Source organism: Nicotiana tabacum, chromosome 4, assembly GCF_000715075.1.
Source record: "Nicotiana tabacum cultivar K326 chromosome 4, ASM71507v2, whole genome shotgun sequence".
Lineage (NCBI taxonomy): Eukaryota > Viridiplantae > Streptophyta > Magnoliopsida > Solanales > Solanaceae > Nicotiana > Nicotiana tabacum.
Genome location: NC_134083.1, coordinates 55,347,555 through 55,491,733, shown reverse-complemented (window position 1 = coordinate 55,491,733; position 144,179 = coordinate 55,347,555). Strand labels below are relative to the sequence as shown.

Genomic DNA, 144,179 nt, shown 5'->3' with positions numbered 1-144,179 from the left:
TATGTAATATAATATATATTTCGGTACGGTATTCATATTTTGACATTTCATTTTAAAATATCAAATACCATACCTAATACCATATTTTTTAAAAGTTTAAACTAAATACCATATCGAATACCAAATATCAAAAAATTCAGTTTCGGTATGGTACTTCGGTATTTATCAAATTAAAATTTTATGGGCTTTCATTTTATTTTATTTTTATTTTTCTTTCATATAAGCCTTTAGGGTGTTATTTAATTCACTCCGAATAAGAATATGAGGTGAAAGAATACTAGTTTAATTTAAATGTGCAAACCTATTTTTTGGATAACTTTAATGAGTTGTTTATGTATTTTGCCTCTTTTTTATCATCATCTGTCACATAAAGGAGATGATATTTCATGAAATGACCGTCTTGTCCTTGATTCCTTCCTATCTTCTTGTGCCACGTATCAATATTATCCTAATATTGTAACACACGCGTTTTCTCTACGTGGGCCGTGGGTAGAAGATGAAAATGTCCACAACCTTTGGTCTTCCTACCAATTTATTTTCTTCCATATTAATTTATCTGCTTCCTTAAACAGTCCAACCGAATTGCTGACTGGCTTTGGAGTCACTCCTACTTAAGGATAATTCCAAACCTGATATTTAGATAATTAAAATAATATTTTAGAGATTGAATAGGAAAATGAAAGCCCGGTGAAACTGAGGTTGAGAGTAGATTAGGTGGTTTCGTATTAAAATTATTTTCAAAATAAGTAACACGATATTAGATCCGAGATATCACTGTAATTCGCTTGTGATACTATGATTCGAATTATAACGTATTTTTTTTTATTTATTCTTAACCCCTTTTGATTCCCCATTGATCCCCTGTTGTTCAAGCTATTGCTTCTTTGATGACTCGAACCCATAATTCTGAGATTGCAGGTGGAGAATGCTGACCATCTGAATAATCCTCTTGCCATAAATTATAACGTCTTGATTGTTAGAATTTAGGTTGAGACTCATATTTTGTTTTATCAAAACTTTAATCTATGACTAACATATATGAGGCAAACCCTAAATTTTAATTTATTAGTATCAATCTTTAAAGTTTTAGTATTAAACTCATTGTATTTCGTGATCGTTAGCTCAAATCTAGATTTTGTTGTATCTACGTTGCGGGTCAAGAGCACTAGCCCAACCGTTCCACCAACCACTGCATATATGTTGATTGTTGAGCTAGTTTTTAATAATTGGGAAATGTATGAATATTTAACTTAACAATAATTTTAAGGGCAAATGCTTTTCTGGTTTTTAGATTTAAGATAAACAAAAGAAGCCATAACTTACGTTATAATTGAATGATGTTGAAAACTAAAAATACATCTTTGAGGGTTATCAAATATGTTAATCAAATTTGGAACACGAAAATTAAGAATGAGAGTAAGACGTGGTTGAATTAGGACTTTTAAGTTGGGAATCCTTTGAAAGTGTGGGTGAGGGTGGTGGAAGAGAGGGCGAGGAGGACGGTATCTATATCAATCAATCAGTTCGGGTTCATGTCGGGTCGTTCGACTACGAAAGTGATCCACCTTATTAGGAAGTAGATGAAACAGTAAAGGGATAGGAAGAAGGATACGCACTGGGGTGGGTATAAAATCCGAAAAATTGAATTCCGAATCGAATAGTATTAATTCAGTATTTCAGTTTCGGTTTTTTCGGTATAATTCGGTATTAAATTTTCGGTTACTCGGTATAACGGTACGGTCCTCGGTGTTAAGATTTCGATATTTCGGTATACTGAAATACCGAAATACCAAATTAGTTAAGTATTTCATGTGCTTCCTAATTCCTATCCTAGTCCTACACCGCCCTAGCCTAGCCCAAAATTTTAAGTTTGTATTTCTAGCCCAATAACACTAAGCCCAAGTTCCTTACTCTCTTAGTCTTTTTCCCTTGTTTATAACGATAGGAATTAGAATTAGGTTTGTCTCAAGTCTCAAGAAAGAACTAAGAAGTGAAGAACAGATCGTCTGCGACTGCGAGTGTGATAGAGATGACGTCACGACCTCGGCGCTGACGACTCTCAAGTGTGACTGCTTGTTTCCTCAATTTTGACCCTCATTCTTCAATCTTCAACTCTTCAACATGTTCACAACTTCTTTATTCTTCAATCTTCAGTTTGTATTTTGTAACCAATAGTTTTTTTTTTGGGTACAAAAGGCTGTATAAACTATAAAGTATAAACGTATGTATTGACATATTGTTATTTGTTAGCTACAAATATTTGATGTTGTTGTCACTTTAGAAACAGATGTAAAGCAAAATTCTTAAAGATTAGTATTACTATGGTTCCAAAATATAATTCCTTTTGCCTTTTTTCCCTTTTTCCACACCTTTGGACTCTATGGCAATTTGTTGATTTATTCAACTTGGACGTAACCTTTTAGGAATGCAGTGTAATTTTATTTTTGCTTGCTTAGGCTCTTAGCAGTGTTAGCACAACGTGATACATTATGTATCAAATCGAAACCGTACCGAACCAAAATAAGAAATACCAAATCGTACCGAACTACTTTGGCACGGTATTTGGTATACACAATTGATAAACCGAATATCGAATCGAAGTACCGAATTTCCACCCCTAATCTGCATATGGTGTTTATTGACGTAGAGAAGGCGTATGACAAGGTCCCTAGGGAGGTTCTTTAGAGATGTCTGGAGGCAAAATGTGTGTCAGTTGCCTACATTAGGCCGATTAAGGACATGTATGATGGAGCTAAGACTCGGGTTAGGACTATGGGAGACGACTCAGAGCACTTTCCGGTAGTTATGGGTTTACACCAAGGATCTGTGCTCAGCCCGTTCTTATTTTCTCTGGTGATGGACGCACTGACACGACATATTCAAGGGGAGGTGTCATGGTGTATGTTGTTCGCTGATGATATAGTTCTGATTGATGAGACGCGAGGCATCGTTAACAAAAGGCTGGAGGTTTGGAGACAGGCCCTTGAGTCTAAGGGTTTCAAGTTGAGCAGGACTAAGACAGAATACCTGAAGTACAAGTTCACCGTTGAGCCGAGAGAAGCGGGCTTAGACGTGAGACTTGGATCGCAGGTCATCCCCAAGAGAGGCACTTTCAAGTACCTTGGGTCGGTTATCAAGGGGAATGGAGAGATCGACGAGGATGTCACACACCGTATAGGGGTGGGGTGGATGGAATGAAGGTCAGTATCTAGAGTCCTGTGTGACAAGAAAGTGCCACAGATACTCAAAGGTAAGCATTATAGAGCGGCGGTCAGACCGGCCATGTTGTATATGACAGAGTGTTGGCTAGTTAAGAACTCACATATCCAGAAGATGAAAGCAGCAGAGATGAGGATGTTGAGGTAGATGTGCGGGCACACTAGGATGGATAAGATTATGAATGAAGATATTCGGGAGAAGGTGGGTGTGGCCCCTGTGGATGAAAAGAAGCGGGAAGCGAAGCTTAGATGGTTCGGGCACGTGCGGAGGAGAAGCCCAGATGCCCCGGTCAGGAGGTGTGAGCGGTTGACTTTGGTGGGTTCGAGAAGAATGAGAGGGTGACTTAAGAAGTATTGGGGAGAGATGATCAGGCAGGACATGGCGTGACTTCAGATTTTCGATTACATGGCCCTTGATAGGAAGGTGTGGAGGTCGAGCATTAGAGTGGTAGGTTAGGTGGCAGCTGAGTATTTTTCTACTTTGTTCCGGATGGGAGGCTGGTCTGATAAGGTTTTGTCCTAGGCTCCTAGAGATTATTGTTGTGTTCACATTATTCTTCCATTTTTCATAGTATCGGGCCTTATTTACTGGTTTTTGTTATTATTTTTCATCTATTTTTTGGTTCTTATGATGTTATTATTCCTATAGTTCTATTGATAGTACTAATATATTGTCTCTTTTCGTCTTCTTGAGCCAAGAGTCTTTCATAAACAACCTCTCTACTCTTTGGGGTAGGGGTATGATCTACGTATACTCTACCCTCCCCATACCTCACTTGTGAGAAAACACTGGATTGTTGTTGTTGTTGTTGTAAGTTGGGAATCCAGCGTTGAACATGCGTTAAGGATCTTTGCATATTTTTCTTTCCATTCTGTACTACCCTTTATTATGCTTCCACTCTCTATTTGTTTTGAGCCATTGAATAGTTGCCAAAGTTGGTGAGGTACTGAGTTGAACCATATATTGATTGTTCTTTTGGTTTCGGTAAAAGGGCATTTGGTCAGAATTATTCTAGCGCAATAGTTTCTCCATATTTTACCCATATAATTTATTACTCATTGATATCGCAATTCTCTTTCTTTTTATCCTAAAGTTAATTCTTGAAAAAAACTTAAGCTTGTAAAGTTAGCTGATCGGCTAGTTGACAACATATTTGGAGGCAAAACGTCTGAAAATAGGGGTAAAATTGCAATTTTCTTTTGTGGAATCGTTTTTGTGCATTTATGAAGACATGGTTTAATTGGAATCCTTCATCTTCTTGGTTCTCAATATTTGGCTCCTCATGTTATATTATTCGAATTTCAATTCTTGAGTTGCAAGGATTTCTAATTTCTCGTATTTGTTGAGTGAGTTAGTTATTATTTCTTTGTATATATAGCTCTTGTTTGGCCATAGATTTTGATTTCATTTTATCAAAAAGAAAAATTGAAAATATTGTTTGTTTATGAAGTTTGATCATGTTTTGAGAAAAAAAAATTCAAAAATTTCCAAATTCCCGAAAATTGGTTTATGACAGTTTTTGGTTGAAATCTTTTTCCACTTACAAAACTTCAACTTTTCAACAAATAAAATGCATGTCCAAACACAACTTCAACTTTTAAAAATTATTTTTCAACACAACTTCAATTTTTTTTTTTCAAGTTTCAATCAAATCTATGTCCAAACGCTAACATAGTCTTGGGAATCTGAACTGTATGAGCTAGTTTATGACTTGAGCTTGACCTAACGACTCATTTTCTTTACATAGTACCAGAGCATATATCAATTCTAAATACCAGTTACCGTCACTCATAAAAAAAAATATGTCGTGCAAATTAAATTTTTAGATTAAATGACAATTTAAATTTTTAGCAAAGATGGCTACATACATTTAACAAACAATCATATTATTCCTGATATTTGCAGAGCAATTCCAGTACTTGAGGACTATATGTAAGAGTCCTGTAACGACTTGGCTGGACGTTTTAAGTATTTTAGTCTCGTTGCCCTATTTATTGCCCCCTCTATATTATATTGTGGTTATGTGACTTGCCGGGATAGTTGATTCGGTTTCGGGTGAGGTTCAGAGTGAATAGGGACACTTAGTCCCAAAGTTGGAAGTTTAAGCTAAAAGAGTTGATCGAAGTTTGACTTTTATGTAGACGACTCCGAAAAGGAGTTTTGATGGTTTCGATAATTTTGTACGGTAATTTTGAACTTAGGCGTATGTCCGGATATTGATTTGGAGGTCCGTAAGTCGTTTTGGCTTGAATTGGCGAAAGTTAAAGGTTTGGAAGTTTGAGAAGTTTGACTGAGAGTTGACTTTATTTATATTGGGTCCGAATTTTGGTTTCGAAAGTTGGAATAGGTACGTTGTGTCATTTGTGACTTGTGTACAAAATTTGAGGTCATTTAGAGTTGGTTTGGTATGTTTCGACATTAGTTTTAGAAGTTGGAAGTTCATTAGTTCATTAGGCTTGAATCGATGCGCGGTTCGTGATTTTGATGTTGTTTGATGTGATTTGAGGCTTCGAGTGAGTTCGTATCGTATATTAGGACTTGTTGGTATGTTCGTACGGGGTCTCGGAGACCCTGAGTGTATTTCGAATTGAGTTCGGACCATTTGTTCATATATTGAGATTGCTGATTTTTTGTGTTTCTGATTTCCTTCAGTGCGCTCGTGAAGGTTCACCCGCGATCGCATATGGTCCTTGTTGGCAGATGGGAATTTTCTCTTTACGATCGCATAAATGAGTACGCGTTCTCGGAAGGTTGGAATGTTTTGCATTGCGAACGTGATTAAGGTATCGCGGTCGCGTAGAAGGAAGGAGGTTGTGGGAAGGCACGCGCTGTTCATCACGTTCACGTGGCCATGACCGCGATCGCTTAGACTAGAGACCACTGGTCATCGCGTTCGCGATTGAAGTCTCGCGATCGCGTATGAGGATTTTGTGAGCTGGTGTAATTTGTTCTCCGTGATTGCATTTATTTTTCCGTGATCGCATAAGGTATTAACTCGCAACAAATATGTTATTTCCAAATTGAGGGTTTTGTTCCATTTTTCATCTTTTGAGTTAGAGACCTCGGTTTTAGGTGATTTTGGAATAATGTTTCAAGGAGTTGATCCGAGTAAGTGATTTTGACTCGGATTTGATTATTATACATGAATCCGTCATTAGTTTTACTATTTAATTAGTGTTTAAAGTTCAAAAAATTGGGAAATTTTGTAAAAACTTCCTAAGTTATATTTTGAGTATTTGAAAGTCGATTTGAGGTCCGAATTGAATACTTTTAGTATGGTTGGACTCGTTATTAAATGACTGTTCGGATTTTATAAGTTTGGTCGGGTTCCGAGATGCGGGCCCGGGGTGGACATTTTATTTTTCTTTAAAGATTCTATTTTATTATCCGAAATAGTTTTCGGTGGTTTATATTGATGGTAAAAAGTTATTTTGGCTAGATTCGAGTCGTTCAAAGTTGGATATTCGCAAAAAAGACTTACTAGTGGATTGGGTTAGCTTGTTTGAGATAAATATCTTGCTTAACTTTGTGTGGGGGAATTACCCCATAAGATTTGGGTTGATTGTGCTTTTTGTGATATGTGAAAGTCGTGTACGCAAGGTGACAAGTGGGTACACTGGTGCTCTCATCCCTCATTGTTGGAGGAATACTCGCTTGACGGTTCTGTTGGGTTTGCATAGCCATGAGGTCAACAAAAGTATCCATAACCTTTCTAATATCAGTGAGGGTCTTCTCCAAGTAATTTGGTTCTAGAGGTGGAGAAGGTGCCTCATCAACTTCTTTCTCGAGCTCCTGGACCATCTTTGGAGCCATTGGAACTGGCACAGTTCGTGCTCTTGTAGCTTTCAAAGGTTTCCCCCTAAGTCTAGTGGGTACCCCTCCCAAATCCGCATCAGGTATAGGAGCAACTTCCCGGTTCATATTACAACCATGCGTGTTCACCATCTTCTTCCAATTGATATAGCGTACGAGTTAGGAAATATTCTTAGCTCTATTGTACGATTCTAGAACAAGAAGAAAGAGTGAAGCATTCTTATAATGTTCATATAGCCTTCTCAATATAAGTGTGGTGCACAACGCACCAATAAATACAACTTTACCAGACATGATTCCATAGACTTCCTAGAACTCGAATTAGAACCTAGGGCTTTAATACCAAGTTTGTCACGCCCTAAAACCATGTGGCCGGCACTCGGTACGCTACCCGACCCGAGTGAACCATCCCATAGATTAATACTAACCTATGTGCCTAACAGGAGGATGCGAAAGCCTCTTCAAGTACAATCGTTTTAAGATATAAAATAAAACATGAATAATATCTCTAAGTAAATATTTTCCTTTGAAAGAAAGCTTCAGATAAAAGAAAGTTTTATTCATGCATGTCATATGAGTAACCATAGGATTACAACCCAAAAAGAATGCTACTATTGTCTATGGAATCTCTATGACACGAAATGAAATAGTCAACCAAGGCATAACCCGGTGGATCAAAAGAATAATAATATAATAAGGTCCTCTACGAGTACGAGTATGGAGTCTCACCCAAAAAGCGTCAACATAAAATGTAGAGCTGCCATATCCACGCGGCCCAAGCTGCTCAGGTCCAGTACTTGAAAACATGAATGGAAATGTGGTCGAAAGGCCTAAGCTCCACTTTTCTAGTACGAATCATGAACAATTCCCCAAAAGAAAATAGGACAAGACTTAAGAAGATACAAGATATGTAATAACAATTGATATAAGAAAGAAGCCTCCATATCAATTAACAATTTAAAAAATAAAATAAAATAATATGGTAAAACATATTTCAAAGTCTTCTTTTAGCATTAATCATTGTAAATCATGTGAGATTTTTCATTACCGGGAGCACTATACCATCACCAACACGAAAGAAGGTCAACTAGGTTATATTCCTAGGGACAAGTATCATATACCCTACTTGCTCAAGTCGTCTCATCGTTGTGCCGCACGAATTGACTCAGTCATGCTAAATAAGTAGCACAATAGTACCCCCTAATGGGAAGTACTATGCCGTAGTTCCCAACTGTAAGGTAGGTTCTACGCCTACATCGGCACGTGTAGTTTCATGACCTAATGAGGAAAAGTATCCAAGGTCAATCTCGGTGAACTTAAGTAACTCCCAAAACCTTTATATTTATTTATCAATGACGATATTCGTAGCCAAATCAACTATTTGAGAATAGTTAAACCCAAGATATTTCATAATTCATGCATTTCCATTTCAAAAAAATATTACAAGTGCTATTCCTCATTTATTTAGTTTTAAAAGAATAACATTTCAAAAAAATAATATTCATAGCACTTAGATCTTTTATGATGCAAGAAATGGTACAATCCTAACTCGCTCGTCCCCACAAGCTAGGACTCACATTTGGAAAACTCAATTTAATAGTGTTTCAATATGAGTTTGGAGAAAAGCTCCAAGGGTAATAAGTTTAAACGTACCTTAAATTGCTTCCAACCTTACCCCAAATGATCCAATAATGCCAACGAGTCACAATCTACATATACGAACTCACATAATGCAATAACGCATCACAACAATACCAACTAAGCCAACTAAGTGTCTAACGCTCAAGTCCAATTTAATAAGTTAAGCAAAAATCCTCATTCATCATTTGAAGGCCAACTCTTGAATTTTAACTCCAAATCCTTTATTAAACATATCATGGGATCTAGTCGTTCCACTAGAAGCTCAACATAACATCGTTCAACAAGACCCAACACTATTTATCATCCCTACCAACCAACTCTTCTAGGGTTTCATGAATAGATGCTTAAATACAATTCTACCTTTATAAATATACTCTACTGACTCCATAGAGTATAAAATATAAGTTTGGAGTGAAGAGACTACCTCTTTGTCAAACCCTAAAACTTTGAAGATTTGAGTTATTGAGATATTCTTAAAAAATCTATTAATTCCATGATGTTGGAGAGTTAAGATATGTAATAAATGAACTAAATCTATCAAAAAAAAGGTATTTAATTCTTACTTTGAAGATTGTATTAATGGTAAAGAGTTCCTCCTTCTCTCTAACCCCAAGACCAAGTCCCAAATAATATAATTTCTCTCTCAGCCAAATGCCTATATATAAAAGCTTCAGCTGTTAGCTCGCGGGATTAGATGCGTCGCTTCCTCATCGCGGACTCTGTCCCATTATTTTAAACAGGGGGTTGCCAACTTGGACGCTATAGAAGTAGTTCACTGCTTAGCATTTTGCAATTTAAAGCTTTCGGAGGCCATGAGGATGCGACGTGTTCCACTTAGCGTCGTTTCCCCAATTCCTTAATCCTTTTCATTCCAATAAATCCAAACACGTAAGTTCCTTAAAACGAAGATCTGATTCAATTGTTTCAATATACTTGATATCTCAACTCTCTTTGTAATAATTTTAATGACTTTTTCTCTTTTATTACCATTGTCCAACACTTAACCATTCATAAAAATAATTATCCCAATAACTTTTTCTCCTCTCCAGTAATATCATGTAGCTGGACTTTAATTAAATTATATCCTTCAGTTCGAAATTAACCCAAATTAATTATAAAAATTTATGGAGCTTTACATTCTCCCTCACTTTGAAACATTCGTCCTCAAATGTAAATCCTTGGTCGAGTTAAAGTTCGAAAGCGAAATCTCCGAGTCTTTCCTTACTCCTTAACTCTTTAAGGCTTCGAAATTCGACTAACTCTCCAAAATAAAAATTTAAAATTTCGGCAGAGTTTCCTTTGTTAATAGGTTTATCCCAAAATTTCAACCTGACAGCGAGCCATAAGAGCACAATATAAAAGGCCACACAAAGCTCTACTCATTACCGCTACATCAATGAATGCCTCCCTGGCTTCCTATACCTCTAAACACCATTACATAGCTTCTCTCGGCATCACAATAATAAAATCTATTACCATGAGACAAGTCTAACAACCACGCACAATAGATAAATCAACCACATCAGAAAAACTTATTGAATCCCAACTAATAAGTAAGATAAATAAATTGCTTACTCGCTCCATGGAACTAAATCATGATAAACTCCAAACTCGAAATTTCAAGGAAATCGTCATACCTGAAGTCAAGAACTAGTGGGGGTATCGAATTTTCATATCCTCCTCGACCTCCCAAGTAGCCTCCTCGACGTCATGATAACTCCATAATATTTTAACTAAAGTTATGTCCTTAGTCCTCAACCTATAGACTTGCCTATCAAGAATCTCAACTGGTTCTTCGTCATAAGTTAAACCATCATTTATTTCTACTACATCCGGTGAGATGATGTGAGTAGGATCGGGCACATACCCCCATAGCATCGATACATGAAAAACAGGATGAACCAAAGTCAATGATGCAGGTAATTCTAGCATTTAGGATACTTCACCAATCCTTTTCAAGATTCGATTTGTACCAATGAATCTAGGACTTAGCTTGCCCTTCTTCTCAAATCTCATAACGCCCTTCATTGGAGATACCTTCAAGAACACTTGATCACCCTCTTTAAAATCCAACTTACATCGACGTACATCTGTATAGCATTTTTGTCGGCTCTGAGCAGTCTTAAGTCGTTGAATCAAAGCCACCGTCTCTAAGGCATCATGTACAAGATCAGGACCAATTAGTCCTACCTCAGTCGGCTAAAACCATCCAATAGGTGATCTACAACGTCGTCTGTACAAAGCCTCATAGGGAGCCATTTGGATACTAGCTTGATAGCTATTATTATAGGCAAATTCAACAAGAGATAAGTATTCATCCTAATTCCCACCATAATCATGGACACAAGCTCGCAACATATCCTGAAGCGTCTGCATAATTCTCACATCATGTCAGTCAGTTTGTGAATGAAAAGCGGTGCTCAAATTGATACTTGTACCCAATCCTTCTTGAAAGGGCTGCAAAAAATGAGCAGTAAACTTCGCCCCTCTATCAGATATAATGGAAACTGGAATACCGTGAAGTCTGACAATCTCTTTCAAGTACAACTTAGCATACTTTGGTGCCGTGTCAGTCATCTTTACCGGTAAGAAATGCACCGACTTTGTAAGTCGGTCTACAATCACCCAAATAGAGTCATGCTTCAAGCGAGTGCGAGGCAAACCTACGACAAAGTCCATATTAATCATCTCCCACTTCCAAAGTGGAATCTTAATATTCTGATCCAACCCACCAGGTCTTTGATGCTCAGCTTTTACTTGCTGTTAATTTAAACATCTAGCCACGAAGTCCGAAATATTTTCCTTCATTTGATTCCACTAATAGATCTCCCGCAAGTCCTTGTACATTTTTGTGGACCCTGGATGTATAGAATATCTCGAGTTATGTGCCTCAGCCATAATTTCATTACGAATTCCATTAACATCTAGCACGCACAAACGATCGTTCATCTTCAACACCCCATCCTCGTCAAGAGAAAATGCAAGGATATCTTTAGATTATACACCATTTCGAATATTCACCAAATTTGGATCTTCAAATTGCTTAGCCTTGACATGCTCAATAAGAGAGGAACGTGCTATGGCACAAGTGGCAATGTCTTTAGCTATCGGTAAATGTGCCAAAGTACTTCCTGACTTTGGGCTTAGCGTGTCGACTACCACATTCGCCTTTCCCAGATGGTAATTAATAAGCGTCTGTAAGACTATCCTCAAATGATTGGCATGCTCCTCTTGACTTTGCGAATAGACTAGTATGTCATCAACGAAAACAATCATGAACCTGTCAAGAAATGATTTGAAAACCTGATTCATTAGATCCATAAAGGTTGCGGGTGTATTTGTTAGCCCAAATGACATAACCAAAAATTCATAATGCTTCTAGCGGGTCTAAAAAGCCGTTTTGGGAATATCATTCTCTCAAATTTTCAATTGATGATACCCCGGCATTAAATCAATCTTCTAGAAGTACTTCGCCCCTTGCAACTGGTCAAACAAGTCGTCTATTCGAGGTAGTGGGTACTTATTCTTTACGGTCATTTTGTTAAGTTGCCTGTAGTCAATACACATCCTCAAAGAACCATATTTCTTTTTCATAAATAACATTGGCGCACCCCAAGGCGATACACTAGGTCTAATAAACCGTTTATCCAATAAATCCTTCAATTTCTCCTTCAATTCTCTCAATTCAGCCGGAGCCATTCGGTATGGGGGAATAGATATCAGTTGAGTATCTGGCACCACATCTATCCCAAAGTCAATGACCCGATCTGGTGGGATACCCAGAATCTCATCAGGAAAAATATCAGGAAACTCATTAACAACTGGCACAGACTGAATGCTTGCTACCTCCGCAGTTGTCTGAGTGACTCTGACTAAATGATAAAGACATCCCTTCGTAATCATCTTCTTTGCCTTAAGGTATGAAATAAACTTACCTCGAGGCTCAGCAATATTGCCTTTCCACTCACGAAATGACTCATTAGGAAACTCAAACTTGACCACTTTAGCACGACAATCAAGAATGGCGTAACACTTGTATAACTAATCCATCCACATGATCACATCAAACTCAACCATTTTTAGATCAATGAGGTCTGTCGTAGTCTCTCGATCTTGAATTATAATCACCAACCCCTATAGACGCGGGAGGCAATAACAGAATCTCCCACCGGAGTCGACACAGAAAATGGTTCAAGTAGTTGTTCTGGCTCTATCCCAAAATCCAAAGAAAAGTACGGAGTAACATAGGCAAAAGTAGATCCGGGGTCCATAAGAGCATAATCATCTATAGCAAAAATAATAAGTATACCTATGACGACATCATCTGAAGCCTCTGCAGTAGGGGGAGTAGGCATGGCATAGAAATAAGGATGAGTCCCCTAAGAAGTAGCAGCTGTCAGCGGCACCTTTACTATATTGCGCCCATTGTGGCCTCCATTACCCTTAGGTGGGGGTGGTGCAACCGAAGTAGTAGCCATAGAAGGTGACGGATGAGCTCTCGCACCCCGTTGCATGTTACAACAATACTTTCGGATATGACCATTCAACCCACAACCATAGCACGGACCACGGGGTCCCCTAGTAACACTAGACTGACGTTGATGAGAACCCACACTACTCTGAGCCTATTGTGTAGTACAATGGTCACTCTGAATGGACCAAGACTGGCCTCCCTGTTCGTAACTGTATGCCACTGGAGAGCTACTGAAAGATGTCTGCATCCTAGATTGTGGTGGGCCAGATAGCCCTATGTTGCTCTGCACCTTTCCCAAACTAGGCACTACACTGAAAGTGCCAAAAGTCTGGGCCTTTTTATTTTTCTCCCTGTTGGACCTCTCATCCTGTTAAATCCTCTCGAGATCCATTGCTATATCCACAAAGTCAGTAAAGGTAGTGTTTCTTCTCCCCACTAGCTGTATCTTTTCTGATGCCCGGAATCAAGCCACGAGCAAAGCGATCAATCTTCTCATCCTCAGTGGGGATGAGGTGGGGAGCATATCAGGATAACTTCTCAAATTTGATGTTATACTCTAGGACGGTCATGGTATCCTGCTTTAAAGTCTCAAACAATATCGCATGGGTGGATCTCACTCCCGGTGGTAACCACTTCTTAATGAAGATCTTCTTAAACTCCGCCTAAATCATATGAGGTGCATCCTCTAGTCGACATTTCTCTACCCCTTTGAACCAGAGGTCAGCAATGTCTTTCAACTGGTAGGCTGCCAATCAAACCACCCGATAGTTTTTAACTCCCAGCAAGGTAGTAGCTTTCTCAACTTCCTCCAAGAAGTCCTGAGGGTCTGCAGTAGGATCTGTACCAGTAGTCTCAAAAATTTCATGGCCAATTGCGCCATGTCCTCAACCACTGGTGCTCTCATCCCTCATTGTTGGAGTGCCTGAATACCCACTTGAAGGTTTAGTTGGGTCTGCATATCCATGAGGTCAACAAAAGTATCTATAGCCTTTCTAATATCAGTGAGGGTTTTCTCCAAGTGATTTAGTTCTCGAGGTGGAGAAGGTGCCTCATCAACTTCTTCCTCAAGATCCTGGACCATCCTTGGAGCCATTGGAACTGGCACAGTCCATGCTCTTGTAGCCTTTGAAGGTTTCCCCTAGGTCTAGCGGGTACCCCTCCCGAAGCCGCATCGGGTATAGGAGCAGCTTCCCGATTCATATTATTTTCACACTTGTTCACCATCTTCTGCCAATTGACATAGTGTATGAGTTAGGAAATATTCTTAGCTCTATTTCACGATTCTAGAACAAGAAGAAAGAGTGAAGAATTCTTATAATGTCCATATAGCCTTCTCAATATAAGTGTGTTGCACAACACACCAATAAAGAGAACTCTACCAGACACTATTTCATAGACTTCCTAGGACTCGAATTAGAACCTAGAGCTTTGGTACCAAGTTTGTCACGCCCTAAAACCACGTGACCGGCACTCGGTATGCTACCAGACCCGAGTGGACCATCCCATAGATTAATACTCACCTATGTGCCTAACAGGAGGATGCAAAAGCCTCTTCAAGTACAATCGTTTTAAGATATAAAACAAAACATGAATAATATCTCTAAGTAAATATTTTCCTTTGAAAGAAAGCTTCATGAAGATAAAAGAAAGTTTCATTCATACATGTCATATGAGTAACCATAGGATTACAACCCAAAATGAATACTACTATTGTCTATGGAATCTCTATGACACAAAATGAAATAGTTAACCAAGGAATAACCCGGTGGCTTAAAAGAATAATAATATAATAACGTCCTCTATTGAGGATGCACATAGTTTTATAAGGAAATGCCACCATATTCCCTGCACCATGGGTATTGTGGAAACAAGCGGGGTTGCTTTTACTACATTCTAGTTGTCGGGAGCAGCGTATCAGTGGTAGCGGGCTTACGAGAAGGGTAGCCCAGTCGATGCAGTTTCACTCACATGGGCCCAGTTTTCAGAGAAGTTCTTGAGAGAGTTTGTTCCGTAGAGCCTTCAGGATGCATGGCGCATGGAGTTTGAGTAGCTGCACCAGGGTACCATGATAGTGTCAAAGTATGTTGTCAGATTCAGTGAGTTGTCCAGACATGCATCTGCCTTGGGTTTTACAGTCAGATAGCAAGTCTGTTCATTTATCGAGGGGCTCAATTATGGTATTAGATTCGATATGGCTTGAGAGTTGGAGACGGATACCCATATCAGTAGGTGGTAGAGATCGCACGGAGAATGGAGGGTATGTGGGGTCGTGAGAGAGGACAAGGAGGCCAAAGGCCTCAAGATTCTAGCGGATATAATGGTGTCCATGCACCAGTTGCAGCCCGTTATGGCAAGGGCTATGTGAGCTGTCCAGTTCATTTAGCACTTCCAGCTTCTAGTGGTGCTCCAGCTATTTCCAGGTCTCAGGTTGCCCATTATGAACCACCGTTGTCTAGTGCTCCCCCTGCATGGGGTGCTTTCAGCGGTAAGTCCAGTCGATCAGGCCCGAGCTAGTTTCAGTATCCACCCCTATCGAGAGCTTGCTTTGAGTGTGGTGATACCCAATATATGGTGAGGGACTATCCTAGACTCAGGAGGGGTGCACCTCCACAGACTACTTAGGCTCCACGCATTCCACCGAGCCCACAGACTTTTCAGGTCAAAGTTGTTGCTCCAGTTGCCGCTCCACATGCACAGCCAGCCAGGGGGTGGAGTTCAGGTGGGTAGAGGTCACCCTAGAGGGGGAGGCTAGACCAAATGTTATGCTTTTTTCGGGCAGGACGGAGGCAGTTGCATCAGACATAGTTATTGTATCTATTGTTCCGGTTTGTCATAAAGATGCATCAGTCTTATTTGATCCAGGCTGTCACGACCCAATTTTTCCTCCGTTAGTTATCGTGATGGAACCTAGTCTTAGGGACTAGGTAAGCCTAACATTTACTGAATAACAATTATAATTAAATAGCATCTAACAATTTTTGAAATGGAAATCCCTATAAAATTTACAATTCCCAAAACCGGTAGTACAAGACATTAGCTCTTCAGATTTTGCTACAAATTTCTAAATACAACTGTTTGGAAATAGGTAAAACCATGTTAATACAAAATAGGAAGGTGACTCTGAAGCCTGCGAATGCAATAACATGTTTACCTTGAGTCTCCACAGCAACAATCCGCACAGCAGCTAGTGACCAACTGACTTCGAAATACCTGGATCTGCACAAAAATGTGCAGAAGTGTAGTATGAGTACACCACAGCGATACCCAGCAAGTATCAAGACTAACCTCAGTGGAGTAGTGACGAGAAACAGACAAGACACCTACTGGAATAAATAACCTGAACAAGTATAAGTATAGAAACAACAGAGTATGATATCTACAAAAAGACTACACGAAGTGGCAATTAATATAGTAAATTTCAGTAAGAAAGGGATACAACAACTATCAACGGAACACCATAATAATGACATAGAAGAATGAACGGAAATACAGCCTAAATCTGATTAACACAATTAAAAGAAGGGCATGTAGCAACTAGATAAAAACAACCACTTTTACACCAGGTTTTACTCAATAAACTCCACGAGGTACCGAACCTCATACTATTCACAACTCACGGGTCCCAATACCTGAACCCTAACACTGAGCATCCAGTGCCCTCATTACACTTCTCTTAACCGATAAAAGTGCTCAACTACGTGTATGCTTGTGCAAGTATCCAAACATGGTTCATACCAGCTAGTAAGTAAAGGAAAAGAAATGGACAACACGTAGAATGTTTTCACACAACTTTCCACAACATAAAACTCACACATGTAAGTGTACCACTACACAAACATCAACAACAAAAATGCCCCCAGGCCATCAAAAGTCATCACAAATCAATCCCTGACACATCACACCTTGTCTCGCCACGTGTGCAATAATATAGTAGGTACCCGCCTTGTCTCGCCACATGTGCATACCAATGTTCCCACCTTGTCTCGCCGCATGTGCAAATATCAATGGTAACAATAGCACGACAGAAACCTCGTGCAACCCCATAATAACAACCGCACGGCAGAAACCTCGTGCATCATAATAACAACAACCGCACGGCAGAAACCTTGTGCATCACCACAATAAGTACAACAACAACAATGATAATAATACAAGGGTACGACAAATAAGTCAACTCAGAAATTCCAGAACTCAAAGAAACAGAGGAACTAATTCACAAGGAGTAGCCATAATAGAGAACAACTTCATATTCAGTGAATACAAGGACCTAAGAACTCTAAAAGGCCAATTTTTCACAAATAAGTCTATGCACATACTCGTCACCTCGCGTACACGGACTACAATTAGCATAGAAGACTCAAATCCTAAGGGGTAGTTCCCCCACACAAAGTTAGGCAAGATACTTACCTCAAAGAAGACATACCGATACTCTAAAATGAACTTCTCGGGTGAAATGGTCTCCGGACTTCTCAAATCTAACTTCAAAGCTCAAATAAAACTCATAAGAAACTATTCCGGATCATAAAGCCTCAATCTTTATCAAAATCTAAAAATCGACCCAAAAGTCGAACCCCGGGCCCGCACCTCGGAACCCGACAAATTTCATAAAACCCGAACACCCATTCCGATAAGAGTTCAACCATACTAAAATTAATAAATTCCGATACCATTTCGTCCCTCAAATCATGATTTTTCATTTTGAAATTTTTCTTCAAAAATCTTTATTTTCCTCAACTAAAAATAGAATTTAAATGATAAAAATAAAGACAAAATTATGGAATATAATAAATTCTAGGTGAAGAATACTTACCCAATCGATTTTCTTGAAAACCCCCACAAAGAAGCTCCCAAAACGAGGTCTAAAACTCAAAATATGGAGAAAATGGCAAAACCCTCGAATATAAACTCTCTGCCCAGGACTTACGCATCTGCGGACGACCAGTCGCACCTGCGGAATTTCCCTCGCAGGTGCGGAAATGACTTAAGGGGGCTGGGTCCGCATCTGCAAGCAAGGGGCCGCACCTGCGCGCCCGCTCCTACGGATACCTTCCCCTTCTGCGATCCTCACGCTCCAGGCCCCGTCTGCTTCTGCACTCCATCTTCCGCAGATGCGACTCCGCTTTTGTGGGCCAATCTTGCACCTGCGCCCATAAACCAAGCTTGACCAAATTGCACCTGCGCTCCTCCTTTGTGCGAGTCCGCACCTTCGGTCTCCCCACCTCTGGTGCGAAAATACCAGAAACCAGAAAACTTCAGCAATTTGTATAAGTCCAAATTCAATTCGTTAAGCATCAGAAACACTCTTGATGCCCCCGGGACATCATCCAAATATACCAACAAGTCCTAAAACACCATACGAACTTAGTCGAACCCTCAAAATACGTCAAACAACAACAAAAACATGAATCACCCTCCAATCCAAACTTAATGAACTTGAAACTTCAAATTTCTACAACTGATGCCGAAACCTATCAAACCAACCCGGAATGATGTCAAATTTTGCAGGCAAGTCCCAAATAACATAGCGGAGTTGTTACAACTCTCGGAATTGCATTCCAACCCAAATATCGCCAAAGTCAACTCTTGGTGAAACCTCTCAACCTTCAAAACTTCAACTTTTTCAACTTTCCCCAAAATGCTCCAAATTACCTTGCGGACCTCCAAATCCAAATCCGGACGCACGCCTTAGTCCAAAATTACCATACAAAGCTGTTGCAATCATCCAAAACCCATTCCGGAGCCGTTTACAAAAATGTCAAATTTCGGTCAACTCTTACCGCGCTTAAGCTTCCAAAATTTGTGTCTTTCTTCCGATTTGACTGTGAATCATCTGGTAACTGAGTTCAACCATGCACACAAGTCAATACATATTATATGACGCTTCTCTAGACCTTATGCCGCCAAACGGAACTTAAATTCTCAAAACGACCATTTGGGTCGTTATATCCTTCCATTCTTAAACAAATATTCGTCCTCGAACGTGTCAAGAATCTCCTCGAAGTCTTCAAATCACTGAATGCACATATCCAATATACACCCGCGGGTGACCCCACGTCACCTCAATCCACATAAGCATGATGACACCATCTCAACTGTAATTTATCCTTTCTACCAACACCGATAAACCTTAGAGTCAAAATTCTCACCTTCTATTCATCTCCAAAAGACCTGATTCTAAATTCATACCTGGTATTAGTCTCAACCAGCTTCGACAACTCATGCCTACACCCGCAAGGTACAACCACACAACGTGACACACCACACATAGGCCCATAATAACATTTCTAATCACAATAGCTGCCCGTAATCAAAACCAACACCGATAATTAGCCTCATATCCGTTAGAGACCCGTTTCAAACCTCCACAACGCTGACAATTATGCAAGCAACATGAAGACATCATAAATATACACCCAGATCAACAAGTCACATCTAACGCCACCGGGCACACACCCCGTAAACTAAAACTCAATTAAGCAGAAGATGAAAATGACTGAATATGTAAAGAGAAACACATAAGAGAAATATCAAACAAGCCTGACAAGCACAACTCTCTATCAGTGCCATACTACAATCCAATTTAAAAAGAAAAAATCAAAGTACATGAACAAATCATAAGGATCTCATCCTGGTATAACTTTCCACCGCGGCACGCAGCCCGGCTCAAACATATCACATCACATGAAATCGTGAGGGTCTCACCCTCAACTCCGAATCATAGGTCGAATACGCATCATAACAATAAAAACCTTTCACTAACTCAATTATGCCAATAAAAGCACAACACTTACTGAACTCTCACCCCGACAGAGTATTAAATCATAAATCTAAACAAATTACTCAGGAATCACATCAAACCGACCATAATAGACAACATGAATTCACTTCTAGTCTCGCAACTCTCAATAATGGATAAAAACAAATGATATACACGAGCTACCACTCATAGAATCTCCCAATAGGGGCAAACACATACACAGAATACTAAGTCATGAACTCACTCATAGGTGGAGTAACAAATAAGGGAACTCACCCCGATAAGCAAAACCGAATCAAAATCTAAATGGTGCCCCTCTATAACAAATCAAAAGCATACCTGTATGACATCATCTGACGTAGAGGCCTTAAGGCTACTATATGAAACACATCAATGGGTCGGGCCTCCCCCTCTTGGGCGCCCTCTACTTGCCTGAATACTCCGCTGTGACACATCTTTCCGGAGTCTAGGACAATCTCTCACCCTGTGGCTGGTATCTCCACACTCGAAGCAACCTCTTTGCTGATGTGGCTATGGGAACTGTGCGGTACGAGTACTCTGAGACCCATGAGTACCTGAAATACCGTACGAAGCCGAAAGTGCAAACTGAACTGGCTGACCCACAAAACCTCTACCATGCCATACCCTTCCTCCAAATAAGGACCAGTGGATCTCTCCGGTCTACGAGGTCTCCTCGCCTCCATGTCCTCTCTCTCCTGACCTCACATATCCTCTCTCTCATGTCCCCGCCTGTCCTCTCTCTCCTGATCCCACATGTCCTCCACTCGGCGAGCGATCTCTACCACCTACTGAAATGAAACATTCGACTCTAACTCTCGAGCCATGCTGAACCAAATATTATGCCTGAGCCCCTCAATGAATCTATGGACACGCTCTCTAACTGTAGCGACCAAAGCAGGTGCATGTATGGCCAAATCACTGAATCTAATGGCATACTATGACACTGACATAGTGCCCTAGCACAGCTGCTCAAACTCCGCGCGCCATGCATCTCGAAGGGACTGAGGTACAAACTCTCTCAGGAACATCTCTGAAAACTGAACCCATGTAAGTGAAGCTGACTCGGCCGGGCTACCCAACTCATATGCCCGCCACCACTGATAAGCCACTCCCCTGAGCTGGAACGTAACAAAAGCAACCCCGCTCGTCTCCACAATACCCATATTATGAAGAATACGGTGACACTCCTCAATAAAACCCTGGTCATCGTCTATCGCCAATCCACTGAAGGTAGGAGGGTGGTACTTCTTGTACCTCTCAAGTCTAAGTTGTTCTTCCTTAGAAGCAGCTGCCCTAACCACAGGCTGAACTAGGACCATAGGTTGTGTCTCCATGACACCTGGAACCTGATCAACATGAAATCACTACTCTGGAGTGTGGGCGGCGGGAGTCTGAGCTCCTTCCCTAGTCTGTGAAGTATTTGGTGCAACCGGAATCAACCCAACCTGAGCCAATGAACCAAATATGCTTAGGAACTGTGCTAAGGTCTCCTGAAGTCCGGGAGTAACAGCAGGCGCCTTCGGTACCTGCCCCCCAACTGGGTCTACTGGCGGCACCTCTACTACTGCTCTGGTGGGTGCCCTAGTTGTGGCACGTTGTCCTCACCGGCCTCCGCCGCTGCCCCTAGCGACATCTACTCCGGGGGTAACGTTATCAGTAACTACAGCTCATGTACTCATCATCTGTGAGAGAATGGAATGATAAAAGTTCAAACTTCGAGATCAATGAACTCGCACGATAGGAATGAAGGAAGTGAAATTGTCCTAATAGTTCTGTAGCCTCTCGAAGATAAGTACAGACGTCTCCGTACCGATCCTCAAGACTTTACTAAAACTCATTTATGACTCATAGCACCTATGAACCTAGAGCTCAGATACCAACTTGTCACGACACAATTTTTCCTCCGTTGGGTATCGTGATGGCACCTAGTCTTAGGGACTAGATAAGCCTAACATTTACTGAATAACAACAATAATTAAATAATATCTAACAATTTTTGAAATGGAAATCCCTATAAAATTTACAATTCCAAAATCGGTAGTACAAGTCATAAGCTCTTCAGAGTTTCCTACAAATTTCTAAATATAACTGTTTGGAAATAGGAAAAATATTGTGAATACAAAATAGGAAGGTGACTCCGAAGCCTGCGAACGCAGCAACATGTTTACCTTGAGTCTCCACAACAATAATCTGCACAGCTAGCTAATGATCAACCGACTTCAAAATACCTGGATCTGCACAAAAATGTGCAGAAGTGTAGTATGAGTATACCACGGAGGTACCTAATAAGTATCAAGACTAACCTTAGTGGAGTAGTGATGAGGAACAGTCAAGACACCTACAGGACTAAATAACCTGAACAAGTATAAGTATAGAAACAACAGAGTATGATATCTACATAAAGACTACGCGAAGAGGCAATTAATACGGTAACTTTCAGTAAGAAAGGGATACAACAACTATCAGTGGAACACCATAATAATGACATAAAAGAACGAACGAAAACACGGCCTAAATCCGATGAACACAATTAAAAGAAGGGCATGTAGCAACTAAATGAAAACAACCACTTTCACACCAGGTTTTACTCAATAAACTCCACGAGGTACCGAACCTCATACTATTCGTAACTCACGGGTCCCAATACCTGAACCCTAACACTGGGCAGCCAGTGCCCTCATTACACTTCATAACTGCACTGACGACTCACGTGCCAAATAGAGCCATTCTCACATAGAAGGCAAGTAAACAAGGGTGTGCATCTATACTCAGCAATATCAAGAAAACCTCTTAACCAATAAGAGTGCTCAACTACGTGTATGCTTGTGCAAGTATCCAAACATGGTTCATACCAGCTAGTAAGTAAAGGAAAAGAAATGGACAACACGTAGAATGTTTTCACACAACTTTCCACAACATAAAACTCACACATGTAAGTGTACCACTACACAAACATCAACAACAAAAATGCCCCCAGGCCATCAAAAGTCATCACAAATCAATCCCTGACACATCACACCTTGTCTCGCCACGTGTGCAATAATATAGTAGGTACCCGCCTTGTCTCTCCACACGTACATAACAATGTTCCCACCTTATCTCTCCACATGCGCAACACATATATATATATATATGTCACGCCGCATGTGCAAATATCAATAGTAACAATAATACGGCAGAAACCTCGTGCAACTCCATAACAACAACCACACGACAGAAACCTTGTGCAACCCCATAAAAACAACCACACGGCAGAAACCTCGTGCATCACAATAACAACAATCGCACGGCAGAAACCTCGTGCATTACCTTAATAAGAACAACAACAACAACAACAACAATGACAATAATACAAGGGTGCGATAAATAAGTCAACTCAGAAATTCCAGAACTCAAAGAAATGGAGGAACTAATTCGCAAGGGTAGCCATAATAGAGAATGCTAGTCATAATAAGAACAACTCACCAAGAAAGGAAATATTATTTAATAACGGTCTATAATATACAGTTCGATAAAGAGGGAGCTAACACAAGTTGAATAATTCCAAATAAGGACAAGTCAACTAAATTATAGGATATCTAACTTCTTTTAAGGTTGGGTAATTAGGAAAGAGATACAACTAATTTAATAGGGATAAGCAGCAAAAAGATAATCATAGCCTCAATTAAGTGTGAACAATTACAAAAGAGATTATTATAACTTCAAACAAAGATAAGCAGTTAGGAAAGGATAACATGGCAATAGAAGAGATAACAATTTCAGTTAAGGCACAAATGAATCAAATAAGCAACAAGAGTGGATCATGAAGCAATTAATTCTAATTAAAGCAGGTAGAAGTGAAACTAGTAATTAAGAAACGTAATCATAATGAGAACAACTTCATATTCAGTGAATACAAGGACCTAAGAACTCTAAAAGACCAATTTTCCACAAATAAGTCTAAGCACGTACTCGTCACCTCGCGTACACGGATTACAATTAGCATAGAAGACTCAAATCCTAAGGGGTAATTTCCCCACACGAAGTTAGGCAAGATACTTACCTCAAAGAAGACAGACTAATACTCTAAAATGAACTTCTTGGGTGAAATGATCTCCGGACAGCTCAAATCTAACCAAAAATAACTTCAAAGCACAAATAAAACTCATAAGAAACAATTCCGAATCATAAAGCTTCAATCTTTATCAAAATCTAAGAATCGACCCAAAGGTCAACCCCCAGGCCCACACCTCGAAACCCGACAAATTTTACAAAACCCAAACACCCATTCCGATACGAGTTCAACCATACTAAAATTATCAAATTCCGATACCATTTCGTCCCTCAAATCATGATTTTTCATTTTGAAATTTGTTTTCAAAACCCTCTTTTTTCCTCAACTAAAAATACAAATTAAATGATAAAAATAAAGATAAAACCATGGAATATAGTAAATTCTAGGTGAAGAATACTTATCCAATCGATTTTATTGAAAACCCCACAAAGAAGCTCCCAAAATCGAGGTCTAAAACTCAAAATATGGAGAAAATGGCAAAACCCTCGAATAGACACTCTATGCCCAGGACATCCGCATCTGCGGACCACCAGCCGCACCTGTGACGCCGCACCTGAGGAATTTCCCTCGCAGGTGAGTAAATGACTTAAGGGGCCTGGGTCCGCATCTGCAAGCAAGGGGCCGCACCTGCACGCCCGCTCCTGCGGATACCTTCCGCTTCTGCGATCCTCACGCTCCAGGCCCCGTCCGGTCTGCGCTCCATCTTCCGTAGATGTGGCTCCGCTTCTGCTGGCTAATCTCGCACCTGTGCCCACAGACCAAGCTTGACCAAACCGCACTTGCGCTCCTTCTTCCGCACGTGTACGTCCGCACCTTCGGTCTCCCCACCGCAGGTGCGAAAACACTAGAAACCAGAAAACTTCAGCAATTTGCATAAGTCCAAATTCAATCCGTTAAGCATCCGAAATACACCCGAGGCCCCCGTTACCTCAACAAAATATACTAAAAAAGTCGTAAAATATCATACGAACTTAGTCGAGCCCTCCAAACACGTCAAACAACAACAAAAAACACGAATCACCCTCCAATCCAAACTTAATGAACTTGAAACTTCAAATTTCTACAACCGATGCCGAAACCTATCAAACCAACCCGGAATGACGTCAAATTTTGCAGGCAAGTCCCAAATAATATAGCGGAATTGTTCCAACTCTTGGAATCGCATTTCGACCCCGATATTTTCAAAGTCAACTCTTGGTCAAACCTCTCAACCTTTAAAACTTCAACTTTTCCAACTTTCGCCAAAATGCTCCAAATTACCATGCGGACTTCCAAATCCAAATCCGTATGCACGCCTAAGTCCAAAATCACCATATAAAGTTGTTTCAATCATCCGAAACCCATTCCGGAGCTTTTTACAAAAAAGTCAAATTTCGGTCAACTCTTACCGATTAAGCTTCCAAAACTTGCATCCTTCTTTCGATTTAACTCTAAATCATCCGGTAACTGAATTCAACCACGCATGCAAGTCAATACATATAATACGAAGCTACTCAGGACCTTATGCCACCGAACGGGAATTATATTCTCAAAATGACCGGTCGGGTCGTTACACAGGCTCCACTTACTCATATGCATCATCTTACTTTGCTCCGTATTTGGATATATCTCATGATTCTTTGAGTTTACTTATTATTGGTGGTTTTGAGAATAGAGTTGATCTATTGTATCTCAGTATGGTAGACTTTGATGTTAAGTTGGGAATGGAATGGTTGTCGCCCTATCATGCTATTCTAGATTGCCATGCCAAGTCTGTGACATTGGATATGCCAGGCTTGCCACAGTTAGAGTGGAGGGGTACATTGGGTTATGTTCCTAGCAGGGTTATGTCCTTCCTTGAGGCACAACGGATGGTTGAGAAGGAGTGTGATGCATATCTAGTCTTTGTGAGAGATGTCAGAGTTGACACTCCTACCGTGGAGTCAGTTCTGGTGGTGAGAGACTTCCTAAATATATTTCCAGCGGATCTTTCGAGCATGCCGCCCGATAGAGATATCGATTTTGGTATTGATCTGTTGCCGGACACTCAGCCCATTTCTATTCCACCATATCGTATGGTTCCATCGGAGTTAGCAGTTGCAAGAGTTTCTTGATAAGGGTTTCATTTAGCCTAGTGTGTTATCTTGGGGTGTTCTGGTTCTATTTGTGAAGAAGAAGGATGGTTCTATGCGCATGTGTATTGACTATCAGTAGTTGAACAAGGTTATAGTGAAGAATAGGTACCCATTACCGTGCATTGATGACTTATTTGATCAGGTACAGGGTACTAGGGTATTCTCAAAGATTGATTTGCGGTCAGGGTATCATCAGCTAAAGATTCGGGATCCGGATATTTTGAAGACTACCTTTAGGACTCGGTATGGTCAATACGAGTTCTTTTTGGTGACATTTGGGCTGACCAACGCCCAACAATATTTATGCACCTGATGAATAGTGTATTCCAGCCATATCTTGATTATTCATCAATGTGTTTATTGACTACTGAGTTCCGGAGTTTCCTTGGTTTGGCCGGATATTATCGCCATTTTAAAGTGGGTTTCTCGTCCATTGTTGCACTTATGACTAGATTGACCCAGAAGGGTTCTCCTTTCAGATGGTCCGAGGAGTGTGAGCAGAGTTTTTTAAAGCTCAAGACTGCTTTGACTACAACCTCAGTGTTGGTGTTGCATACGGGTTTGAGGTCTTACACTGTGTACTGTGATGCGTCACGTGTTGGCCTTGGCGCGGTGTTGATGCAAGATGGTAAGGTGATTGCCTAAGTGCCTAGGCAGTTGAAGGTTCAAGAGAAGAATTATCCAGTCCATGACTTGGAATTGACAGCTATTGTTCATGCCTTGAAGATTTGGAGGTACTATTTGTGCGGTGTCCCTTATGAGGTTTATACCGACCACCGGAGTCTCCAACATCTGTTCAAATAGAAGGATCTTAATTTGTGGCAGCATGGGTGGTTAGAGTTGCTTAAGAACTATGATATCACTATTTTATTTCATCCCGAAAAAGCCAATATGGTGGCCGATGCCTTGAATCGAAAGGCGGAGAGTATGGATGGTTTGACATATATACCGGAAGCGGAGAGGCCATTAACATTGGATGTTCAGGCTATGGCTAACCAGTTTGTTAGATTGGATGTTTCAGAGCCTAGTCGGGTTCTTGCTTGCGTGGTTCCTCGATCTTCTTTAGGGCTGTGTATAATTTTATGAATACCGAATTACCGTACCGAAACCGAAAATTTTGGTATTCGGTATTCGATATTTTGGTATTCGGTATGGTATTTAGTTTAAGTTTTAAAAGAAAATTGGTATTAGGTATGGTATTTGGTATTTTAAAATAAAATATTGATAGTGTACCGAAATATATATTATATTACACAATACTCATTTTATTAATTATAACATAAATATAAGAAATCTAAAATTTAACTTTCCTTTATTCTCTAGGTTCATCAATTAACTCTAAGCAAGTAACAAGATATTTCAGAAATAACCTCTTGCAGAAATGCAGGGTAAGGCTGCATACAATAGACCTTTATGGTCCGACTCTATCTCGGACCCCACGCATAACGGGAGCGTAGTGCACCGGATTACCAAGTAACAAGATATTTCTCTAAGTTTTCTCTCTCTAGGTTGGTATTTGCTCGTTTTGGACAAAACTTTTGTCAACAAATATTTTTAGTTTTGTACTTTTGAGTACTTTAATTAAGAATATTACCGTCTATGACTCTATGCACTAGTTAGTATTCAAACCAAATAAATTGAAGTTACCGAACCGAATAAATCAAAACCGAAAGGAGAAAAACCGAACCATACCGAATTTAATTAGGTACGGTATTGGTATAACATTTTACGAAACCGAATACCGAAAATACCAAACCAAAATATCTAAATACCATACTGTACCGACCGACGAACACCCCTAGTCTTCTTTATATGATCGCATAAGAGGGTGTCAGTATGACGACCCCCATTTGCTTTTCCTTAAGGGCACGGTATAACACGACGAAGCCAAGGAGGTTTCTATCGGAGATGACGGTGTGTTGCGGATGCAGGGCCGATTATGTGTGCCCAATGTGGATGGGTTATGTGAGTTGATTCTTCAGAGGTCCACAGTTCGCGATACTCCATTCATCCAGGTGCCACTAAGATATATCAGGATTTGAGACAAAACTACTGGTGGAGGAGAATGAAGAAAGACATAGTGGAGTATGTAGCTTGGTGCCTAAATTGTCATCAAGTGAAGTATGAGCATCAGAGGCCATGCGGCTTGCTTTAAAGACTTGAGAATCCTGAATGGAAATGGGAGAGTGTTACCATGGACTTCATTGTTAGACTCCCACAAACTTAGAAGAAATTTGATGTTGTATGGGTAATTGTGGATAGGTTGACCAAGTAAGCTCATTTCATTCCGATGGTGACTACCTATTCTTCAGAGTAGCTGACTCAGATCTATATCCACGAGATTATCCGACTTCATGGTATGCCAGTATCCATCATCTCTGATCGGGGAACACCATTTACATTTCACTTCTGGAGAGCCGTACAACGTGAGTTAGGCACACAGGTTGAGTTGAGTATAACATTCCACCCCTAGACGGACGGACAGTCCGAGCGCACCATTTAGATATCGGAGTTTGCCTACAATAACAACTACCAATCGAGTATTCAGATGACTCCTTATGAGGCCCTATATGGGATATGGTGTCGTTTTCCTATTGGTTCATTTGAGCTGGGAGAGGCTAAGTTATTGGGCATGGATTTGGTTCAAGATGCTTTAGAGAAGGTCAAGTTGATCCAATATCGGCTTCGTATAGCCCAATCTAGATAGAAGAGTTATGCGGATACGAAGATTTGTGATGTTTCATTTATGGTTGGAGAGTAGTTTTGCTCCGCGTTTCACCTATGAAGGGTGTGATGAGGTTCGGGAAGAAGGGCAAGTTGAGCCCTAGGTATATCAGGCCTTTTGAGATCTTTGAGGGAGTGGGAGAGGTGGCCTACAAGCTTGCATTGACACCTAGTCTATATGCAGTTCATCATGTGTTCCATGTTTCCATGCTCCAGAAGTATCACAGTGATCCGTCCTATGTTTTAGATTTTATCCCAGTCCAACTGGACAAGGATTTGTCTTATGTTGAGGATTCGTTGGCCATTTTGTACAGGCAAGTCCGAAAGTTGAGGTCAAAGAATATTGCTTCAGTGAAGGATTAGTGGAGGGGTCAATCAATCGAGGAGGATACTTGAGTGACCAAGCATGATATGCGTAGCAGTTATTCTCCTATTTTCACCACTTCAGGTATGACTTTATACTCCTTTGAGGACGAACGCTTGTTTTAAGAGGGACAGGATGTAACGACCTGGCTGGTCGTTTTGAGTATTTTAGCCTCGTTCCCCTATTTATTGCCTCATTTATGTTATATTATGATTATGTGACTTATTGAGCTGGTTGGTTTGGTTTCGGGTAAGATTCGGAGTGAATTGGGACATTTAGTCCCAAAGTTGGAAGCATAAGTTGAAAGAGTTGACCAGAGTTTGACTTTTGTATAAACAACTCAGGAATGGAGTTTTGATGGGTTCGATAGCTTCGTACGATGAATTTGGACTAAGACGTATGTCCGGATATTGATTTGGAAGTCTGTAGGTCGTTTTGGATTGAATTGGCAAAAGTTGGAAAGTTGAAGCTTTGGAAGATTGAAAAGTTTGACCGAGAGTTGAATTTATTGATATCGGGTATGGATTTCGGTTTTGGAAGTTGGAATAGGTCCGTTATGTTTCATTTGTGACTTGTGTACAAAATTTGAGGTCTTTTGGAGTTGGTTTGGTATGTTCCGACATTAGTGTTAGAAGTTGGAAGTTTATTAGGCTTGAATCGATATGCGATTCGTGCTTTTGGTATTGTTTGATGTGATTTGAGGCTTTGAGGTAGTTCGTATCGTGTTTTATGACTTGTTGGTATGTACAAACAGGGCCCCGGGTGTGTTTCAGATTGAGTTCGGACCATTTGTTCATGTATTGAGATAGCTGGTTTTTTGTGTTGCTAGTTTCCTTCATTGCGCTCGCGAAGGTTCACCCGCGATCGCGTAGGGTCATTGTTGGAAGATGGGAATTTTCTCTTTGTGATCGCATAAATGAGGACGTTTTCGCGGAAGGCTGGAATGTTGTGCACTGCGAATGCGATTAATTTATCGCGATCGCATAGAAGGAAGGAGAGGTTGTGGGAAGGCACGCATTGTTCAACGCGATCGCGTGACTCCAATCGCGATCGCGTAGCATGGAGACCATTGGTCATCGCGTTCGCGATTGGAGTCACGCGATCGCGTATGAGGATTTTGTGAGCTGGTGTAATTTGTTCTCCGCGAGCGCGTAAGGTAATACCTGACAACAAATATTTAATTTCCAAATCGAGGGTTTTGTTCCATTTTTTATCTTTTGAGTTAGAGACCTCGGTTTTGGGTGATTTCGGAAGAGATTTTCAAGGATTTGATCAGAGTAATGATTTTGACTCGAATTTGATTATTATACATAAATCCATCATTGTGTTTACCACTTAATTAGTGTTTTGAGTTGGAAAAATTGGGAAAATTTGTGAAAACTACCTAAGCTATATTTTGAGGATTTGAAGGTTGATTTGAGGTCGAAGTTGATTGATTTTAGTATGGTTGGACTCGTTGTTGAATGGGTGTTCAAATTATGTAAGTTTGGTCGGGTTTCGAGACGCAAGCTCGTGGTTGACTTTTTGAGTTGACTTTTTATTTTTCTTTAAAGATTGTAACTTTATTATACGGAATAATTTCCTATGGTTTATATTTATGGTATAAAGTTATTTCGGCTAGATTCGAGTCGTTTGAAGTTGGATATTCGCAAAAAAGACTTACTTGTGGAATGAGTTAGGTTGTTTGAGGTAAGTATCTTGCCTAACTTTGTGTGGGAGAATTACCCCATAGGATTTTGGTTGATTGTGCTATTTCTGATATGTGAAAGTCGCGTGCGCAAGGTGACGAGTGGGTACACAAACTATATGTGGTAATTGACCGGTTTAGGCTATTTAGATTCTTTTCATGCCTTTAATCGAATTGTCATAACATGTTATATCATTAACCGTTAGTCTATCCTTATATGCTTTATTTGACATTGTTAATACTTGTCACATATCATATTTGTTATTTGTCCTTACATGCTTAGTTGAAGTTATTGTTTCCTTATTTCCTTGTTAATTATTTAATTGTTGAGTTACCTCACTCGAAATTGTTATTTCTTGAAATATCTCCTTGTTGAGTTTTGATGTTGAAGTTGTAAAAATTGTTATCGCATTGAGGCAAAGTTGTTAATTGTTGAAATACCATTCTTGTTGATCTATTCAATTTTTAGTTTGCTAATATTGAGATTCTTGTACACATTGTGGTTGAGCCATGGGCTGTTTGTTTTGAAAATATTGATATTGTTGATTCTTTTGGCAAGTTGTGGCATTTGGGTACTTGAGGTACGATTTACGATATGTTGTGATATTGATACGCATGCGGTAGTATAAGGCTAGGGTTTGATACGCATGTGGTGAAATAAGGTAGGCTTGATATGCGTGTTGCTAGTAGGGGAACTACTTGAAGCCACGTTGTGTGATAAGGCGGGATAAAACACAGGTAGCTATTTGGAAAAAATAATTCTCAAAACTAAATGTAAGGCTCCTACGGTGATATAAGAAAAGATATTGATTGTGAAATGAGATTTACGAGGTGGTACCTCGATTGTGATTCTTGTTGTTATCTCTCATTTACTTCACTTGTATTTGTCCGCATTGTTTCCTTGATGTTCTTATCATGTGTTCCTTCCTTATTGCATTTATTGTTTTAAATTCAGTTGTGGTATATCTTGTTGTAGTTCTTTAGTGCCTCATTTTCCTCGTGTCCATTCTTAGACTGTATTATACTTGTTAAATTTTTTTTCTTATCCTAGTAGGTGTCTTGACCTGGCCTCGTCACTACTCTACCGAGGTTAGGCTTGATACGTACTAGATACTATTGTGGTGTACTCATACTATATTTTTGTACATCGTTTTGTGCAGATCCAGGTACCCCATACCAGGCTAGGCACCAGTGAGTAGAGCTTCCAGAACGCAGACTTCAAGGTATACCTGCTGGCGTTCACATGCCTCGGAGTCACCCTCTGTCCTTGTTTTTATATTGCATACTCCTTATTTAGACAATGATATATTTGGGATGTTTCAGTATACTCGTGTAGAGTGTATGACTCAGTCTCACCAGATTTTGGGAGTTATTGTCAGCTGGATTGTGGAGTACTTTTATGATAGCTGCTTGGTTTATAATTTGAAGTTCTATTATTATTTCCATTATTTCTTCATGTATGTTAGGCTTACCTAGTATTAGAGACTAGGTGCCATCAAGACATCCTACGGTGGAATAATGAAGTAATGACAAGTTAGTATCAGAGCACTAGGTTCATAGGTTTTACGAGTCATAAGCAAGTTTAGTAAAGTTTTGCGGATCGGTACAGAGACGTATGTACTTACTTTGAGAGGCTATGAAACTGTTAGGAAACTTCACTTCTTTGATTCCTTATCGTGAGAATTTGTTGGCTTCGAAATTATGAATCTTTGTTTTTTTATTATCTCACAGATGGTGAGGATACGCACTGCTGGATCCAACGATCTGACACTCGCGCCCCCTGCTAGAGCCACGAGAGGCCGGGGTGGGGCAGAGGCCGAGGAAGGGCACGTGGTGCAGATAGAGCACCTGCCCGAACTGCGATAGAGGAACCACCAGTATCTCTAGTTAGGGGGAAGGTACCTGTTTCTACCCCTGCACTTCAGGAGACCCTCACATAGTTCCTGAGCATGTTTGGTACTCTAGCTCGGGCGGGGTTGATTCCACTTGCACCAGCCACATCTCAGGCAGGGGGAGGAGCTCAGACTCCCGCTGTCAGTACCCAAGAGCAGCGGGTCCATATTGATCAGGTCTTAACGGTTATACCAATGCAGACTATGGTTCCGGTTCAGCCTGAGGTTAGGGCAGCGGCATCTGAGGAGGAGCAACTTAGACTTAAGAGGTACAAGAAGTACCATCCTCCTACTTTTAGCAGCCTAGCTAGAGAGAATGCACATGGTTTTCTAGAGAAATGCCATAGTATTCTACGCACCATAGGTATTGTGGAGACGAGAGGGGTTGATTTTACTACATTCCAGCTGTCGGGAGCAGCGTATCAGTGGTGGCAGGCTTACGAGGAGGGTAGCCCAGTCGATGTAGCTTCACTCACATGGGCCTAGTTTTCAGAGATGTTCTTGAGAGAGTTTGTTCCATAGAGCCTTTGGGATGCATGGCGTTGTTAGATTAAGTGAGTCTTCCAGACATGCACCTTCCTTGGTTTCTACAGTTAGAGAGTGAGTCTGTCGATTTATCAGGGTGCTCAACTATGGCATTAGATTCAGCATGGCTCGAGAGTTAGATATAGATACCCCATATCAGCAAGTGGTAGAGATCGCATAGAGACTGGAGGGTATGCGGGCCGTGAGAGAGAGGACATGGATGGCAAAAGGCCTCAAGATTCTGGCGGATATAGTGGTGCTCGTTCCCCAGTTGCAACCCATCATGGTAGGGGCTATGTGAGCCGTCCAGTTCATTCAGCACTTCCAGCTTCTAGCGGTGCTACGGCAATTTCCAGGTCTCAGGTTGCCTATTATGCACCACCACTATTTAGTGCACCTCCTGCACGGGGTGTTTTCAGCGGTCAGATCAGCCGACCAGGCTCGACCCAGTGTCAGCAGCCACGTCCACTAAGAGTTTGCTTTGAGTACGGTGATAACCGACATATGGTGATGGACTGCCCCAGACTCAGGAGGGGTGCACCTCCACAGACTACTCAGGCTCCACGTATTCCACCGGGCCCACAGACTTCTTAGGTCGGGGTTGCCGCTTCACCTGCATAGCCAACCAGGGGTGAAGGTCAGGCGGGTAGAGATCGCCCTAGAAGGGGAGGCCAGGCCAAATGTTATGCTTTTCCTCGAAAGGACTAAGGCCGTTACATCAGACGCAGTTACCACATGTATTGTTCTGGTTTGTCATAGAGATGCATTAGTCTTATTTGATCTAGGCTCCACTTACTCAAATGTATCATCTTACTTTTGTAACGATCCGACCAATTGTTTTGAGTATCACACCTTGTTCCCCCATTTACTACTCAATTTAGGTCTTAAAGTTGATTTATAACTTATCGGGTTAGTTGGTTCGGGTCCGGAAGGATTTCGGAATGAAATGAGACACTTAGTCTCATAATTGAAAACTTAAGTTAGAAAAGTTGATCGGATATTCACATATATGTAAACGACTTAGGAATTGAATTCTGATGATTCCAATAGCTCCGTATGGTTATTTTGGACTTAGGAGTGTGTCCGAAAAATTATTTGGAGGTCCGTAGTAGAATTAGGCTTGGAATGGCAAAAGTTGAATTTTTGGAAAGTTTGGCCGGTGGGTTGACTTTTTGATATCGGGGTCGGAAGTTGATTTCGAAAATTGAAATAGGTCCATTATGTTATTTATGATTTGTGTGAAAAATTTGAGGTCAATCGGACTTGATTCGATTAGTTTCGGCATCGAATGTAGAAATTGAAAATTTCATAATGGACTAAAGTTTCAAGTGAGTTTGCACAAGACCTAACTTCAAATAACCATAACTCTCATGATACTAAGTTTTATATGGTATATTACCTATAAAATGAAATATCTTTGAGTCTAGTTTCTAACGCTTTAAACCGTTCTTCATTGGGACATTCCTACACGAAGTTATGACCAAATTACCAAAGGCTGAAAACAATGAGATTCTGCGACAATTTTATGATCGCGAATGTGCTTCTGCGACCGCAAACTGGTCGCAGAATGGACCAGAACAGCCCAGTTCTGGACACCAATTTTTGAGACCATTTTGCGACCCGCATACCCATTCTGCGGTCCATTATGCGACCGCAGACTTGCTTTCGGAGAGTTAATTTTTGTATTTTCATAACCCGGCCCATTTTGATAAATAGGCTTTGGGACTCATGTTGGAGCAAAAATCTGACATTTTTAGAGAGAAGGAAGAGTGTTCTATAGAGAGGAAGAATCTAAAGTGCTTTGTTCATCAAGATCTTGTTCAAGCTTTGAAATCCAACAAGGAAATTTCACAAGATCTTTACCCAAGAGATAAGGTTCTAACCCCTACTCTTCAATTTCGAGTTTGGGTAAAGATGGGTGATTGAGAGTATGATTCTTGGGTATAATAGTATTATTTATACATATCAATAAGGTTTATGGAAAGATTGTTGAGTTCAAATGGGTAAAGATTGGGTTGAAAATGGTAAAAATCTTCAATGACTTTAATTGAAGATTTGAGGATCGAGTTGATGTCGGAATTTGGTGAAATTTATATGGTTGGACTCGTGATTAGATGGGCATTCATATTTCGTAACTTTTGTCGGGTTCCGAGACGTGGGCCCCACGGGCAATTTTTGAGTGTAATTTTGGATATTGTGGAAAAATTAGTATTTTGATATGGAATAAATTTCTATAATTTGGGTTGACTGAATCAAATTAATTGTGACTAGATTCGAGCCGTTTGAAAGTTGTTACGCGCATAATGGAATTTCTGGAGCATTGTTTAGCTTGCTCGATATTGGATTCGGCTTGTTCGAGGTAAGTAACTCTTCTAATCTTGGAGTTGAGGGTATGAACCCTAAATATACGTATTATGTGAATTGTTTGGAGGTAACACACATGCTAGGTGACGGGCATGTGGGCGTGCACCATAGAAATTGTGACGTAATTATTTCGTGGAATTTTGAAGTCAAATAATCTTGGCATTTTCCATGCAGTTTTATGTGTTAGAGAAATTGAGCTGAGAATCGTAATAAAAATCATGTTGAGGTTATGTACAGTATTATTGGGACCCACAGAGGTCATATTGCTGTGAATTATTTATTTTAAATTGAAAATTCATACTCAGTCATATTCATTTTATTGCATATCATATCTTAGTCTCTGTTGTTATTTATTGATACAACATATCATCATCTTCGGGAAATTTTCATGACATTATGAGCCCGAGAGACTAGAGAGAGATTGATGACTGAGTGAGGCCGAGGGCCTGATTGTGAGGATAATTATGGGATCGGTTTGCACATTGCATCAAGACATATTGGCTTTATTAAGCACGTGAGTTGTCCGTGCGGATACAGATATTGATACTGTAGCACGTGAGTTGTCCGTGCGGATACAGATATTGATACTGTAGCACGTGAGTTATTCGTGCGGATACAGATATTGATACTGTAGCACGTGAGTTGTCCGTGCAGATTATAGCGCTAAGGCTGAAGGAGCCCCTACGGAGTCTGTACACACCCCCAGTGAGCCCAGGTACCTACTGAGTGCGAGTGGCGAGCGATTGTGAAGTCTGAGTGACTGTGAGGACTGAATGACTGGGAGGACTGAGTGAAATGATACTCTGAGAGTATGCATATGGTTTTATCACTAAGTTGCATCGCATTGACATGCACATTTAACATACAGGCATAGAGATGCATTTTTCTCATGTTGTACGGTATCAAGTCATTCATGACTTATCACACATATTGGCATATGGGCATAGTGATGTATTTTCCACTGGCTATCTGGAAAGGAAATGAAACATCTTACTTATTGTTGAAAGGATTTTTGTGAGTTTTCAGACTTACTCATATTTTGGTGATTTTAGAGAAAAGAATTGAGTTTTACTATTATACTTGAAAAGAAAATGTTTATTTTCCGGAACTGAGCATTTTATTATTGAGTTATTCTTTGTGTTGCCTCAATTTTATTGTTATGAGATTTTTTTTGGATATTGGTGTGGATCCGACCTTTGTGTTAGCTCGTCACTACTTTCAACCTAAGGTTAGGTTTGTTACTTATTGAGTACATGGGGTCGGTTGTACTCATACTACACTTCTGCACCTTACGTGTAGATTGTTTTTGATGTTGATGTTGTTGTACATAGCGGGGGCTGAATCTGAAGATGTACCTGTGTTCCAGTCATTGTTGCCTCTTATTTATGGTAGCTTTAGAATTTTAATCTGTTTATGTATATTTCAAACAGATGATATATTTTTATTTCATACCAGCTTTGTAAATTTTACTCTTAGAAGCTCATGATTTGTACTACCAGTCCTTGGAGGGTGTATTAGATTCAGTTATATATTAATGAAATTGGATTGTTGTTAATTGGCTTACCTGACAGGTTGGGTTAGGTGCCATCACGACTAGGTGGATTTTGGGTCATGACAATTTTTCTCCGCATTTGGTATATCTCGTGATTCATTGAGTTCTCATGTATATATGTCCACACCTGTGGGAGATTCTATTGTTGTGGACCGTGTATATCGATCATGTTTAATTGTTATTGGTAGTTTTAAGACTAGAGCTGATCTATTGTTGCTCAGTATGGTAGACTTTAATGTTATCTTGGGTATGGACTGGTTGTCGCCCTATCATGCTATTCTAGATTGTCACGCCAAGACTGTAACATTGCCTATGCCAAATTTACCATGGTTAGAGTGGAAGGGTATGTTGGATTATGTTCCTAGGAGGGTTGTGTCCTTCCTTAAGGCACAACTCGATAATGTGCATCGTGGGCAATCTACAGATATGAATTGTAAGTTAAAAGATAAAGTTAATATATTATGTTGGAATGACTTTGAGAAACTCATGGGTTTTGTTTGAACTGTCAACTATTTTTTATTTTTATTCGTCGTTATAAGAAAATTAAATATTTAATTCGTTTAAATTATATTGATATTTTTAAAATTTAAAATTTATGGCCATAAATAACATCAACTAACATAATTTAAAATTTATTATTAGTTCTACTACACTAAAGGACACTACATAACACTAAAGGACACTATATAATACTAAAGGGCGCTAAATAAAACTAAAGTCACATATTATTGTTGTACAACTATAAAAACAATAAACATATAACACTAATTATTCAACAAATGAATAATATACAATTTTCATACATATTTGCTAAACAATAAACTAATCCGGATTTTTAAAAAAATCACAAAACAATCACAAAATCATACAATACAATAATAACAACTAATTACTCTATTATATATATGACTTATACTAAAAAGTGATTCGAAATACCTTTTTTTCAATTTTTTTGAATGGAGAAACAATGAAGATTTGACCACCGAGTCGGGCAATAAACGAGTTCCACTCCACGACAAGGCTTAGATCGAGTGTTAAATCGATAAAATAATCACGGGACAAGATTTCAGGGAAGGGATGTGCTCCAATGGAGTGGCGTCTTTTGCGTTTCTATCGGGAAGGAGACGCTATACTCAAACTTTGACCGCCTTTTCAAACTTGGGCATAGCACATGAATTTCACGCGCTATATATAAAAATATTTTCAGTCCTTTTTCACCTATTTTGGTGTTTTGAGTTTAAAAGAAACCATCATTTTGGTTCTGGAATCCTATATGTAACTAATTACTAGTTTGTGTTTCTTGGTGGCTGTCTAGAATGTGCTGTATTGGACATATCCTATCGTATAAAGGATCACCAGTAACCTTCAGTAGTTAGGACTCCTTTGTAGTTATCATGCAGTAGTTGGTTCTATCTAGAATACTACTATTGTTTTGTATTATAAATATTGTTGTATCATTGTATTTGGAAGTGAATGAAGAGCTCCAGTTATTATCCCCTCTAACATCAATTTAATATGGTATCAGACGCCGGGACCGACTCTTCTTCGACCTCCTCCCTTTCTCCTAACGTTTCATCTTCTTTCACAATCCCAATAATGTCTTCTTCTCCCTCTTCCAACCCTCTTAACCATGCTCACCACTTTATCTCTATCAAACTAAATTTCAAAAATTATTTATTCTGGAAAACGCAAGTGTTGCCCTTCCTACGTGGTCAAAATCTTCATGGATTCATTGATGGTTCAAATCCATGTCCACCATCTTTGCTTGTTGTTGAAGGTTCGAACACTATTAAGTACAACCTAGAATATATAAATTGGATCCAACAGGATCAGATGATCATGAGTCTCCTCATATCTTCTCTTTCAGAAGAAACCATACCCATCATCATTGGATTGAATACTTCCAAAGCTATTTGGGATGCTTTGGAAGAAGCCTTATATTCTCCTTCCAATACTAGAATTCTTATTCTTCATATGCAATTGCAAAACCTCAAATAAGATGACCTTACTGTGACACAATTTCTCCAAAAAGAAAAACTTCTATCTGATGAGTTAGCAGCCGCAGGAAGACCATTGAATGTATCAGATTTCAATATTTACGTGTTCAAAGGGTTGAGATCCCATTTCAAGGACATTGTTACCACGTTATCTGCACGGCCTGAACCCATTTCATACTCTGAGCTCCATACCTTGTTGCTGAATCATTATTCATGGCTCATCCATGTCTACCCTTTCCCTCGTTTCAGGTGATATATCCCATACCCCAGTAGCTAATATTGTTCAACGTTCATTTAATAGTGAAAGACAACATCCTGGCAATAACAATAACACTTCTAACAAAGGACGCGGAAGATCCTATAGGGGACGAGGTGGGTGAAATCAGTATCAATGTAAAAACTATGGAAATAAATTTTCTACTATGGCTCAACCTTGGAATTCAAATAATGATGGATGCACAAGATGTCAGATTTGCAATGGGACAAATCATCAAGCCGCAACTTGTTTTCAACGATACAATCATACTATAAATCCTACTTCTTATCTCACCCATCAGGCACCGATCCCATTGACTCAAAACTGGTTTTCCCATAGGGGCGCTACTCATCATAATGCACCTGACCTATCAAGCTTTGCTCATGTTGAAGAATACAAAGGCCAAGATAAACTACATATTGGAAACGGATAAGGTTTGCAAATCCAAAATACCGGTAGTGCCTCTTTCTCTAATCTCTATAATCATAAATTTTTCTTAAATCAAATTCTTCATGTTCCCTCTATAACTAAGCCTCTCCTCTCTGTTCAAAAGTTTACTCGTGATAATAATGTTTTTTTTGAATTTTATCCTGCTCATTTTATTGTCAACGATCTAGCCTCCAGGATTTTGCTTCTTTCCGGTCAGAGTAACGATGATCTATACACCTTTTATATCAAACCACAATCCTCAAGTCATCCTTCAGCTCTCACTACCACAAAGGTTTCCTCTTCATGTTGGCATCTTCGGTTGGGTCATCCACATCAAAAAGTCCTCAGTCAAGTGCTATCCAAACATAAACTTTCTAGTTCTAGGTTTAGAGAAAATAAATTATGTACTGCTTGCCAACTTGGCAAGTCTCATATAATGTCTCTTCCTCTTCAAATCAATAAAAGTACTTTCTTTTTGCAATTAATTTTTGCGGATGTTTGGGGACCTTCCCCTTTTCTATCATTTCAACTACACTAGTTGCGCCTAAACGTAAATCAAGAGTTGCTAATCCACCTGAACAATCCCACACCATGCAACTATGTCCAGTGTCCAAATGCAAGCCCACAACTCATCTTGCTTGTACATCTCTTACTATTGCTTCTTCCTCTCCTTCCACAGAGCCTATCAACTTCACAGAGGCCTCAAAGTTTAAAGAATAGCGTGATGCTATGTCTTCTGAGATGACAACCTTGTTCAAAAACCAAACATGGCCGTTGGTTCCCTTTAATTCCTCTATAAACATTCTAGGGTGCAAATCGGTCTTTCGCATTAAGAGGAACTCAATTGGAGCTATTGAACGATATAAAGCTCGCTTATTTGACAAAGTATTTCATCATGTTGAGGGCCAAGATTATCATGAAACATTCAGTCCCATTATTAAACCAGCCACCATCCACATCATCCTATCGCTGGCAGCTACTTATGGATGGCCATTGCATCAATTGGATGTTCAAAATGCATTTCTACATGGTGAGCTTCAAGAGGATGTCTACATTGCTCAACCCCCAGGTTTTGTTCATCCCCAATTCCCTACTCATGTTTTCAAGCTTCGCAAATCTCTTTATGGTCTTATGCAAGCCCCAAGGGCTTGGTACAACAAGCTTCTTTAGTTTCTCATCACAGTGGGTTTTACAACATCTAAAACTGATGTTTATTTATTCATATACTCTCATGGAGATGTGGTTGCTTACCTCTTGGTTTATGTAGATGACATTGTACTCACAGGAAATAACATTTCCTTCATGGATTCATTTGTTCGAGCCCTTGGCAGTGCCTTCTCCATAAGAGACCTCAGCCCACTTCACTATTTTCTTGGTGTTCAAGTGCATCGCGACAACACTGGCATTTGGGTCTCCCAGTCCCACTATATTCATGGCATCCTCACCAGGGCTGGTATGCTTCATTGCAAACCTCTCTGCACTCTTATGGCAACCAATGTGATGTTGTATAAGGGTGACAACTCCAACTTAGACGACCAGAGTCTTTACAGACAGATTGTTGGTGCTCTTCAATATCTCACCCTTACAAGACCCGATATATCTTTTGTGGTGAACAAAGTGTGCCAGTGCATGCATCATCCATCGATAAATCAATGGGCTGCTGTAAAGCGCATTCTTCGTTATCTTCAGCACACTAAATTGATGGCATTTTTTATTTCAAAAGCCTCTAATCTTCTGTTGCAGGCATCCACTGACTCTGACTGGGCTAGCAGTATTGATGATCGCAAGTCTACAGGTGGTTATGCTATATACTTTGGTCCAAACTTAATCTCCTGGTCCTCAAAGAAACAACAGACAATGGCTAGATCATATATGGAGTCTGAGTACAAAGCATTGGCAGATGCTACAGCTGAACTGACATGGACTTAATCACTGATGTTTGAGCTAGGTATTCAGCTCTCTTGTGCTCCTAATCTCTGGTGCAACAATATAGGTGTTGCGTATCAGTTGCAGGTATCCACTGACTCTGACTGGGTTGGCAGTATTAATGATCGCAAGTTTACAGGTGGTTATACTATATACTTTGGTCCAAACTTAATATCCTGGTCCTCAAAGAAACAACGGACAGTGGCTAGATCATCTACGGAGTCTGAGTACAAAGAATTGGCAGATGCTACTGCTGAACTGACATGGACTTAATCACTGATGTTTGAGCTAGGTATTCAGCTCTCTCGTGCTCCTAATCTCTGGTGCGACAATATAGGTGTTGCGTACCTGTCAATTAATCCCATTTTTCACTCTCGTACCAAGCATGTAGAGATCGACTTTCATTTTATAAGAGACAAAATTGCTAGACGTGACTTACTAATTCAGTTTCTCTCTTCGAAAGATCAAGTAGCTGATGTACTCACGAAGCCATTGTCTACTGCCAGATTCCAATTTCGGAGGGACAAACTCAAGGTGAAAGACCCACCTTCGGTTTTCCAGGGGTCTATTGGACATATCCTATCGTATAAAGGATCACCAGCAACCTCCAGTAGTTAGGACTCCTTTGTAGCTATCATGCAGTAGTTGGTTCCATCTAGAATACTACTACTGTATTGTATTATAAATATTGTTGTATCATTGTATTTAGAAGTGAATGATGAGCTCCAGTTATTATCCCCCCTAACATCAGTTTAATATGCTGCGACTTTCAAATTAAGATGCAGGTGACCTTTTCTTTTTTCTTTTTGCTTGGTTACCTCATAAATAAGGAAAATAAGAAAAGAAAATGTTTCCTAGAAAATGGACATAAGAAATTTTTACATTTTTTCAAAAAAAATTACTTTTTCCGAAATGAGCGTTTGTTCATAAAATTTCCAATTTTCACTTGAAGATGCATTTTGGAATTTGTCGAAATTTTGAAAAACTACAAAAAGCTGTTTTTCAAAATTTTCACTCAGATTAGTCACAAAACTTCAAAAGCAACCCAAAATTATATTCGTGTCCAAATACAACTCTAATTTTTAAATACCATTTTCACTTGAAATTATTTTTCACTTTTTTTTTTTATTTTACAATTCTTATGTCCAAACGCCCACTAAAGATGCTTTGTCCATTCTTGAAACTTTTGGGAATGTACCCAAAAAAAAAAAAGTTAAAGGCCAATATTTTTAATCGACTTTTAGTGGGCGTTTGGACATAAGAATCGTAAAATTTTAAAATAAATTGAATATTTTTCAAGTGAAAATAGTATTTGAAAATTTAGAGTTGTGTTTGGACATGAATATAATTTTGGGTTTTTTTGAATTTTTGTGAGTAATCTCATTGAAAATTTTGAAAAACAGCTTTTTGGAGTTTTTCAAATTTTCGCAAAAAATTCCAAAATTCATATTTAAATAAAAATTAAAAATTTTATGGCCAAATAATTGATTTCGAAAAAAGTAAAAAAAATTTATGGCCAAACGGGTTCTTATTAGTCACTTAATGCGACTTGATGAAGCATTGAAGATTGTTGCATATGTGTCCCCAATCACCACTACATCTAGGCGCTTTAAAATATAAATTGACAATTGTCAGGTCTTTTATTCATGATTGTTTATACGGAAAAGGACCAAACATACCCTTGTACTATACGAAATTGAAAACATTTGCCCTTCGTCAATACTTTAGCTCAAAAATGCCCTTACCGTCACATAGTTGGTCCATATATACCCTTAGAATCACACAGTTGGCCCATATATGCCATTTTCAAAACGGAATCCACCCAAACTAATTCTCTTTCGTTAATTATATTAAAGTGTATTACAAACACTATTTCCTATTTATTATGACATTTTTTTTCTTTACCTTTCTCCTTTCTTTCTTCTTTTTTCTTTTCTTCTCTTTTTCTTTCTCCCTTATCCGATTTTCTCCATTGCTGATGTATTCTCTATTTTCGTCACCAATTTCACTTAACAAAACTCATGAATTCTTGCGAATTTTACTATCACAAACCCCACCACATTCTTTATCTATTCTCATATTTTCCATCACATTCAGCAAGACCTGAACCTCCATTTTCGTCACCAATTTCACGTAATTTTATTCCTAAAATCAAACATACACCACCAAAAGCTTCCCAACAAGAAGGTTGTGGTTCTTCTAAAAAGATGGAGATGAAAATTATCGGAAATTTTTTTTTGGGGGTGTTAATTCGGTGAAGGCGGAAATTCATGAGTTTTGTCAAGTGAAATTGGTGACGAAAATGGAGAAGACATCAGCAATGGAGGAAATCGGATAAGGGAGAAAGAAAAAGGAAAAACAAAAAGAGAAGAAAAGAAAAAAGAAGAAAGAAAAGAGAAAGGTAAAGAAAAAAAGTCCTAATAAAAAGGAAATAGTGTTTGTAATACACTTTAATACAATTAACGAAAGAACTAATTAGTTTGAGTGGATTCCGTTTCGAAAATGGCATATGTGGACCAATTGTGTGACTCTAAGGGAATATATGGACCAACTATGTAACGGTAAGGACATTTTTGAGCTAAAGTATTAACGAAAGGCAAATGTGCTCAATTTCATATAGTACAAAGGCATATTTGGACCTTTTCAGTTATTTATATTTTAACACCGAAAAATATTAGTACTTCTTCAATTTTCTCATATATTGTTTCCTGGTGAAGCGGGAAAAGTTCTAATAAACTAATTGAAATTTCAAGGAACTTTCCTACCGCTTTGGTGGACAATCCAAGCTTACCAATCAATCTAATTTTGTATTTAAATCTTTTTTTAAAGTAGTTAATTTTATATCGACTTCAACTTTATATGGACAACATGTATGTAACTATCACAGAGTTGTATTAAATAGGAAATATTTCACAATCTTGCCATTTCTTCCATTGGTGGATTTATGGTTGTCCAACGGGACGGGACGGGACAAAATTAACGGGACGGAACGGGACTGGACGGGACGACATTTAGTCTGGACGGTGGCGGGACGGGATGGGACGAAACGGGACGGGACAAACGGGATGGGACAAACGGGACGAAACGGTAGGCCCATCCTGTCCCGCTAACAAACGGGATGGGACGGGACGGGTTTGTGGGCCTTAAGTGTCATTTTAAAAAAATATATATTTAAGCATTGAGTTTGGCAACGGTTATTCTTTTGACAATGACTAAGTTTTTAAAGTTTGCAACAACTAGTTTTTTAACTTATTTAATTAACATAAAAATTAAACGAAAATTAGGAAACTAAATAAAGAATTATAAAATATTAAAATAAAAGACTTGTAATAAAATATTTTAGTAATTATAAATTTATAATAGAGTTATAATTTATTTAATATAATTTCAAGTCATTAAGTAACTAAGTAAGAGTGTAAGACAATTCATAAAAAATATTCAACGCTTAGAGCCTTTTACTTTATTAATAGAACTTTCAAATCTCACATACAAATATAATTCTTTTGAAGAGCACCTAATCTACGTAGCCACCTCCTAGGTAGGGTCCTCCGCTAATGAATGTCTATGATCTCCGATTTAAAATCTTGCCGCGCTAAAATCACTATCCGATGCTACTGATGATGCTTGAATAGAAAGGATATCTCAGGCCATTATTGAAAGTGTTGGAAAAGTATTGCCACGCTCCATTTATCATGCCAAAAGTTGTTTGTTGCCTTTTTCGTCTTTAATACTTTCCAATCCTTGATTAAGATAAGAATCAAGTTCATCATCAATAGAGGAATCAAAACATGTTATATCATCCATATCTTTTCATAGAACTTCTACTCTAGACTTAAAAGTAGAAGGAGCAGTTTCACCACCTGTTGTTTCCATAGATTTATATTTATCAAACATTGATCTAACATAAGAGTATATGTTAGCTTGGCAGTCTTCGAGAGATGGTTGTTCATTTTCTTGAATTGCTAAATTCTCATAAATTTTACGAACAAGTATGGGTTAAGTATAGTAGAAATTAAATAAACTTGGGGAATATGGAAAAAATATTTTTTAAATTTTACAATCATTTCATTAATGGCCGGTGCATTAGTTGGATTAGTTTTATACTTACCAAATACAACAGAAATTCCACAAATATACCATAATATTTGTGTAACAGTAAGATAATATATACCAGAAAATTATTTTGTAGCATAATAAAAATTTTCTAAAATTTAGTAAGCAATTGGAGCCGTTGTCTAACGGCTAGAATTCAAAAAAAAAAAAGGACGCAGGACAGGCGGGACGGGATGAGACGAAGCGGGACGAAACGGGACGGGACAAACGGGACGAAATGGACATCCCGTCCCATCCTGTGTCCCGTTTAACATGGGCCCATCCCGTTTAAAATTAAGTAAGACGGGACGGAACGCGGAATAGGACCGGGACAGAATGGGACGAAACGCGGGACGGGACCGGGACGAACGGGACGTCCCATCCCGTCGGACAGCCTTAGGTGGATTACTTATATGCACCTCTCTATTGAAAAAAAGGGAAATATTCAAAGCTACTCGCAGTACAGTCTAATTTGTAAGCCACTGAATTAAGAAAGTCGGCACATTTGAAGTGCCGTTGTGGACCAAAATGGCAAAATATTTAAGCTACTTGCATTACAGGCTAATTCGTAAGTTAACAAAGTTTATTTTTTGGACTTATGTTATTGTAAAAACATTATTCTAGCTAGTGATCAGTTGGAATGGCGCCAGTTTAGCAACCCACAATTTATTAATTTTTTGGGATGGAAAGGGAGGTTAAAATAAAAGGCCAAATAGATGTACGTGCCCTTAAACTTAGCTCTAATTTTCATTTTGATATTTTAACTTAGCGTTTTTCCTATTGAACACTTCAACCAAAATCTATGTATGCCTATTAAACACAAAAGCTGACATGGCAAGAGAGTTGTATTTCACCCCCTCTTACGCGCGTGAATTTAATGAGTTTGAGATCAGTTTTTTTTTGTTTAAATCAAAATTGACTTCTTTAAAAGAAGAAGAAGAACATCAATAAATTTTATTGCCGGAATTAATGGAGATCACCGGAATTAATAAATTTTATTGACGGAATAAATTTTATCAAGGTTTTAACATTTACACACCGACCACCAAATCAGTAATAGACAGAACACGAACGAATCTCCGATACCACAATGACGGAAGACTAGAAATGGTGATAAATGTCGGCGATTTTAATGGTAGCCGCCGAAATATTAAATGTCCGGTTACTTCTTTCAGTTCTGCTCTTTTATCAGTTAAAACAACAACGAAACAGAATAATAGAGAAGAAGGAGGAAAGGAAATGAGCAATGACCGGTGATTGCTAGAATCGCCGGTGTTCCCCGACAACATCACCATTTGAATAACTATAAGACATGCTTAAGTTTGCAATACCATCAAGCAAATTATTTTGATCCTCAGGTTTCATTTGGAGTCCTCCACTACCAAAACAATCATCGTCCAAATCCTCCACCTACGTCGGCAATCAGCTAAGATCAAAATCATCCATTAAGCCTGCTAGTAGCTCATCTTCATCACCTGGAAGCAAGCACCCGACTGGGCTTGGCTCAGCCTCTTCTAACGGATCTTTAATTTTATCTTCCACTTGGTGGTGGGATTTCATGGAATGAAAAAAGAAAGGGGATAGTTGGGAAGAAGGTGACGGTGGGAGGGGGGGTTTACAATAAATATTTTTTGTTTTCAAAACTTCTTTTTGACTATTTGGACCCAAATGCCACGTGGCTCCTTCTTATTTGTCATTTTGCTAAGTCATTCATGTGTGAATTACACGCACTTTATTATTTTTACTAGTTATGAGTAAAATGTTTAATATATCACTTTATATTATATTAAAATGTTCAATAAGAAAAACGCTAAATTAAAGTATCAAAATGGAAACGGGAGCCAAGTTTAAAAGTATTTAATTGTACCGCACACCTATTTGGCCAAACTAAAAAGTATTTAATTGTGCTAAAAAGTATTTAATTGTGCCGTACACCTATTTGGCCAAACTAAAAAGTATTTAATTGTGCCAAATGTCTGGTGATTATATGTATCGATTGCCAACCGCTCGTTTTGAACTTTAATCTCCTGTTGTAGTATTTATTCTGAAACTTTTAAATGCACCTTAGGGGATAGAGCATAAATATTTAGGACGTGTTGAAACAAGAACCTCGTTAGCACAATGCCACGAGTCACGACTAGCGAGTTACAAAGCAAAGTCTTTATTTATTCTTGTCACGTATTTCAAACCTCAAGTTGCTTATCATGCGGTCAAGGCCAAAAATATATATACAACACCCAAAGAAAAATCTGTTTTATATTGTATTAATTAAGTTAGAATTTTACCTAAAAGTTGACACGTTATTATAAAGAGAATATTATTATTTGTCATTTTTATAATTTGAAGGTTGACTAATGGTTTTAGCGGGCATGAATCAGGTTGCTGATAAGAATAAGAGGGTGTTTGGCTAAGCTTATAAGCTGGTCAAACTAGCTTATAAGCACTTTTCGGCTTATCTACGCGTTTGGTATGCTTATAAGCCAAGTGCTTATAAGTCAAAAATAAGTCAAAAGCCATAAGCTGGTCACCCCCAGCTTATAAATTTTTAGCTTATAAGCACTTTAAGTTTGACCAAAATTTTTACTATTTTATCCTTAAAATATTCTTTTTTAGAACAAAACTATTACATCGATACTCACTACTTCAAGTACTATTTCAACCTAACCCCCCCTCTCTTCAAGTCTGCAATGTCCATTGACTATTTAAGATAAGCAAGTTCTTTATTCCTTTGCATATTTATATGTGATTGTGTATTAATCTTTGAACTGTATGTAATAAATGAGGACATATCAAATTTTTGGTGTGTTGCTTTCTAAATATTGTGGTGATAAAGACAGTATTTGTTTCTCTTCAAATATTTTGTCCTATTTAAGTTTATTTTTTACTGAGAAACTTTTATTAATTTATTAATTGTTATAACTTATGATTATATGCTTATCATAAAATAAATAATATTTATCATAAAATTTATCTTATCTAAGCACAGTTGTATTTAAAATAAAATGACAAATAGAATATTTTGTATTTAGATCGATTTGGAATCTAAAATTTTGAATAAATTACGCCCTTATAAGTATAAACACTTCTAAGGTTATTTAAGTCATTTTAACAGAAAAAGAGCTTATCAGCACTTTTTTTATCAAATACAGCAACAACTTATTATCAATTTCAGCACTTGTATCCAAATACGTAACTGCTTATTTATTAAATCAGTTCCAGCACTTAAAAGTACTTTTCAGCACCTAATGCTTATCAGCTACTTCATATCAGCTAATCCAAACGGCCTCTAAATTGGCATATAAAACAAAAGGACATCAACATAACTGAGTATAAATCGTACTCCTACATCATATTGTAGTTTTGTTGACGAGCGATGAGCTAGTGCAAGTTGTGGCCGTAGAACACGCGTAATATTAAGCTGTATTATTTCAATAATCAGTTAGTTAGTTAGGTAGTTAATACTGTAGAAAGGTAGTTAACACTACAGAAGGTATTAGTGTATAAATAGTCCCTGTACACATACATTTCATTTTTCCTTAGAAGAAGATAATGGAAGTCTTTCACTTCTCTCAGAATTTCTCTTTCTAAACTTCTCTCGTCTTATTCCCCATTCATCCTCACAACTGACGCTTCCAGCTATGGATGTTATCATGGTATCAGAGCCTGTGTCGCGAGTCTCCGGCCACTGAATACTTTCAATTCCCTACAATTTTGGAATTGAATCCCCTTTACTTGCGTTGGGTTCAAAACTAGGGTTCTGTAATTTGAGCTAATTCTCTGCAAATCTGAGCGATTGTGTAATATCTCTGAGTTTACCTACGATTTTCATGGCAATTGGCGAGGAAACCAGGGCCACACCAGTCGGACCTACGACAGGAACTTCTGACAATACAGTTGTTCCCATTCGTGGCAATATCTTCCCTATAATTGATCATAACCATCATCTATACCTATAACCAACAGACACTCCAGGTAGCTCCATTATCTCACTTCAGTTAACTGGATCTGAGAACTATGCCATTTGGACCAGATCTATGAGAATTGAATTGTTAGGTAAAAGCAAACTAGGTTTTGTTGATGGTAGATTCCCTAAATCTAGGTTTGAGCCGAAATTACATGATCAATGAGAGAAGGTAAATGTTGTAGTGTTGTCCTGGATCATGAATATTGTAAGACCAGGACTGTTAAGCAGTGTAGTGTATGCTTCAAATGCACATAAAGTATGGGAGGACTTGAAAGAAAGGTTTGACAGAGTGAATGGTGTTAGGGTGCAATATCTGCATAAAGAGATTCACTCTCTTACTCAAGGCACAATGACTGTTACAGACTACTTCTCTAAACTCAGAGACCTTTGAGATGAGTTTGATGTTATAATGCCTTGTCCCAGTTGCCCTTGTCCTGAGTCAAAGAGGTACCTTGAGCACTTTGAGTATCAAAGATTAATGTAGTTCCTAACAGGTTTAAATGAGTCTTATAGCCAAGCAAGGAGTCAGATCACAATGATGTATCACACTCCATCTGTAAACAAGGCATACTCCATGATCATAGATCAAGAGAGCCAAAGAAACCTTGCTAATTTCACACAAGTCTCACAGGTCACTGAGTCAATAGAAAGTACTGCCTTGTTTAGCAATAAGGGTGGAAACTATGCTGGCACCAATTTCAAACCTAGACCAAAAAAGAAACATACATGTATGTGAGTACTGTTATCTGAGGGGCCACACTAAGGAAAACTGATATAAGCTATCTGGATATCCACCATATTTCAAGTCCAAAAGGAGAGGAGGAGCAGCTAGAACTGGTAACTCTTATGCAAATCAAGTTGGCCGGATGACTCCTCTTATAGGAGATGCAACATGTGAAGCCAATGGTGCAGCCAACAGTGTTGGAAAACTTGGGCAACAACCACATGTCAAGGGAGGTTTCACCTCTATGGCATCACTAGTAGCTCAGCAACAAGCTCATGAAGTTTTCTTCACACCAGAGCAGTATCAGCAGATCATTCAAATGCTTAACAAGGGATAAGATGAAGGATCCTCAACCAAGTCAGCAGTTACAGGTACAGAAACAGACCTTATGTCTAACTATAGTGATAAAGAATGGATTGTGGACACATGTGCATCTAACCATATGGCCTCTAACTTACAAATGCTAAAGGCATACAGATTAGTACCAAAATCAGACAGGAGCAATGTGCATCTACCTACAGGAAATGTAGTATTAGTTACACACACAGGATTGGCCTCTGTGTTTAAGAACCAAGGCATATCTAATGTGTTGTACATACCTGAGTTTAAGTTCAATATTCTCTCAGTATCCAAACTCACTAAAGAACTGAAATGATTAGTAATGTTCTTTCCTAACTTCTGCATCTTCTAGGACCTCTACAATGGACAGGTGAAGGGGATTGGTAGGGAGAAACATGGACTATATGTGTTGCAGGAGAAGCAAGTGAAGGCATCATGTCAGGATTCTAGACAACAAGTGAATAATAATACCAACATGAAGCAACATTCTATGAATAAGACTAGTCATGCTCACATGTCTGTTATATCATATTCTAGTGGCTTGTGGCATAAGAGACTAGGTCATGCAGCATTAGAAGTAATAAAGAAGCATGAGTTGCTTAGACATTTAAAATCTTATACTCATCAACATTGTACTGTCTGTCCTCTTGCAAAACAAACAAAGTTGCCTTTTTAGCTGAGTAATATTATGTCTGCCTCTACTTTTGATTTACTGCATTGTGATATTTGTGGGACCCTATAGAGTTCATACTTATGATTGTAAAAGATTTTTTTTTATCATAATAGTAGATGACTACACTAGATTCACTTGGACCTTTCTTCTGCACTCAAAGTATGATACTATAATAGTTCTCAAGGAATGTTTTGCTAAGATTAAAAACATTTTCAGTGCTTCTGCTAAGATACTCAGAACAAATAATGGCAGTGAGTTCTTTAGCAATGACTTCAAGGAATTTCTATCTATTCTTGGGATTGAACACCAAAGTACATGTGTGTACACTCCCCAGCAGAATGGAGTAACATAAAGGAAACATTGAACCATCCTTGAAATAGGCAGAGCATTGAGGTTCCAGGCAGGCATTCCCCTTAGATTTTGGGGTGAATGTGTCAACATTGTTGTCTATCTACTGAACAGGATACCATCAAGAGTCATCAACTTCAAATCCCCATTTGAGATGCTTTATTTTCATGCTCCCTCTCTGAGTCATCTAAAAGTATTTGGATGTCTCTGCTATGCAGTTATTCCTAAGTTTATGGATAAGTTTGCTTTTAAAGCCATCCCAGCAGTACTTCGGGGCTATTCTTCCACACAAAAGGGATACAAACTATATGATCTCCAGAACAAGACTCTCTTAGTAAGCAGAAATATGGTGTTCAAGGAGGAAGTCTTTCCCTTTAAACATCTGAAGTCTGCAGGCACACCTATATTTTCAGTTCTGGACCTGCTACCATCAGAGGAATCTACTGTAGAGATGTCTCAATCTCTCATTACTCAGTCCAATCCTATAAATAATTCAACTGAGGGGGAGGTTTCATCATCTCCTCAGGTTCTTGAAGCCCAAGCTCATACAAAAATCACCTCACATTCACCTGCAGGTGTCAATTCTTTACTTGAACCCTCTAACTCTATGGAGCTTAGAAGATCTAGCATACCAAGCAAACCACCAGTGTGGTTGTAGGATTATGTCACTAAACCAGTTGGTAACTCTTGTGCATATCCTATTTCTTCCTATGTTACTTACTCACACCTGAACCCACCTTATCAGTTCATGTTGGCTCTTCACTCAGATGTATCCAAAACTAAGACCTTCAAAGAGGTTGTTTCTGATCCTAAATGGGTACAGGCAATGAAGGAGGAAGTTGCAGCACTTGAAGACAATAACACTTGGAGCATTGAAGACTTGCCACTTGGAAAGACTCTCATTGGCTGCAAATTTATATTCAAAGTTAAATATAGAGCTTCAAGAGAGGTTGAAAGATATAAAGCCAGGTTAGTTGCCAAAGGATACCGCCAGAAAGAGAGCCTAGATTACACTGAGACTTTCTCCCCTGTGGCTAAGATGGTGACTGTTAGGTCTATCATTGCTTTGGCCGTCTCTAAATACTGGTTGATCTGCCAAATAGATGTCCACAATGCATTCCTCAATGGTGATCTCCTTGAGGAGGTTTACATGCGTATTCCTGAAGGTTTTTGCAAACAAGGGGAGACAAAGAAGGTCTGCAAATTGCACATATCACTATATGGCCTCAAGCAGGCCCCAAAACAGTGGAACATGAAACTAACTGAAGCCCTGGTGAAGATGGGATTTAAGCAGAGGCACTTTGACTACTCTCTGTTCACTAAAAGAACAAATGATGACATTGTAGTTGTCTTAGTGTATGTAGATGATTTACTAATCACTGGTACCAATCCTAATCAACTATATGAGACAAGAAATGATCTGCAGACCAGGTTCAAGATGAAAGATCTTGGTGAGTTGAAGTTTCTGGGGATTGAATTTGCTATGTCTGAGGAAGGCATAGTGATGACTCAGAGGAAGTATGCAATGGAACTAATCTCTGAATCTGGCCTAGGTGGAGAAAAACATGTTGGTACCCTTCTTGAAATGAATCAAAAACAAACTTCAGCAGAGTATGACAGCTGGATGAAAACCAATGTTGAAGATGAGGTGTTAAAGGACCCTAGTAGCTTTCAGAGGTTAGTTGGAAGACTACTATATCTCACCATGACCAGGCCTGACCTATCTTTTGCAGTTTAAGTTCTCAGTCAATTTATGCATTGTCCAAAGGTATCACACATGGAAGCTGCTCTCAGAGTGGTGATGTACATCAAAGTTGAACCTGGACTTGGACTTCTTATGTCTGCTGCACAAATAAATTGACAGCCTATTGTGTCTCAGACTGGGGATCTTGCCTACAAGCAAGAAGATCAGTCACTGGTTACTTAGTCAGGTTTGGGAATGCCTTGGTGTCATGGAAGTCTAAGAAACAGGAGATTGTCTCCAGGAGTTCAGTACAAGCTGGATTCAGAAGCATGACTACCTATGCAGCTAAAGTGACCTGGTTGATAGAGCTGTTTGAAGAACTTGGTGTGAAGTTAGAACAACCTATTGATCTCTTATGTGACAACAAGGCAGTTATTCAGATTACTGCCAACCCAGTCTTTCATGAGAGGACTAAACACATAGACATAGATTGTCATTTTATGAGGGAAAGAATCCTACAAGGAGTGATGAGAACTAGGCATGTACCTACCAAAGGACAGCTAGTTGATCTGTTAATTAAAAGCTTTGTTAAGGTGCAACATGATTACCTACGGGAGAACCTTGGGCCGAAGAACTTGTTCAAGCCATCAGCTTGAGGGGGAGTGTAGACGAGTGATGAGCTAGTGCAAGTTGTGGCTGTAGAACACGTGTAATATTAAGATGTGTTATTTGTATAGTCGGTTAGTTTGTTAGGTAGTTAATACTGTAGAAAGGTAGAAAACACTATAGAAGGTGTTAGTGTATAAATAGTCCCTGTACAGATACATTTCATTTTTCCTTAGAAGAAGATAATGGAAGTCTTTCACTTCTCTTAGAATTTCTCTCTCTAAACTTCTCTCGTCTTCTTCCCCATTCATCCTCACAACTGACGCTTCCAACTATGGATGTTATCAAGTTTCCTAGAAGCTTCTTAGCGATAGGGAGTACAAGTTGATGGACAATCTTTTTCTTTTTGGGTCAAGGAAGTTGATGGACAATGTAATAGAGGCCAATAGTAATTTAGCTTGAAATTTACTTAAAAATTACACTGGAGCTGGAGCAAGTTAGATTCCGAATTTAAGATTTAATTTAGTACAGTTGTTTTTAAAAATCTGAATTTTAGTTTTAGATTTTTCTGTTTCCCGAACTTTAAATTTCGTTAAAATATTTTTCGTGAGAGTTATTTTCTGGGGAAATTGCAAACCTTGAATTTTTACATTTTTAGTATTGGGTACAAACATGATAAAATGTAGTAGTAATTGTACTAGGGGTAGCATAAGGTAGAAAAAATAAAATTTGATTGCATTGACAATAATGTACGAGTGTTATAATAATTATAGAAAAGTGACTATTGAACAATATGGTAAGATGACTTTAATTTGTTACTATTTGGGTTAGTGAATTTAAAATATTAAATAATTTAAAAACTATAGATAAGTGATATAATTGAAAACTTTGGATATTTGTTGAGAAAAATAAATTGGGTACACATAAGAGATGGTAACATTTTTGCCAACTTAAGCCAAACACAATATAATAATTTACCAAGTATTATATATATTGGTTGCTGGGCAAAGTGACAAATACAATCCCTTTTGTTCTTCCGCAATCTCTCCCGGTCGAAATTGCTGTATCAGGTCTTCTCTCTTCTCCGGCGAACTATACGAACTCGCTGCAAAAAATCTAAGAAGTAAGTCCTTTGTTTCAGACGATATAAAAAGGCCCTAAACCCTTTCCCAATTGCTTTTAATTAATAGAATATGAGAGATGTTTGAATGTCTGCATTTGTTACATAAACAAACATTGTCTTTGAATTAATGTCCAGTTTACATCTCGTAGAATAAAAGTCCTTTTTAGTTGTGGATTCTGAAATTGGATAATAGTACAGTGCTACATTGTTTTAATAGCTAGCTAAGTTATAATATAGGAGGTATTATTGTGGTGAACTGCATTCTTAATCACGGGCGGATCTACCATATTACATACGGGCTCACGTGGACCCAGTTACTGTTCAAAAATTTTACTAAATATCTATAAATATTTGACTGTAAACCCAATTATTATTGTAAATGTACTAAAAGTTATCGTAAGAACCAATAAACTTCAAATCATGAATCCATCTCTCTTAATTGTTAGATTTTTAAAGCTTAAATGTAGCTTAAAAGAGGGTGAATGGGAAATGGAAGGAAATTGAAAATATTTGAGCTTCCCTCCTTGACAAAGGGACATTGTCCCATATTGGAAGAGGAAAATGTTTTGATGGGTATACATACAATTTCTCTTCTTCTAGCTCTTAAAGAATTAAGAAGAAGGCAAGCCTCGCGACGTCGTCGTCGTCGCTCGGCTCGGCTCGGCTCGGCTCGGCTTCGGTTTGGACCAGATTTTGAGACTTCCTTATTGAAAAATGAGCCTCGAACATTTAAAGAAACTATGTCTTCTTCGGAATCATTGTTTTGGAAAGAGGCAGTCAATAGTGAAATAGAATCCATATTGAACAACCATACATGGGAATTGGTTGATCTTCCTCCTAGAAATAAACCTTTGGATTCTAAATGGATTCTTAAGAGGAAAATGAAAGATGATGGCACTATTGATAAATATAAGGCAAGACTTGTAGTCAAAGGGTATAGACAACGAGGAGGTCTTGATTATTTTGATACACACTCTCCAGTTACAAAAATTATGTCCATACGAATGTTAGTAGCATTAGCTATAGTTTATGGTCTTGAAATTCATCAAATGGACGTTAAGACGACCTTCTTAAATGGGGATTTGGAGGAAGAAATCTACACGGAAAAACCTGAAGGGTTTGTGATTCCAAGTAAAGAAAAGAAGGTATGTAGACTAGTTAAGTCCCTTTACGGACTAAAACAAGCACCCAAATAATGGCATGCGAAATTTGACCAAACAATATTGTCAAATGGTTTTAAGATAAATGAATGTGATAAATGTGTATACATTAAAAAATGTTCCAAATCACATAGTCATTGTTTGCTTATATGTGGATGATATGCTGATAATGAGTAATGACATTGCCAACATAAATGCGACTAAGTGTATGCTAACTAGCAAGTTTGATATGAAGGACTTGGGAGTTGCTGATTTAATTCTGGGGATTAAGATCCATAAGACTCCTCAAGGTCTGGCATTGTCACAATCTCATTATATTAAGACAGTACTTGAAAAATTCAAGCACTTAGGGTTTAAAGTTGCAAAGACTCCAATTGACGTGAATCTTGCATTAGCAAAGAACAAAGGCCAAAACATATCACAATTGGATTATGCTCATGTGTTGGGATGCTTAATGTATATCATGAATCGTACACGACCAGATATAGCTTGTGCTATAAGTAAATTGAGTCGATACACGAGCAATCCAGGTCAATCTCATTGGATGGCAATGAAACGAGTTTTGGAATATTTAGAACATACCTAGGACTTTGTTTTGCACTACAGTAAATATTCTACGGTGATTGAGGGACACTGTGATGCAAATTGGATCACCGGTTCAACTGATTCTAAGTTCACAAGTGGATATGTATTCACTACTGGTGAAGGAGCGGTATCTTGAAAGTTGTCCAAGCAAACTTGTATTGTCCGCTCTACAATGGAGGCTGAGTTCATAGCCTTAGATAAAGTCGATGAAGAAGCTGAATGGCTCCGGAATTTCTTGGAAGACATTCCATTTTGGCCCAAACCGTTGGCACCAATATGCATACATTGCGATAGTCAAGCGGCAATTGGAAGGGCTGGGAGCGTGATGTATAACGGTAAATCTCGTCATATATGACAAAGACATAAAACTGTTAGGCAATTAATCTCTAGAGGAATCATCACAATTGACTATGTAAAGTCAAGCGATAATGTGTCGGATCCACTTACAAAAGGACTAATTAGAGAGGTAGTTGAGAAATCATCGAGGGGAATGGGACTATGGCCGATAACAAGCCATTGTGGCGGTAACTCTACCTAGAAGACTGGAGATCCCAAGATTTAGGTTCAAGGAGATCAAACAAAGTCATTAATGATGGTTCAACATTATCAACTAAAATTTTAGTCCATTCTCGTGATGAGACAGTGTTCAGTACCAAGGATAAAGCATTAAGGTTTTTTAATGATTTCTAAATTTGATACGGGGTATATCAAATAGTGTATCTACGGGATGCCACGTTTAGGAATCACCTATGTAAGTGTGAAGTGTTAGCCACTTCATGGTGAATTTTGTAAGGCCAGTTCTCAACGCACTTATGAAACCAGGCAGTGTTCATGGCTGAAACGAACACAACAATGAAATCCAAATACGGTTAAAGGTTGGTTGTGTGACTTATGGTTGTCTAGGTATACACCAAAGTTTGACGGTTCAAAGATATCAAATCTACCAATTGACCGAGTATATCCGACATAAGTTCTCTACGGAAAGTTCAAAGGGAAACTAACTTATCCAGATGCAATTAATCCTTGCTTGCGAATCGCACAGCTGTTCATGCATATTTTCGTGATATAGCCATTCCCCATTCATGTGGGGGATTGTTGGGTTTTTAAAGCTTAAATGTAGCTTAAAAGAGAGTAAATGGGAAATGGAGGAAAATTAAAAATATTTGAGTTTTCCTCCTTGACAAAGGGACATTGTCCCATATTGGAAGAGGAAAAGGTTTTGATGGATATACATACAATTGCTCTTCTTCTAGCTCTTAAAGAATTAAGAAGAAGGCAAGTCTCGCGCCGTCATCGTCGTCGCTCGCTTGGCTCGGCTTCGGCTTCGGATTTGGATTTGGATTTGGATTTGGTCAAATGATTGATTGATTGATTTTTTGGACTAAATTTATTTGTTAATAGTAAATATTAACATAAATGTTATTAAATATCCGATTTTTTATAAACGAAATATTAATATTAAATCCAACGGAACAATATATGCCCTTTTGTAAAAGTCATTTACAATATGGACGTTTATTGACAAACAGTTTGCACCTCTTCAGATTTGAAGAAATAATTTGCACCTCTTCAGATTTGAAGAAACAACCTCTTCAGATTTATAGAGGTGCACCTCTTCAGTTGGAGCTCAACATTGGCTATAAATACCAGTCCATTCTCTTAGATTTTCAATACTAATTTTCTGAGTTCTCCTCATTTCTTTTGCATTGTTTTAACTTCAAAGATAGCAACAGTAAGTGTGATTTGTTAACGATCTTTGTGTTCGCTGAAACACTGGGTATAAGGTACCGCTACACCAGTGTGTAATTTGTTCTATCCTGAGAGGAAATAATCTACAACCTTGGGTACTAGGAGGGAATTAAAGTCCTTAAGGAAACACTATGAATTTAGTGTGCTCGGATTAAATTCTGTTTCTTTTACATTTCTGTTTATATGCTATTTTATCTTCTACAGAATTATTTTACAAATACAGTTTGATAACAAGCTTAAGAAATTTAATATTTTTTGTATTTGTGTTATACTCACTGTTCTGGAGATTAAAACCTTTGTGATTTTCTACTCCATTGGAGATTAAAATCTACGTGATTTTAACGTTTGTTTATGTCATTCTTTTACAGAAATGACGAGTGACAACGGGAACCAGACTATTCTTATGGTGACTGCCAATGCATCGACAAGCCAAACAACACCGGCATTGGCACTGGCAGAAAAACCCAGAAAATTTTTCGGGATTGATTTCAAGCGGTGGCAGCAGAAGATGTTCTTCTACTTGACGACTTTAAGTCTGCATAAGTTCATTAAGGAAGAAGTTCATGTTCTTCCCGACGAAACTCTAGAAAATGAACGCTTTCTCGTGACTGAGGCGTGGAAGCATTCTGATTTTTTTATGCAAGAATTACATACTTAATGTACTGGAAGACTATCTGTATAACGTCTATAGTAATGTGGAGACGTCAAAACAACTGTGGATAGCGCTTGAAAGGAAATACAAAACGGAAGATGTCGGGTTAAAGAAATTCGTTGCCTCTAAATTTTTGAATTACAAAATGGTAGATAGCAAGTATGTTATTACCTAAGTCTAGGAATTGCAAGTGATTATTCAACGATCTCCTTGTTGAAGGTATAAGTCAAATTAATACTAAAAGTATTAATTATATTGTTTTTACTAACATAATTTTCATTGAAGGTCTTGTCATCAATGAAGCATTTCAAGTTGCAGCGATGATTGAGAAGTTGCCTCCTTTGTGGAAGGACTTCAAAAACTACTTGAAACACAAACGAAAGAAGATGTCCCTTGAAGATCTCTTGTTCGTTTGAGAATCGAAGAGGACAACAAAGCTGCTGAAAATAAAGGTCGTGAAAACTCAGCAATAATGGGAGCAAACATTGTTGAGGATACTCCTAGAAAGAGGAATAAGGCTTCTGGACCGAAAAGCAACCCAACAAGAAGCGGTTCAACGGAAATTGCTACAATTATAAAAAAGCTGGACACAGATCTGCAGATTGTCGTGCTCCAAAGAAAGACAAGAAGAAGGGTCAAGCAAACATGGTTGAAAAGCACGAATATGTTGATGACTTGTGCGCTATGCTTTCTGAATGCAACCTGGTGGGAATCCTAAGGAGTGGTGGATTGATTCTGGAGCCACTCACCATGTTTGTGTTGTTAAAGAAGCGTTTGCTACATATGATCCTCTTGGACCCGAAGAGACGCTTTTTATGGGAAATTCTGCAATGGCCAAAATTGAAGGATGTGGAAAGATATTTCTGAAAATGACTTATGGTAAGGTGGTGACTTTAAACAACGTCCTTCATGTTGCAGAGATTAGAAAAAACTTAGTCTCAGTTGGACTTCTTGTTAAGAAGGAGTTTAAGTATGTTTTTATATCTGATAAAGTTGTAATACGTCAGAATGAGATATTTGTAGGAAAAGGTTACCTCACTGAGGCCCTTTTCAAGCTGAATGTAATGGTTGTTGAGAATAATAATAAAATTTTAGCTTCTTCTTACTTACTTGAGTCAAATGAATTATGGCATATACGTTTGGGTCATGTCAATTATAAAACCTTGCGAAAAATGATTAATTTGGAAGTATTGCCTATGTTTGAATGCAACAAATCAAAATGTCAAATATGTGTGGAATCTAAGTATGTTAAACATCCTTATAAGTCAGTTGAAAGGAATTCAAATCCTTTAGACTTAATTCACACATATATTTGCGACATGAAGTCAATACCATCTCGCGGTGGAAAGAAGTATTTCATAACTTTTATGGACGACAATACTCGATATTGCTCTGTTTACTTACTTAATAGTAAAGATGAAGCAATAGACGCATTCAGGCAATACAAAAATAAAGTTGAAATGCAACTTAATAAGAAAATCAAAATGATAAGAAGTGATAGGGGTGGTGAATATGAATCTCCTTTTGAAGAAATATGTTTAGACTATGGAATTATTCATCAAACAACAACCCCTTACACGCCCCAATCCAATGGGATTGCGGAAAGAAAGAATCGTTCATTAAAGGATATGATGAACGCATTATTGATAAGTTCTGGTTTGCCACGAAACTTGTGGAGAGAAACCGTTCTTACGGCTAACCGGATGCTAAATTGAGTACCCCATAGCAAAACACAATCCATTCCATATGAAAAATGGAAAGGAAGGAAGCCCAACTTGAATTATTTTAAAGTGTTAGGGTGTTTGGTAAAAGTGCAAGTTCCTAAACCCAAAAGAGTAAAAATAGGACCGAAAACCGTTGATTGTGTTTTCATAGGATATTTCATAAATCAGAAAATCACGACATTCATAATAATACGGTTATAGAATCAGATAATGCTGAATTCTTTGAAAATATATATCCATATAAAAAGGAATGTGAGTCGATTGGTGAAAGATATAAACGACCTCGGGAAGAAACAAAAGAAAGTACATTTAATTAGGAGGATCCAAGACGTAATAAACGTCAAAGAACATCTACTTCATTTGGACCAGATTTTGTAACTTTCTTATTGGAAAATGAGCCTCGAACATTGAAAGAAGCTATGTCTTCTTCGGAATCATTATTTTGGAAAGAGGCAGTCAATAGTGAAATAGAATCCATATTGAACAGCCATACATGGGAATTGGTTGATCTTCCTCCTGGAAATAAACCTATGGGTTCTAAATGGATTCTTAAGAGCAAAATGAAAGATGATGGCACTATTGATAAATATAAGGCAAGACTTGCAGTCAAAGGGTATAGACAACGAGGAGGTCTTGATTATTTTGATACATACTCTCCAGTTACAAGAATTACATCCATACGAATGTTAGTAGCATTATCTACAGTTTATGGTCTTGAAATTCATCAAATGGACGTTAAGACGGCCTTCTTAAATGGAGATTTGGAGGAAGAAATCTGCACGGAACAACCTGAAGGGTAAGTGGTTTCAGGTAAAGAAAAGAAGGTATGTAGACTTGTTAAGTCCCTTTACGGACTAAAACAAGCACCCAAACAATGGTGTCAAATGGTTTTAAGATAAATGAATGTGATAAATGTGTATACCTTAAAAAATGATCCAAATCACATAGTCATTGTTTGATTATATGTGGATGATATGCTGATAATGAGTAATGACATTGCCAACATAAATGCGACTAAGCGTATGCTAACTAGCAAGTTTGATATGAAGGACTTGGGAGTTGCTGATTGAATTCTGGGGATTAAGATCCATAAGACTCCTCAAGGTCTGGCATTGTTAGAATCTCATTATATTGAGACAGTACTTGGAAAATTCAAACACTTAGGGTTTAAAGTTGCATAGACTCCAATTGACGTGAATCTTGCATTAGCAAAGAACAAAGGCCAAAGCATATCACAATTAGATTATGCTCGTGTGTTGGGATGCTTAATGTATATCATGAATTATACACGACCAGATATAGCTTGTGCTATAAGTAAATTGAGTCGATACACGACCAATCCAGGTCAATCTCATTGGATGGCAGTGAAACGAATTTTAGGATATTTAGAACATACCCAGGACTTTGCTTTGCACTACAGTAAATATCTTATGGTGATTGGGGGATACTGTGATGCAAATTAGATCACCGGTTCAACTGATTCTAAATTCACAAGTGGATATGTATTCACTATTGGTGAAGGAGCGGTATCTTGGAAGTCGTCCAAGCAAACTTGTATTGCCCGCTCTACAATGGAGGCTGAGTTCATAGCCTTAGATAAAGCCGGTGAAGAAGCTGAATGGCTCCGGAATTTCTTGGAAGACATTCCATTTTGGCCCAAACCATTAACACCAATATGTATACATTGCGGTAGTCAAGCGGTAATTGGAAGGGCTGAGAGCGTGATGTATAATGGTAAATCTCGTCATATACGACGAAGACATAAAACCGTTAGGCAATTACTCTCTAGAGGAATCATCACGATTGACTATGTAAAGTCAAGCGATAATGTGTCGGATCCACTTACAAAAGGACTAACTAGAGAGGTAGTTGAGAAATCTTCGAGGGGAATGGGATTATGGCCGAGAACAAGACATTATGGCGGTAACTCTACCTAGAAGACTGGAGATCCCAAGATCTAGGTTCATGGAGATCAAACAAAGTCATTAATGACGGTTCAACATTGTCAACTAAAATTTTGGTCCATTCTCGTGATGAGACACTATTCAGTACCAAGGATAAAGTATTAAGGTTTTTTTAATGATTTCTAAATTTGATACGGGGTATATCAAATAGTGTATCTACGGTATGACACGTTTAGGAATCACCTATGTAAGTTTGAAGTGTTATCCGCTTCAAGAAGAATTTTGTAAGGCCAGTTCTCTACTCACTTATGAAACCAGGTAGTGTTAATGGCTGAAACGAACATAACAATAAAATCCAAAAGACGGTTAAAGGTTGGTTGTGTGACTTATGGTTGTCTATATATACACCAAAGTTCGACGGTTCAAAGATGTCAATCTACCAATTGACCGAGTATATCTGATATAAGTTCACTACGTAAAGTTCAAAGGGAAACCAACTTATCCAGATGCAATTAATCCTTGCTTGCGAATCGCACAGCTTTTCATGTATATTTCCGTGATATAGCCTTTCCCCTTTCATGTGGGTGATTGTTGGGTGGTTTTTAAAGCTTAAATGTAGCTTAAAAGATGGTGAATGGGAAATGGAGGAAAATTAAAAATATTTGAGTTTTCCTCCTTGACAAAGGGACATTGTCCCATATTGGAAGAGAAAAAGGTTTTGATGGGTATACATACAATTGCTCTTCTTCTAGCTCTTAAAGAGTTAAGAAGAAGGCAAGCCTCGCGTCGTCGTTGCCGCCGTCGTCGTCGCTCGCTCGGCTCGGCTTCGACTTCGGATTTGGATTTGGATTTGGTCAAATGATCGATTGATTGATTGATTGATTTTTTGGACCAAATTTATTTGTTAATAGTAAATATTAACAAAAATATTATTAAATATCCGATTGTTTTGTAAACGGAATATTAATATTAAATCCAAGGGAATAATATATGCCCTTTTGTAAAAGTCATTTACAATATGGTCGTTTTTAGACAAACAGTTAGCACCTCTTCAGATTTAAAGAGTTGCACCTCTTCAGTTTGAGCTCAACATTGGCTATAAATACCAGTCCATTCTATCAGTTGTGCATCAACGGCTTGTGATTCTATGAACGAGGTTCAAGATGTGTATTATGTGTTTTGGTGATGGGCCACTCTGGAGGACTTGAGGCCAGGTTTAGACTATAGTTTAGGCTTGGTAGCTTCAATTATAACATGTACATTTGGACTAATATGTACGGTAATGTCCCTACGAGTAGAATTTTTAGCTCGATGAGCGGTGGAATGTCTTTATGATGAGAAGATGTGACTTCGTAATATGTTAAAATGATTTGAGTGTGACGAGAAGTATTTACTTAAAATGTAAAAAGGGCCATTTGGTGATTGATTTTCGTTTTGATGTGACGTATAGTACCGAGTATGAATGTTCTGAAGGATTTTTCAGTTAAATTGTGGGACAAATTAAATTCTCATGTCTTGTTAATGAGTTTGGACTCAGAAGATTAAGTGATTGCGTAGTAATTGTGGTTGCGAAAGGGTATAACAAGATGTCAATTTGAGACTAAGCAAGTGGATTATCTCCTGCATAGTAATCTATGTAGGTGTGTTCCTTACGATGTGAATAGAGAGTTTCTTTTCTGCCAGTGGGGAGTATGTGTTGAGACTTGAATTTGAATCCGGTTGAGAAAGTTGACTTGATTGTCGCGATAATAAATGTGAACTTAGCGGATGATTGAGGTAGTTTATGGTGGGTGTTGCATAAGCTTGAGAAGAATTTTCGTTGAACTGACTGCAGTATTATGGCTGTAATAAAGTATGGGTATTACTAATTATCGAGTGTTTTGTTCTATGGATTTGAGCCAAGTGGGGGAGTCTTCTATTGACAATTCAATTCATGGTTATATGTTTAAAATTTAGTTTTGATCTGAGGCATACTTGTAGGTTAGTTATGACTTGCAGAGGTTGAGATCGAGGGTGACTCGAATAAGAAAATTTCGGGATACGAGTTATATTGCACTTATGAATATATGAAAATCATGGAATGAGTGAGTTGTTATTTGTGAAGGATGTAGTGCGCATGGAGTATGAATTTGATTGGTAGTGTTAAGACTGGGGTACTTCTTTGGGTGTTGTTGTGCTAATGGGGCATGTGTCTTTCGACCCTTTTGGGTGGTGCAATTGATATTGAGCAGAGTGGATGACTCTTGAAAAAGTTCCAATGGATTAAAGATTAATATGTAATAATTGAGAATTTTTGGCGGATTTGTTTATGGATAAAATATGAGATTTAAGCTGGATGGTGTTGAAACTTGTGCCATTTTTGTATATCATTAGGGATTTTATATTTCGGTATCAGGAGGGTGAACGAAACGTCCTTAGACTCAAATAAGGTATTTTCAGAGTGGGTATTTCGGTTGTGGTATTTATAAGGGTAATTATGATGTGGAGAGACTCTACAGATGTTTTGGTGGCAATATTCTTGGGTTTTGGTGACCTACGTGATTTGGTCGAGTTAGAGGAATTTAGTTCTAATAACTTACTTATGTGCAGATAGATTTCAAAGTGTTCTTGACGGTTTGAACCGGATATTTTCTACTGGTGTGGGAAACATGTTGTATATTGTGATTTCCTCCTGGAAGGAAGCAAGATAAAAGTTTATAACTAACCGGGTATGTAATTTTGCCGGTGACTCAGAGTTGATAATGAGATTCTTGTGCCTTTCAAATGGTAGATGTGATGTGTTGTGCGGGATTTAGATTCACACGCATAAGGTGGCAGTTCATTCTTGAAAGAAATATCACGAATTTTGGACAGAGTGATCAGTTTTAGATATTTAGAGGAATGTTATAACTGTCCGAGGATCCCTGAGAAGGGTGCGCATTTCAGAAGGCGCATTGTGTTTTGACTTACGGATGTTCATCGATATTGCAGTACCCACCTGGGTTATAGACTGTTAATATTCAAATTATTTTTATGTGGCACGAAAGAATTATGAAAGTATTCCTCATGGGAAGATCGTGAAAGGAAGACGTGTTAGTCATTCTAGTGCTGGAGTTGGGATCAGTTACGGTGATTCATGTGTTTGATGAATTTGGAGACTGGAGTTCTCAGAAGTATATTATTTCAGGTTGCGGCCTGTTTGAGGTGAGTATTTTATTTTTACTCAGTGGAGGCACTAGTTGCGTTAATTATTTGTGATAGCTACGCGTTATAAGTATGTATATATGTGAGGTTTGAGCCAATGTGCGGGCATCAGGGCAAGTACTCATACTCGAAAGAATGCTTAGGCTATGATATGCCTAGAGTTGACTGTTGAGCGTAAAGTTATAACATTTCTCATGTTCGTACCTTTGTTGAGAACTATCTGGCTACATTTGAGGTTTCAAAGAGGTTAATTCCCCTGAATAAATGGGGTAGTTACTATTTTTGCGTTAACTTGCCAATTTGAAGTGTGACACCAGACTTTGCACATGCTTACGCTATGGCGTGTTATTTATACTAGTCCAGGAGCATGTGAATCTTATTTCATTTATCACATACATGTGTACTTATTTGATTGCTCCTCTATGATATGCTTGGACTGGAGGCCTGTGACCATGCCTGGCGGATAACGCTATTGGCACGTGAGTTGTCCGTGTGGATCCATATACTGATATTTTTGGCACGTGAGTTGTCTGTGCGGGTTCATATATTGATACAATAGCACGTGGGTTGTCTGTGCGAGTGATGTTAATGTGAGCTCTAAAAGAGCTGGTTACTGTTATTAAACTTGTGTGTATCGGTTGTACAATATATAATGAGATTATAGCATTACAGTCATGGTGGTGCTTGCTGAACTTACAATACGGTTCTCTACTTTGAGATATTTTCCATTTTTGGGTACAAAGTTGCGCAGTTGTGGATTGAGTTGTATTGGTGTGGCATATCAATAGGATAGTTGTTTAATAATATAAGGTCATTCGACCTAGAATGGATACTATCAGGTTGGATTCTGGTATATTGGGAGGATAATATTGAAGGTCGGCATAGAAAGTGATTTTATCTGGGACTATGGTTATGGCTGGATACAACTTGTTCATACTTATACAGTATGTAGATGTGAGATTCGGGTAGTGAAAAGAATTCTGGATGTTAGAAATTTGGCTCCATGGTTTTTGGGCTAAGGTTAAATTAATGATTTTCAGTTATGTTGTGTGGTCAGGCCTATATAGAATAGGGTGACGTGAGATCACCCCTGGGTACGTGCGTGGTAAGATAGAATAGTGATGTAATGACCCGAGCAGTCGTTTTGAGCATTTACGCTCCTTTCAACTATTTGAAGTATTGAATAACTTCCTACGATGTATTATGACTTGTGTAAATTATCGGTTTTAGTTATTTCGGAGTTTGCTTGGAAGAATGAACTTTCATGTTGGAAGCTTAAGTTGAAATAGTTGACCGGACAATGACTTATGTGTAAACGACCTCGGATTTGGATTTTTATGATTTAAATAGCTCTGTATGGTGATTTTGGACTTAGGAGCGTGTCCGAAAAAATTATTTGGAGGTCCGTAGTAGAATTAGGCTTGAAATGCCGAAACTTGAAGTTTTGGGAAGTTTGATCGGGGGGTTGACTTTTTGATATCGAGGTCGGAATCCGATTCTAAAAAGTGGAATACCTCTGTTATGTCATTTATGACTTGTGTGCAAAATTTGAGGTCAATTGGACGTAATTTGATAGGTTCCGGGGTCGTTTGTAGAAATTTCAAATTTCATTAGGCTTGAATTGGGGTGTAACTCATGGTTTTAGCATTGTTTTAGGTGATTTGAGAGTTCGACTAAGATTGTATGATGTTTTAGGACTTGTTGGTATATTTGGTTGAGGTCCCGAGGGGTTCGGGTGAGTTTCGGATGATTAACGGGTTGGATTATGGACTTGGAACTCTGGTGGAATTTTTCTGATGCACCATCTGGTTTCCTTCATAGCGTTCGCGAGTGGAGCCTCGCGTTCACGAAGAGGAACTGAGAGGCTGGCAATATTTGCTCTTCGCGTTCGCGAAGAGAAGAACGCGTTCGTGAAGGGTGGACTGTGTGTGCATCGCGAACGCGAGAGATGTTACGCGTTCGCGAAGAACAGAGGAAGCAGCTGAGGACCCCTGGCAATTGGTCTACGCGTTCGCGTAGGGGGTATCGCGTTCGCTAAGTGAGGGGGAACGAAGCATCGCGTTCACGATGGGTGGAACGCATGCGCGTAGAAGGCATTGAGGCAGAGGCATTTTTTGCTTCGCGAACGCGAGGCACTGACCGCGTTCGCGAAGAAGAAAAGCCTTGGCAGTGAGTTTAAGTTCCCATTTTCAGTTTTTGATGATTTGGAGCTCGGATTGAGGCAAATTTTGGGTGATTTTCAGAGGAAACAACGGGGTAAGTGTTCTTAACTCAATATTGGTTAAATTACCCGAATCCATGGTTGTTTTTATCATTTAATTGGCGAATTAAGTTGGAAAGGTTTAAAAACCCTCTTAGTTTAAATTCAAGATTTGAGGGTCGAGTTGGGGTCGGATTTTGATAAAATTGGTATGGTTAGACTCGTGGTTGAATGGACTTTCGGATTTTATAACTTTTGTCGAGTTCCGAAAGTGATTTTTGAGTTAATTTCGGATTTTATTGAAAAAAATAGTATTTCCTTATGGGATTAATTACAATAATTGGTATTGATTGAATCGAATTAGTTGTGCCTAGATACGAGGCTTTCGGAAACCAATTCTTGTGGCAAGGGCATAGCGGAATAAATAATTATACGGGTTGAGGTAAGTAACACTTCTAACCTTGGTTTTGAGGGTATGAATCCCCGAATTTGGTATGATATGAATTGTTTGGAGGTGACACACACGATAGGTGACGAACATGTAGATGTGCACCACATAAAGTGTGTCTTGAATAAATCATGTGAAGTAGTAAAATTAAAGAATCATGTGATTATTTGAACATGTGGCACGTGTTAGAGGAATTAAGCTGAGGCTAGTAATAAAGGTCATATTTAGGCTATGTGCCGATATTTTAGGATCCATGGGGTCGTGATGTTGTTGAATTAATTGTTCAAAAATATACATTTCACACTCAGTAATAATTGTCCATTGTAAGGATATTTATAGGATTGAGATGCAACGCAGCAGGCCATTTGTCTTTATATATGTTATTATTAAATGGATCGGGGCTGCCCGCCTTCAGCATGCCAAAATGGCTTTATACATTATTATTGTTCTGGATCAGGGCTGCCCGCCTACAGCAAGCCTTATTGGCTTTACTATTTTATGGATCGGGGTTGCCCGCCTGCAGCAGGCCTTATTGGCTTTACTATTTTATGGATCGGGGATGCCCGCCTGCAACAGGCCTTAAAGGCTTTGTTATTATACGGATCGGGACTGCCCGCCTGCAGTAGGCCATATTGACTTTGTATTACGCTTGGGCTGAAGGAGCCCCTCCGGAGTCTGTACACACCCTCAGTGAGCATAGATGATCATCGATATTCGAGATGGACTTTCCAGGGCATGGACTTGCCTTACTTACTACTTATATATATATATATATATATATATATATATATATATATATATATATATATATATATATATATATATTTTCCCAGGGCATGGACTTGCCTTACTTATTTGTATTGTAATGAGTTATCTGGACATGGATCTTGTCAGTACCATTTATAGTTAGGGATAAATTATCTCAGGGATAGATTGGCCTTATACGGTACTGGGTGACTGATTGTCAGTCGATGTGTATTTATATACGGGTTGGAACACCCTTGGGATGGATTGGCCATAAATAGTACTGAGTGACCAGATAATTTATGACCAGTATTTACATGAGGTCTTTCTACTAAGATGTCATATGCCTCATATCATGCAACATTGATCTATTTAACTTGTACTGAGTTTAACTGTTGAACTTGAAAGCATATCTACATTTCGGTACCATTATTTTTACTGGACTGTACCTGCGGAGCTCATCATTTCTTTCAGCCTAGAGGTTAGTCTTGTTACTTATTGAGTTAGTTGTACTCATACTACACTTTACACCTCGTGTGCAGATCCAGGTGCTCCCGGATACGACGACTGCTAGAATTCGGAGTTATTTATGTTGGAGAGTATCAAGGTAGTTGCTTGACGACCGCAGACTTGGTTCCCTTCCTGTTTAGTTATTGTACTGTTCTATACTTCAGACAGTGATATTTATCAGTCAGACTTTGTATTCATTTAGATGCTTATGTACTCAGTGACACCGGGTTTTGGGAGTGATATATTTGAAATTTTGAGATTTCTTCCGCTGAATTAATTATTTCGTTTTCAAATTTAAAAGAAATGATGGTTTATTGGGATTTTTGGCTTGCCTAGTATTGAGATAGGCGCCATCACGACAGGAGAGATTTTGGGTCGTGACAAAGACGATCTGTATAACGTCTATAGTAATGTGGATAGCGCTTGAAAGGAAGAAGTTCATGTTATGCCCGATGAAACTCTAGAAAATGAACGCTTTCTCATGACTGAGGCGTGGAAGCATTCTGATTTTTCTATGCAAGAATTACATTCTTAATGGACTGGAAGACGATTTGTATAACGTCTATCGTAATGTGGAGACCTCAAAACAACTGTGGATAGCGCTTGAAAGGAAATACAAAACGGAAGATGTCGGATTAAAGAAATCTGTTGCCTCTAAATATTTGGATTACAAAATGGTAGATAGCAAGTCTATTATTACCCATATCCAGGAATTGCAAGTGATTATTCATGATCTCCTTGCTGAAAGTATAAGTCAAATTAATACTAAAAGTATTAATTATATTATTTTTACTAACAGAATTTTCATTGAAGGTCTTGTCATCAATAAAGCATTTCAAGTTGCACCGATGATTGAGAAGTTGCCTCCTTTGTGGAAGGACTTTAAATACTACTTGAAACACAAACGCAAGGAGATGTCCCTTGAAGATCTCTTGTTCGTTTGAGAATTGAAGAGGACAACAAAGCTACTGAAAAGAAAGGTCGTGGAAACTCAACAATAATGGGAGCAAACATTGTTGAGGATACTCCTAGAAAGAGGAATAAGGCTTCTGGATCGAAAATCAACCCAAGCAAGAAGCGGTTCAACGGAAATTGATATAATTGTGGAAAAGATGGACACAGATCTCCAGATTGCCTTGATCCAAAGAAAGACAAGAAGAAAGGTCAAGCAAACATGGTTGAAAAGCACGAAGATGTTGATGACTTGTGTGCTATGCTTTCTGAATGCAATCTGGTGGGAAATTCCAAGGAGTGGTGGATTGATTCTGGAGCCACTCGCCATGCTTGTGTTGTTAGAGAAGCGTTTGCTACATATGCTCCTGTTGGACCCGAAGAGACGCTTTCTATGGGAAATTCTGCAACGGCCAAAATTGAAGGATGTGGAAAGATATTTCTGAAAATGACTTCTAGTAAGGTGGTGACTTTGAACAACGTCCTTCATGTTCTAGAGATTAGAAAGAACTTAGTCTTTGTTGGACTTCTTGTTAAGAACGAGTTTAAGTGTGTTTTTGTATCCGATAAGGTTGTAATAATTAAGAATGAGATATTTGTAGGAAAATGTTACCTCACTGAGGGCCATTTCAAGCTGAATGTAATGTTTTTTGAGAATAATAATAAAATTTCAACTTCTTCTTACTTACTTGAGTCAAATGAATTATGGCATATATGTTTGGGTCAGTTCAATTATAAAACCTTGCGAAAAATGATTAATTAGGAAGTATTGCCTATGTTTGAATGCAACAAATCAAAATGTCAAATATGTGTGGAATATAAGTATGTTAAACATCCTTATAAGTCAGTTGAAAGGAATTCAAATCCTTTAGACTTAATTCACACATATATTTGCGACATGAAGTCAATACCATATCGAGGTGAAAAGAAGTATTTCATAACTTTTATGGACGACAATACTCGATATTGCTCTGTTTACTTACTTAATAGTAAATATGAAGCAATAGACGCATTCAGACAATACAAAAATGAAGTTGAAACGCAACTTAACAAGAAAATCAAAATAATAAGAAGTGATAGGGGTGATGAATATGAATCTCCTTTTGAAGAAATATGTTTAGAATATTAAATTATTCATCAAACAACAACCCCTTACACGCCCCAATCCAATGGGATTGCGGAAAAAAAGAATCATTCATTAAAGGATATGATGAACGCATTATTGATAAGTTCTGGTTTTGCACAGAACTTGTGGGGGGAAGTCATTCTTACGGCTAACTGGATACTAAATTAAGTACCCCATAGCAAAACACAATCCATTCCATATGAAAAATAGAAAGGAAGGAAGCCTAACTTGAATTATTTTAAAGTGTTAGGGTATTTGGTAAAAGTGCAAGTTCCTAAACCCAAAAGAGAAATAGGAACGAAAACCGTTGATTGTGTTTTCATAGGATATTTCATAAATTAGAAAGAGTCGATTGGTGAAAGATATAAACGAACTTGGGAAGAAACAAAAGAAAGTATATTTAATTAGGAGGATCCAAGACGTAGTAAACGTCAAAGAACGTTTACTTCATTTGGACCAGATTTTGTGACTTTCTTATTGGAAAATGAGCCTCGAACATTTAAAGAAGCTATGTCTTCTTCGGAATCATTGTTTTGGAAAGAGGCAGTCAATAGTGAAATGGAATCCATATTGAACAACCATACATGGGAATTGGTTGATCTTCCTCCTGGAAATAAACCTTTGAGTTCTAAATGGATTCTTAAGGGAAAAATGAAAGATGATGGCACTATTGATAAATATAAGACAAGACTTGTAGTCAACAACGAGGAGGTCTTGATTATTTTGATACATACTCTCTAGTTATAAGAATTACATCCATACAAATGTTAGTAGCATTAGCTGCAGTTTATGGTCTTGAAATTTATCAAAAGAACGTTAAGACGACCTTCTTAAATGGAGATTTGGAGGAAGAAATCTACACGGAACAACCTGAAAGGTTTGTGGTTTCAGGTAATAAAAAGAAGGTATGTAGACTTATTAATTCCCTTTACAGACTAAAACAAGAACCCTAACAATGACATGCGAAATTTGACCAAACAATGTTGTCAAATGGTTTTAAGATAAATGAATGTGATAAATGTGTGTACATTTAAAAAAATGTCCCAAATCACATAGTCATTGTTTGCTTATATGTGGATGATATGTTGATAATGAGTAATGACATTGCCAACATAAATGCGACTAAGCGTATGCTAACTAGCAAGTTTGATATGAAGGACTTGGGAGTTGCTGATTGAATTCTGGGGATTAAGATCCATAAGACTCCTCAAGGTCTGGCATTGTTAGAATCTTATTATATTAAGACAGTACTTGGAAAATTCAAGCACTTAGGGTTTAAAGTTGCAAAGACTCCAATTGACGTGAATCTTGCATTAGCAAAGAACAAAGGCCGAAGCATATCACAATTGGATTATGCTCGTGTGTTAGGATGCTTAATGTATATCATGAATTGTACACGACCAGATATAGCTTGTGCTATAAGTAAATTGAGTCGATACACGAGCAATCCAGGTCAATCTCATTGGATGGAAATGAAACGAGTTTTAGGATATTTAGAACATACCCAGGACTTTGCTTTGCACTACAGTAAATATCCTATTGAGGGATACTGTGATGCAAATTAGATTACCGGTTCAACTGATTCTAAATCCACAAGTGGATATGTATTCACTATTGGTGAAGAAGCGGTATCTTGGAAGTCGTCCAAGCAAACTTGTATTGCCCGCTCTACAATAGAGGGTGAGTTCATAGCCTTAGATAAAGCCGGTGAAGAAGCTGAATGGCTCCGAAATTTCTTAGAAGACATTCCATTTTGGCCCAAACCATTCGCACCAATATGCATACATAGCGATAGTCAAGCGGCAATTGGAAGGGCTGAGAGCGTGATGTATAATGGTAAATCTCGTCATATACGACGAAGACATAAAACCGTTAGGCAATTACTCTCTAGAGGAATCATCACGATTGACTATGTAAAGTCAAGCGATAATGTGTCGGATCCACTTACAAAAGGCCTAACTAGAGAGGTAGTTGAGAAATCATCGAGGGGAATGGGACTATGGCTGAGAACAAGCCATTGTGGCGGTAACTCTACCTAGAAGACTGGAGATCCCAAGATCTAGGTTCAAGGAGGTCAAACAAAGTCATTAATGACGATTCAACATAGTCAACTAAAATTTTGGTCCATTCTCGTGATGAGACAATGTTCAGTACCAAGGATAAAATATTAAGGTTTTTTAATGATTTCTAAATTTGATACGGGGTATATCAAATAGTGTATTTACGGGATAATACATTTAGGAATCACCTATGTAAGTGTGAAGTGTTATCCGCTTCAAGGAGAATTTTGTAAGGCCAGTTCTCTACGCACTTATGAAACCAGGCAGTGTTCATGGCTGAAACGAACACAACAATGAGAGCCAAAGACGGTTAAGGGTTGGTTGTGTGACTTATGATTGTCTAGGTATACACCAAAGTTCGACGGTTCAAAGATATCAAATCTACCAATTGACCGAGTATATCCGATATAAGTTTACTACGGAAAGTTCAAAGGGAAACTTACTTATCCAGATACAATTAATCCTTGCTTGCGAATCGCACAGCTTTTCATGCATATTTCCGTGATATAGCCATTCCCCGTTCATGTGGGGGATTGTTGGGTTTTTAAAGCTTAAATGTAGCTTAAAAGAGGGTGAATGGGAAATTGAGGGAAACTGAAAATATTTGAGATTCCCTCCTAAGGGACATTGTCCCATATTGGAAGAGGAAAAGGTTTTGATGGGTATACATACAATTGCTCTTCTTCTAGCTCTTAGAGAGTTAAGAAGAAGGCAAGCCTCGTGTCGTCGCCGTCGTCGTCGTCGTTGCTCGCTCGGCTCGGCTATTCGGATTCGGATTCTGTCAAATGATCGATTGATTTTTTGGACCAAATTTATTTGTTAATAGTAAATATTAACAGAAATGTTATCAAAATGATAGTGATATGCTCACAACCCTTCCCAAAGAAAAAGGGTGGATCACTAAACATCTTTACCAATACAGCAGCTATTAAAGGAATTAAGAGGGTGCAAGAATGCTTTAAAGCTCAACCTACAGATACTATTCTAGTTACTTTCCCAAAATCAGGAACAACCTGGTTCAAGGCCCTTATCTTTTCCCTCATGAATCGTGACCGATTTGATTACTCCTCCCACCCTTTACTTACTAAGGGCCCCCATGATTGCATTCCCTTCTTGGAAGTCATCATACAAAATGAAACTTCCTACCAAGATTATCGAATTTCGTGTTCGCCAAGTTGCCTTTTGGCTACCCATATTCCGTACTCTTTGTTACCGGCATCTGTGATGTCTTCTGATTGCAAAATTGTATATGTTTTTTCGCGAGCCCAAAGATGTTCTTGTTTCAAATTGGCTTTTTATGACAAAAGTAAGACTCAAAGAACTACCATCTTTTTCAATCAAAGATGCATTTGATCTGTTTTGCAAAGGCATGTCACATTATGGACCGTATTGGGATCAAGTGTTGGGTTATTGGAAGGCAAGCATGGAAAATCCGGACAAGGTACTTCTCTTGACGTACGAGGACATGAAGAAAGATCCCATTCTCTGTCTTTCCAAATTGGCTAAGTTCTTGGATAAGCCTTTTTGCTTGGAAGAAGAGAGAGAAGGATTTGTACAGGAGATTGTAAGGCTTTGTAGCTTCGAGAATTTGAGCAGTTTGGCAGTGAATCAGAACGGAGTGCAACATTTGAGTCCACAATTTACTGTTGCGAACCGGGATTTCTTGAGAAAAGGTCAAGTTGGAGACTGGAAAAACCACCTGACACCAGAGATGGCCGAACAGTTGGATGAAATCACTAGGCAGAAACTTGCTGGAACAAGCTTGATAGAAACTTTGTTTGCTCCAGGTTGTAATAAATAAATACTTGTTTCACTGTGGTTCTTTGAATTCTTAGCCTTTTTTATATGCAAATGTAATTGTTCTGCAGTTGGTCCAACTGTGAAGTGATTTTATTCCATTAAATTTTCATTTCTGAAAAGAATGACTTCTCACCTATTAATAGCATGTCTATGTATTAATCTATAAATTGAGAGGCAAAACTTAAAACTTCATTCCTTCTAGGGAAATTGAACCAGAAATGATTCTGGGGATCGATATTGTAATAGTTATACTGATTCTTTCTTTTTTTTAAGTTCTGTCATTGTAATAGCTATACCGATTCAAATTCCTCCAAGCTAGAATATCATTCCAGTTGTTGATGTTTTCAGTTGCATTTCTGTTGTCATTTTCTGCAACTATTTGTTGGAGCTGGATTTACTGGTGCGAGAGAGTTGTTAGAGGACCGATCAGTTTCTCTCTTCCACTACATCTTTTACTTGAATTGTTTTTTAGAAGCCGCTTTTGGTTTGAAATCTCCGGGTTTTGAAACAAATTAAGGTTCTTTTGGATTTGTTTCTACAGGAACCCGATCAAACATTCCTCTAATATTCATAAATAAATTAATTACAAAAGTTTATATAATAGAAAATTGGTAAAATAGTCATATTATAAATTTTTACATTAATGATATTAAATTTAAATAATTTTACAAAGAAATACTATAAAACAAGAAAGATAAGCTTTATATCTAAAGGCAGTCGCTTTATATTTATCCCTTTTTCAAAGTAGGAACTTAGTTTTATATTTTTCTATTTCCAGAACTTTATTAAATTCGTTTGACATGGGAAAAATGTCTTTAAATGAAGTTATTTTCTATGAAAAGTGTTATACCTTGAAAAACTACTTTATGTACATTTTTCAGTGACGCGCAATCATTAAGATAAAGTATGAGATAAAATTTTGATAATGTTAACTACAGCATATCTGTTCTTCCCAATCTCTCTCCGGGCGAATTTGCAGTGCCGGGTACTCTCTATTTCTCCGGCGAACTTCACGATCTCCCTGCAAAAAAAAGTAAGTTCCCTTTGTTTCTCTCCAGATTTCCTCTCTTGTTCTGATATAAGACATAAGCCCTAAATCCGTTTCCAAATTGTTTTTAGTTAGCAGAAATGGAATGATGTTTGAATGTCTGACAATTGTTAATATTGGATAATAATACAGATAACAGAACTACTTTAATTAATTTGATAGCTAGCTAAGTCAAAGCATTGCAAGTGTTGGTACTTATTATGGTAAAATGCTTTTTTAAATCGTCTAAATTAGGAAGTGTTTCTACTTCAGATCACAAATCACAACTGAGTTTTTTTATTGCTATACTCTGAATAATAGAAGAGTTATTAGCCATTCTGATCATCCTTTCAGTCTTCTCACAACAAAGAGGGACAAGATTTTAGATCAGTGGGTTCAGTTCTGACTCGATCTGGTGAATACGAGTTAATTTGGTCTAGACTTCATCAATTTTCGACTTGCTCCATGGACATATCCCGTTCCCATTTTTCTCAGCGCGAACACAATGATGAAAATGAATACAAGAAAGATGATCAAAATGACAGTGATATGCTCTCAAGCTTTCCCAAAGAAAATGGTTGGATGGTTAAACATCTTTACCAATACGAGTCCTTTTGGTTTAGTCCAGCAGCTATTAGAGGTATTAAGAGGGTGCAAGAATGCTTCAATGCTCAACCCACAGATTTTTTTCTAGCTACTTTCCCAAAAGCAGGAACAACATGGTTCAAGGCCCTTATTTTCTCCATCACGAATCGTGCTCGATTCGATTTCTCCTCTCACCCTTTGCTTGCCAAGAGTCCCCATGATTGCATTCCCTTCGTGGAATCCATCATACAAGATGAAACTTCCTACCGAGATTACCAAATTTCGTGTTCGCCATGTTGCCTTTTCGCAACCCACATTCCTTACTCTTTGTTACCAGCATCTGTAGTTTCGTCTGGTTGCAAAATTGTGTATGTTTTTCGCGATACTAAAGATGTTTTTGTTTCAACTTGGCATTATATGATAAAAATAAGACCCAAAGAACTACCATCTTTTCCGATTGAAGATGCCTTTGATCTGTTTTGCAAAGGTGTCTCACATTGTGGACCCTTTTGGGATCATGTCTTGGATTATTGGAAGGCAAGCATGGAAAATCCGAACAAGATACTTTTCATAATGTACGAGGACATGAAGAAAGATCCCATTCTCTGTCTTACCAAATTGGCTAAGTTCTTGGATAGGCCTTTTACCTTGGAAGAAGAGAGAGAAGGGGCTGTGCAGGAGATTGCAAGGCTTTGTGGATTTGAGAGTTTGAGTAGTTTAAAAGTAAACCAGACCGGAGTGATGCATTTCAATTCAATTGTAGTTGAGAACCGGCATTTCTTGAGGAAAGGTCAAGTTGGAGATTGGAAAAACCATCTGACGCTAGAGATGGCCCAACTGTTGGATGAAATCACTAGGCAGAAATTTGCTGGGACTAGCTTGATAGAAACTTTGTTTGTCGATACAATACCCTCTACTGTCGAGGCATAAGTTAGTGCTCTAAGCTAAGTACCAACTACCAAGGGATAAATCGCTAGTCAAACAGTATAAACAGCAATCAAATGACATTATGATTTGCTCCAGGGTTGTAAGAAATAAATACTTGCTTCACTGCCATTCTTTAAATTCTTAGCCTTTTTTAATATGCAAATGTAATTGTTCTGGTGTTGGTGCAATTGTAAAGTGATTTTATTCCATTAAACTTTCATTCCGTAAAGAATGATTTCGTACATATTAATAGCAGTGAAAACAATGAGTGGCTTGACACCCTAACTTGTGTTTCCATATTTTAGAAGTTGCCATGCATTGATGAAATTTGGATGCATGAACCTTAGTTATTTGGATATTGTGCTGCTGTTGTGGTTCATTTTATTTGCAAAAAAAACTGGTTATTTTATGCATGTCTATATATTAATCTACAAATTGTGAGGCAAAACTAATACTTCATTCCTTCTAGGAAAAATGAACCAGAAATGATTCTGGGATATTTCAACAGCAAGTTTTGTCCGGTCGGTAAATGCTTACTTTGACGAGCAATTCTAAAAAGGAAGAAGCTTTTTGAAGGATGGATAAGAAACTATCCCATCCAAAAAAAAGATTTAAAAAAAAGGATACTACTAACAAATTAGTGGAGCTGGTCACTTAAATGGTCCTAAATGTCTACAATCTTTGGCAAATCAAACTCAAATGTGATCTATCCTGTCAATCCCACCCGAAAGCTATCCATTTTAACGTGTCTTTGCCTAGCAAGATACGTCTAGTTCTCCCTCCATTTTTTAAGTGCTATTATGGTAAAGTGCATCTGGCTTACATGCTCGGATTATCTTGAATTTAGGGGAAGTTTCCTCAGATCACAAGTAATAACTAAGTTTTGCTTGCTAAACTCGGCAAGAAAAGTTATTAATCTTCCTAGGAAGTTTACTTTGCCATTCCCATCCTTATGGTCATTCTAGCTATTTGAGAGGTTGAGTTAGTCCATCTATCCTTAGACTTCAGCTTCTATGTCCCTTTCCCGTTGTTCACATTATCAGCTTGATGATGAATACAATAAAGCAGATGAAAATGACAGTGACAGGCTCACAAGTCACAACTCTTCCCAAAGAGAAAGGTTGGATCACTGAATATGTATACGAATACCAGTCAGTTTGGTTAACTCCAACATTTGTTAAAGGAGTTAAGTTGGTTCAGCAATGCATCTATGCTCAATCCACTGATATTCTGCTAGCTACTCTCCCAAAATCAGGAACAACATGGTTCAAGGCCCTTATTTTCTCTATCATGAATCGCGTGTGATTCAATTTTTCTTCTCACCCTTTGCTTACCAATGGCCCCCATGATTGTATTCCCTTCTTGGAATATATAATACGAGATGAAACTTCCTACCAAGATTATCAGATTTCATGTTTGTCACACTGCCTTTTAGCAACCCACATTCCTTGCTCTCTGTGATATCTTCTGGCTGCAAAATTGTGTATGTTTTTCGCGAGACCAAAGGTGTTTTTGTTTCAAATTCGCATTATATGACAAAATTGAGACCTGAAGATGCACTTGATTTGTTTTGCAAAGGGGTGTCACATTTTGGACCCTTTTGGGATCATGTGTTGGGTTATTGGAAGGCAAGCTTGGAAAATCCAGACAAGGTACTTTTCTTGACATACGAGGACATGAACAAAGATCCCATTCTCTGTCTTATCAAATTGGCCAAGTTCTTGGATAAGCCTTTTTCCTTTTTCCTTAGAAGAAAAGAAAGAAGGTGTTATGCAGGAGATAATAAAAATTTGTAGCTTTAAGAATTTGAGCAGTTTGGAAGTGAATCAGACCGGAGTGCAACATTTCAGTCCACAATTTGCTATTGAGAACCGGCATTTCTCAAGGAAAGGTCAAGTTGGAGATTGGAAAAACCATCTGACACTAGAGATGACTGAACAATTGGAAGAAATCACTAGGCAGAAACTTGGTCAGTCAGATTAGTTTGATACAATAACTAATGCACAAATCATCAGTTAAACTAAGCAGTATCAAAATGGCATTTTTATTTACTCAAGAGTTCATATTGGTATTTCACTAGTGTTTTCTAAAGGTTAAACTTCATTTATATGCTAATGTAGTTTATTTTGACGTTATCTGTTTCAGGACGATCTTTTTCTATTAAATTTCATTCCAAAAAGAATTACGCATGTTAATGGCATTAAGAAATAGAATGATTTGACAGCAAATCACTTAATCATAGCAAGTTGATATAGTTTGATGTAAACACAGAGTATAATATCGCATTCCAATACTAAAGTTGGCAAGATCGATGAGATTCTGATGCATGAACCTTAGCTATTCGGTTACTGTGTCCTTGTAGTTTATTAAATTTTTTAATGCAAAAATTATTCATATAAATATTCTAATCGTACTAATTATCGGGCAAAACAAACCCTGATGCCATCTTGGGGAACTATACCAGAAGTGATTCTTGGAGATACCGACACCCAGTTAGTCATATCTCCATTGAAGACTTAATCGAGAAAAAGAAAGAGGACTTCTATAAAGCCTAGTATGGTTTACCTAATTATCATCCGTAGCTACTATAATTGTTACTAACTTGTATTATTTATATTCAGACGCACAATGAATACAACTAAGGCGAAATACAGAAATACAGAAAAATAAAATATTGTCGTTGAGAGTTGAATTCAAGACCTCCGTTAACTAAGCGGGCGCTCTAACCAACTAAGCTACAAGGACTTGTTGCTCTGTTGTTTAAGATCAAAACAATTAATCTCTTATTTCATGGATTTGCTATAAAATTCAAATATAGCTACGAATAGTATTTTGTTGAAAGAATAGCTACGGATGATAAATACAGTGTAAATGTTTGATGTGTCGCGTAATTTTCCCAACAAAAAATTGAAGTAATTTGTCGAAAAAATGGGCCAGAAATTATTTATATTCGATAGCCAAAAAAATATATAAAATTTGTATAATTTTTATATATAATATACGTAATGTGTATATATATACAAAAATAATCGGCTATTATTTTGAGAGCGGACGTAAATGATTTGTCATATCGCAAAATTGTAACTACTGCATTCAATTGCTTTGACCTTTCAAACTTTAGACCTCCGAGTATAAAGAGATAGGCTTTGGTAAAGCTAAAGCCCAATTTCACAACCGAAGCTAAGCAGTAGAAGTGACGATTGCATTAGTAGCCACTTTTAAGCCTGTTATTTAAAATATATTCACAACTTACAGTGTATTTAAAACTTAGCCAATTCATCCAAATTTCAGGACTAAGTATTCTGAATTTTGTATCCTTAATTTTTGAGCTGCTAATTTGGAATTCAGGACTTAGTGTCCTAAATTTTGGAGCTGTTAATTTGAAACTCAGGATTAAGTGTTCTGAATTTTTTGAATTGCTAATTTAAAATTCAGGACATAAACTTCTAATTTTTGGATACAATATTCGAACTTTAGAATACGATGTCCTAAGCCAGTGTCCTAGAGTTTGAACGAATTAACTAATCTTTAAATATATTGTAAATTGTGGATATATTTTAAATAACTTGCTTAAAAATGGCTACTTGATGTCCTTTTCACGCAGAAGTAGGTTTAGTATGAAGTTTATCAAAACTGGCTAAACTTTTCATAATTTGTTAAAACTGGATATAGTTTAAATAAGGGTATTACAAATGGTCCAGAAGATAAAAGTAGCAGAAATGAAGGTGTTGAGATGGATGTGTGGGCACACTAGGATGGATAAGATTATGAATGAGTATATTCGTGAGTGGGTGGGCGTGGCTCCCGTGGATGACAAGATGCAGAAAGCGAAGCTTAGGTGGTTCGGGCACATGCGGAGGAGGAGCTTAGATGCTCCGGTTAGGAGGTGTGAGCGTTTGGCTCTGGCAGTTACGAGAAGAGGTAGAGGGCGGCCTAAGAAGTACTGGGGCGAGGTGATCAGGCAGGACATGGCGCAGCTTCAGATTTCCGAGGACATGACCCTTGATAGGAAAGTGTGGAGGTCGAGCATTAAGGTTGTAGGTTAGGGGGTAGTTGTAGGTTAGGGGGTAGTCGAGCGTTTCTCCTCGCATGCGTCGGCTAGTTTGATAGTGTTTCGTCTAGGACTGCTAGCGGTTTTTGTTGTGTTTCAAATTTTTATTTTTATTTTTTTTCACATTTTGTCCTTTCCATTTATTTGTTGTATTTTATGATGCTGACTAATACTATTTTTCTAGTTTCTGTTGTGGTTACGAATCTATTGTCTCTGAGCCGAGGGTCTCCCGGAAACAGCCTCTCTATCCCTTCGGGTTAGGGGTAAGGTCTGCGTACATTCTATCACTGATCCTACTAGTAGGATTCTACTGGGTTGTTGTTGTTATTATAAGGGTATTACAAATGGCTATTTGGTGGCCACTGTCCTGAAGGTCTTATAATTTAAAGAATTATTACCATTTGCAGTTGAAAAAGGGACAGTAACTCAGTAAAGAACTACTCCCTAAGTCCTTTTTAAAAAAATATGTGACATTGGCTTTCTTAATTCTTAACACGTTTTATATTTAAAACTCTCTAATTCTTAGACTTCTTTTTTCCCTTTAGTTATGTGAATTAAGATGACAGGTTTAAAGAATATATCCTCCGTTTCATTTCATATGCAATGTTTGACTAGGTAAAGAATTTTAAAAATACTAATGATTCTTGACACATACAAAAAATAACTTTAGAACTTGTGATCTTAAATATGCATGATATTTCTATGCCTAAAACAAAATGCCATTAAAGTAAACTAAAAAGTTTATAATTAAAAATTTACAGATATAAAAAAGTGCCATTCTTTTAAAATGAACTAAAAAGAAAGAATATCATATAAAATAAATTAAACTCAAAGTATTAGATATTAGAAATGTTTTTCGTATTTTATGTGTATGTAATTACTAAAACATTGTACTTATGATTCCGTTTCATTCCCATATAAAATAAAATAAAATAAAAAGTATAAAGTAGTAATACTATACTAGTGTTATTTCAAGAAAATAGAAAGTATACAGGAGAGGGGCGTGTGGCTCAGCTGTAAGACCAAGCTATCTGCCACTAAATTGTTATCCTTTTCTCCACATAACTACTTTGCTGACACGAGCCCAAGTTAGAGGAGGCACGCACAGACAACTCCTTCAGAATTTCCCCTCTCCTAAGTGGAAATTTTAACGTTAATACAAAATCATGTCATCCTCCGCTGTTGTTGCTGGTGCCTCGCCCTCTTCCTGCTCTGCTGCTTACTCGAGAAACCTTAGCATCAGCAATACTAGTGCTTCCATCCCATCCCCCAAATTGTCCACCGTTCCATGCCAGGTATTCCATTCATATCTCTTGAAATGCAAGAGAAAACACACTTTTAATTATTGCGTTACTCTCTCCGTTCACTTTTACCTGTCCACTAATAACTAAAATGCATAATTTATCATGATACTCATATTATTTGGTGTATAGTATTAATGGATTTGAAAAATAATTTGGAATGAGTAATTAATGCTAGGGGCAAAATAAGAAAAAATAATTATTTTTTTCTTGATATGCGAAAAGTGAACGGAGAGAGTATATCGTAATATGAGTTCAAGCCGTGGAATAAGCCAAGTGTCAGGCACGCTGGCTACATCAGACGTCTTGGACAGGGGCAGATATAATGTGGTAGATGCGGGTTCAATTGAACTCATAACTTTTGACGCGGAGCAGAATTTTACATCATTAAAATTGCAAAAACAATGGGTATGAACCCATAACTTTAAAAATAAGGGAATCTACGTGGTATGCCCATTGAAAACATTAGTTAACATCATATACAATTAAAATATTTATTTTACTCTATATACTTACTTTATAAAATTATTTTACCATGTATACCTACTTTATTCTAAAATATAATACTGTATATTCTAAATTAGAATAATGTGATATATTTAATTTGGAATTGTATTCCAAATTAGAATATTGTAGCATGTTTAGAAAAATTATGGCATATTTGCTTTGGATACTATATTCCAAATTAAAATGTTGTAGTATGTTTGGTTCGGATACTGTATTCCAAATTAAAATATTGTAATATATATGGTTTGAATATTGTATTCCAAATTAGAATACTGTAGTATGTTTTATTAGAATATTATGGTATATTTAGTTTGGATATTGTATTCTTCATTAGAATATTATGTTAAGCTATATTTGGATTTTCGATTGGAATATTGTGGTATCATTAGTTTGAATATTATATTCCAAATTAAAAGATTATGGCCTGTTTAGTTAGAATATTGTATTCTAAATTAGAATATTATGGTAAGTTAGGTTTGGATTGTATTCCAAAGTAGAATATCGTGATATGTTTTGGAATATATGGAGGTATAGCGTGTAATATTTTTGGGATATATGATGTAATTTTAAAACTTAGGGATACCATGAAAGTGAGTTCTACAAATGGGTATATCATGTAACTTCCCCTTAAAAATATAATGGGTTCAATGTTAAAAATCTTTAAAATTGAACCCATAGAGTTTAAATTCGGGATCCGCCTCTGGTCTTAGAGGTGCCGCCATTCCCTGGACCCTGTGTGAATGCAGTGGCGGAGCCAGGAATTTAACTAAGGAGTGTCAAAATATAAAAAAAGTAAACATACAAAGAAAATAAGGGAAGTCAACATATAGCATATATACATAAAATCAAATTTTGACCTAACTAGATAGTGTGGCTCCGTCACTGTGTGAATGTGTGATGCTTCGTGCATCGAGCGCCCTTTTTTTTTGGTGGCTTGATTATTTTCTTGGGTCAATCATATAAAATTATTTTTTGATTTTTCAATGGCGTATTCTGAATTGTGGATATTTTTGGCTTGAGCTGGACAGAAAACTAGTTTTCAAGGTTTATCACTACAAGAAGCCAAAAGGGGTGTTTTGAATTCATTTTTAGCTGAGAGCAAGAGGAATGCTATTAGCATTGGTGGAAGAAGTAGAACCCTTGAGATCACTGCAAGATCAACTGCTGCAAAGAATATCGAAGTTGAAGTTGATAAGCCATTGGGACTCACCCTTGGTCCTAAGAATGGTGGTGGGGTTGTCATTACGGTCAGTAATTACTTGCTGTCATTTACCATGTTTTACAAGTTACTAATCGATACTAAAAGTTACCTGCCATTGGCTATTAAGTTACCTGATAGTGTAAAATTTATTATCACATTGTCGTTGTATATTTGTTAAACTAAGTTACCTGTGATTGACTATAAAGTTACATGTGATAATTGGCTATTGAGCAGGAAAATCTGCCTAATTAAAAATGAATGATTGACGTCAAAGATAATTTTGTTTTTATCTTTTGAATTAGGGTATAGAGAATGGTGGTAATGCTGCAAGGGCAGGGCTTAAGGTTGGTGACCAGGTAGTCTATACTAGTAGCTTCTTTGGCGATGAACTCTGGCCAGCTGATAAACTTGGATTTACCAAAACCGCCATCCAGGCGAAGCCTGATTCTGTCTACTTCGTCGTTAGCAGGTTAGCTTCTCCTTGGCCTTATATTCTGGTTTGAGTTTAACTTCTATACTAGCAGTGTAAAGACTTTTTATATTATCAGTTCACCTAAAAGATAATTACAAGTGGAGTTAGTAACCTCGAAAATTAGACAGATTACCTGCTACAACAGGTTAAAATACACAAATACCGTACAAAAAATTTATACTATCAATGTATAAGTTAAATCCTTTTGGTTTTGCTGCGGTAGTAGAGGAACATGGGATGAAATATGCTTGATTAGTGCAGCTCGTATATGATATTGTAGTTTTGAATTTCTCAATATTAATGAAGATTGGCTTGTATTTTTGCAAGCTTACTAATTATAATCCTAGACTCTTATGAATGATTTTTTTGGATAACTTAAAAAGAGTACTTAAAAGCAACTCAATGCATAGGGATGAGGTTATCTGGCCAATATATCAGTCAAAGGCTCTAAGAAATTGCATAAACGATGACAAGTTCACTTGGATTCTTGGAAATGCTATGATCTTTATTGACTTAAGCTATTGGTACTAGTCTTTTCCATATAAAAACACTAATATGTATGTTGTTTGTTATTGGCTTTTAAGAATTACTTTACCATCTTGTATAATGGGTTAAAATCTGTATTATCAATGCGCAAGAAGTCTGCATAAGTTCTGTCATTGTAGTCATTATTTGCTCTTTCATTCATTCCTTTGGTACTTTTGAGTGTGAAAATATAGAGCATGATTGAAAAGTTGAGCGACATCCTAGTTCATGTTGATCCTGCCCTCCTATGACCCGAAATTAGACATCACTTCCTTATTACAAAATTCTAGCCATGATGGAAATTTGATGGCCACATGTATGGATATTGACATCTTTATTAACAAAAAGATATGAGACTAACATATTTCAATGTATTGAATATCTTTGGTCGATATTTTGATGCAGAGGTGTCGATGTAGATGTTAAAAGACTGCCCAAGCGTCCAGCTCCTCCTCAATTTGGAAGGAAATTAACTGATGCTCAAAAGGCTAGTATTGATCCGTGCATCACTACAAATTTTCACTTTTAATTTGTAATCGCTTCATTTACATCTTTTATATTTGTTTCTTTGCCTAATCATCTATACTTCACTATCCTCAGGCCAGAGCAACACACATTTGCCTCGATTGTGGTTACATATACACTTTGCCAAAGTCTTTCGATGACCAGGCAAGATTCTGCACTTTTCTTTTAACTGTATTTCAATATAACAAGCCTATGATATCTTTTTTCGGCTTCAAAAACTTTTAGACGATTTCAGAGCTTAGGTTAAGCAGTTGGATTTTCAGCCCAACCGTTCAAAGTCTCTTCTTCTCCTTCAAATTAGCCCGCAGCCAAGTCTATGACTCTCTCATAACCTGTTGGCTTGCCTAGCAGTAACTCTGTGCAGACAAACAAAAGTCTATGACTAGTTCTGAATATGAAAGTAAAAATTATTAAGAAAGGAGAAAGTAACAAAAAATTAGAAAGTGGGGACTAATGCTTGCAACAAAATGACTCGGGAGTGAAAGGATCAGGAATTCCTCTTCCAACTAGTCCCAGAATGGGCGCTATGGCAAAGAACAAGAAGAAAACACTGGAGAAATTTGTCTAACAGTAACAAAGGTTGCCACTACCTCAGCCTTTACAACAACATTAGGCAAGCCCCACTAGTACCTATCTATAGAGAAGTACCGGTGACAGCGACTTTCTAGGTTACAACTTACAATGTCATCTGAGTATTACGGATTATTCTTCCAACTAGTCCCAGAATGGGCGTTATGTCAAAGAACAAGAAGAAAACACTGGAGAAATTTGTCTAATAGTAACAAAGGCTTCCACTACTTCAACCTTAACTACAACTACATTACGGATTGTTACCTACCTATAGAGTAAAATTAAAGAAGTAGGGGTGACAGCGACTTTCTAGGTTACAATATGATCTGAACAATTAACTTCACTGCATTCAAGGAAGGCGAAAATTTGACGATTGAAATAACAAATGAGGGATTTGATTTGTTCTGTTTCTTGAATGCAGCCGGAGGACTATGCATGTCCACAGTGTAGAGCACCAAAGAAGAGGTTTGCAAAATATGATGTTAACACTGGGAGAGCAATAGGAGGAGGATTGCCCCCCATTGGTGTCATTATTGGTCTCATTGCTGGTATTGGTGGTGTTGGAGCATTACTGGTTTATGGTCTTCAATAAATGATCTTCTCTTAGTACAAAAAATTTCCTCTGATCTATACCTTAAAAAGTGTTAAAAACCATTGTTTCTGCTCAGAAATACACATTCCAACAGACTTCAACATGTTACCTTGTTGTTTTCCACTTTTCAGCTCAATAGCCTTTATTTTTCAAATCACATGATCTGTTAGTACGGAGTTGTAGATAACATAACGAATATTCGATATTGTTTAATTTTACTTTTAAAAAAAAAGGATTATACAGAAAAAAAAGAAGAGGAAACAGTAGTCATTTTGGTACTCGCATTGGTAATCGCCACAAAACTAATAATAAAACAATAATAATGATGCAACTGGGGAGGGTGCACAGTCCAAGCCTTGGTGGAGAATTTTCATAAAAAATAAAAATAAAAATGAAACTAATTTGGATTAGCCAATATTTTTATGAGAATAGTGATACTTTAAAGAATAATTTACTTGGCTTCTACAGCTCACTTTTATGTTTGTTACAGTTAGAGCATTAAAGTAAATAAAGTTTCAGGGACAACTTTTGTGGCTGACTTCTTCTGTCGCGAATAAAAGTATTACTCTATGTTTAGCGACCTACATTCACTACAGAAAATATATTTTCTGTGACGCCTTTATGGCGACTAAATAGGTCGCCACAAAAGGAAGTACTTCTATGCTATTTGGGGGCGGCGACCTACATTCGCTGCAAGAAATAAGTTTATGTGACGAGTGACGACCTTCTGTGGCAACTCATTTAGTCGCCACAAAAGGTAGTTTTGGATTCATTTGTTTATTTTTTCTGGCAAACATTATCACCACAAAATTTAATAATAAATTAATAATAGTATTTTAGCAGGGGTGAATGCACATTACTATTGGTCCGAGCCGCGTATATGATATACTAGTCTTAGGGTACGCGCAAAGCGCGTGTACCTATATCAATAAATATATAATTTTTAAAAATTATATAAATATTATTAAATAATGTGTTAGAGTTATTGAAAAATATCAAAGAAAAAAAATATAAGTTTTTAAAAATAATGAATATTAATCTCACTCATTAAATAAGGAATCCTATTCTACATAAGTCTTTATATGTCTTATTATAATTTATGAGATATGGAATATATATCTTATGAAATAAGAAGAATAAGTGTGAACATATTTCTATGGCCCTGAGGATATATACAAGGAAAAGAACGTAATACTCTTACTTCTCTTAAATAATATATATTTTAAAGTCCTTAATATTAAGATTTCTTACTTAATTCAATAAGAAAAAATTTAATAATCGAAATTTTAGTTTCTTTTAAAGTCCTAAATATTAGGATAATAATTAAATAATTATTTTGTCTAGTGTGAAGTGTGAACTATATTTTAAAAAAATAAAAAAGACAAACGATATTTTGCCAAAGGCTTTCGTGCTTTTAATATAATATAGATAGATATAAATTGAAAGAACACGAAGTAGTGGGTAATAGGTAAATGGATGGAAACGCCATCGGCTTTAATTTTATTGACTAGTACATTGGTAGTATTTGGTACATTATTAAACAATCCATGTTTTAGCTAAAATAACAAAAATTATCATAATCTTTTAAACATTAATTTCTTTTCATCAATATAATTGTATACGGTCGAAATAGATTTCAGTCTTGGCATGTCTGGTATGGTTCGAAGGGTGACGTATCGAAGTAAGATCCCGAAGAGAGGACGAGCTAACCGCGAACCCAGGGAGGCCGGTTCGTGTCGAGATCGATATCCTAATCAAACTCGAACAAAAATCGAACCATGACGCAGGGTAGACCTATCGTGCCGATAATCTAAAGACCGACCAACATTGATCTGGAATCAATTCGAGGGCTCGAACCATGATCGGGCTCGAACCAAGATCACAAGTTCGAGCCGAAATCAAGCTCGAACCAAAATCAAGGTTTCTAAACGAGATCGAGCTCGCGGACAAAAGCCATTGCAATTTCACTAGAGGGAATCTTGGCAGAAACTATGGAAAAGCTGACTTATCATGGATCTCCCATTGAGTGTCCCAGTGGGTGTTTTATTTTATTATGCTCGGTGCCGAATCCCTCCACTATAAAAGGGCTTGGTTATTATTTCTGTAACACAGATTTTTTCTGAGACTTACGTTGTAATGAAAGTATTATATTCCTCTACAGTAAAGAATGGCTCTTCCTGTTTCTTAGATTGATTCTATTTGTCGAATCCTAAGGTTCACTATTCTTGATTGCCTTGTCTAGATTGCATTCTCTCAAATCTACATTCATATTTTATTTATCCTTGCATTTTGTATTAAGTTGCGCCACATATCTTCGGAACTGCGTACAAATTCAACTCTATCCATTTTTCGGATAAACAGTTTGGCGCCCACCGTGGGGCCGGGGATAACAGTGGTCATTTGATATAAATCTAAAAAAAGAACACGCCATTGTGCTTCGCACTTATTTCCGAACACATCTTCAATTTAGGGTCGGCTACGAATAGCCACCGATCGAATGGCTTCACCGATCGATTACGAAGCCGGCCTTCAAGATGAAACCAACAACTTGGCACCACCTGAAGCTCGAATCAAAGTACCCGAAATTCGAGCCGAAATACTACTGGATGTCAATTCACAAATAGCTTTGGAAGCAAACTAGCGTTCCGAACCGGAAAGAAGCATTCAGGGCAGTACTCGATCCGTAGCCCAAGACACCCAAAACCCAGGGGAAATCGGGGCCAGCTTACGCATGATTTTCGAGATGTTGCAAGCCCAACAAGTAGCGATAGCTCAGCTACAGAGCCAAACTCACGCACAAAGCAGGCCGGTTTCCAATCCACTTCGAGAAGTCACCCCCAGAACAGAGCCTGCCATAGTGAAATCTAATGAGCAAGAATCGGGGACTACTCCCAGAATTACTAAATTGCTGGAGGAACTCACAAAACGAGTCGAAGCCAACGACAAGAGGGTGGAAACGTACAATGCAAGGGTCGACCAAATCCCGGGGGCTCCACCAATGATAAAGGGGCTTGATTCGAAAAAATTCATACAAAAACCTTTTCCGTCGAGTGCGGCACCGAAGCCAATCCCCAAAAAATTCCATATGTCCGAAATTCCCAAATATAACGGTACGACCGATCCTAACGAACATGTCACCTCTTACACATGTGCCATAAAAGGCAACAATTTGGAAGACGATGAGATCGAATCCGTGCTGTTGAAAATGTTCGGGGAGACCCTCTCGAAAGGAGCTATGATCTGGTACCACAATTTACCGCCGAATTCCATCGATTCTTTTGCCATGTTAGCAGATTCATTCGTAAAAGCACATGTTGGTGCCATAAAGGTTGCAACGAGGAAATCAGACCTCTTCAAAGTAAAGCAAAGGCAGGGAGAAATGCTGAGGGAATTCATATCCCGATTTCAAATGGAACGCATGGAGTTACCCCCAGTCACAGACGACTGGGCCGTACAAGCTTTCACCCAAGGGTTGAACGAGCTAAGTTTGACAGCATCACATCGGCTGAAACAAAATTTGATCGAGTATCCAGCGGTAACTTGGGCAGATGTGCACAATCGATATCATTCAAAAATTAGGGTCGAGGATGATCAGTCGGGGGCCCTGTACGGAACCGTTCATCAGAACAAGACAGTTATTAATCAAAAGCAGATCGATAGAGAACAAAGGTCAAACAGAGACCGATATCGACCATACGTCGCAAATCAGGTGAACAACGGTTCAGCACGTAACGCAGTTCGGAACAATCAAAGAATTGATCGAGGACAAAATTCTCGGGGGCTTATGAGTAAGAGCGGCTTCGATAAATATGCCGAGCCTATAGAAGCACCTCGATTATCAGAATACAACTTTAGCGTTGGTGCATCCGCTCTCGTGTCGGCCATCGGATGCATCGAAGACACTAAATGGCCTCGACCAATGCAGACCGATCCTGCCCGAAGAAATCCCAATCAAACGTGCAAATATCATGGTACCCATGGCCACAGAACGGAAGATTGCAAGCAACTAAGAGAGGAAATAGCTCGCTTATTTAACAAAGGGCACCTTCGGGAGTTTCTGAGTGATAGGGCAAAGAGCCATTTTAGAAGTAGGAATTTCAGCAAGCAAAACGAGCAAGAAGAACCGCAACACGTCATCCACATGATCATCGGCGGCATCGATACCCCTCGGGGACCAATGCTTAAAAGCACTAAAACATCGATGGTGAGGGAAAAGCGATCTCGGGCTCAAGATTACACACCCATGGGGACTCTGTCCTTTGGTGATGAAGACGCAGAGGGGGTCATCCAACCTCACAGCGACGCGCTGGTAATATCCGTACTCGTAAATAAAACTAAAATTAAGCGTGTGTTAATCGATCCAGGTAGCTCGGCCAACATCATCCGATTGAAGGTAGTGGAGTAGCTCGGCCTACAGGATCAGATCGTACCCACAACTCTGGTCCTAAACGGGTTCAATATGGCATGCGAAACCACCAAAGGTGAGATAGTCCTACCAATAAACGTGGCCGGAACCATCCAGGAAACAAAGTTTCACATGATCGAAGGCGATATGAGATATAATGCCCTTTTTGGAAGGCCATAGATCCACAGTATGAGAGCTGTGCCTTCGACCCTACACCAGGCCCTCAAATTCCTGACGTCGGGAGGTGTCAAAACGGTGTACGGAGAACAACCAGCCACGAAAGAAATGTTCGCCGTCAACGAAGCTAAACCAGTCTCCTCACTTTCGCCGATAAAAGGATTGGGCCTGGAAGGAGAACGGGACACCAAATAGCAATCACATACATCGGCTTCAACCCAGCCAGACAACCAGAAAATCGAAGAGGATGGAGATCATAGGGTCCCTCGATCTTTCGTGATTCCCGATGACTCCGACGTCACAAAATCGACGATCGAGGAGCTAGAACAAGTCATATTAATCGAGCGCCGGCCCGAGCGAAAGGTATACTTGGGAACGGGATTGAGCCCTGAACTCAGGAAGAAACTCGTTCAATTTCTTATCAATAACATCGATTATTTTGCCTGGTCCCATTTAGATATAACAGGGATCCCTCCGGACATAATGACGCATCAGCTAAGTTTGGACCCCAGGTTCAGACCGGTGAAGCAAAAGAGAAGACCCCAGTCCGATAGAAAGCACGCATTCATAAAGGACGAGGTAACCAAGCTTCTCAAAGTAGGGTCCATTCGGGAGGTGAAATATCCCGAATGGTTAGCCAACGTAGTTGTAGTCCCTAAAAAAGGGGACAAACTTAGAATGTGCGTGGACTATAAGGATTTGAACAAAGCATGCCCCAAAGATTCCTTTCCGTTGCCCAATATTGATCGCATGATCGATGCCACGGCCGGCCACGAGATCCTCACTTTTCTCGATGCCTATTCCGGGTATAATCAAATATAGATAAACCCGGAGGACCAGGAAAAAACCTCATTTGTCACCAAATATGGAACGTATTGTTATAATGTGATGCCCTTCGGGCTAAAAAATGCAGGGGCTACTTACCAACGCCTAGTGAATAAAATGTTCGAAGAACAAATAGAAAATCAATGGAAGTTTATATTGATGACATGTTAGTCAAGTCCCTGCGCGCAGAGGACCATTTAATTCATTTGCAGGAAACGTTCGAGATTTTAAGGAAATACAAAATGAAGCTCAACCCCGAGAAATGTGCTTTCGGGGTCGGTTCGGGCAAGTTCCTCGGCTTCATGGTATCACATCGGGGAATAGAGATTAACCCCGATAAAATCAAGGCCATCGAAGATATCGTCGTTGTAGACAGCGTGAAGGCCGTACAAAGGCTAACGGGTCGGATCGCCGCCTTAAGCCGGTTCATCTCAAGATCATCTGATCGAAGTCATAAATTTTTCTCTCTACTCAAAAAGAAGAATGATTTTTCTTGGACCCCGGAGTGCCAACAAGCATTAAAAGAACTAAAGTGATATCTATCAAGCGCACCACTGCTTCACACTCCAAAAACAGACGAGAAACTTTGTTTGTACTTGGCAGTATCAGAAGTCTCCGTAAGCGGTGTCCTAGTTCGAGAAGAGCAAGGTACGCAATCCCCCGTTTATTATACGAGTCGAACCTTAGGAAAGGCGGAAACTAGATATCCGCTCCTAGAAAGGTTGGCGCTTTCACTGATAAGCGCCTCAAGGAAGTTAAGGCCATACTTTCAATGTCATCCCATATGTGTATTGTCCACTTACCCGCTTCGTAATATTTTGCACAAACCCGAGTTATCAGGCTGACTGGCCAAATGGGCCGTCGAACTCAGTGGGTACGATATCGAATATCAACCCCGCACGGCCATCAAGTCTCAATTTTAGCAGACTTCGTAGCCGATTTCACACCAGCCCTCGTACTCGAATTCAAAAAAGAACTGTTGAAATCAGGTACATCATCGGGGGTATGGATCCTTTTTTACGGACGGGGCTTCGAACGTAAAAGGGTTCGGGCTGGGCATAGTTTTGAAACCACCCACGGGTAGCATTATTAGGCAATCTATTAAAACTATCAGGTTGACTAACAACGAGGCCGAGTATGAAGCCATGATTATAGGTCTCGAGCTAGCTAGAAACTTGGGAGCAGAAGTCATTGAAGCCAACTGCAACTCCTTGCTGGTGGTGAGTCAAGTAAACAAAACCTTCGAAGTTCGAGAAGGTAGAATGCAGAGGTATTTAGATAAACTGCTTATCACTTTGTGCCATTTCAAATAATAGACTTTACGGCATGTACCACGGGAACAGAATAATGAAGCCGACGCGCTTGCGAATTTAGGGTCGTCGGTCGAGGTAGATGATACGAGCTCGGGGAATGTTGTTCAACTTTCGAGATCGGTAATCAAAGAAGGTCACGCCGAAATAAATTCTACAAGCTTAACCTGGGATTGGAGAAACAAGTATATTGAATATTTGAAAAGCGGAAAAACTCCCATCGGACCCTAAAGATTCCAGAACCCTACGGACCAAAGCTGCTCGATTCACTCTGGCTTCGGACGGAACGTTGTACCGAAGAACGTTCGATGGACCGTTGGCGGTATGCTTGGGCCCGGGGGATGTCGATTACGTCCTACGGGAAGTGCATGAGGGTACCTGCGGGAATCACTCTGGAGACGACACATTAGTCCAAAAAATAATCAGAGTAGGGTATTATTGGATCGATATGGGCAAAGATACGAAGGAATTTGTTCGTAAATGTGACAAATGTCAAAGGTTCGCACCGATGATCCACCAGCCCGGAGAGCAACTCCACTCGGTCCTATCACTATGGCTATTCATGAAATGGGGAATGGATATCGTCGGCCCTCTGCCACCGACCCCAGGTAAAGCCAAATTCATTTTCTTTATGACTGACTATTTTTCTAAATAGGTTAAAGCGCAGGCGTTCGAGAAAATAAGAGAGAAAGAAGTTATAGACTTTATTTGGGATCATATCATATGCCGGTTCGGGATACCCGCCGAAATAGTATGTGACAATGGAAAATAATTCGTTGGCAGCAAAGTAACAAGATTCCTCGAAGACCACAAGATAAGAAGGATACTGTCGACGCCATACCACCCCAGTGGGAATGGGCAGGCCGAATCAACAAACAAAACTGTCATTCAAAACTTAAAGAAGAGGTTGAATGACGCTAAAGGGAGTTGGAGAGAAATCCTGCTTGAATTCCTTTGGGCATATCGGACAACGTCAAAATCCAGTACGGGGGCGACCCCGTTCTCCTTAGTATATGGATCTGAAGCATTGATACCAGTCGAGGTTGGTGAACCCAGTGCCAGATTTCGATTCGCGATGGAAGAATCAAATAACGAGGCCATGAATAGAAGCCTCGAACTATCGGACGAAAAGCGAGAAGTTGCGCTCGTCCGAATGGCCGCCCAAAAGTAGCGAATCGAAAGATATTATAATCGAAGAACCAAGCTCCGCCATTTTAAGCCTGGGGACTTAGTGTTGAGAAAAACTACCATCAATACCCGAAATCCGAATGAAGGGAAGCTAGGACCGAATTGGGAAGGACCATATCAGGTACTCGACGACATCGGAAAGGGGTCATACAGGATCGGCGTTATAAACGGCAAACAGCTATCAAGCAGCTGGAATGTATCACATCTAAAATGGTACTACCGTTAAGGTACAACCTTTCCATGTTCGTTTATATCTCGAAACAGACCCCTGCAGAAGTCCGAGCAATAGACGGATCTCTCGCCAGAAAGCACGCGTAGCACTATTTTTCCCTTAGACCGGTTTTATCCCAAATGGGTTTTTCGGCAAGGTTTTTAATGAGGCATCCATTGGTCGTGCAACATTTATAACAATATCCGAGGTCCCGCAAGAAAGTTATTTCACAGCAACAGGGTCCCAATAGGAAAAACTGTAAAGAGCCAAATGGTCGAAGTGAACCATGCTCATATAGATTGGCCCGAACCCATATGTGTAATAACGTGCGAAGAAAGTTCTCTTTTTATCGACATCTTATATCCAATGAAAATTCCTCTATTTCGAGACTTATTGCGCAATTAGAATTAAGATACAATTCGACCAAGCCTACGGGCTACATTACTTCGAGTTTGAACCATTCACTCGACCAAGCCTACGGGCTATTTTTATTTCGAGTTCGAGCAAAACACTCACTCGACCATTAAGCCTACAGGCTACATTACTTCGAGTTCGAACCATTCACTCGACCAAGCCTACGGGCTATTTTTATTTCGAGTTCGAGCAAAACACTCACTCGAGCATTAAGCCTACGGGCTACATTACTTCGAGTTCGAACCATTCACTCGACCAAGCCTACGGGCTATTTTTATTTCGAGTTCGAGCAAAACACTCACTCGACCATTAAGCCTACGGGCTACATTACTTCGAGTTCGATCCATTCACTCGACCAAGCCTATAAGCTATTTTTATTTCGAGTTCGAGCAAAACACTCACTCGACCATTAAGCCTACGGGCTAGATTACTTCGAGTTCGATCCATTCACTCGACCAAGCCTATAAGCTATTTTTATTTCGAGTTTGAGCAAAACACTCACTCGACCATTAAGCCTACGGGCTACATTACTTCGAGTTCGAATCACTCACTCGATCAAGCCTACGGGCTATTTTTATTTCGAGTTCGAGCAAAACACTCACTCGACCATTAAGCCTACGGGCTACATTACTTCGAGTTCGAACCATTCACTCGACCAAGCCTACTGGCTATTTCTATTTCGAGTTCGAGCAAACACTCACTTGACCACTAAGCCTACGGGCTACAATTTCAAGTCCGAGCAAAAACTCACTCATTGCGCCCACGAGCCATATTTTTTCAAGATCGAATCATTGATAACTAATGAGCCTAAAGGGCTACATTACCCCAAGTTTGAGTAAACGCTCGCTCGGTTGCAGAGGCTACGAGGTACAAATTTGATTAAGCTGTTTAAAACATTATGGAAATATTCATAAGGCAAATAAAGTCCTCGCAAGACGGGAAACAAAAACAGAAGCAAATCAGCGAAAGGGGAGATATGTCTATACATAAATTTATCTGCATGGTTGATTACAATGTAAAACCTAGGAACTAAATTTCTCGACCGGGAGCAGTCTCTTCTTTATCAGGTTCCCCCCCTCCGTTTTTGGATCCACTCTTGCTCCCATCGTCGTCGTCATCACCGTCAGAAACCAGAGCTTCAGCATCAGCTTCAAGTTCTTTTGCCCTTTTTATCTCTTCCGCGAGATCGAAGCCGCGAGCATGAATCTCCTCGAGAATTTCCCTTCTGGATCGGCACTTAGCAAGTTCGGCGACCCAATGTGCTCGACTATCGGCTGATTCGGCCTCCTCTCTTGCCTGGACTTGGGCAGCTTCAGCGTCGGCCTGATAGACGGCCACGAGCGCATCCGTGTCGGCCTTTGCCTTTTCAGCATCGGATTCGGCCTTGACAAGTACAGAGGCTAACCGAGACTTAAGATCCTCAATTCTTCTTGCCTGAACCAGGCCTTTTTCCTTCATTTTTTGAAGCTGGGTTTCGGACGACGATAACTGAGCTCGAGCGGTCTCTTTTTCTGCAGCAAAGCGGTCCATACCTTCTTTCCACCGCAAGGACTCCATCCTTATCACGTCGACCTCCTCACGAAGCTTCCCGATCATCTCGATTTTTTGCTGCAACTGTGAGACCGAAATGTTAGCTATCGTTCCGGTATCAAGCCCATAGGCTTTCAAAAGCATCATTACCTGCTCAGACAAATCATTCTGATCTCGATAAGCCTTGGCCAGCTCAGCTCGGAGGTCTTTTATATCCTCCTCTCTCTGCCCTAAGGAAAGTCTAAGGGAGTTCCTCTCGTCAGTAGCACGGTGTAGGTCGGCTGCGTATCGATGCAGCTCATTCTGGGAATGAGAACATTATTCTCGATGGACTGTCGCAACCTACAAAGAAACAAGAAGCAAAGTAAAAAAAATTAAAATTAAAGGCTCACCTGATTCAAAGCCTGCCGCAATTCGTGAAAAAGATCCGATTCTTCACCGGCACCGGCAACATCCTTGATACCGGTAAACAAGTCACGAAATGGATCTTCTCCATCGTGGGGCCTGTCTAGATCGAGGGCTCCCAGAGCTTGAGCTTCCCGAAACACCCCTGCGGAAAAATCGGGAAAGGTAGGTGAATCCTCAATCGCTGCTACCCCAAATGACTCGCTTGGAGCGATCCCCTCGGCTCGAAGGGGTTCGAGGGGCTCTTCGATTGTAACCCCTGCCGGTCGACTCCGATGAGGGGCGTCTCCTACATCCGATAGTTCGGGGACTCTACCTGGATCTTTCTCCGGTATATCTTCAGTTCGAGGCGGAGCCTCATAGAACATCATCGATCCAGCCGGCGATGAGGCATCGGCGGCTCTCTTCGTTCGGACCGCCAGCGCGGACCCATTGTCCTCTCCTTCTTCTTCTTCTTCTTCTTCTTCTTCTTCTTCTTCTTCTTCTTCTTCTTGTTCTTGTTCTTGTTCTTCTTCTTCTTCTTGTTCTTGTTCTTGTTCTTCTTCTTCTTCTTCTTCTTCTTCTTCTTCTTCTTCTTCTTCTTCCCTTAAACGCAAAACGGATTCCACGGTCAAAGGAATGACATTCTTGTTCGGCTTACGAGCCGTCCTCTTCTTCGGTTTTGGATATTCGGGAACCGAGGCTCTTTTTCTTTTATTTTCCTTCACCGGCTTTAGGACAGAGGTCGAAACATCCTCCTCATTGGATAGAGGCCTCAAGACCGCGTCTTTACCCAAACCTGCATATGGGAAACTTTATAAAAAATATTATAAAAAAAACCCTCATTCGGATCATCAGAGTCCGAGAAAAGAGCTCACCGTGATTTTTGGCCTCCCATCGACCCTTTGACAAATCACGCCATGAGCGCTCGGCGTATGTGGAGGTCGAAACAAGAGCCCTTACTCAGTTCTTGAGATCGGGAACCGCTCCGGGCATCCAGGGAATCGCTACATCATAAAAGGAGTGTCGATAAGAGAATAAATGGAAGAACAAAATAGAAGCAACAACAAGATCACACTTACGTTTCATGTTCCACTCCTCGGAAAAGGGCATCTTCTCAGTCGGGATCAGGTCCGAAGTCCTTACTCGAACGAACCTGCCCATCCAACCCCGGCCCTGTCCTCGTCAATGCTCGAGAACAGAGCCTTGGTAACCCGACGCTGGAGTTTTATTAACCCTCCTCGAAAAAGTCGAGGACAGTACAGCCAGATAAGATGATCGAGGGTGAACGACATCCCCTCGATTTTGCTCACAAAATATCGGATCAGGATAACGATCCGCCACAAGGAAGGATGGACCTGACCTAGGGTTACCTGATATTGTCGACAGAAGTCAATAATGATAGAATCAAGGGGACCCAAAGTGAAAGGGTAAGTATATACGTCCAAAAACCCTTTCGCGTAAGAAGTGATATCTTCGTCAGGGGTAGGTATTATTACTTCTTTTTCGCCCCAATTGCAATCCTTCTTTAACATATCGAGGTGCTTCTCGGTTATCGAACACATGTACCTCGATACCGGCTCACACCGGCCAGGGACCGATGAACCTTTATCAACCTTAAAATCTAAAGTAAGGACGCAGGGCTCGGGAACACACTCCTCAGGCCGTGGTTCTGCCGGTGCCTCATCGGCGGCACACTGTGAAGATGAAGCCTTCTCTTTCTGAGGAATGGTTTATGATGTTTTCGCCATTTTTGAATACAAAAGTAAGGAACAGAAGGAAGTAATAGAGATTTGGTATAATTGAAGAAGGGTTTTTTCGGAAAGAAATCACAGCTTTACTGGTAAGTTGGAGAGTACGTAGAAGAACTTGGGAAATTTTGGAAGATGGAAGATGTAAAAATGGTAAAGGATAAAGATAAGGGTTATTTATAGGTTTAAACGATGGCGGTTCAGTATCAGCAGTGGCCGACTACCGCCTGACATGCATTAAATGCCTTGAAAGACTAATCCGACGGAACAGCTTCCAGATGCGCCATAGTCGAACCCGATGGAAACGACGAGATATAATCCGATCGAGCTGTTGAAAATCATATCGTTTCTCGCCGCATTCTTTCTGAGAAGCGAGGGGACTATCTGTATACGGTCGAAATAGATTTCAGCCTTGGCATGTCTGGTATGGTTCGAAGGGTGACGTATCGAAGTAAGATCCCGAAGAGAGGACGAGCTAAGCGTGAACCCGGGGAGGTCGGTCCGTGTCGAGATCGATATCCTAATCAAACTCGAACAAAAATCGAACCATGACGCAGGGTAGACCTACCATGCCGATAATCCAAAGATCGACCAACATTGATCTGGAATCAATTCGAGGGCTCGAACCATGATCGGGCTCGAACTAAGATCACAAGTTCCATATAGCTTTTAGCCTTTTACAATGTTAATTATGAACTGAACGCGGGGCTAGATTATGTATTGTACTAGTATCTCCTTTTCAGTACAATGATTAAAACAACGACGACGGAAACGGAACTGCATATTAAATTCATAATAAGAAGAGGATTATGATTTATGATATTGTTAAGAATCGTAATCTCTCCTTATCATGGTTTATGTCTTAAGTTAATACTGTAGCAACTGGGCAGTGTACGTTTTATATATAGACTAAGGCCAACAATTTTTCTTCTCCAATCACAAAAAATAATAATAATATTATATTACAGTAGTATGTGCGGCATATCGATGAATACTGATTATCAAATAATTATATGAAAAAAAGATTTAATGGACAGATTATATTCTGAATAATAACACGATAGATTAGATCACTTATAAATTAAAAAAGTGGACTAATCATTCAATTTTAACTCCATCACTTTACGGGGTGCTTTTGGCCCCTATTTTAGGCTTTTCCTTCCCCCCCCCCTCTTTCCTAATTCGTATATTTTGTTTATAATTCAATGGTTTATCGCTCTGTCAAAATAACAAAGCAATTTCATTAAGAAAAAGAAAAAAAAGGTTAGAAAAGAAAGACTTATATTCGTAGCCTATGTGCCTTCGAAGTAATTAACAAACTACTATATGTGCTGCTTGTAAGCGAATAATCCCGGAGTCCTGTGACCGAGTTTTAAACAGGGTTAAAACTTAAATAGAGGCATTAAAAAATCTATTTGTGTAAATCAACCGCAGAATTTGCCATTATCGGGAGGGAACGTTTCTACGTTAGCGATTAAGGGAAGAACATAATGAAACATAACTTTAGTTTGAATTTTTATTTACACTAGTCAGAGCCGGATCAAGAATATCAAAGAGGGTGTGTGCACTGTTGTGAAAATGTGGGTCTAGAATTTATAATTGACGGGTTTAACTTTAGTCTCTTACCATAAACTCACTACACTTTTGAAATTATAGGTTCAAAGTTATATTCTTTTTAAAATTTTAATAAGTTTCACATATATCTATAATCTGTACCGAAAACAAGACCGTTTGGAGTGGGATTTGAACTGTCAATGTCACTTGTAGAGGTGCACCCAATAATAATTGTATTATAGGAGTCTTTGAGCATGTGTACACACACATATATTTAAATATTTTTGAAGAAATATGACATTGTTATACATGATTTAGGGAGGGGAGTACGTGTTCACGTGAACTCATACCCCTTAACCTAGATACACCTATGACACTAGTATTCATACCCATGCGTTGCACGGAGAATATTAAATATAACTTTTTTTAAATAAAATATTACTTGAAAACAACGACGAAAATAAGTACATAAATGATATTATTTTATGAGCATGAAAAACATCGTATATTCTATCCAAATTCTATTTTTTTTTTCTTGAATTACAATTTTGTTATGTAAGTACTTGAATAAATTGGAAAAAAATAAGGACAAACTTTGTATTTAAAAATATTTATCATCTTTTTATTTCTTTCATGAAATAATAAATAATATTATTATATAAACCCGTCAACTGATAAATACTGGTGCTAACAATATGAAAACATATGAGTAATAAATATTGAATAGGTTGAAAAGTTATCTGATTTGATAGATATATATTCCTTGGAGAATATTTTGGCTGACCAAGAAAACTTGCTATGGTACGCAATTTCATTTATATATTATTTGTAACAATTATCACCGTTTATGAGAATGCTGAAATCTGCTGGCATAGTTGGGTTAAATAGAAACTTTGAGAATAATAGATTTTTAATTAAGAAGATGTTGGTGATGGAGTTAAGGGCAATAGTTTTTTTTTTTTTTTTTAAAGACGTGGTTTTTGGGGTTAGGTATTTTTTAGTAATAAAGTAAATTACTTATTTCTTGAAATTTAAATGTTAAATAAATCTTTTCAGGCATTTTGCCGCTTGGATAATTTTGCAGATTTGCAATTTTTACTTCGTCCAAAATATATGTTCTTTTATTATTTTGTATAAAATGTATCAATATTTTTAGAATTTTTTCTACATTATATGGAATAAGCAATTAGACTTTTCTTCTATTTTATTTTCAATATAAAGTTTTAATTTATTTATTTTTTGACTATGTTGCTTGTATTATTTCAAATTCAAAAATAGTAACTAATTATTAACAATACATAGTGTATAATTTAATTTTTTTAATATTTAAATTTAAAAAAAATTAATTATTACCTAACCTAACTAATTTTTTCCTAAAATTTCCAAGTGACTTTTTATTATATCGTTATTTGGCTTACTATGGTGTCTTTGCCTCTCCTATTATATAGATAGATTTGTTTTATCAAACATAGTATTTATTTTCTAGAGTTTTAAAAGTTTTAACTTTACCTTAGATGTGGTGTTTGTCGTGAAATCTTTTTATTTTGATTAAGGACTTGTACCTTGTGTATGAATAAGTGTGAGATTTAGAAGACCTGTTAGAAAATCTCTAATTTGCTTTAGAAAATTAGTTATAAATTGTAATTGAGTAAAATGGATTTGAATGAAACAGACTTGATACATGAAATTCATATAATCTAACGGCGATTAATTTGTTAGGAACACATAACTGATTGAAAGCTTCCAAAGTTGGAATATACATGTAGCTTTTTCTTTTATGAGTCGTTTGGTTTGAAGACAAGTTATGTTGAGATTAGTTATTCTGATATTGTTTTTATTGATTGTTTGGTATGTTGTAGTAATTCTAGGATTGTAGACTTTAATATTTTATCCTGAGATTCATATTACACCCTCTTACACATACAAGTTATTGCAATACTATTTTTAATCCTGATATAATTTATCTTATGATTAGTAACCAAATAAGAAATAATGTAGTACTAAATTTTTATCCAATAATTATTTTTATTTATCCACCATAAATCGTACCAAACGGAATTGGGAGTTGCCTTAACACTTATGAAGTTTTATATTTTAAACAGTCTATTTCCTGTAGAATTTTTTTCTTTTGTGTGATGCTCTATCTCACAAATTTGTTGCACTACTTTAAAGAAGGCGCACTGACAATATTTTTATAAAAATTTTAAAAAATAAATTAGTGAGAATTTATATTTCATCACAATATCCTTCTTTTAATTTATGTAAACCTATTAATTGATTTTGATTTCGTTTGTGAATAAGACATAGTAATTTTAAAATGTTTTACTATTTTGAATTTACAAGTAGGCAGCAGCTGTTAGTTTATCATCTTGAGAAAGTACTGTTTGATTTGCCAATCCTTTATCGTATTGTCAGTACTTTTGTCTTAAAAAAGAGTACTGACATTTATTAATTTCCATAACCTTCTCCTATATCTCCACTGTGTGACAAACTTTCGCCCAACTCACAAGCTTTACATTACTTGGTCTCTACTTCACTACACTTTTCCCCCTTTCTTCTGCTTCCAGAAATTAAACTATTTCTTGCTTCTTCTTTTTTTCCATTCTAGTTACAGTCAAAGAGAGTATTTCTTGTGCGAGTCACCGACAGTTTCTGTGATTTTCTTTAGGCGTAGATAAACAAGAAAGAAAGAGGCCATGGAAAGGAAGGTGTTAGTAATTTGTGCTGTTGTGGGATTTCTAGGGTTGCTTTCTGCTGTTACTGGTTTTGCTGCTGAGGCCACTAGAATTAAGGTAATTTTTTATTTTTGTTTCATATCGAGCTTTTTTTCCCTTCCTTTTTGCTATCATCTGATTAGCTTGGTGCTCAGTTTGGACTCTATCCTCTGAAATGGTTTAATCTGGAAAATAGTTAAGGGTATACTCTGCTCTCTAATAAAGTTCAAATCTTTGTTACAAATGACCTGTTTATGCAAATGGTTTCATCGTGTTATTCTTTTAATACAAAAATCAGTCCAATGTTATAGTCTAAAACAAAGAATCCTAATAAATGAAGGGTTAAATAACATTTTCTGCCCTTCTCTTTGTTATTGGATCTTCGCCACAAAGGGAACTTTAATAAATAGCAGCTGCTTTACTATTGTGGTTTGATGTTCCTAGTTAATCTAAATGAGTTTAGCAGCACATTCTACATTTTGTTGGTGGTGGAAAAATGGAGTAATGGTTGGTGTACTTACTTCCTCTCCATTTGTTATGGACAATTAACACCAGCTTCCATATGTTCTCTTGCTGGTCCTCTGTTTACCAGCTGTAAAGATAGCATCCCGAGCTGCTCCCACGAAATTAAAGTTTCAATTTTTTTTTAGGGAAATTAGGTGCGGTCAACTTTGAGCTGAAACTCCATTATGCTCAAGTGTTCTCTTGCTGGTCCTCTGTTTACCAGCTGTAAAGATACATCCCGAGCTGCTCCCACGAAATTAAAGTTTCAATTTTTTTTAGGGAAATTAGGTGCGGTCAACTTTGAGCTGAAACTCCATTATGCTCAAGTGTTCTCTTGCTGGTCCTCTGTTTACCAGCTGTAAAGATACACCCCGAGCTGCTCCCACGAAATTAAAATTTCAATTTTTTTTTAGGGAAATTAGGTGCGGTCAAATTTGAGCTGAAACTCCATTCTGCTCTTGCGATGTTCGTTCCTAGTAGAACTTAGCGTTCATGTGATTGCCAATTTAAGGAAACCCACATCATTTCTAGTGCAACTGTTAAAGCCTGGATTCTTACGATCAAACTTGCTCGTCTTTGCAAAACTCTTTGGGCTCAGTTATATTCAGCTGAATTTGCATGGTTTGAATGTTCAAACCTGGGCATAAATTGCACCTTGGGCGTCACTCTCTTCCATGAGTAACAACCTGCTGACTTTCTCCCCCATCCCGTACAACAGGCCTATGGGTGAGGTTATAAGAATTTTAAGAATTTTAGGGGATGTTATAGATCAAACAGGAGCACCCAACCCAAAAGGCTAATCTATTAGGTGGGAGAGCCCATTTGGCCTATAAATCCATTTTTTTTTTTGAGATGGTAACATATTGTATATTATAATAAAATCAGTACATAGGTTGTACTGAAACCATATTTACAAGTGAGTAGCCAAAAGAAAAGAACTTGATCCTCAGGCCTAACAAGATTCTAGGACATCTAGGATTGAAACAATATCTTCTGCGTAGATCTGTTTACACCAAAAGCAAAAAGCAAAACACAATTAAGCTTGATCTTCTGCACAGAGTTTCTTCTATCCTCAAAACATCTGGAATTCCTTTCTTTCCAGATTGTCCATCAAATACATGCTGGGATAGTTCTCCATCTATCTCTGTCTCTTACTCCAGTTCTAGCTTCATCCCAACTGAACTTCAGTAATCTTACTAGGCATTGTCCAAGCTATGCCCCTGAGATTGATAAAGATCTTCCATAACTTGTCAGTTATCTTGCAATGTAAAAATAGATGGCTAACTGTCTCAACATCTTCTCCACATAAGTGACATCTTGAGCACAATTGAATCCCTCTCTTTATAAGATTGTCTTGTGTTAGAACAACCTCCTTTGCTAGTAACCAAGATAAACATGCTACCTTATAGGGAATCTTGATTTTCGATATATGCTTCCAAGGCCAGTTGTTAATCTGCCGGTTAGCTTGATTCAGGATTTTGTATGCTGCATTCACCTTATAGATACCATTGTTATGTCCCTTCCACCTTATTGTGTCCACCCCACTCTGTAAACCTATGAATCTTTCCAGATGTTTGATGAAGTCAGTCATTCTGGCCACCTCCCAATCATTCAAACTTCTTCTAAAAACAAGTGTCCATCCTTGGGGGACCACATTTCAGCTACTGTGTTGTGTTGGTGTTGTGACATAACATAAATATCAGGGTAGAGGTCCTTTAAACATCCATTTCCCAACCAGTTATCTTTCCAGAAGGAGGTTTTATTGCCATCTTGCACTTTAATGGATGAGTTGTTCTTTAGAATAGGCCAGAGTGACCCGATGGATCTCCATAAGCTAACTCCATATGCTGTATTTACTTCCCTTGTTATCCACTTGTCATCCTCACCATATTTGGCTTTAAGGTTTGGGGTTCTTGAGAATACCCCCATAGCCATTTTATCTTGAGAGCCTTGTTATGATCCTTCAAATTCCTGATGCCTAGTCCACCATGAGCTTTGCCAACTATAAGAGATTTCCACTTGACTAAACCCTTTTTTCTATGTTCCCTTGCCACAAAAAGGTTCTCCTTAGTTTGTCCAATCTCTGTATGACTCCTGCAGGAATAGGGAAGAGTGACATCATATATGTTGGGAGTGCATCTAAAAGTGAGTTGACGAGGGTGAGTCTTCCTCCCATTGATAGGTACTAGGATTTCCATCTGGACTACTTCTTTTCACACTTTTCAATAACATTGTTCCATATCTCTTTGGATTTAGATTTGGCACCCAAAGGCATGCCAAGATAGACAGTAGATAGAGTTTCTACTTCACCTCCCAAGATTAGTGCCAATTGTTCCATATCAGGTACTTCATTTATTGGGTAAAGATGGCTCTTTTTCCAATTAACATGAAGTCCTGAAATCCCTTCAAACAGTACTAGAATAACTCTTAGAAACCTCAGCTGCTCCTTTTCTGCGTCACAGAAAATAAATGTGTCATCAGCATATTGAAGGTGTGTGATCTCCAGGCTATTGTTTCCACCTCTAGCTATCTCAAACCCTTTGATCCACCCATTGCTTTTTGCTGTTTTAACCATGTTATTCAGACCTTCCATGACTATTATAAAGAGAAAGGGAGATATTGGCCTATAAATCCATTAATATTTCTCTTTTTGATCATGTGGGACAATTGGCACATAACAGTGGAGAGTGGAGGAGATTGTTTACTTATATTGGCTTTCAGATCATATCACCCATTGCCCTGCTACCATTCATAAATACATTGGAGATTTGGAGGAGATTTACAGGTGGGATTGGTAGACGGAGAATGCGCAAATGGACTAAGAAAACAGATCTTTTATGGTTGTTTGGTTGCATGCTGAATTTCGTTCGCTAAGGATTGTCACAGGATTTAAGTTACTTTCATTTCATGTTTGCTGTTGGGAATTATGAGTCCTTAGAATATAGGGGTAAAGAGAGTTTACGTTATCCTTGCTTTCATAGAGAGTCGGCATGACTAATTCATAGTACTATTCAATTATTCTTCAGGGTTCTCAGGTCCAGTTTCCCTCTCCTTCAGAATGTGTATATCCAAGGAGTCCTGCACTGGGCCTTGGATTGGCTGCTGCTGTGGCTCTTATGGTTGCTCAAATAATTGTCAATGTAGCAAGTGGATGTGTCTGTTGCCGTCAATATCTATCAGGATCTAATCGGTCACTAGCACTACTATGTTTTGTTGTATCCTGGTAAGTTCAATAGTCATTGTTGCAAATTGCAATACATTTAGATCAAAAGGTATTTATTTGTTTCTTCATATCATTGTAATTTGGCTTACTGTTAATTAAATTCAAGTTCAGTCGTTGATTATTGTAGTGGATCAAATGGAGGCTGACCCGAATAACAGATAATTGTTGTCCTGTAGTTTCTATGGAATTCCTGCCTTTTTTGTGTTGGGAAGAGAGACCTTATATATCTGCAGTCAAAGGCAAAAGAGACCTTCGTTATTCCCACATTCAGAATTTGACAAGCTTACTCTGCAATGTTGTCCATTTCACATCACCATTTTAATTGTAATTTTTGAGAAAGGAAAAAGCCATTTGACATCACTATTAATTTAAACCGATCACTATTTTAAATTTTTCTGATATTTACTTTAGGATGTTCAAATCTCGACCTCTGTCTTATATATAGAAGTATGATAAGATATCTATCAACATTGTTGAAGCCAAAAGCTTGCCTTACATCTGTAATGCTGGCTCATGTGCTTGTAACAACTGCATGTACAAACTTTTCCAGTAATTCTTGGAAAGTATCAGATTTTAGCATTTGTTGTGGCTTGTGGATATATAGTATTTAACACTGTTGGCCTTTTTCTCCTCTTTTAAAGGACAGTAATTAATCCGATTAAAAATATACCATATTGTTCTTATTACTTCACCAACCAATGGTACCTTGCTGGTCCTATAGATACAAGTTCCAATGCACAGGGTTAAGGTGGTTACGTGCAAGGGGAGTGTGCAGGAGCCTATTTTCTTATCTTCTTCTTTTCCTTTTTTTTTCATCCTCAAACTCTTTAACTTCTGGGAATGCAGTCCTATTAGGTCGCAAGATATCTTGTTGCGAGTCCAGAAATGTGGTCTAGCTGAAGCCATTGAACCTTAAATTGTGGCTGGACCTTGAGATATCGTTGCCCTCAAACCAACAGTTCTTTCTCTAATATTGCATTTATCTTGGTCATATGCATTGGAATATACTATCAAAAGTTATTTCTCTGGTGGAGTCAGTGGACCAATTTGATCTTACATACCATCTGAAGAAGCCTTAATAAAGGTCTCCAAAACTTGCCGCTTATGCAGGTTTACATTCGTCATAGCGTTTATGTTATTGCTAACGGGTGCAGCACTGAATGAACAGCATGGTGAAGAGAGCCTGTACTTTGGCAACTACTATTGCTATGTTGTAAAGCCTGGAGTATTTGCTGGAGCTGCTGTCTTGTCCCTTGCCAGTGTTGCTCTTGGAATCATCTATTATATTTCCTTGGTATCTGCAAAAAACATCAACGATCCATGGCATCCACCAGTACCAAGTCAAGGTGGCATTGCAATGGGACACCCACAAATTCCTCCACAGACCAGTCAGGAACCAGTTTTTGTGCATGAAGATACTTACATGAGACGCATATCTACGTGATTGTCCGTAGATCTTGTATAAACACAAGGACTGGAGGTGTGAAGAATCGTCTTCTGTATGTGAACCATTTGCTCCCCTTTGTGAGCTATATCATACAATTTTTTTGTTTTTTCATTTGCTTTTTTTGAACTCCAAAGGTAGTGAGTGATAGCTTAGTTTTGTCGGAAATTTGTAGCATTACAACATGTATCTGGAGTTGCTGTGTGTATGTAATCCAACAATGCAACATACTCCTATGAAGTTTGTAGTTCCTTGTACTATAATTAGTAATGCTGTCACCAATATCTTCACCTACTTGAACTTCAGAATCAGTTTCCTGGATAAAGTAGCTTATCCTGTCCTTGAAGCCATGGAAATGAAGCTTGGCAAGCAAAATTTAGACTCGAGAAATGAATTATTAGGGAATTTGAAATACTATTATTAGGGATATGCTGGATGCAAATATTATTCTTAGAACATATAGATTAAAAGAATGGTAAGTTGGTGGCTATAAAGCTTGACTTGGGAACAGCAACAGCCCCATGAATGAACCAAGCATGCATTCATTTGTGTATATTAATTTGGCTTTCCTACTCTGGCAGAAAATTAGAATATGAAGGAGTCAATGAATGAACCAAGCATGCATGCATTGACAAATCAATTTGGCTTTCCTTCTGTTGTAAATTCAACCTATAGTGGATTTTCACCCTACTCTGGCAGAAAATTAGAATATGAAGGAGTATTTGCTTCTGAGAGAGATTCATACAGATCGCTTTTACCTGCAATTTTCCTTTCGTTTGTTAGTACAGCGAATCAATTCTCCAATATCTTTTGGACTAAAAGCCAAATGCTAAATAAGGCCAAAGTGTGGAAAGATACATAAGAAAAGCGATGGGGACCTGTAAATGAAAGTTTGGAGGATACTTGCTCATTTGATCAGATGGGAGGAAATTTTGGTAAGCTAGTTACTCAACCAAAAATATGATCAAAAACTGAGTAACTCGAAGTTTCAGTAATATACACTTATGATAAAGATTCAGCTGAATTGTATTTAGGATAACAAACCTCCAATAGATTCGGTAGTACAAGGGGGGATTGATCATCATGTTTTTATATTGAGAGATACTGAATATTGAGAGATCATCATGTTTTTATATTGAGAGATACTGAATATTGAGAGATCATCATGTTTTTATATTGAGAGATACTGAATATTGAGAGATCATCATGTTTTTATATTGAGAGATACTCATGTTTGTTATGATCATCATGATCATAGATACTGAATCATCATCCGGTAGTACAAGGGGGGATTGAAAGTAATATTTCTGGACAGGCCCTTTGTCACTACAAGTGACCAGGTCCAACTTGTCGCAGACAAATGATCTTGATGATCATAAATAAAAAATAAAATAAAAATATGTTCTACATACAGCAGTTGATCTGGTCTAAGATCTAATACAGATAGTAAAGTTAGAAATGAATTCACAGTTGTCTTCTTCAGTCAGCAGTCTTTGCTCCAGTATTTGTATTGACAAGACTCTACAGAAATCACCAGGCATGTATAATGTTGTTCCATTGTCATTCAGCGAATCATGGTTTGCCTTTGGTGAGCAAATGGTTCGGCAGGGTTTGCCTTTGGTGCAGGTTTTGCAACTTCAGGAGTCCCAAATACATTCCAAAATCTGAGAGTTTCATCTCCAGCTGCAGATGCAACTGTGCAGCCATCTGGACTCTGCAAAACCGATAAACAAGAAAATAAATACCTTTGTAAAACAGCTCTTTTTTTTAGCCTTTTCCTTTCAAGGTGAGGCCACTGACTGCACAAAAAATGTGTACAAAAAGATCATGAGAATTTACCTGAGCCATGAAAAGTACTCTTGAGGTGTGACCAGTAAGCTCAGCTACCTTTACCATAGAAGGGTATTTCCAAAGAGTGAGCTGATTCTGAGTGAAACCATGAGAACTTAGCAGCTCTCGTTCGTTCTTGTTCCATATAAGGGAACAAACCTGCGATCCTGTATCAACAGAATTCAAGCAAGCACCAGTGTGTGTTCCAGAACTTAATACACCTGTCACTTCCACCACCACCCGATGCTAATAAGTTACCCTGAAAAGGACACCAAGCTAAGGCTTTAACAGCAGCTGTATGATCTTCAAGCCTGTGAAGCCACTGCGTTGTAGAGTTTGAAGAAGCCATTGATCTGTCCCATATGTGGAGACAGTTGTCATTTCCGCCGCTAGCTAATTGCTGGCCTGAAGCTGACCATTTTAGACCACAGACTTCTTGATCATGGCCTTGGTAAGTGTCAACAATAGGTGATCTTATTCTCACATCATTGTTTATGATTTGACCATCCATTCCACCTGTTGTCAAAATGTGATTGTTCCAATCTAGAGCACCAACTCGGGATCGGTGACCACCTTTCAAAGTTCTCAACTGTACCAACAAATGAAAGCATAAATATCAACATCAAGAATATTAGGTATAAACAGTAAAAACACAAGATTTAAAGGAACATACGAGTCGATTTGCTGTAGTATCCCAAAGCTGAACTTCAGAATTGTTAAGACCAACAGCAATATGTCGACCATCAGGAGCCCATTTAATACTCGTAACAGGGCCATTTTCCTCATCAACAGTGACCAGCTCTGAAGTAGCACCATCGGATGCATCCCACAGATATACAGTGCTGCCAAGAGCAATAGAAAGAACATTGCTGCTGCCCCAGTCTAACAAATTCAAATAGTAATCATCCATAATATCTGGAGCATCCAATGTCTTCTCACAGGTCTGCATATAAGAAAATTGAAAGAAACCTTTAAAAACTTGTCATACAAGAAGTAAACAGGAAAAAATGTTATCTTTGGTGCAGATTATGTTTCCAACCTGAGGAATGTGTCGACGGGGTTTTGCAGATTTGGATTGTTGAACAGAGGAGGCATACTCATTAGGAATTGCCTCAACAGGAGTGGGTGGTTTGTTCTTGAACGCCAGAATGCGAGACCTGTTCATATTGAAGGTTTCTGCAAGCTGCTTCCTGTATGCCTCTCTGGAGGGAGAGCTGACAGCTGGGTTTTCCTTACCTTTCTTTCCGGCCTCTGTCAGCATGTAATGTGCATAGTCGAAATCCATCGCTGATCGATTTGGAATAAACCTATCCAACTGTTACACAAAACAAGAAAAAAGCATTTGGTGAGATATTCATGTTTTCATCTAAAAGAAATGAAAAAAAAAAGAGCTTGTGACTTTCAACCCCACCCTACCCCACCCCCCAAAAGAAAGAGGGCACAATCAATCAAGCTAAACAATGCTCGAATGGTCTATCCAAAGGGGGATCGGGGACTTGAATTTTATGGATTCTAGGACAGTGATCTTAAGTGCTAGTAACTTGTTTTGAATTGAATATTTTGTACATTTTTGGTGGATTTCCTACCTAACACATATACAGGAGTTAGGCCAAAGCTACTAGATTTTGAGGAACACATATCTTAAAGCCTACATCCGCCCCTGGGTCTGTCAGATTAAAAGGAAAAATGGCAAAGTAAAATGAAAACCCATCTCCTCTATTTTAAAAGATTTCCCTTTTACTAGAAAGTTGAATTCTTGACATACCCATCTAATTACACAAATCGGAACAATTAATTAATAACTATTAGAAAGAATGGTTAGAGGTGAGTAGACATACATTTTCACGAGAATTTCTACGTTGAAGAAGTTGTTCCTGTAGAGGGCAACGTGATTGTTTCTTATTTGATGAGGCTGAGTATGATCCTGCATCCATTTCGTTAGCACAAAAATACAAAGACAAAAACAAAACTAAGAAAGACAGAAGCTGTGATAATCTTGTGTTGCGTTGTGAATCAGAAAACTTGATTGACAAAGCCTGCAAAACTAAAATCAGGTTATACACTAACAAATTCAAATAAAAAAATTATTATACAATAATAAAGCAGACTATATTATATAATAGAATTGAAGAGAATGAGATCGCTTGCTGGTTGCTTGAGAAACTTAGAGAGAGAGAGAGAGAGAGTTGATTGATGAGTCTCTCTTCAGTTGATTAATGGGTATATATATGTGCGTATTGGATTTGTTTTTTCTATTGAAAAATACTTTGTTCTTGTCGGCACCACAAGGATTAATCTAGGGTTTGCATAACCAGTGTAAAAACCCCTTCCAACGGCTATGTCCCAGAAGATAGCCGTTGTAATTTTTGTTTGGACTAAATTGCCTATCAACAGAAATAGTACTTTTCATATAATCTTAGGGGCACTTTGGGTAATGACATCTAGTTTTTCTTTCTGCCCTCTAATAGTGTAATGCACCCTCCTCTTGAATCTATGTTTAATAATTAATCACATTGCGACACCCAAGGCCAACGCAGACAATGTCAATAGTGGACTGAGTTGCTACATATGGTATTAAAGTCATTCCGCGTAACCTTGAACGATGGCAGGGCAAACTTCGAATTCCACATCGACAAAATACGGGAGATATGTTGGGCATATAAGTAAATAAACCTTAAATCCTAATGACACGTTTTAAAATCGTAGGGGCCTAAGCTCAAAGCGAACAATGTCACTATTAGGTCGGGTTGTAACATACACTTGTGTGGCCAATCTATCATAGGATTTCCCAAGCTAAGATTATAAATATTCTTGTGTTGGACGTATAATTTATTGGTTGCAGTAATCAGGGGCGGAGGCAGAGTATCGAATGCGGGTTCGACCGAATCCAGTAGTGTTTGTTCAAACAATGTATTTGTCTTAAGAAATTTATTGGATATGTAAAACTTATTAATTTAGAACCCAGTAACTTGAAAGGATTACAATCCCGAACCCATAAGGTCCAAATCTTGGCTCCGCCTCTGGCAGTAATAGATGGTATTTACTTATCGTGTACTTCAATGCCATTTTATGGTGTTGGCCGTTGGGTTAATAATGTGAGTAGTAAAGGGTGCACAAATAATAACAAAAGACACTTTTAAAAGTGCCACAATGCATTCCAACTTACGATCTGGAAGTTCCACTGTGGAAATTTACACAAATAGAAATGAAGATAAAATTTCACAGTGCAGAGAAACTAATCTTAACTCCTACTATTATTTTTAATACTTATACTTATTGCTAATAAATATGAGTTCAAGTTGATCATCTAATCGTCAATTGATATTGATATGTTCCGTAGATGTGCCTTATTATACTTTGAGTTTTTTTCATCTTTATTTTTATTTTAGAATGAGATTCGTCAACGTGTTTCAATATTTGATTGCTCATAAAATGAAAGAGCAATTTGTCAAATATATTATACGCTAGTTTTAGTGAGATCGGCGTTATTTATTTACCTCTACATTACTTTAACTTGTGGGTCTTTTGCTCGTTGCTACAGCAATAAGACAACCATTTAATCAGGTGATGGGGGCATCAAATCTTTTAGCAAATTACTCTAGACACTACACTCTATTGGATATTTGGAGTGTTTTTACCTTACTTTACTTTTTATTTTAACTATATAATCATTCAATATAGTTAAAAATTGAGTATTTTAACTTTACTTTACACTATTGAAAGTGTTCTTTGTTTGGATAGTGTACGGGCAGTTGTTCGGTCACTTGGTAATTATCAGCACTAACACTAGAGGTAGCACAAACTAGAGAAGCGCGCTCTTCAATGTTGTTAGATGGTAAAGATGTATGAATCTTTTCTCCCCTTCTCTTAGTTCATGCTGATATTTTAGGATAGACTCCTCCCCTTTATTTCCTCTAAACTAACTGAATTATGATTGTTATGCTGCATATGCAATCCTTACCAGATATAAACTCTTTGATAAGTTCCTTGGTAGTAATATAGTAAATTATATTTTATTTAAATAGGTCATGCAATATGCAAAGGGAATATATGAATTTTATAGCAGGTTGTCTAAGGCATGGTCTTTATCCTCACTTTTCTGTTTTTCCATATTGGTAAAGAATATTATTATGGGTTTCTATGGTCTCTGTAGTATGTGCTTTTCTGTTTTCTTGAGAGTCAAAAAATAGGATGAATCCCTTTTAGGGTCTCCTCAGCAGGCAAAAGAACCATCTTCCTTTTGCCTTATGTGACCAGTTGTATTGGATAAGTTATTCAATAACACGTTTTGCACAACAACCTTCCAATAACATATATAAAGGACCTCATGAGTTTGAAGTTTGAACCAATTCTTAACCTTCAGGCTACGTGTTGAAAATCGAAGGTATGTGATAAACTTATTACTTTGAGTTTGAGTCGGGATTAGTTTTAGTTGATGGGATGTGCACAACATTACAGTACTTTTAGAAATGAAATATGAAGTTTGTGCACGTCTCAATAGCACGCAAGTGGTCACTGGCGCTTCTCATCATAACCTCGCATCAACTGTGAGCACCATCCACTTCCAATCAAGAGGTTGTGAGTTCGAGTCACCCAAGAGTTAGGTGGGAAGTTCTTGGAGGAAGGGAGCCGGGGGTATATCGAAAACAGCCTCTCTACCCAAGAGGGAGCCGAGGGTCTATCGGAAACATGAGCCTCTCTACCCCAAGGTAGGGGTAAGGTCTGCGCACACTACCCTCCCCAGATCCAACTAGTAAAATTATACTGGGTTATTGTTGTTGTTGCTGCTTCCGCTGCCACTTTAGTTTTTCATTTAACTTTCAAATCGATGTCTCAAAAAAGTACTATTCATTAAAATTTTTTTGGGTAAACTATCTTACAACATGTTTAAACCAATCAATGCTTAGTCAAAATCTTTCAAAAATGCAGCACCTTTCTATATCTTCCTATATCTGTGGATCTGCCACTAGGGTTAAGTTTTTATCCTACTTGATGGATCATAATTCTCTTGATTATTATTTTGTTGACTTTTGAAATGCAATAACAGATGACTTGCCCTTTCTATCCTTTGTTTCGCATTGATCATCCTAGATTTAGCTTGGTATGTGTATACGGTCGAAATAGATTTTGCCCTTCATATGTCTGATCGAGTTCGAAAGATAATCGATCGAAGTAAGACCTCGAGATGGGTTCCGAAGATGGTACAAACAAGCTTCGAACCCGAAGGGCCGATCAATGTCGTCTCAAGATAGGGTCCATTCGGGAGGTGAAATATCACGAATGGTTAGCCAATATAGTTATAGTGCCTAAAAAGGGAACAAACTTAGAATGTGTGTGGATTATAAGGATTTGAACAAATCATGCCCCAAAGACTCCTTTCCGCTGCCCAACATCGATCGCATAATCGATGCCACGGCCGGCCATGAGATTCTCACTTTTCTCGATGCCTATTCCGGGTATAATCAAATCCAGATGAACCCGGAGGACCAGAAAAAGATTTCATTTGTCACCAACTATGGAATGTATTATTATAATATGATGCCCTTCGGGCTAAAAAATGCAGGGGCTACTTACCAACCCCTAGTAAATAAAATATTCGAAGAACAAATAGGTAAATCAATGGAAGTTTATATTGATGACATGCTAGTTAAGTCCCTGCGCGCAGAGGACTATTTGACCCATTTACAGGAAACATTCAAGATTTTGAGGAAATACAACATGAAGCTCAACCCCGAAAAATGTATTTTCGGGGTCGGTTCGGGAAAATTCCTCGGCTTCATGGTGTCAAATCGGGGAATCGAGATTAACCCCGATAAAATCTAGGCTATTGAAGACATCACCATCGTGGACAGCATGAAAGCTGTACAGAGGCGAACGGGACTGATTGCAGCTTTAGACCGATTCATTTCGAGATCTTCAGATCAAAGTCACAAATTTTTCTCTCTACTCAAAAGGAAGAACAATTTGGCTTGGACCCCGAAATGCCAACATGAATTAGAGGAACTAAAACGATATCTATCGAGCCCACCACTACTTCATACTCCAAAAACAGACGAAAAACTTTGCTTGTACTTGGCAGTATCGGAAATTGCAGTAAACGGTGTCCTAGTTCGAGAAGAGCAAGGTACGCAATTTTTCATTTATTATATAAGTCGGACCTTAGGAGAAGCAAAAACTAGATATCCGCACCTAGAAAAATTAGCACTGGCACTAATAAACACCTCTAGAAAGTTAAGACCATACTTTCAGTGTTACCCCATATGCATATTAACAACTTACCCGCTTCGTAATTTTTTGCACAAACCCGAACTATCAGGCCGATTGGCCAAATGGGCCATCGAACTCAGTGAGTACGATATCGAATATCAACTTCGTTCGGCCATCAAGTCTCAAATTTTAGTAGACTTCGTGGCTGATTTCACGCCAACCCTCGTACCCCAAGTCGAAAAAGAACTCCTGTTGAAATCGGGTACGTCATCGAGGGTATGGACCCTTTTTACAGACGGGGCTTCGAACGTGAAGGGGTCCGGGCTAGGCATAGTTTTAAAGCCACCCACGGGTAACACTATTAGGAAATCTATTAAAACTACCAGGTTGACTAACAACAAGGTCGAGTATGAGGCCATGATTGCAGGTCTCGAGCTAGCTAAAAACTTGGGAGCAGAAGTCATTGAAGTCAAGTGTGACTCTTTGCTGGTAGTAAATCAAGTAAACAAAACCTTCTAAGTTCGAGAAGATAGAATGCAAAGGTATTTGGACAAACTACATGTCACTTTGCACTATTTTAAACAATGTACTTTACAGTATATTCCACGAGAGCAAAACAGCGAGGCTGATGCACTTGCGAACTTGGGATCATCGGTCGAGGAAGGTGAGTTGAGCTCGGGGACTGTCGTTCAACTCTCGAGATTCGTGATCGAAGAAGGTCATGCCGAGATAAATTCTACGAGCTTAACCTAGGATTGGAGAAATAAGTATATTGGATATTTAAAGAATGGAAAGTACCCATCGGACCCTAAAGATTCAAGGGCTCTACGAACCAAAGTTGCTCGATTCACGTTGGCTTCGGATGGAACGCTATACCGAAGGACATTCGATGGACCATTGGCAGTATGCTTAGGTCCAGGAGATACCGATTACATCCTACGTAAAGTGCACGAGGGTACTTGTAGGAATCATTCCGGTGCCGATTCATTAGTCCGAAAAATAATCAGGGTAGGGTAATATTGGATCGATATGGGCAAAGATGCAAAGGAATTTGTTCGAAAATGTGACAAATGTCAAAAGTTTGCACCAATGATCCATCAACCCAGAGAGAAACTTTATTCAGTCATATCCCCATGGCCATTTATTAAATGGGGAATGGATATCGTCGGCCCTCTGCCATCGACCCCAGGTAAAGCTAAATTTATTTTGTGTATGAATAACTATTTCTCTAAATAGGATGAAGCATAGGCGTTCGAGAAAGTAAGAGAGAAAGAGGTTATAGACTTTATCTGGGATAATATCGTATGTCGATTCGGGATATCCGCCGAAATAGTGTGTGACAATGGGAAACAATTTGTTGGCAGCAAAGTGACGAAATTCTTCGAAGACCACAAAATAAGAAGAATATTATCAACACCGTATCACCCCAGTGGGAACGGACAAGCTGAATCAACAAACAAAACTATCATTCAAAACCTAAAAAAGAGGCTGAACGACGCTAAAGGAAAATGGAGAGAAATCCTACCCAATGTCCTTTGGGCATATCGAACAACATCAAAATCTAGTACGGGGGCAACCCCGTTCTCCTTAGTATATGGCTCTGAAGCCTTGATACCAGTCGAAGTCGACGAACCCAGTGCCAGATTTCGATACACAATAGAAGAATCAAATAGCGAGGCTATGAACACTAGCCTCGAATTATCGGACAAAAAACGAGAAGATGCTCTCGTCCAATTGGCCGTCCAAAAACAACGAATCAAAAGATACTATAATCGAAGAATCAAGCTCCGCCATTTTAAGCCCGGGGACTTAGTGCTAAGGAAAGTCACCCTCAATACCCGAAATCCAAACGAAGGAAAACTAAGACCGAACTAAGGCTGTCCAACGGGACAGGACGTTCCGTCTCGCGTCCCGTCCCGTCCCGTCCCGCTTAATTTTAAACAGGATGGGCCCATGTTAAACGGGACACGGTATTGGACGGGATGGCCATTTCGTCCCGTTTATCCCGTCCCATTTCATCCCGTCCCGTCCCGTCCCGCGTCCCTTTTTTTTGAATTATAGCCGTTGGGCAACGGTTATAATTACAAAAATAGTCATTCCTAACGGCCAAAAACGGCCATATTTGCCTCCCCCTCCCAAACTTTTAATATAATTTCTAAGTTTATTAAATTACACTTTGGCCCTATTTTCTACTATAAATACCCCAATCCTTCTTCATTATTTCCCACAAAAATAAATCATTCTCTCTCAAATTTCTTATATTCTATCTATATTATTCTCTCAATTTTCTCACAATTAAGTGATAAGTTTCAAGTATTTGGACAAATTTTTGGAGCAACTTTCAAGCTTCAAATTAATTCTTCAAGTATTTGGAGCAATATTTTGGGCAATTTCTTCAAGTTTCAATATTTAATCACGGTGCACACGTTCCATCTCCTAATTTTAATATATATTTTTTGCGCATTATTTTAGTGCTTAATTTTTGTATTTCATTTGTGTTTTTAATTTTTGTGTTAAATTTTAAATTTAATTTCGTATTTAAATTATGGCACCTAAAAATGTATTTCGCGTATTTAAAAAAACTAGTAAAAAAAGTAGTAAAGGTGAAAGTAGTAGTAATCCTAATCCTAGTCCTAATCCTAGCCCTTCTCCTATAATTAGAAAACATATAGATGAAATGACTCATGTTGATGAAACTTCATTTTTCCAACCCCCCGCATGTTATAATATTAATTTCGAAGAACAACTAGATCATGAAACTTTACAAAGACAATTTGGCAACGATATTTTTATTAAGGACGAAGAAAATGAGGAAGAAGAATTAGATGAAACACCCACTAGTCCCGCAACACAAGCTCCAACTCAGAGTCAATCTCAGTCTGGAGCTTTACCCCCTGTACCTCCTGTAAGGGGTAAGCCTAAGGGTGAACGTTCCAAAACATCACTTGTATGGAAATTTTTTAAACATGATAAAGTCAATCAATGTGCTACATGTGAAATATGTAAGCAACGATTTGCGCACACCAAAAGTGGTGGGACGGGGGGTTTATCTAGGCACTTAGGTAGGTACCACAAAGCTTTATGGATACAAGCTAAAATAGAAGCCGGACAAATACCGGATCCTAGCAACGGTACTAGCACTCCAAGTGGATCTAGCGGAGGTTCTAATTTTTTACAACAACAGCTTGACCTTGCTTCTGGTACTATTTTACGCCCCTATAACAAAGATAGAGATCGTGAGAACTTAGCAAAAATGGTGGGTGTCTGTGGCTTACCTTTTACTTTTTCTTCTCACCCTGCTTTTGTGCATTATATACAAGAAACTTATAATCCTGCTTTTCAAGGTTTTCCTAAGACTACAGTTAGAAATGATATTTTTAAATTTCAAACCGAATATCTTCAGTATATTCGTTGTGTATTTTTCACTTAGATTGTAAAGTGTCTATCACATCTGATATAGATCGTAGTCCTAATAGTTGTGATTATTTTACTGTTACATGTCATTGGGTTGATCATCACTTGAACATGCAAAAACGTATTATTGGTTATAAATTTGTTGATTCAAAACACACTGGAGCATATATTGCAACTAGTGTTCTACAAATACTTGATTTTTATGGACTCATTGATAAAGTTTTAACTATCACCTTAGATAATGCTTCTGCTAACACAACTGCAGCAACTAGCTTAAGAACTAGACTTTGTCCAATTAATCTGGTAATTTTTCATGTTAGATGTGCATGCCATATTTTTAACTTGGTTGTAAAAGATGGTATTAATTTATTTTCTGATACTTGTAGTAAAGTACAACATGCTTGCGGCTATATTTTTCGTGCTAATAAAGCGAGTAGAATTCATGAATTTGCTCAACAATGTGCTAGTGCTAACCTTCCATATAGAAAAGTTCCAAAAGATGTTTGTACTAGGTGGAATTCTACTTATGAAATGCTTAAAGTTGCTTATGATTATCGGGTGCCTATACAAAAGGTATTTAATATGCATAATGGTATCCCCGCTGATCAAATTGTTAATTCTGATTGGGATCAGATCAAAGAGCTTACTAAATTTTTAGAAAATTTTTATTATGCTACAAAATAATTTTCTGGTATATATTATCCTACTATTACACAAATATTATGGTATATTTGTGGAATTTCTGTTGTATTTGGTAAGTATAAAACTAATCCAACTTATGCACCGTCCATTAATGAAATGATTACAAAATTTAAAAAGTATTTTTTTTCTATTCCCCAAGTTTATTTAATTTCTACTATATTTAACCCATCTTTAAAATTAAGAGGTGCAAAGGGACTTGTTCGTAAAATTTATAAGAATTTAGCAATTCAAGAAAATAAAAAACCATCTCTCGAAGAATGCCAGGCTAACATATATTCTTATGTTAGATCAATGTTTGATAAATATAAATCTATGAAAACAACAAGTGGTGAAACTGCTCCTTCTACTTCTAAGTCTAGAGTAGAAGTTCTATGGGAAGATATGGATGATATAACAGGTTTTGATTCCTCTATTGATGATGAACTTGATTCTTATCTTAATCAAGGATTGAAAAGTATTAAAGACGAAGAAGGCAACGAACAACTTTTGGCATGGTGGAGGGAGCGTGGCAAGGCTTTTCCAACACTTTCCATAATGACCCGAGATATCCTTGCTATTCAAGCATCATCAGTAGCATCGGAGAGTGCTTTTAGCGCGGCAAGATTTCAAATCGGAGATCATAGACATTCATTAGCGGAGGACAGCCTAGAGATTTCCGTATTATTCAGAGATTGGATTAATTCAGAAAGAAGAAATCTTGGTTTTGAAAAATTAACCACTAGGGAAGAAGAAGAATACAATGAGATACTTAGCACTGGGAGCGATGACGGCATGGAACTCATGGAACATCAATCAACATTGCCAATTCCAGAACAATGTCCGAGAGAAATTATAGATAAGTTACAACGAAGTTATATAGGAGCTTACAAATATTAGTATGATAATTTGTAATTGGCTATTAAGAGGCCTAGTTTAAACAGAACCCTTCCTAAAAGGTGGCTGCGTAGATTAGGTGCTCTTCAAAAAAATTATATTTGTATGTGAGATTTGAAAGTTCTATTAATAAAATAAAAGGCTCTAAGCGTTGAATTTGTTTTATGAATTGTCTTACACTCTTACTTAGTTACTTAATTGATTGAAATTATATTAAATAAATTATAACTCTATTATATATTTATAATTGCTAGAATATTTTTATTACAAGTCTTTTGTTTTAATATTTTATAATTCTTTACTTAGTTTCCTAATTTTCGTTTAATTTTTAAGTTTATTAAATAAGTCAAAAAACTAGATGTTGCAAACCTTAAAAACTTAGTCATTGTCAAAAGAATATCCGTTGCCAAACTCAATGCTTAAATAATTTTTTTTTAAAAACGGCACTTAAGGCCCGCGAACCCGCCCCGTCCCGTCCCATCCTGTTTGTTAGCGGGAAGGGATGGGCCTATCGTCCGTCCCGTCCTGTCCCATCCCGTTTATTAGCGGGACGGGATGGGCCTACCGTTTCATCCCATTTGTCCCGGCCTGTTTCGTCCCATCCCGCCATCGTCCTGGCTAAATGTCGTCCCGTCCTGTCCCGTTAATTTTGTCACGTCCCGTTGGACAGCCATAGACCGAACTGGGAAGGACCATATCAGGTTCTCGAAAACGTCGAAAAGGGATCATACAAGCTCGACATTATAAACGGCAAACAATTATCAAGCAATTGGAATGCGTCGCATCTAAAACGATACTACTGCTAAGGTACGACCCTCCCATATTCGTTTATATTTCAAAACTAACCCCTGCAGAAGTCCGATCAGGAGCTAAGATGGATCCTTCAATACGAAGCCTTAGGTCTGAAAGCACGCGTTGCACTCTTTTTTTCTTAGACCGGTTTTATCCCAAATGGGTTTTTCGGCAAGGTTTTTAATGAGGCAACCATTGATCGTGCTAACTTAGAACAATTCAACAATATCCGAGGCCTCTTTACAATCAACCTCGAATATTGGGGGGCATTGCGGCAACCCCTCAAACATGTCGAGCTCGATGCAAGAAAGTTACTTCATAAAAATAGGGTTCCGATAGGAAAACTTATAAGAGCCAAATGGTCAAAACGAACCATGCTCATGTAGATGGCCCGAGCCCTAACACAAAACACGAACATATGTATAATGACTTACAAAGAAAACTTTCTTTACCCACATTTTATATCCAAGAAAGATTTCCTCAATTTCGAGATTTATTATGCAAATACGCTTAAGGGCCAACCACTACCCCTTAAATCGATGGTTGCCAACCGAAAATCAACGAAGCCTACGGGCTACTTTTATTTAGAGTTTGAGCAAGCACTCACTCGACCATTACGCCTACAGACAACATTATTTCGAGTTCGAATCATTCACTCGACTACTAAACCTACAGGCTACTTTTATTTCGAGTTCGAGCAAGCATTCACTCGTCCATTACGCCTACGGGTTACATTATTTAGAGATCAAATCATTCACTCGACTACTAAGCCTACGGGCTACTCTTATTTCGAGTTCGAGCAAGCACTCACTCGACCATTACGCCTACAGGCTACATTATTTCGACTTCGAAACATTCACTCGACTACTACGCCTACGGGCTACATTACTTCGAGTTCGAAACGTTTACTTGACCACTACGCCTACGGGCTACATTACTTCGAGTTCGAAACATTCACTCGACCACTACGCCTACGGGCTACATTGCTTCGAGTTCTAAACATTCACTCGACCACTACGCCTACGGACTACATTACTTCGAGTTCAAAACATTCACTCGACTACTATGCCTACGGGCTACATAACTTCGAGTTCAAAACATACACTCGAATACTAAGCCTACGAGCTACTTTTATTTCGAGTTCGAGAAAATACTCACTCTGTCATAAAGGCTACGAAGTCCGAATTCGATGAAATTGCCTAAATCCTTATGAAAGCATTCTCAAGACATGAACGAAATCTTCACAAGGCGAGAAAGCGGAAGCAAGTCAATAAAAGAAAAAAGAAATTTGTATATATATATACAAAAATTGTTTACATGACTAATTGCAACATAGAAACTAAAGGCTAAGCTTCTGGGTTATCACCGGGAGCGGTCTCTTCTCCACTAAGATCCCCCCCTCCCCATTCTCAGACCCGCTCTTATGGCCATCATCATCGTCATCGTCATCGTCACCATCAGAAGCCAAGGCTTCAGCATCAACTTCAAGTTCTTTGCCCCTTTTTATCTCTTCAGTGAGGCCTTGAGCATGGATCTCCTCGAGGGTCTCCCTCCGAGATTGGCACTTAGCAAGTTCAGCGACCCAATGTGCTCGAGTATCGGCGGTCTCGGTTGCCTCTCTTGCTTGGACCTGGGCAGCTTCAGCATCGGCCCGATAGACGGCTACGAGTGTATCCGCATCGGCCTTTGCCTTTTCGGCGTCAGATTCGGCCTTGGCAAGAACAGAGGCCAACCAAGCCTCAAGCTCCTCTATTCCTCTTACTTGGACCGAGATTTTCTCCTTCATTTTTTGAAGTTGGTTTTTGGCCGATGACAATTGGGCTCGAGCAGTTTCTTTCTCTGCAGCAAAGCGGTCCATTCCTTCTTTCCACTTCAAAGACTCCGCTCTTATCACATCAACTTCTTCACGGAGTTTTCCAATCATCTCGATTTTCTGCTGTAGCTGTGAGACCGAAAGATTAGCCATCATTCTGGTATCAAGTCCATAGGCTTTTAAAAGCATTATTACCTGCTCGGATAGATCGATCTAATCTTGGTGAGCCCTGTCCAACTCAGCTTGGAGGTCTTTTATTTCCTCTCTCATTTGGCCCAAAAGGAGCTTTAAGGAGTTCCTCTCCTCCGTAACCTGCTAAAGCTCGGCCTCGTATCGACGCAGCTTGGTTCGGGACCAAGAACATGATTCTCGATGAACTGCCATGGCCTGCAAAGAAAGAAGAAACGAAGTCAGAAAAAAAGGCAAACTTAAAGGTAACGCCATATGATTTAAGGCCTACCTGATTCAAAGCTTGCTGCACTCTGTAAAAAAGATCTAATGGATCACTTGAACGGACAGTATCTTCGACGCTGATAAACAGGTCACGAAAAGTATCCTCTCCATCATGAGGCCTATCTAGTTCGAGAGACCCTAAATCTTGGGCTTCCCGAATCGCCCCTGCAAAAAAGGCAGGGAAGGTGGGCGAGCCTTCGATTGCTACTGCCCCAAATGAGTTATCTGGGGCATTCTCTTCGGTTCGAAAAGATTCTGGAAGAACCCCTTCAGACATATCCCCCATCCATCAGCTTCGATGGGAAACATCTCTGATCTCCAGCAACTCGGGGACTCTACCCGAATCTCTCTGATATATCCTCAGTTCGAGGCGGAGCCTTATGAACCACCATTGATCCAGCTGCCTGTGGAACGTCGGTGATCTTCTTTGTTCAGGCCACCAGAGCAGACCCATCGTTCTCTTCATCATCCCTCAGACGCAGAACTGATTCTACGGTCAAAGGAATGGCATTCTTGTTCGGCTTACGAGCCGTCCTCTTCATCGGTTTTGGATCTTCGGGAACATAGGCCCTTTTCCTTTTATTTTCCTTCATCGTCTTTGGGACAGAGGCCAAAGTTTCTTCCTCGATGGACAAGGGCCTCAAAATCGCATCTTTCCCCAAACCTGCATATGGAAAATTTTATTAATATTTGGAAGGCATCTCGTTCGAATTATCAAAGAGTACAAGAAAGGGGCTTACTGTGATTTTTGGCCTCCCACCGACCCTTTGACAAATCACGCCATGAGCACTCGGCATATGTGGAGGTCGAAACAAGAGCTCGTACCCAGTTTTTAAGATCGGGAACTGCTCCGGGCATCTAGGGAACAGCTGCATCACAAAAAGAAGAGTATCGATAAGAAAAGAGATGAAAGAACAAAATAGAAGGAAGTAACAGTAGGATCACACTTACATTTCATATTCCACTCCTCGAGAAAGGGCATCTTTTCGGTCGGAATCATGTCTGAAGTCCTCACTCGAACGAACCTGCCCATCCAGCCCTGATCCATGTCCTCGTCAATGCTCGAGAACAGAGCCTTGGTAGCCCGACGCTGAAGTTTTATTAACCCTCCTCGAAAAAGTCGAGGATGGTACAATCGGATAAGATGGTCGAGGGTGAACGGCATCCCCTCGGTTTTGTTCACAAAGTATCGAATCAAGATAACGTTCTGCCAAAAAGAAGGATGGACCTGGACTAGGATTATTTAGTATTGACGACAGAAATCAATAATAATGGAATCGAGGGAATCTAACGTGAAAGGGTAAGTATACACATTCAAAAACCCTTTCACATAAGTGATGATATCTTCGTCAGAAGTAGGAATTATTACTTCTTTTTTTATCCCAATTGCCATCTTTCTTTAGTTGTTTGAGGTGCTTCTCGGTTATCGAACACATGTACCTCAATATTAACTCACATCGGCCAGGGACTGATGAGACTTTATCGACCTTAAAATAATAAGTGAGAACACATGCCCCGGGAACGCACTCCTCAGGCCGTGGTTCTGCCGGTGTCTCATCGGCGGCACACTATGAAGATGAAGCCTTCTCTTTCTGAGGAATGGTTTGTGATGTTTTCTCCATTTTCGAATTCAAAGGTGAGGAATAGAAGAAAGTGACAAAGATTTGGTAAAATTGAAGAGGGGCTTTTTGCAAAGAGAAATCACAGATTTGCGGGTAAGCCAGAGAATACGAAAAGGGACTTGAGAAATTTGGGAGATTGAAGATGTAAAGGTGGTAAATGATAAAAGGAAGGGTTATTTATAGGTTTAAGCAATGGCGGTTCAGTATCAACGGTAGCCGACCACCGTCTAGCATGCATTAAATGCCTTGAAAGACTAAATCGACGGGACATCTATCACGTGCGTCATGATCGAGCCCGATGAAAACGTCAGTTTATAATCCGATCGAGCCGTTGAAAAATCATATCGTTTCTCACCACATTCTTCCTGAGAAACGAGGGGACTATCTGTATACGGTCGAAATAGATTTCGGCCTTCATGCGTCTGATCGAGTTCGAAAGATAATCGATCGAAGTAAGACCTCGAGATGGGTTCCGAAGATGGTACAAACAAGCTTCGAACCCGAAGGGCCGATCAATGTCGAGTTCGATATCATTATCAAGCTCGGATCCAAATCGAACTATAATGCAAAGTAAAGCTATCAAGCTTATGATCCAGAGACCGACCAATATTGACCCCGAATCAATTCGAGAGCTCGAGTCAGAATCGAGCTCAAGCCAAGATCGAGAGCTCGAGTCAAGATCGAAGCTCACAGACAAAAACCGTTGCAATCCCACTAGAGGAGAGAATCTTGGCAGAAATTGTGGAAAAGCTGGTTTATCATGGGTTTCCCACTGAGTATTTTTAATTATATTTAAAGCAAGATACCTCTACTATAAAGGGCATGGTTATCATTTCTGTAAAGGCAAATTTTTTCATGCTTACATTGTAATCAAAACACTATATTCTTCCATAGTAAAGAGTAGTTCTTTCAAGCTTGTTAAATTGATTCCACTTGTTTAGTCTTAAAATTCATCTTCTTTACAACCTAATCTATTTTGCATTCTTTGCAATCCATACTTATATTTCTATTTATCCTCACAATTTGTATTAAGTTGCGCCACATATCCTTATAACTACGTACAAATTCAACTTCATCCGTTTTTCGGGTGAACAATATGCTTTCTTATAAGATCTTCTTAGTTTTCTTTTCTTCCGGTGCCAAAGTGGAAGTATGTCCTATCAATTGCAGCTTCAGCTTTTGTATTTGTTGGACCACCAACAGGAACACGATTAATCTAATTGTTTTGTTCTTTGTCATTGGAAGCATTCCTAAGAATGTAATTGTAGACTTTATTCCGCAAATGAATGTATATTGTACGATGTGTTTTATGCTAATATTTAGTCAGGTTGATGGTTTTTCTTTCCTTTTTTTTGGGTTATCCTAATAAATAATATAAACAATCATGAAATTATCTTCGGCAAATAGCCAAATATATCCCTGTACTTTCGAAAATGGTCTAAGAATACCCTTCGTTATACTATTAGGTTATATATACCTTTCTCGTCATACTTTGGAACAAATATACCCTTATTTTGGATGGAGTGCCACGTGGCAGCACCAGATGAAAACGACCAATTTTTTTTAACCGATCCATTTTAAAAAACCCACCACCCGACCCGTTTTAAAATTCAGTTTTTTTAATTTTTTTAAAGCATATATTTTGTAAAAACTGGAAAATTTTTTTGTAAAAATTGGAAAAAAAGGAATTTGCAAAATATATATTTTTAAGTCTTTTCAGTTTTTTAAAGTATTATTTTTGTAAAAACTGAAAAAAGAATATTTTTTTGTAAAAACTGGAAAAAAAAGACTCTCCTAAAGCAGTGGACAACATATGCATTAATTTTAAAAAAAGGAAAATATTTTGCAAAGTCTTTTTATTTTTCAGTTTTTACAAAAAAAAAATTAAAAATGAAAAAACTGGAAAATATATATTTTGAAAATTCCTTTTTTTTCAGTTTTACAAAAAAAAAAAAAATAAAATTCTTTAAAAACTGAAATATATATATTTTGTAAAAACTGAAAAAAAGAAATTTGCAAAATATATATTTTTCAGTTTTTTTAGTTATTTAAAGTATTTTTTTGGTAAAAACTGAGAAAAAAAAAATTGTCAACCATTAGACCTCTTTTCTAAAATGATATCAACCATATGCCCGTGCAAAGTACGGGCACGGACTACCTAGTACTCGCATAAGCAAAAGTTGCTAGAAATTGTGGTAGTTGTTTGGGGACAGGGAAAATAGTAGACTCGATCAGGCTCGACGACCGGGATAAGCAAAACGAAATCTGAATTTGGCCGAAAAAGAAGCAAGTCTATCGATACCATGATCGATCAATATGGATAAAGAAGAATCTTTCTAAATCATTTCATATCAATGGGGCCTTCAAGCATCCGAAATACGTCGGGATTGAAAATAACATAGTGTTTCTCCTTTAGAAAAACAAACTTTTCTTTTTCAAGTTCTTTTTTCACAAAAAAGTCCCGCTCCGACCTTCTGACGAGTCATCTACTTAAAAGGATTATCCCCATTTAACAATTCTTAAAACAGATTTAGCATCCAAATACTACAAGCTCATAGGGTGTAAAAATAAAAAAGAAAGTATTGTATATTATGAAAGAGAAAAAGATGTCACGTCCAAAAAATGTTATGGACGAATTAACGGGTTTAAGAGCGAAATTCTCTTGTTCATTTTCTTAGACAAAGAAGTGTTCTTGTCGTACGTACGTGTACATGAACAAAAGCACTCCGATAAATAACTATAAATAACGTATCAACATGAAAGTAATGAATAAAGTTCCAGATCGTCGAAATTCTCACAAAACCATGTAGCTGAATATGAGTAATCCCATCCAATGTGAAGGAAGTTAAACATTCTCAAATTCAGTTCAAAGAGATTGTGAAATCGAGAAGCGAATTTTAATCCAATTAACTATTGATAGGACTAAATTAGGGCGCTTCGTTAGGTGAATGTTTAATTTCCAAACAAATACATCTTTATGAGTTTCATTTACTTTCCTTTAATTCTGAGTGTGATCTTAATTATCTAATTGTATTATTTGCCACTGAGACCAACTTTAGGTGGTTAAGTTCCAAATACATTTGTTTAGGATGTTATAACACATTTGTAAACAAGTTTATACTATGTGTTATAAAATGCCAAAAATGCATAACCTGACCAAATGGAAATCATTTCTTCTTCCTAATCCAAACATTATGTTTCTTTTTAAGGATGATCTCAATCACTACTTTTATTATTATCATTATCATCTCAACTTGTAATCTAAATTAAAATAGAAAGGACAATAACGGGCAAGTTGCACGTTTGACCGGTCGGTCAAAAATAATTATATTTGTTAGTTAAATACATAAAAAATATATATATATATATATATATTATATATTAATATATAAAAATATATATATATATATATATATATATATTACCAACTATATTGTGTAGTTTTCCCTTTTAACAAAGCTAAGTCAATGAAAACTTTAGCACGGCCTCTTTTCTTCAGTAGACGGGCTTATTGGACACAAAAACATCTGGGCCCATTTATTCGGTGGTTTGGGCTCCGAAATCTCTAAGTAAGGCCCATATGGTATGGAATTAACTAAAAAGAAAAAGTTCAAAATTTGAATCTCCGCTCCAACGGTCACCTTTTCAAGTATATATATGCCCCTCACCTTTCTCATCCCTCTCATTCAGAAAACGCCCAAAAGTAGTACCTAGGCCAATCTTCAATCATTTCCAGTGACAATTCCAATGGATTTCCTCAGCCTCACAAGGAGAGAGCTTCAAGTTCTTTGTAAGAAGAACAAAATCCCAGCTAACATCACGAATGTCGCCATGGCTGATGCGCTCGCTTCTCTCGACACTGTAAGTATTTTAATCGAACATCGAAAATTAACATCACATCTGCGCTTGTGCTTAGTGGATTTTGATGAGTTCGTCTAAAATTAATGAAAATGAAGATAATTAGGGTTGCAAATTGCTTTTCGCATTGACAGCGAAAATAATGTTGTTTATTTTCAATTTAATTATTGAGCTTTAATATTTAAGATGTATTGAGCAGAACCGACGCAGACGATTCATATAGCTGACAAATAAAATTAGGATTGAGGACCTTAGTTAGATCCATTGATATTTGACCTATATAAATTAAACCTGTTGCCAGCGGGTATTTCGTGTGCATTGATCTTTGATATTTTTGTTGGAAACTCTGTATATAGATTCTGCTTTTTACGATTAATCATGCATGAAGGTTAAAAGTTCTTTTTTCCATTCCATTTATTGACTTGTCATCTCTGATTTAATGTAGAAACTGTTTTCTATAGCTGTTATTGCAAAGATTAAGTACACCTGCAGTGTTTTTTTTACACTATCAATGATTTTTAAACGTGTAATAGCCAATTTTACGAGACTAATTACTAAGTAGTACTTATCAAGAGATTTAACTATAATTACCTTATAAATAACCTGGTTATGTAAATATTTTTTTACACTGTCTGTTCATAAAAATTAAACTCATATTGCATATATGTCATTTTGATATAGTCTGTTAAGGATTATTTGCCAACTGCATTAGCGTCAAAACTACTTTTACTAAAATTTGCAAGATTTTCTTCTTCAAACATCAGTTATCCTACATCTGCTTATAACTATTTGCACAATTTTATATTAATGTTTTGCTTCCGGAGGAGAATTGAGCTTCATGCTTATGTGCAGGTCGATGGTATTGAGGAGTTCCTGAGTCCATGTGAATCCGAAACTGCAAACTCTTCATCCATGGCGTCTCCTGAAAAGTCGGAAAAAGTATCAGCGAGTGTACCTCGTACCTTGACTATGACACGCGGGAGAGCAAGAGGAACGACGGCCAAAGCCGTCAATGAAGCAAAGATTGAGATGGTTGAGACTCCTGCCTTGCCAACTACCAGAAGAAGAAGGGCTGCAGCAACTTCAGTTCGTTCAAAATTGGAAAGCTCGATGAAAGAATGTGAATCAGATGAGCACATTGGTGATCAGATTATGATGGAAAAGAAAGAGGTTTCGAAGACACCAGCAGCTGTGCATTCTAGCCGAAGAAGGGAAGTGAAGGCAAAGAGTTCAGTCAGCCAAGTGTATAGCACCCGTCGATCAACTAGGTTAGCTGGGAAAACTAGCTCTGAATCAATCACACAAGAGAACGAAAAATCGGGAACCATTACATATGATGCGTATTCGGAAGACGATGATGAAAATTCGGAGGTGGACTCTAAGCAGCATTCTAGTCATGAGAACGAAGATTTAGACAGAAATGGTAATATCTGAAACAATAAATTTCTTTTTCCCTTTTGTGATATACTTTGTTAAGATGCTGTTTTCTCTGAGTTCTGACTGCAGCCTTTCCACAGGTATTGATTTGAAAGAGGCAGAAGAGAGTTTGGATGTCAATAAAGATTCGGAGATTTTATCAGTTCAAGATTCAAATGTCTTGGTAGAAAATGTAATGGAAGTGGAAGTTGGTGTTCAAGAAGTAAGTGCCGGTAGCCTTGCAGTTGATGTCTTGAACGAAGAAGCAGAAAAGGACTTGGAGGTAGAAGTATCTTATCACAGCAACAACGGTATGTGTTATTCTCAGGGTATTACCATGACTTTCCATGCTTAAAATAGTTTTGGTTCTCTGGGGATATTGATATGTGATAAGTTCAGTTGCCTTCTTAGTACAAAAGAATGATGAGAATCAGTTTATCTGTTCATCCATGTATTCCTTTATAACAATTACTTGATTCGCTGTCACTGTTGTATATACTTCTCATTCTTCCCGTTAGTTCCCAACCAAGTACTCCTTGCTTTGCTGCCATTAAGGGAAATTAATTGTTGTAGGGCTTGAAGAAGTATATGCAAAAGAAGATAATGTACTTGAAAACGGGATACAAATGGTTTCTGTCGAAGAGGAATCTGGGGGTCTGCATTCTAAAATGACGGACGTTGAGCTCCTTGAAGATAGCGGTAGGGCTAAAGTAGTTATTTGTACTTCTCTTGTGACCTATTACATTTTTGTTAGACAGTTATCATCTTCATTTAGCACTTTATGACCCGATATCTCAATTTTGCAGTTGTTGATGCATTCAACTCTGAGAATGAGAATCAAATTGAGGCCATGAACGAAGTGAACGGAAACAAACAAATAGAAGGATCTGCTGCAAAGGAAGTGAATGATGGAGAGGCAGAAACAAAAGATGAAGATATTCAGAACAAAATCCAGGACTTGGGTCATGATGCAAAGACTAGGCTAGATTTCCCTGACGTGGCCTTGTCCAAGCAGTTGACCCAAGAAAATCAGCCCCACTGGGACGAAGTCTTTGATTTTGAGGAGGATAATGTTGCAGAGGAAAACCATGATGATGAGATATATGAATGTGAAGTGGATAACGGAACAGAATCTAATTCTGATGATTCAGGAGAAGGAGAATTGATGGGACAGAAGAAAGAGAAGGGGGAGACAAATGTTAGTGGAAGTCTTCAGTGTTCGAAAGATGTTTCAGAAGCTAATGTAGAACTTCCTGGAGACGAACTGATGGACAAATCTGAAGTTGACGATGATGAGGCTAATGTGGATAATACTGCTGTTGCTCCTCTTTTCCCCTTGGTTTCTCTTGTTCTCAATGCCAAATCAACGGGAGAAGTTGAAAGTTTTAATGCAGAAACTAACTTGAATTCTCTTGATATTGATTTGTCCGGGCAGTTAAACCGTGAGATGGAGGCTAAGGCGAGTGAAGGTCTTCATCTTCTGCAAGATGTTTCAGAAGCTAACATAGAATTTGCTGGAGAAGAACCCATAAAAGAATTTGAAGTTGATGATGCACAGACTGATGTGGATCCTGCTGCTCATCCCCCAGTGGCTTCACCTATACCTAATACTGCCTCAAAATCTGTCTCCACTTTGATACTGGAACCAGTGTATAATCTGTCTGCCTCGTCAACAATGAACGCGGTTCTCATCACTGAGACAAGCTGTTTGACACCAGTTAAGATATCTTCAAGTAAGACACCTATGAAGAAATCCATGAGCAAAGCATCAGCAGCGGCAAAAGTGGCTCAGATCCATGATGACAAGGAGAATATAGATAACAGTGGCAGAAAAGTCGTTCAGACAAAAGAGAAGTCGAAGAAAAACAAAAGCAATGCTGGCAATAACAGTAAGCAATCTTTGCAAGATTTAAGCTTGAGGCAGCTTACAAAAATGTTGAAGGAGATGCATATTTCAAAAGATCCTAAAATAATGGATAGCACTAACACTAAGGTGAGAGAAATCCCTGCTTCATTCTTTTATTTTCTTGAATCAGTCATACTTTTTCAGGTAGCCATTAAATGTTAAGAGAGTTATTCTAAAGTGTTTTTCATTCGCAGGTAGCAAGTTCAAGACCAGCTTTGCAGACACTTCCAGAAAACCGCTGAAACTGAGAAATGAGGCTTACAAGGCAAACCATTTTGCCATAGATTACATGAACTTGAGAGTGGAATGATATAATAGCCTTGCAAAACCTTCTTGGTTTGCCCATCAGAGATGTATCAAAATTGTGATCGCTCTTATTTATGCTTCCTTTTAGTTTATGAAAACTTATGAAGTTTCTTCTATAATGATCCACTTGATAGTAATTCTCTCTAGTTTGTCAATTAAGCTAGGTCTATTTCTGGAATAGTTGTGATCAACTTGCCTCACCAACAGCTTCTTGTTGGACATAGTAAATTGATGAAACTGAATAACCTAAATGTACTAACTGAACAGAAACATCAAACATGATCCCCACGAGAGGGATCTTTCATCTAGCATATTCCATATATTGGTAAAGGTGCTACAATTTTCTCAACTTGCCTCACCAACAGCTTCTTGTTGGACATAGTAAATTGGTGAAACTGAATAACCTAAATGTACCAACTGAACAGAAACATCAAACATGATCCCCACGAGAGGGATCTTTTGGGAAGAAAGGAAGAGGAAAAGCCAAAGGTTGTTTGGATCAATTTTTATGGTTTTATAGTCTTCGTTCGTGGGAGATCACTATTCATTCATTCTTCTAAGTATTGCAATGACATCTTAAGATTCTTCTTTTATTGGTTTAGATTTTGTTGCACTTGATTGTTTGATGTGCTCCAGAGTGTCAAATAAACAATATGAAATTTGGAAAATTAGTCATTCCATCGGCAAAATTCGTGGTGAGTACAAGTTCTTTTTTTCCATGAAATTTAGGAGTTTCAATCTCTCTATATTTTAGAGGGCTTATCAAATCATATCTTGGCCGTGTTAGTTGTTTCAACTTATCTATCTTCATTGTGTAATTCCCTGAAATCATTATCATCATCTTCAAAATATTACTCCTAAAGGGGATAGAATGGGTAGAGGTTATGTTTGGGAAGAAAGGAAGAGGAAAAACCAAAGGTTGTTTGGATCAATTTTCATGGTTTTGTAGTCTTCATTCGTGGGAGATCACTATTCATTCCTCTTAGTATTTGTCACGACCTAAAATCACATCCGTCGTGATGGCGCCTATCTCAATACTAGGCAAGCCGACAATCTCAATAAACTCCCATATCTTTTATGTTTAAAAACAAAATAATTAAATTCAGCGGAAGAAAATTCTCAAATACATATATAAACACTCCCAAAACCCGGTGTCACTAAGTACATGAACATCTATTATGAATACAAGTCTGGAAAAATACGGTCTATAATGGTCGGAGACCCATTACAGTAAACAAAGAGATAGGGAAGGAGAGACAAGATCTGCGAAACACGGCAGCTACCTCAGAATCTCCGGAAAACCAACTGCGTGCAAGAATCAACACCTGTTATGTCCGGGAACACCTGGATATGCACACGAAGTGCAGGGTGTAGTATGAGTACAACCAACTCAGCAAGTAACAATAATAAATGAGGAACTGAAGATAGTGATGAGGTACACAGTTATAGTTCACTTTCAGTAATTCCAGCAAAGAATAGACATGCTTTCAATTCCAGCAGTTTAAGTCAAATCAATTCTATACAGTTCAAGTTCATGTATTCCGGATATAAAATCTTTTAGAAAATTTCACAACAATGACAAATAGCAACTAAGTGCAACAACAAATGAAAAACAAGTACAGTCTCTCTAGACAACCATCACTCACTGGGCTCCCAACCCTCAGCACTCACACGCAATGGGTACCCACGCTCACTGGGGGTGTACAAACTCCGGAGGGGCTCCTACAGCCCAAGCGTTGTAATCCGCACGAACAACTCACGTGCTATAATATCCTGCACGGACAGCTCACGTGCTATAATATCCATACCTCACCGACAGGCCCTTGGCCTCACTCAGTCATCAACCTCTCTAGTCTCTCGGGCTCTCGGAAATCACAAAGATTAGCCCAAACAAAGATAACATAGTGTACCAACAAAAATCAAGAAAGACTGAGGTATGATACGCAAGTAAAATCATGACTGAGTACAAGACAATAATTAGCAAATAATTCAACAAGTACGCGACCTCTGCGGGTCCCAACAGTACTATCACATAGCCTAAGCAAGATTTCTAACATGATCTACAGTCAAATTTCTTCAACACATAGAGAGCATATAGCTAACAACAAGTTAATCAACTTTCCAGTTTCACGGGACGGACCAAGTCACAATCCCCTCGGTGCACGCCCACACGCCTGTCACCTAGCATGTGCGTCACCTCCAAAACAATCACGTGATACAAAATCTGGGGTTTCATACCCTCAGGACCAGATTTATAACTGTTACTTACCTCAAACCGTAAAATTCTTATTCCGCTAAGCCTTTGCCTCGTGAAATGGCCTCCAAACACCTCGAATCTAGCCACAAATAATTCGATTCAGTCAATAAAATTTATTGAAATTAATTCCATAAGAAAATGCTAATTTTTCATAAAATTCCGAAATTTAGCTAAAAAATTGTCCTTGGTGCCCACGTCTCAGAACCCGACAAAAGTTACAAAATCAGGAAGCTCATTCAACCACGAGTCTAACCATACTAATTTTACCGAAATCCGACCTCAACTCGACCTCCAAATCTTCAAATCTTATTTTCAAATCCCTAAGTTCAAATCCCCGATTTATACCTCAAAAACATGTAATCTAGTCGAATTATTCGATGATAATTCAATATTATGAAGTAGAAATGATCACAAGTGACTTACCTCAAGATTTCCCGTGAAAACCTCGCTCAAAATCGCCCAACCCGAGCTTGAAATGCCCAAAAATGGCAAAAGCTCGGAACCCCTATGTGTTTTGTACTGCCCAGGGGTTTCCGCTTTTGCGGGATTTTGTGCGCATTTGCGGACACGCTTCTACGAGGAGTTGTCCGCTTCTGCGAAGCTGCCTCACCAAGCGCCCTTGCGTTTCTGCGATCAAACGCCCGCAGGTGCGGGGACGCTTCTGCGGCTACCTGCCGCTTCTGCGATTGAAGCCCCAGTCACGCCTGGACGCATCTGCGATAGAAGGCTCGCTTCTGCGAGCTCGCACCTGCGATGGAAGTTCCGCAGGTGCGATTACATCAGATGGCAGAAACCTTCAGATTTTCTTCCAAGTCCAAATTCTATCTTTTAACCCTACGAAACTCACCCAAGTTCCCCTAGGACCTCAACCAAACATATCATTAAGTCCCAAAATATCATACGAACTTAGTCGAACCTTCAAATTACCTCAAACAACGCTAAAACCATGAATCATACCCCAATTCAAGTCTAATGAACTTTGAAATTTCAAGTTTCCACAAACGATGCCGAAACTTATCAAATCACGTCCGATTGACCTCAAATTTTGCACACAAGTCATAAATTACATAACGGACTTATTAAAATTTTCAGAATCGGATTTCGACCCCGATATCAAAAAGTCAATCCCCCCCCCCCGGGTAAAACTTTCCAAAAATTCGACTTTCGCCATTTTAAGTCTAATTCCACTATGGACCTCCAAATAATTTTTCGGATACGCTGCTAAGTCCAAAATCACCATACGAAGCTATTAAAATTATCAGAATTCGAATCCGATGTCGTTTATATATAAGTCCACATCCGGTCAACTTTTCTAACTTAAGTTTTAAATTATGAGATTAAGTGTCTCATTTCACTCCGAATTCCTTCCGGACCCGAACCAACTAATCCGGTAAGTCATAAAACAACTGTAAAGTATAAATTGAGGAGTAAATGGGAGAACGGGATTATAATACTCAAAACGACCGTCTGGGTCGTTACAGTATTGCAATGACATCTTGAGATTCTTCTTTTGTTGGTTTAGATTTTGTTGCACTTGATTGTTTGATGTGCTCCAGAGTGTCAAATAAACAATATGGAATTTGAAAAATTTGTCATTCCATCGGCAAAATTCGTGGTGAGTACAAGTTCTTTTTTTCCATGAAATTTAGGAGTTTCAATCTCTCTATATTTTAGTGGGCTTATCAAATCATATCTTGGCCATGTTAGTTGTTTCGACTTATCTATCTTCATCGTGTAATTCCCTGAAATCATTCTTATCATTTTCAAAATATTACTCCTAAAGGGGATAGAATGGATAGAGGTTACGTTTGGGAAGAAAGGAAGAGGAAAAGCCAAAGGTTGTTTGGATCAATTTTCATAGTTTTGTAGTCTTCGTTCGTGGGATATCACTATTCATTCCTCTTAGTATTGCAATGACATCTTGAGATTCTTCTTTTGTTGGTTTAGATTTTGTTGCACTTGATTGATTGATGTGCTCCAGAGTGTCGAATAAATAATATGAAAATTGAAAAATTAGTCATTCCATCGGCAAAATTCGTGGTGAGTACAAGTTCTTTTTTCCATGAAATTTAGGAGTTTCAATCTCTCTATATTTTATAGGGCTTATCAAATCATATCTTGGCTGTATTAGTTGTTTCAACTTATCTATCTTCATCGTGTAATTTTTTGAAATCATTCTCATCATCTTCAAAATATTACTCCTAAAGAGGATAGAATGGGTAGAGGTTACGTTTGGGAAGAAAGGAAGAGGAAAAAACAAAAGTTGTTTGGATCAATTTTCATGGTTTTGTAGTCTTCGTTCGTGAGAGATCACTATTCATTCCTCTTAGTATTGCAATGACATCTTGAGATTCTTCTTTTGTTGGTTTAGATTTTGTTGCACTTGATTGTTTAATGTGCTCCAGAGTGTCAAATAAACAATATGGAATTTGGAAAATTAGTCATTCCATCGGCAAAATTCGTGGTGAGTACAAGTTCTTTTTTTCCATGAAATTTAGGAGTTTCAATCTCTCTATATTTTAGAGGGCTTATCAAATCATATCTTGGCCGTGTTAGTTGTTTCAACTTATCTATCTTCATTGTGTAATTTCCTAAAATCATTCTCATCATCTTCAAAATATTACTCCTAAAGGGGATAGAATGGGTAGAGGTTACGTTTGGGAAGAAAGGAAGAGGAAAAACCAAAGGTTGTTTGGATCAATTTTTATGGTTTTGTAGTCTTCGTTCGTGGGATATCACTATTCATTCTTCTTAGTATTGCAATGACATCTTGAGATTCTTCTTTTGTTGGTTTAGATTTTGTTGCACTTGATTGTTTGATGTGCTCCAGAGTGTCAAATAAACAATATGGAATTTGGAAAATTAGTCATTCCATCGGCAAAATTCGTGGTGTGTACAAGTTCTTTTTTTCCATGAAATTTAGCAGTTTCAATCTCTCTATATTTTAGAGGGCTTATAAAATCATATCTTGGCCGTGTTAGTTGTTTTAACTTATTTATCTTCATCGTGTAATTCCCTGAAATCATTCTCATCATCTTCAAAATATTACTCCTAAAGGGGATAGAATGGGTAGAGGTTACGTTTGGGAAGAAAGGAAGAGGAAAAGCCAAAGGTTGTTTGGATCAATTTTCATGGTTTTGTAGTCTTCGTTCGTGGGAGCTCACTATTCATTCCTCTTAGTATTGCAATGACATCTTGAGATTCTTCTTTTGTTGGTTTAGATTTTATTGCACTTGATTGTTTGATGTGCTCGAGAGTGTCAAATAAACAATACGGAATTTGAAAAATTAGTCATTTCATCGGCAAAATTTGTGGTGAGTACAAGTTCTTTTTTTCCATGAAATTTAGGAGTTTCAATAGCTCTATATTTTAGAAGGCTTATCAAATCATATCTTGGCCGTGTTAGTTATTTCAACTCATCTATCTTCATTGTGTAATTCCCTGAAATCATTCTCATCATCTTCAATTAATCTAAACTTTTGAGGTAATGACTTAGACCGTTAAATCTTCTTGCCGGTTAACAAGTCTTCTCAGGGGATACTTTCAAATTCGAAGCTCTTAAGCCTTTCTTTCTCAATATCGTCGAAGTAACTATCAAAGTTAAGGTTATTTTAACAGGTTCTTAGAATCTAGCTGGGTTCATCAATGAATTTATCTTCTAAGTGCAATAGAGCATTAATTTGTTGTGCTGAAGAAGATGTTCATAGCATATTTTCTATTCTTCCTGTTAGAACTCAAGTCCCATTAGTTTTCAACGCAAAGAATCTTTGTATATCACTACTAATATTGTTTAACATTAACGTGATCATTCAAGCTAGGGGTGTCGATAGATATTTAAAAACCGACTAAACCGACCGAACCGTACCGTACCAAACCGATTTTTAGGTTTTTTTAATAAAATTGTAGGTTTTTACATAAATCTACAACGGTACCGATAATTAGGGTAGTTTTTTTATTTTACAAAAATAAACCGAAAACTTACCGAACCTACCATATCGAATAAATTTACATGTGAAAAATATATCTATACATTAAATTTTAAAATAATAAATTATTAAATTTTTCCTTGGGTGTTGGAATTATGAAAACAGTTACAAGCCACAAATAATTAAACTCAAAATCCTAATTCCCAAATCTATTATGCTACTCCTAATTTCCAACATATTCACTAGTAAGATACAAGATATTCTAGCGATTATGAGTAGCAAACTATAATATGTTGAGTAAGTTTCTTTCATATGATTTAGATTTATCTTTTTGAATATTAATCTTCTATAAAGTAGCAAAATATAATATGTTGAATATGTTTCATTTGATATGAATTAGATTTATCTTTTTGAATATTAATCTTCTATAGACTTTATTCTTGAGTCTCAATTTGGTTAATATCTTTCAAACTCGTGTGATATATATATTTCATGTTTTCTTAATTTATCACTCTTTAAACAGTAAAAATGTTTAGAGAGTTTGGCTAAGTCATATACAAGTACGTATTTTATTGTATTCTACTTCTAATAGTCAGTGGTGTATGCAGGATTTTTCATAAGTGGTGTCCTAATTGAAGAAATGAACAAATAAATAACTTATTTTAGTTGTAAGCGGTGTCATTTTCTATATTTATCCCTAATATTTTTATTTTTATTATACATAACTAGTAAAAAATTTCGACGAAGCGTGTCCCGTGACACCGCATAGGACAAGGTGTATATGCTCATCCTAATAGTGACTTTTATATGGCATTAAAAAAATACCGAAAATTAACCGAACCGTACCGATCCCGAAGAGTAACCGACATGATTGGGACGGTTTCGAAAAGTCTAAGTTTGGTTATACATAATAGAATAACCGAAGAATTGGTATGGTACAAAATTTATAAAATAACCGATCGAACCGAACCATTAACACCCCTAATTGAAGCACATAATATTTCAGTTCTCTTTCAAATAAATAATGGATTGTTCTTCAATCAATTGTTTCTCTTTATTTAAGAAAACATTGACATACTGTTCATTTCTATTCGTGGGGAAGGTATTTGTTATTTCTCAAATATCTAATTCCGTAGTTTTCTGTAATTGGTACTTTCTATCACCCAAAAAAAAAAAAAAATAGCAAACATGAAATGGTTAATTTCATAAGCAGTTTTCCATCAAGATTTTTGAGAAGATAAACAATCTTCCTATCAATAATTTATTGGATAAAAGATTTTAAAAATAATTCAGATTTTAACATAGTTAATTACAAAAGTGCAAGATTTTGAAAATAAAAGTTTAATTAAAAGGTGCAGCGTACCCTTTTCTTTAAGATCTATTTGCAGTCCTCTTTCACTAAAATGACAAATTAGTAAACAAACTCAATTTTCCAAGAATGCCAACAAAACATTTCTCCAAATTTTGATAAATAAAGTATGACTTCATAGTTTCAATTTGATTTTTATTAAGGTTGACATCTTTGGTTTCATGTACTTTTATGATGAGTATTGTTTGTTATGAAAAATTAAAATATTAATATATATTTTTACGAGTATGTGATGACTATGCAAGTGAAAGATAAACCAATATCAGCAAAATAAATTGCTTAAAAGGGGAATTAAATCATTACGGATTTGCTAATAACACAATAAAAAATAAAAAAAAAAGAGATTAAGAAAGAGGAGAACTGACAATTACAAAGTTAATAGGTTAATTAACTTTTTGAAACTCGAAAAATATTTTACGTAATAGTTGAATTGCTCCTAAATATTAATAAAAATTTAAAGCGAAAAGCTTACATAAGTAGGAAAAACTGATGGATAACATCACACACTAGCTGATGGGGGGATTTGATTCCTTTTTCCTTTTTTTTTTTCTTCACACAAATGACAAATACAATGTACAAATACGGATACTTTCGATCATGTGCATTCATAGTGTTGGCTTGTACTTATATAACATGTTCTCTCACGTAGATAACTGTATATTATATTTTCAAAAGCAATATCAATAGTCACAATAAGAATTTCATTCATGACTTGTATTTGTATAATGTATTTTTTCGTGCCGATAATTATATGTTATATTTTCAAAAGCGATATAAATGTCCACAACAAGACAGTTGATCATGACAAATTAATTGAAACGTTGTGATAGAACATACACTAAGAACATTCTTTATAATCATACCAACTACAAAGTCAAAGTTAATTTTATTTACATTATACCTACCAAAGTGAATGTGCTGAACAACTAATGATTATATATTCAATTATCAAAAAAGTTTTTCTCGAATTTTTTACACGCTTGATCTTTTTTTAACTATTATTTAAAAAAATAATATTATTTATTGTTTATTCCATAAAGAGCACTTTTTTTTTCACTATTAGCATATTATAAAAATTAAGCTCGATATTTAATAAGTTAACTAACTCACTAATTACATGAAATACTTTTTTTGTCCATCTCTATTCTCCCTTTCTAACATTCATCTTCTTCACTCCATTTTGGACAATCTGATGCATATGTGAATGCCACCTAAATTCAAGATATATTGATTTATACGTCTTTTATACTTTATATATCAAGTATCACTTTAATTCAAAATGTATTTTTATGTATATAATTTTTGTATATTTATTTGTAAAGTGTCATCTTATTTTAAGATGTATTTTTAATGTATATTT

At 38.1% G+C, this 144,179-nt stretch overlaps 5 protein-coding genes and 2 pseudogenes across 6 annotated transcripts; 6 read left to right on the top strand and 1 right to left on the bottom strand.

Annotated features, from left to right (window-relative positions):
* The first annotated feature begins 59,980 nt into the window (after nt 1-59,980).
* LOC142179931 (flavonol 3-sulfotransferase-like) lies at nt 59,981-76,505 on the top strand (annotated as a pseudogene).
* A 385-nt stretch (nt 76,506-76,890) lies between these two features.
* On the top strand, nt 76,891-78,938 carry LOC107801288 (flavonol sulfotransferase-like). The gene is made up of 2 exons (XM_016624593.2): nt 76,891-77,191; nt 77,540-78,938. The coding sequence occupies exons 1-2, from the start codon at nt 77,084-77,086 to the stop codon at nt 78,698-78,700; spliced, it is 1,269 nt and encodes a 422-aa protein (XP_016480079.2). The 5' UTR covers nt 76,891-77,083; the 3' UTR covers nt 78,701-78,938.
* An 833-nt stretch (nt 78,939-79,771) lies between these two features.
* LOC107801285 (cytosolic sulfotransferase 12-like) lies at nt 79,772-80,680 on the top strand. The gene is made up of 3 exons (XM_075250830.1): nt 79,772-79,962; nt 80,133-80,349; nt 80,528-80,680. The coding sequence occupies exons 1-3, from the start codon at nt 79,772-79,774 to the stop codon at nt 80,678-80,680; spliced, it is 561 nt and encodes a 186-aa protein (XP_075106931.1).
* Nucleotides 80,681-83,722: 3,042 nt separating this feature from the next.
* On the top strand, nt 83,723-88,595 carry LOC107801289 (uncharacterized). Its single transcript, XM_016624595.2, has 6 exons — nt 83,723-84,043; nt 85,585-85,803; nt 86,060-86,226; nt 87,160-87,241; nt 87,355-87,423; nt 88,271-88,595. Exons 1-6 carry the CDS (start codon nt 83,915-83,917, stop codon nt 88,439-88,441), a joined length of 837 nt encoding a protein of 278 aa, XP_016480081.1. The 5' UTR covers nt 83,723-83,914; the 3' UTR covers nt 88,442-88,595.
* Nucleotides 88,596-104,649: 16,054 nt separating this feature from the next.
* LOC107782886 (protein VASCULATURE COMPLEXITY AND CONNECTIVITY-like) lies at nt 104,650-110,400 on the top strand. The gene is made up of 3 exons (XM_016603824.2): nt 104,650-104,982; nt 108,435-108,631; nt 109,742-110,400. The coding sequence occupies exons 1-3, from the start codon at nt 104,887-104,889 to the stop codon at nt 110,073-110,075; spliced, it is 627 nt and encodes a 208-aa protein (XP_016459310.1). The 5' UTR covers nt 104,650-104,886; the 3' UTR covers nt 110,076-110,400.
* A 1,097-nt stretch (nt 110,401-111,497) lies between these two features.
* LOC107782883 (cell division cycle 20.2, cofactor of APC complex-like) lies at nt 111,498-114,100 on the bottom strand (annotated as a pseudogene). The gene is made up of 5 exons (XR_001647341.2): nt 113,744-114,100; nt 112,945-113,220; nt 112,579-112,848; nt 111,915-112,494; nt 111,498-111,789 (listed from the first exon to the last, which is right to left on the bottom strand). The product of XR_001647341.2 is annotated as a cell division cycle 20.2, cofactor of APC complex-like (transcript).
* A 17,355-nt stretch (nt 114,101-131,455) lies between these two features.
* Nucleotides 131,456-135,383, top strand: LOC107782882 (uncharacterized). Its single transcript, XM_016603823.2, has 6 exons — nt 131,456-131,642; nt 132,492-133,062; nt 133,157-133,366; nt 133,629-133,754; nt 133,862-135,048; nt 135,156-135,383. The coding sequence occupies exons 1-6, from the start codon at nt 131,529-131,531 to the stop codon at nt 135,201-135,203; spliced, it is 2,256 nt and encodes a 751-aa protein (XP_016459309.1). The 5' UTR covers nt 131,456-131,528; the 3' UTR covers nt 135,204-135,383.
* The last annotated feature ends 8,796 nt before the right edge of the window (nt 135,384-144,179 follow it).

Coding starts and splice junctions, on each gene's coding strand:
- LOC107801288 (XM_016624593.2), top strand. CDS start 77,084: ATGTTAACTACAGCATATCTGTTCTTCCCAATCTCTCTCCGGGCGAAT. Junction 77,192..77,539: donor CGATCTCCCTGCAAAAAAAA/GTAAGTTCCCTT, acceptor TCATCCTTTCAG/TCTTCTCACAACAAAGAGGG.
- LOC107801285 (XM_075250830.1), top strand. CDS start 79,772: ATGACAGTGACAGGCTCACAAGTCACAACTCTTCCCAAAGAGAAAGGT. Junction 79,963..80,132: donor CCAAAATCAGGAACAACATG/GTTCAAGGCCCT, acceptor ACTGCCTTTTAG/CAACCCACATTCCTTGCTCT. Junction 80,350..80,527: donor GCTTGGAAAATCCAGACAAG/GTACTTTTCTTG, acceptor GAAGTGAATCAG/ACCGGAGTGCAACATTTCAG.
- LOC107782882 (XM_016603823.2), top strand. CDS start 131,529: ATGGATTTCCTCAGCCTCACAAGGAGAGAGCTTCAAGTTCTTTGTAAG. Junction 131,643..132,491: donor CGCTCGCTTCTCTCGACACT/GTAAGTATTTTA, acceptor GCTTATGTGCAG/GTCGATGGTATTGAGGAGTT. Junction 133,367..133,628: donor ATCTTATCACAGCAACAACG/GTATGTGTTATT, acceptor TAATTGTTGTAG/GGCTTGAAGAAGTATATGCA.
- LOC107782886 (XM_016603824.2), top strand. CDS start 104,887: ATGGAAAGGAAGGTGTTAGTAATTTGTGCTGTTGTGGGATTTCTAGGG. Junction 104,983..108,434: donor CTGAGGCCACTAGAATTAAG/GTAATTTTTTAT, acceptor ATTATTCTTCAG/GGTTCTCAGGTCCAGTTTCC. Junction 108,632..109,741: donor CTATGTTTTGTTGTATCCTG/GTAAGTTCAATA, acceptor CCGCTTATGCAG/GTTTACATTCGTCATAGCGT.
- LOC107801289 (XM_016624595.2), top strand. CDS start 83,915: ATGTCATCCTCCGCTGTTGTTGCTGGTGCCTCGCCCTCTTCCTGCTCT. Junction 86,227..87,159: donor GTCTACTTCGTCGTTAGCAG/GTTAGCTTCTCC, acceptor ATTTTGATGCAG/AGGTGTCGATGTAGATGTTA. Junction 87,242..87,354: donor AATTAACTGATGCTCAAAAG/GCTAGTATTGAT, acceptor CACTATCCTCAG/GCCAGAGCAACACACATTTG.